The sequence below is a fragment of the Daphnia pulicaria genome, chromosome 2 (genome assembly GCF_021234035.1).
Source record: "Daphnia pulicaria isolate SC F1-1A chromosome 2, SC_F0-13Bv2, whole genome shotgun sequence".
Taxonomy (NCBI): domain Eukaryota; kingdom Metazoa; phylum Arthropoda; class Branchiopoda; order Diplostraca; family Daphniidae; genus Daphnia; species Daphnia pulicaria.
The window spans coordinates 6,168,640-6,307,196 of NC_060914.1; the positions used below are offsets into that span (position 1 = coordinate 6,168,640).

Genomic DNA, 138,557 nt, shown 5'->3' on the forward strand with positions numbered 1-138,557 from the left:
GAACTTTTATAGAACAGCAATCAGAGTTAGGGGTGAACGAATGAAAGGAAAGCGTCCCGGGATTGTTTTAGCCTTATCAAATCTAGATTCCAAAAATCTTTTATTTTCATCAATGTCGCTTGAAGATACGAAAAAAGATTTTATATTCAGTAGATTTTCAGTACACCATTCAAATAAAGCTTGCGGTGTCTGAATAGTTGTCCCCCCTTGAAGACTTGCCCTTCTAGCCATCCTCTTAACAGTACCTCCAATAATCCCATCACAGGGTCTTTTGTCATGGCTAGTGGCAGAGAAGTGCCATTCCGCTTCAACATAGAAATCTTTTTTGTGGAATAGAAGGTTGCAAAAATTTTTGTAATTCTTATATTGAGCACCTGCCACCCGTCAGTAAAATGTGTGATTTTTTCAAGATTAGGAGCAAAACTAAAAATGTGTTTTATGACATGTTTTAAAAATTCGTGGACGGCAACAGTATTATGGAGCATGCAATCAGAGAAAACACACATGCTGTGGTGTGAAATTGTTCCATTAATATTAACATACGCAAAAAAAGTATGAAGTGTGCATTGCTGAGGGGGGAAAAGAAAGAAGATTGTATGGAATCTTGGCAAATCATGGAGTAGTTTTGAGAGAAATCACCTTGTAAGAGGCATTAATTTAGTGGCAAAGACTGCTTAAGTTCATGACAAAACTTTGATTGGGCTTTTGAAACGTAATGATGTACTGTTAAACAATCAATTTTGTTAACGAGTAGAGTCAGAAATTCAGTAGTTGGCAACTCAGTGTTTACAAGAATGGTTCTATCTGTTGATTCCCATTGTTTGAATTTAATAACAGATAAGTTTCCAATTTGGCTCTTTAAAAAACAATAAACGGTTCAGTTCCTGGAAAAGATTCACATCGCTTCATCATACAAACATAACTTTTTACATCACAAACAATCATGTTCATACAAAGATATTTTTCTGTAGTATCACTTACTGCAGTAAGTGCAGTATTTGGCTGTTCAGCCATCTTTGGTAGGAGGAGCCTAATTAGGGCCCTAAACAATGCAGACGAACAGCTGTTGAGTCAGTTTTAGCTGTTCTTTTAATAATCGATTGATAGAATTATCGATCAACATCTTGACTCCGGATATAGTTCGTGAAAAAATGTCGGCATAACAAACACTCATAAGAAAAAGAAGAGTAAAGAAAAAGTAACGAAATTCAGAGTCCAGAAAAAGATTTATTATTAATAACTTCTTGATTTCCTTTTTCCGTCCTAAGTACGTCTAAGGTCCAACCCATGGGACGCAATAGGGACCGCTATCGGATCTCGGCAAAGATGACATTGGCTAGACATAAAATACGTCCGAGGAATGTAAACTTGGGAATCTGCTATGTTCCAAGTACATCTCAGACGTCTCAAAGTGACGTGTTTGGGACGTCTCTTGGACTTCACTATGCTATCTGGGAAGATTATTTTTGATTTTTTCATCTTCATCACATTACCATTTTTCTTGGTCACCTAATATAATATGGCGTGTCAAAGACTAGAATAACATTACTACAAATGGTGTTTTTTTACTCCTTCTTTTTTTCCTCTCTTCAAATAGAAAAAAATCATAGAAGAACCATTTGGGTGTGGCATCCCTATGAAGATAGTTTATATTTCTTTTGTCACTGTTTGACGACAATTGATTTGAAATCGCAAAAATATGAAACGGTGTTGTTAGCCGATGATTTATTCATCGCAATTTCGGATAATTTGTAATGCGGTGATCAAGGAGCACAACATCATCGACTGTTCAGTGAGGAAGGTTGATGAGATCATCATTAAACAACGTGTGTGACCCAGAAAATACACCGGTTTCTCTCCAGTGGAACCCCTAGCCGAAAAGAACAAGGCACTTAAAAGATAAGCTAACATTCAATCTAATTTTCTGGTCTAATCGTTAACTTTTCCTTTGCAAATAGAAATAATAGTTAATAATAGTTGTTGAAAAAATCAAAGCTATATGTTTTTAACTCACCGCGAAACCTGCAAACAGGACGCCAATTACGAGTGGAGAGACAATGTGCCGAAAATGCGAGCGGACGCTGTATTTTTCTTGTTTTCAACTTGTTTTTTTTTAATTCTTGTTGCTAAAGAATAATAATGTAATGTGTAATGTAAAATGTGTAATGGGTAAGAATGGGTAAGAAAAATAATGTATCAAATATAATAATTTATGTACATGAAGAAAAATTTTAACACCATAAGAAGAAAAAAGAACTAGAAGAAACACCATACTTATTTTTACCCCATTCGATCATTAGGTTGTTTCAGCATCGATCTTCTGTTTGGGTTGCTGACAGTTATTTTGTCTGGTGACGACTATCAAATGCGTAGGAGCGGATTTTTTATTTTTCTCTGTGGTTGATCAACACAACCTAATGTATTCTACGTCAACTGAAATACGCCAATAAAAGGTCGGTGCAGAACTGTCTCTCGTTTTTATCGGTGTGAGCTCACAGAACAATTGAGAACTGATAACGCAGATCAAATAGCACTCATTTCGCAATTTCGTGACCCACGCTTAACACAACCAATTGACGTCAAAATAATTCATGAATTCACCAAAAAACAGCTGACCGTAACAGACATTATCGAGTATGCTTAATAGGCGTGAGCAAACCAATCGTTGTCACGTTCAGCGAAATAAGAACCCTCAAATGTGATATGACTGTATGCTTCACTTAATTTCGTCGTCTTTCTATATCATTGTTTTGCGCATTTCCATATCTGGAGAAAGAGCAACCGATATGAGAAATTTGCTGCTGTGGCGCCAGGATTCCTCACTGAGAACATAAACCCGGCTAAAGGATTGGACATCCGTGACGTACGAGTCCATTTCCTTCGATGAAGACGAAAATGAAGAGAATGTACGAATTTCTATGCTAAAAAAAAGTAACTGCTCAACCAGAAGAAGTAGTAGATTTATGGAAACCTTCCCTACACCATTAACGTTTACGTTCCTTCTGCAAATTCAAACACTTGGTCGGACACTGAAGCAACTTTTCAGGTCAAGTTGCCCTGCAGATACTGTTGAAGACCGGGAAATGCAATTAAAAGTAAGACATTGTTATCTGTATCAATTGGCGGGACAAATTAATATACGACCACGCGCAGTGCCGGATTAGCCAATGGGCAACTGTGGGCAAATGCCCAGGGCCCGCGGAATCAAGGGCCCGCCGCGGCCAAATTTACGAAAAAAATTTGACCGCCAATTTTTATAAATATGTGAAATTGTAATAAATTTATTTTCGGAAATGTAGGAGGTGAAAAAGAAATGAGAAAACATCTTTAACTCGTCATAACTCATACGTAAAGCCGTCAGTGACTCAATGTGCCTACAGGGCTTTTTCAAAATTCTGATTCTAACCCTACCCCTTAGTTCTAACCCTTTACTCACAGAGGCCGATTTGAGACTTCCGTTGACGAGAACATGTTCGAACTTGATTTTTTAGTACGTCGTCATCAAGTGAATCGCTGTAAGCCTGTAATTGCCTCAGTTTAAGCGTAACTTTACACGAAGAAGCATGTCTGGCAAGGGTGAAAAGAAAAAAGGAGTCGAAGAAAGAATGAGAGTGAAAACAGTTGGTGCTCACATAGAAAGTGGGTGTCAAAAACGTGCAAAGAGGGATAAACATGATCAGTTTGTAAAAACTCTGCCAAAACTGACTAAATTTTACTCTCGTCCCACTTCATCTACGCCTACACCTGAACCTATAGCCTCCAGTTCAACGAGCAACGCCCGAGATTCTGAGAAGTCAGCCGATGATATTGATTTATCAATATCACCTATCGTGGATAGTGATAATGGAGCCGATAGTGATGATTCATCTGACGACACGATGTCTCTTTCAAGTGTTTATTCTAATGCTAGTCGCCCGTGTTCCACTCTTGTCAACGTGTCCGACTCGGAATGTGCTTTAGTGAATTTGGATTGTAATCAATCATCTGATCCCGGCTTGTGGCTTCTGCCCTTTTCATCCGAACTAGTTGACTTTTGGATTGAAAAGGGTCCGATTGCTTGTCAAAACAATGACGGTGCTTTCTTGAAATCAAAGCGAGTTTACAACGCCAAAGGCAAAAAGGTAAATCGTAAACTAAATGCCGATTCGTTCAAAAGAAAATTACCAAATGGAGAAATTGTGGCTAGAGATTGGTTAATCTACTCGCCATCGCTAGGATGTGTTTACTGTTTTGTGTGCGTTCTATTTTCTAAAGAAGAAAACCAGTTTTGTAAAGGATTTGCCGACTGGAAACACGCTTCGACTATGCTTGATGGATGTCACGAAAAAAGTTCTCACCACGTCAAGTGTATCCGCACTTACATCGAACGCAACTCACTTTCAAGAGTACGTCGTGTCGATTGTGAATTAGTTAAACAGTATGAAAAAGAACGAAATTATTGGATTCAAGTTCTCGAACGAATTGTTGCAACGATAAAATTTTTGGCTAATCGAGGACTCGGCTTTCGTGGTGACGATGAAATAATAGGTTCCACTCGCAATGGAAATTACCTTGGAACTTTGGAACTGATAGCTCAATTTGATCCCTTCTTAAATGAGCATATCAAGAAATATGGAAATGCAGGCCGTGGGATTCCCTCTTATTTATCGTCGACCATCTGTAATGAGTTTATTGATGTTATGGGACAAAAAGTGTTGAAAATTATCGTAGCAGAAATTCAAGAAAGGAAGTACTTTTCAATAAGTGTTGACTCTACCCCAGACGTAACTCACGTCGATCAGTTAACTTTCACCTTCCGCTACGTGAAACAAGATGGACCAGTTGAGCGATTTGTTAAGTTTATTCCGATTGCTCGTCACACTGGCGAATATCTGGCCGGTTGTATCTTGAAATTTTTAGAGACCTACAAAATTAATGTGATGGACTGTCGAGGACAGTCGTATGACAATGCATCCAATATGTCGGGCCAGTACAACAGGCTGCAGGCTCGCATCAAAGCGGTTAATGAAAAAGCGGAATATGTGCCGTGTGGTGGACATTCTCTCAATTTGATTGGATTAAAAGCGGCAGAGTGTTGCTTCGTCGTCGTGGCGTATTTTTTGTTTGTACAAAACCTATACGTATTTTTTTCAGCTTCTCCGCATCGATGGAATATTTTGTGTAAAGCTCTTGGAGGTAAAGTGGTTCTTAAGAGACTAATTGATGTACGATGGTCAGCTCATGCCGATGCAGTAAGCGCTCTGATAGTGGCTACAATGAAATCCAATCTGCTTTAAACCTAATAGCAAATGACGAAGAAGAGGAACCAAAAACGATCATCGAAGCCAAGTCACTTTCTTCTAGAATGGATAAACTCGAAAATGTTATTTTGACTTCAATTTGGAACCGCATTCTCTCAAGATTCAACATGGTAAGCAAGACTTTAAAATCCGAGGACGTAAATTTATCCGATATAGTGTCGCTTATGAATTCCTTGAAAACTTTTGTTCAATCGGTGAGAGACGACTTCGATGATTGTGTTGAGAAGGCTAAAGAAAAAAGACCCCTGGCTGAATACAGTTTTACCACTCAACGAGCGAAGAAGCGAAGTGTTCGTGTAACACGTAATGAAGGACCCTCTGTTGACGCTAATTTACTGGCGATACAAAATTCCGAGTCGAAGTCTTCTATCCAATCCTTGATTCACTCAACGAGGGTTTATCTACGCGAAGCGTCGCTTACGAGCGAATTAACGACCGTTTCTTTTTTTTTGACACAATTAAACAACATGAGTAACGCTGATATCAAAAGCAAATGTGAACAGCTCGCAGGATTTTATTGTGGTGATGTAGATCCAACGGATCTTTACGGAGAATGTCTGCAATTTGTCTATTACGTTGAAGACGAAGTGAAAGAAAGACAGAAGAAAGAATCATCTCCTAATATTGAAGGCCGCAAGAAAACATTGTTTGAGACTCTGTATTCAAGAATCAAATCAAATCGTCTAGAATCATCTTTCCCGAACATCGAGATTGCTCTTCGCATATTTTTGTCCATAATGGTAACCAACTGTAAAGGAGAGCGGTCCTTTTCAAAACTCAAGCGGATCAAAAATGAAAGCCGGGCAAGCTCGAAGACCGCCTAAATAATTTAACTTTGATGAGCATCGAGTCCGACCTACTTAACGATATTGATTTCAATGATATTATCAGTGATTTTGCTAGTAGAAAATCTCGATCCGTTCCAATTTAATTAGTGATTGCGGTAATGTTCGTAAATTACTTATTTGAAAAGTGTATTGAATCTGAATGTATGTTCTAAAATATAATCTTTTTAGCATAAAAGTGGGAAAAGGGCCCGCGATATCAATTTTGCCCAGGGCCCGCCAAACTCTAATCCGGCGCTGCCACGCGCCGTGGAATTGGCATTTGTGATCACATTCGAAATATGTAAGGGAAAACGCTGGAAAAAAACTATTTTGGATTTGAATTCAGTACCAACAAGATCCATCAAATTATACAAGAATATCGTAAGTGCGTCGAAGCTGCAACGTGAAAATTAAACCAATTCCTCTCAGTCTTACTCAATTTAAAAAAATCAAACCGGAGCCGAAACTAATCTAATGGTAACATGGCTTTGACAAATAAGCAGGAAAATGGAGCCGCCTAACAACCAATAACTTAAATTTGCATCCCTTAACTTTTAGGTTTGGGACGGCAGAGGGGGACTTCGGTAATCCTAATCAATGCAACATAGACAAAGAAAAAATAGAACACCAAAAGGGACCTGCCGCCACACCGGCAGCTCCTGGTAAAAAATTATGTCAAATTCCCCTACACAAAATTGTTTTCCCTTTTGAATAGGACTAACAACGTCGGATTTTTGTTTACATCTCTATCAAACGACCGACACGTTCCCAGCCTTACCCAAATGGGAAAACAATTTTGTATTCGAACCACTTGTATGACGGCTTATGGAGATTTTTTAAGTCCTCTGGTTAAATAATTTTTTTTATGTAGTTCCTCACCTGTGTTTCTAAAATTTCTTCATAATATTTAAAAGCTTAACTATCGATTGATTTAATTAGTTATATTTCAACTCGAAATTCATTTTAAAGTTCAATTTCAAGTTTCAATCAAATCTCTCGAATCTCGTTCAATCAATTTTTGAGGGAAAGGCATTTTGTTTAAATTGTACACATAGACTAGATCTTGTCCAGAGGAAGGAGATGAAAACCGTGCACCGGCTCTTCCCTACCAAGACAGGTTTTCTTATATCGAAAAACAATTAATACAGGGTTGTAGATCTTTTTACGCTGATCATTTTTAATATTGGGTTTAGGGTGTGCAAATGAGCGGAAGTGCCCGTAAAACGCGTTCAAAGTTTTGAGTTTTACGGAGCTGACGCGCAGCCCAAGCCGGCCAGAAAGGGGGGTCGAGCGGGGGGTGGCGCGTACCCATGGGAGAGGGGACAGTGAAGGGGGGGGTATACCTGGGCCATACAGTGGCGGTCCAGTCATCGGGCCACCCGCTCATCGGGCCAACCCGGTTATCGGGCCAGGTAAAGGGCTACACCAGGTCAGCGCCATCAAGGGGGAGCTATGGGAAATTTGATGAATAGCTCTAGTGGCGGAAATTAGGGAATCCGCCAACGTTTAAGAAACCAAGAAAAACTCGTGAGGACTTTAACATTTGAGAATAAGTTATTTATTCTCAAGTGTTAAAGTCTAAAGGCAATTCATGAATTGCTAAATGAAAACAAAAGTGAGAGGTGCGTGTTGCTGAAATAATGGGCGTTTACATTCACGAGTAAACAGAATCAGGAAATCTTGAAAGAAAATTGGACGTTTAAGTTTTCCAATCCACAGCAAAAGATCTCTCAATTCTGATCTCGAAGATTCTGTTTACAGTTGGCTTCCTGAAATGATAAATCCCGTCGGCCGTCGTAAGATGTTGAAATGTCAGAATTCACACCAAACAAAAAAGATGATCTTACTCTTAGTCCCTCCCCGTCATTTTCTCTCCCCGTCTCAGATGATTTCTCTTTTAATTTTTAAGAAGAGACTACCAAAATATATTGCTTAAATACTCCTTATCGGCAATTTACTTCAGTATTTAACGACCATCCATATATAGTATAGGGGACCGTAAATTGTATGTATTTCTCTCTTTCGCCCCGTGGTGGCTCTGTGATCGGGTGCTCGGTTATAGAGCCACCCGCTCATGGGGCCACTGCACCAGGTGGCCCGATGACTGGACCGCCACTGTACTATAACATCCCATGTTTTTCTTGGCTCCTATATCACCGGTGGTCTAATTGTCAGCATCCCGGGCTTATATGTCGAAGGACCGAGCTTCGAATCTCGGCCAAGGCAAAAAAATTCGATAAAATTTAAAATTTTAATAGCATCAGTCACTGAAATATCAGGCGGTCACACGTTGCAAACATAAATTAATGCTTGTGAGGAGCTACCATACAGTTCATGCTTTCCCTTAACTCTTTCATGTCAACGGTAGCCTTATGGTTAGCGACACGCGCTGCCATGCCAAAGGACCGAGGTTCAAAACTCGGTCCTCGGTCGAAGTCGCTTAGGAAAACTAAATCGTTTTTTGATTAAATTTAAAAGATTCCAGAGTTGATGGAAGTGGAAGATCGGTGGTAAACTGGTAACTCACGACCGCGACAAGAGCTGGAGGCGTGGCGTCGTCGAAGAGAAAGAAAAGAAAACGAAACGGATAGAGAAAAAAGCCTAAACACAGCAGGGTTGCCAAACCAAAACAAAAAAAGACGACAGACGCGATGGCGAGCGGCCTCATCCAGAAACGACAGACTCGTTTGGGGAGAGGGTAGGCCAGGCGCCTAGTCATGACAGTGCAGCCGATAGCCTGGGGCCAGAACGATATCATGGATATCGTGGCCAGGCAGCAGCACCTTAAATAAAACAAGACCCGGAATGTTGGCTAAATGACTCTAGACCTGTTTTAAAACTAGCCGTTTGGATTTTGTGATGAAAACGACCAGGACATGCCAGAGGGGAATACATGTGGGAAACGTAGATAGCGTTGGGGGCCAGCGGAGATCGTTTGCAGAGGTTGTGAGAAATACGGATTGACGCAACTGGGAGAAATTTGGGCAGTAAAATAGAAAATGAGAGATGGATTCGAAAGAATGGCCGCACGCACAGGCAGGGGAGGCAGAGAAGCCAAAGCGATGCTGATGGGAGTTGAGAGAGCAGTGACCGGACAGTAGCTGAAACGTCACTGAATTGGAGCGATGGCGCAGGAGCAAGGCAGCGGAGGCGACTTCTGGGAAAAACAGTCGAGTAGTAGCGCCATTGGGAGAGGAGGTCCACTCCTTGTTCCATACTTCAGTCAGGAAGGCAGAAAAAGCCTTAGCAGCGAGGTATTTTGATGGTCAGGCCTCAGCGTCAGCGTTGGGATCACCCCTTGTGGGTCGGTCTGCCCAAAGCCTAGCTAAGACGCAGCCAGGAGAGGACGAGTGGCATGCAAGAAGGAGCTGACAATACTGACCAAGGGCATGTATAGCAGAGAATACAAGTGCCTCAGTCAGAGACAGAGAAGACGCTGACTGAAATAACGTTGGAGTGTCCTTGCCCTCTAAGCAGATTTCAAAATAATTAAAAGCATGCCGCCGATGGGAGATGATTTCCACGGCTTTGGAGAGTGCAGAGCATATTGCGAGTCTATAAGAGGTTAAGATAGGCAACCAGGAGTTGCACACGTCTAAGACATTAAGAGAGTTTGAGGCAACCACACAGAAACTAGCGACAGTCCCCTTGCAAGATATATGGATAGTTAGTCTCAGTACCCTACGATCAGTAGGAAGAAGCGACCCGACAACTCCTGGCATGGAAGATGTAAAGACTTTGATAGCCCATGGAGGCAGCTCCGGCAAGTTTAACGAGTTAGCAGGTGGAATTCTCTGGGCGGAGATAAGTAACGGGACGCGCTCAGACAGAATCTTCAACGAGGAGGGAGAGAAACCACCAGTCAGGTTCATAGATAGGTATCTTAGGCTGGCAAGTTTGAGGAGATGCAGATCAAGCGGGAGCAGATTGGCCAAAACTAAAAGGGAATCAGTGGGAGCTGTTTTGAAGGACCCAGTGATAAGACAGCGGCATAGCGCTGTAAGGACCGTAGGGTTTTCTTTCCAGCCTTAGTTTTGAGTATGGAGAGCCACACTGAGCACCCATAAGAGAGGATCGGCTCAACATTAGAGAGGTAAAGAGACCTGAGGCGCATACAATCAAAGCCAAAGGACTGTCGCAGACAAGAATTAACCATGAGAAGGGCCCTTTTGGCCGACACGCATTTAGCATTTAGATGATCTTTCCATTTAGATTTGTGTCAACAATGAGGCCAAGAAAGTGGACAGACAGAGAAGGGAAAATCACGATGTTGTTAATGCAGATATTTAGGTTGTTCAGTGCGATACGTTTGCGAGAGAATACGACAAAGACAGATTTGAGGGCATTCAGATATAGTTTCCGAGAACGGAGCCAACTGACCACCGTGTCACACGCAATCTGCAGATTACGAGTAGCAATTTCTGGGTCTTTGTGGGGTGCTACAATGGAAATGTCGTCTGCATAGGCAATGACTATTACTAGAAAATCCAACTCTAGTCTGAGCAAGTCGTCGACGAGTATATTCTACAAGAAAAGGATATTGTCTTTGAAAACAAAATGCGTTTTACTTAAAAATTAATAATAAATAAACTACAATGACTATCGAGGGGAAATAAATACTAAAAGATTACCTGATAACTAAGGAATATACGTTTTCCAATTATGAATGGAAACTAAAAACGACTGAAATGGGAAACATTAAACTAAGAATGACACCAGCGAAACTCCGTAAGCCGCCATGCAAGAACTTTTACTGGTTCGTGTCCAATCGCTTTTTTCACAATTTCATCGAACTGGCAACTTCGGACGTTAGCCAACTCTTTTAAAGAAACGAACCATGAAAAATTTCAAAGATAAGTCAGTAATATACATTTTGCTGGGAAACACAGCTAGTGTACTTAAAAAGATAGCGACCTATTAAATTTGCAAAAACAACACGCGATCAATATACGTGATATATTTATGTTAGTTTGGTGTAATATAAATGCTTGATTCAAGAGAAGTAAAAATAAGTAATAATGCCAACGGAATTTACCTTAAAAGATTTATGATAAAAGAGAAAAATGATAAGGTAATTTCTCCCAAAAAAGCTATCGGAAAATGCCCAAATAGAAAAGTTAAAAGAACCGTAATTAAAAAACTTTGTACGTTGCAAATTTCAAAATACATAAAAATTTGTTATGCACTTCAAGAGATTCAATACTTGTTTCTTAGAATTCCATACATACGTTATTAGAAATAGAGACAGGCATATAATAGTATGTCCCAATGAAAAACCGACAAAAAGTTCTTTAACTGGATGCGATTCAGTCTGTCACATTGTTGAAAAAAGCGCATTGCCAGATTAGGCATTAGAAAATAAACATTTTATGGATTAACTTCAACTTATTGTCATCATGTCATGGTCAGTAACGAAATAAATCGACGGCGGAATTTTAGCGACTTAGAGTCTAACCAAACAACGTCGGTTTACATCGCGTGGAACATACTGTCCGGTTCTCTATCACCTAAAATACATATGGATAGTCTGGCATTTTGTAACTGGGAGCACGGTCCGGCAGAGGCAGTATTATATAGTTTAATACACATCGGTGTGATGATTTTTTTAGAAGCCTGTAATGTGTCCGTAAGTCTCTAGAGACGAGAGAAGTACGTAAGCCATCCAAAGCAATAACAGAAAGATGGCCGAAGCGTAGCGGGTTCCGAGTGGACCCCCCAGTTCACCACGCCCACATGCAGCTGAGCATCTGTGCGATCAAATCGTAATTAATTTTTTTAATGAGATCTTGTATATTTGCATGTCAAAGTCTAACTCACCTCCGCGTTACCAACAGCGCTAGCGACAAAACTGCAGTGATTGTGAAAACGGTAATGGAAAATCCCAGACTTCCGGCTTCCACCTTGAATTCATTTCCCTGGAAATTTTCATTGAAAAGTAAGGGCTTCCGCTTTCCTCGTACTCTTAGCAAATGACAAATGATTTTTCAACAAACGTTTGACGCGTGGTATATGCTCGCGATTAGCCAAGGTAAACCGAGGCCAAGGAAAACGTTGACAGAATTACTTCCGGTTACGTTTCCGATGGCATTATCCGCATATTTCTCGTTCATAGCAGCAGCCCGACTTGCAAAGAGATCCGGCAGAGATGTTCCCAGAGCCACGAAAGTGATGGCTGAATTTAATGAACATCCGATACAGAAACAACCACTTGATTATAGAGTTGTATTAATGACAAACAAAACTCACCTGTGACGGCGTCATCAAGTCCTACAAGGCATCCGAAAATACTGGCCAGGTCACCCACAATTGCAGTCAGTGCACCAATGACAACTAACGAAACAAAGAACGATAACCAGCCGCCCCAAATTCCAGCTGGTGGGACGAACGCAAACAAAAGCTGAGGGGAAAAAAAATTACACTTAAATTAGGCAAACTAATCGCAAAAGATTTCAAACCTTCCATCCAAATGTTAAAAAGTGCATAACGTAGTCAGAAGTAGTAGCGTTCTCAATATCACCGCCGTTTACATTCATGGCCTGTGAATCATTAAAGAAAATTGTATCGTGTAATATAGTTCCAGCAATTTGAAAATGGTAGTAATCAATTACATCTTTGATCTGACTGGTCCAAGTACTGTGATGCACTTCCATCGAATCCACATTGGCGGTGGTCATATCCGCTAAGCGGTTGAGTACCGAATTGAACTCTAGATGAAACAAATTGGATTGAATATTTTGTCGTTTGTTCCTAAGCGAATAAAAATTAAAAATTGCAATAACCTTCGTCGTTCGTGATGGTAACAGCCAATTTGGTAATAGATCCAAGAACGGCGCCACCAGTAGGATCGGATAATTCTACTTCGAAACATTCATCTTTTTCCGGCATCATGTCATTTGAAATTGGGATTTCAATCACACGTTTCATCTAATATAAAAACTTTACTTTGTAGGTTGCATAAATGCAAAAATAAAATTTTTTTATCCACATATCACAGTTTAAGAATCGAAATTGTGATTATAAACTATGCGGTGGCCTGTGTATTGTGTAACCTAACTTACCTCGGAGTGCTTGAAAACCAAACAGCCCTCCCCTCCTATGTAGGCCTTACCGCTGACGGCATTTTTGTCTGTATTATAAAGAAGATTTATGTGCTTTTGCTGAGGTGAATTCAAAATCCAAAGAGAAAGATGATAGAAGGGCTTACCAATTGTTCGCCAACGAACGCTAACCTCTCCGTCAGCGCCATTTTTACGTAAAACAGGCACTTGGGCTACGCCCACCGATTCTTTAACGAGAATGCCTCTTTCTTCAAATGTAATAGTGCCAGGATCTGTCAAGCCAAATTGATATATAATATAATAATCTCCTCTAAATAAAAGACTGTTGTGTAGTCTACTGACCATCATCGTTCAAGACGGTGACTTCCATGATTGAAATGCGACCGAGCATGACATCCTTTTGCTTGATCGCTTTGGTCCCTGTTAAGCTCAACTTGATGTAAAACTGCTCATCGGGTTCGTACTGGTTGTCATCTATAATCTCCATCGTTACCTGACATTTAAAAAATACATATTGCTGTCATTTTAGAAAAATCAATAGAATCTCTGGTATTACGACTCACTATTTTCTCAAGTTCACCGGCCTCAAATTGGATTACTTGGTTGAACGTCACAAAATCTTGTCCTCCAACCGCACTGCCATCAATTGTTTCGACCCTAGAACACATAACCATTTGTTATTCTATTCCTTTTTTTTTTTTTTTTAAGTTATAAAAATGTAGTTATTACCTCACAGACACGGAGTTGTCCGTCTTTCCGGTACGCACGATGGTGATGGGAAACCGTCCGACGCTTTCAGGTACTATAGTAAATTGAACAAACCGTTTGTTATTGCAGAAACCATAAAACAAAAAGGACTGTGAAGCTCATTCTTCAGTACTATATGTGGTTTTTTCCTAAAAGAATACAATGATTGATGTTGTATGGTGTAAAAAAAGGGGAAAATACCTGCACAGGCGATCGCGTGGAATTCGATGATTGCTTTGTTCTGCGGGACGGTTTCGATTAACGGGCTCAGGTTTACAGCGTCCGGGTTTTCATTGATGGCGTCGTAAACCTTTTTTGTTTTTTCAAAGAGAACACGCAGAGGATAGTTAGAAAAAAACTGTTGCTTGACGGTTTTTTAAATAATTTGTTAAAAAAGTGCAACATTCAAATAAAGTATAAACAGAATGGACGTTATTATCGAACAGCAAGTGCATAAACCAATACAACTAGGCCTAAATCGTATTATCAGTACAGGTATATACAGGCAGTTGCGTAAATAATGTCACGTGTTTTTCCTTAATCGCATTACACAAAAATAATGAACTGTTAAATGTAACGGGAAGTAGACGATGATAAAACATGCTAAGATATAGTAGTTCATATTTTCCTGGTACTACCTTGGGTGAATTTTGTTCCTTTTGCGAACGCTTTTAAATAGCGTCATGTGTGTAATTAAACGAGAAAACAGTAGATGAAGAGCACATACAGTGACACAGTTATGTGTAAATCTATCTAAGGCTTTGAAGTTGATCGTGACGAAAGCTAATATTTTCAAAAGACATATTTTGCGCTAACAATTTCTAAATGACTTAATTAATAAAGCTGAAATGTCGTCAAAACATTTTGTTTCCTCAACGTATTAGTAGGGCTACATTTAAAAAGTAAAATATTCTTTACCTCTCTGAGTTTGATACTCAGTTGCGGTTGAATTTTCTTGCTGCCGGAGAAAATGCGGGTGGCTCCAATTCGGTACCAAGCACGGGAATGTTCTTTGCTCGTAATTAACCTGTCAAAATCAAATACTATATAGAACCCTGTAAATATACGCCAAATCGATATGAAACAGACTTGTATGCGGCGAGTTTGGCAGCATCTTCTCCGGTGAGTCCCATGCGCGAGGCTTGTCTGACCCATTTGGCCAGCTCGTTGGGGTCCACCTGTCCGTCTTTGGTGAGAGTAAGTCCATCCACCATGGCTTCCACTGTGTTTACACGCAGGACATGAAGCGTCAAGTAAAGGCGATGGATCACGACACGCAAGGCATGCATTTCAAAAATTCCCCCCCGATGCCAGCAGCAGGGGTGGTATAGATGAATGTATCGGAATTATATAATAGCGGAGCGGCGGGTGTTTATCCATATGGGCCATCGATCACGGGGGAAATCACGAAGAATAAACAGCGGCTCGCATGTGTCGGGAACAAGTAGGTCGGATGACCGACGTGAAGGTTTTGTTTTTGGTGTGAGAAAAAACATCATCCAGAAATATTGAACCGAGCACACAGCCACACACGGATATACAGAGTTGAGGTCGGAGCCATCAGACGAGCAGTCATCCAATAAGGAGAAGAAACACCGGGATGAGGCAAATAAGAAATCAAAACAGAAAGAAAAAAAAAAAAAAAACGAAAAGAAAAAACAAAAAGGTGAATATCAAGTCCCAAAGAGTGCTAAATTGAAAGAATTGATGATTTGAAATTAATTCAATCAGTGCTCGTCAAACCATTCCGTCCATATAAAAAATCGTAGAGTATTGTAAACAACAACAGCAAGTGCAAAAATAAAAGCGGCATTCAATAACAGAGAAAGGCGCTTTTAGAATGAAAAACCAAGTTTGGAAGTTTTTTTTGTTTTTTTTAAAGAGGTTTTTCAAGGATAGTTGTTTTACACGTCAGGAATAGATTTTTCGAAAGTTGTCAGCGCACCAAGAGTATGTAATCCCCATTAGGTAAGAACGTCTCGCCTTAAATGCTTGAAAACTTAAGTGTATATGAGTAAAGGGCGTTGTGGAGTTATATATTCATAATCGACTAAATATTATTATTTTTTTTTTTATATTTTTTTTGGTGAAATATACACGCGCTCATCAAACCTGCCGGGCTGCGGAAAAGTTGTACGTGTGTGGTTATGGAAAAAGAAAGCCAGCACGGAACGTTGAATTCTACCCAACGCGTCGTGTCGTGCTGTTCGCTGCCGTTAATGAAGTAGAGCGCCGGTCAAAAAAAAGGTGGTGGGGGCCAGCAGCCAGCAGCAAGTTGGGAATCAAAGAAAGAACTTACACTCACCGGGCTGGATGGAGCCAAGCTCAATTTGCTTGCCGTTTGCGGTCGTGGCGCTGACACGTGACTTGTTCCACGGGAATCCTTTATCGGCCAAATACGCCAGGTAAACCAGAATGGGAAAGAGGAGGAAAGTCACCACCGCCTCCCACACTTCCACCTGATATAACCAACAAAAGAGTCGGAATTGTATCCATTTCGATTTCACTATAACGAGCGGCCGACATTCGTTATGACTTACCACATTCTTGCTGACTCCCATCAGAACGAAAATCAGCCAGAGGTAGGCCAATATGCTGAAAACTGCCGTGATGGCGAACACTTTCAGCCCTGTGAATAATCGAATCAGAAAAAAAGAATTAATTCACCGCAACAACCAGAATTTCTTAAAAAAGGGTCTAATAATAGTGGGATGTGTTAACCTTTGATTTGGCGTGATTCGACGCCGGGAATGGCGGCCACACAGACGGCGCTGATTCCCATCAAATTGAAGGCGGCCGATCCGACAATGGTGCCGGGACCCAAAGACCCCGACTCAAAGTTGTTGCCGACAATCTCTGTTTTTTTAAAATAAATTAAGCACGCACCGCATACCGAATGCATCAGTAATTTCTCATCTTAATATACAACTTATATAATAGCAGAGAAAATTACCTATAATTGAGAGTAAGATTTCAGGTGCCGATGAGCCGAGAGCCATTAGCGTCAAATTGGCTACCGTGTCATTCCAAATCCGCACTTCAATGACTTCGGGTTCTTGCGACTCACCTCTCGACAAATACACCTGAAAGAACGTGTTTGTTTGAACGTTTATTTTTAGGAGATGAATGAAATGTGTGTGCTCATTGTATCAACACTCGTCGGGAACCGGTTAGTTCTAGGGGAATGATGGTAAGGATAAGGACTAAGGAGGCCCTGTGGTTGATGAATACCTTGCGAGTTGTGGACGTGATTTTCTCGATGGCGCCCATAAAGATGTCGGCGATAATGGCCACACCCGTGAAGCAGTAGAGGAGGCCGAACAAATAGAGAAATGCCCGCACCTCGATTGACCAAGTGAATTCGCTGATCAACGGCAACAGCAGTGCGTTTGAGCACGTGTAGTCATCCAGTGTCCCATTATTTCGCGTCATTTTCTCTCGCAAGCGCTGCCTTGATTTTCGACCGTTTCAGAATCAAATGAGAATAAAATGAGAATAAAATGAGAATAAAAGGGAAATTGTTAATTATATCTTGGCAAATGACAGCCAGCGCGCGTTATGGCCCAAGTATACATATATTATTATATGTGTATAATCACAATGCAGTTCTTTGGGTCTGGCTGATTGTTAACCAGGAGAAGTGAGTATAATGAACCGTTGGGAAGTCATTGCTTCCGTCGGATGTCTCATTACAGCTGCGTGATATGTATACGTAGCAGCGATATATATTTTATATTCCGCGCTGTGTGCTGGTGTTTCTCCTGGCCGTGCTGGCCATAGCAGTAGATGACGTGCCGGGCTGGCCAACACGACACAAGACTTTCGATGGAATGCGAAACTCGACATTACAGTGTAACGTCTCAAAAGTTACGGCCCACTCATTCCGTACACCTTCCATACAAGGCCGTGGCGTCATCGGACGGACGGACGAACCGACATCAGGTGCCATTTTCTCTCCCCGCGTGTGAGGTTTATTCTTTTCTTCTCTCCATTTTCACGGCCGGCCAGAAAAGGGCGGCAGCAGTGCTGTAGCAACCAGTAGGCAAGGCAACCATCTGCACTAGCGTCACACCATCTGTACTGCCGTCAGATTTCTAGATGAGCCGATAGAATCGGCCTATCGATCTTTGATATTTAGAGCGGGAATTCAATTGTGCTGTACAATTCTACGCGTTCATCCTGCTGCTAGAAAAAGAATCGTTCTGTGTAATATCTCCATGGCTACGCAAACCTCGTCGTGATGAATAATGAACGTGTGTTTCGATCCTGTGTCGAACCGCTGGCCGCCCGAGGATAGGTGATGTCATGTCGGACATTCTTCACCCACCGCCTAGGCTATTCATTATACTCCGAACCAAGAAGGCTTTTACACCAAACAAAAATACAAAAAAATAAAAAAATAAACAGCCTGGCAAAGTAGAAATGGCGTGAACAACGAAATGGGGAGAGAATAAGAGAGAAAAAAAAAGTGGGTTGCGAGTTATTAACAAACGCTATTGTGTGACAGGAGGACGATTCATCGAGTGGGAAACATTCAACTTTATATGGAACAGCACTTTCAATTCTGCTTGTCGCATACATGTGTGAAAACTTCGAAAGAAAAAAAGGTTGAAACAAATCCAGGTGTGCCAACAGCAGACGTGCATTAATCGAGTCTATTTCTTTTTCTAGACCTCTGGAATTTTTGTTTCAATTATTTTAATTCTCTCGTATCCAATGGGAAACACTTTGACGAAAATTTGGTTTATCATTTTCCTGGTATTTTCCTGGTTTTTTTCACGCTGAAACAAAACGTCGTGTGACTCTCTACCCGAAAAAAAGGAAAACAACGTGGGGCGTTACCAACGTCCAATTGATTTCACAAAACACCGTTACTGTTTGTTTTTATCGGCTTTCAGGTGTATATATAATTCCTGTGGTGGATGTTGACCCAGCAAGCAAAGGAAAACACTCAAGAATTTTTACCTCGTCGGCGGTCAGAAGCTGCAGGTTGAAATATCAGAAAATAACAAACAAAACGAAATAGTCGGACGCGGCAAGAACGGAACAACGGAACGACTCGGCGTTCACGACCAGACTGTTGTTGGTTTCGGCCGCGACTCACGGAGTCTACAGGAATTCCCGTACCGGAGCACCGGCGGCATTTTCCTGCGACCCAACAGTCTAAAAAAGAAAAAGGCAACAATCAGATATTAGATGCCCTACGGTAGTATAGAGACTAGAGAGAGTGCCAACTTTCCCCCTTGCAGCTCACAGAGCTCTCAGTATTAGAGTCTATATCATAAAGAATAAACACGCGGAGAAAAATCAAAGAGAAGCTACCGACTTGTACGGTCACAGTATAGAGGTGCCCAAGTCGTAAAATCTTTTGCGTTCCAACCAGTTCGACACTGCAATCAACCAAGAGTTCCTCAGGCAGTAAAACGTGACGTCTACCTACTTTTCTGATGGCTACGAAAAAACAAAACTTGTGTCGTGTTTAGCCCAGTCATCGACTGTTATCTGTCAATAAGCGAACGGAACGTTCAGGTCTAACTCGATACAGGTTTTTCCCGTTTTTTCGCGATTCGGCTAGACGTGGTGGTCGATATATAGTTGGACAATGTTTTCCTTGATTCGCCCTACAGAGAGTTAAATGTTGGGAACATCAGCAACTCTACAACCAGCTAAAGCTACAGCTAGCGTATGTACATTCGTTTTTAAAAAGATGCTGTCGCGTGTGGGCGTCGTGTGTATAGTTGTGCCCAAGGACATGCTGGCAGTACAAAAGACCCAACGTGAATCATCACCGGGGCCTGTTCTTCTTCCACCTTGCCTGCAGCTAATCCGACTCGGTTTTTCTTTTCTTTTTGGTTCTCTCCCACAGCAGAATAAGAGGCGTCATCCGCATGGAACATTCCATCGCAGCGTATGCAATCCAACCTTTCGTGAGCGGCTGTATAGGAGTGGCCCTTTTTTTATCTATCTACATGGTCCCCCCACAAGAAAACAAGGGGGGAAGTTTTTTTTTTTGCTCTTGGCCGAACAAAATAGACTGTCGGTTATTGTCTAAGTACATCAATCAACGAGGCTTGATCAATTCGAAAGTGCAAATAGCCAACATACTAGTCCACAATGGGCTTTTTTAGATCGGATAAACAAAATGGGAATGGGTCGAGTTAGGTCTTCAATTCATGTTTTGCTTGAACGCGGCGCTGGGCGCTTGGCGCTGGCAGTTGGCGTGGCCTCGCGCGCAACACGGGAAAACGTGAATTGCTTGGCTTCTCATGCCACGCGATTTTCTTTCTCTTTTGGGGTTCCAGCCATCCTATAACCATCAGCCAAGCGTGCCGTGTGAAGCCGTTCATACAGTGTTTATAGAGACTATGGGGCGGCCGCCAGTATGGAGACGAACGCAACGTCCGGCCGTGGCGGCTGAACGAGCAGAGGCTATAAAGAACATATCGGACGCGATACTCTTATTTAGACAAGCTGTTGCGCCACCAGCTTGCACTTGAAACAATACAATAACTGTACGACTATAGACTCGATTGTTTTTTTTGGAGGGTAACTACAGTCGACTAAATAGCTATCTGGACATGTTGAAAAAGAGTCGGTTGTTTAGTTGCTGTTGAATCGACTTATTTGAAGGCAAACAGAAATGTAGACGTATAGACGAGTAGCGCTTGAACAAAAGTAAATATACACTCACCGTGTCCTTTTTTTTCTCTCTTTTGGGGCTTTTTCACCGTTTCCTTTTTGTTGCGAGGATTCTTCTCTACTGTCATAAAAAGTAATTTCCTCGGCTTGGCCTTGATGCCTCCCGGTCGACGCCCACACGTAATATGCCTAGCGTACGGTTAGTCTGCCCGCGGCGGCGCCTTTTTCACCTTGGAACGGATGAACACATTTACATTAGACTCGTCGTTCCCATTTTTTCTCTTCTTCAAAGATTAAACTACCTTAGACTTCCAAATATGCCTTGAATCGAACAGAAAATGAAAGAATCAAAAACTATGATTAGACATTATGGCAGTCGTTGTCAGGTGTCCGTGATCTTGCACTATTATTTGCTTTGTCACTTACAAAGGCACTTTTTGTGTGGGGGGTAGATCATCGTTAAAATAAATCTGAATTTAATAGTGTGGGTGGTAACTCACAGAAGATTGAGCTCATCTTTATTTTCGTCAGATACAACATGTTTGAAGCGTAATGCAACTCGACTAAAATTATTATTATGAAAACCTTAGCACTCGCTCCACCTCTTTGGGTGTATTAGCGTGTGTCTCAACCGTGAGTACGTCATCGTCAAAAATAACTTTGGTTTGTCATTTTTTCTTTTTTTCAAATTATTGTAGAGTTGGATGCAGTCATAGGCCACCAACGTCCTTTCACAATAAACTTCCGTTTTATGTACCCACGCATGATCTCGTCTGACCTTCGTTAAATCAAGTAACATGTGGTGCATAACGTCCTTGTTAGGATCTATTCGAGACAAATCAAAAGTATTATATCCTTGAATAAAAAGTCGACTGACGGCAGCTCCATTTAGACATCCATGAACCATGACTGAGAGAGATTTAGATTTGCACCTGCTCGCACCTTACATTTTACCAAATGAATTTCATCTGATTTCGTGCAAGGATTAAAATATTTGCTTTCCCAATCCTAAAATTCATCGTTATTCCTCAATACATACGTGGTTTGGGTTTTTTTCGTTTTTTTTTTCATGTTTCTTGACTTTCTTCGGATTTATATTATCTTTACTTGTGTTATTAAAACATGGCAACAGTGAAAAAGCATGTTGCTATTGTGAGTTTCAGTTTTCGTCTACTTTGTTTTTCAAAACAACCGGCCTTCCTAAAATGTGGAAACGGGCCCCTAAACAACTATTTCCCTTATCATACAGATCTTGTGCTACAATAAATTTACCAAAAAGTAAAGAATAAATTATTCGTTTGAAGGAATCAACCATAACTTACCTTGTTTTTCATTTTGTACAGATGTCAATAGTGATATGCCGAAAGCTTATTCGCCTGCCTTAGTAGAAGGAAAGTGGTATGAATGGTGGGAGTCTAACTCATTTTTTAAGCAGCATAGGCCTTTATCATCCAGTGAAAAGTTTTCCATGGTTCTTCCTCCACCAAACATTACTGGTACTCTCCATATTGGACATGCCTTAACATGTGCCATTCAGGATTCTCTAGTTTGCTGGTACATCGTCTTTGTAAGTCTATATTGTTAATGATTTCATGAAAATAATTATTCATCTTGTCAGGAATAGAATGAATGGGAAAGATACATACTGGTTTCCAGGATGTGACCATGCTGGAATAGCTACACAAGCTATAGTTGAGAAAAATTTGAAATCTCAAAACCTGACACGTGAGCAGCTGGGTCGTGACAAATTTGTTGAAGAAATTTGGAAGTGGAAACATGAAAAACAAGACATCATTTATCAGCAGTTAAAAGGATTAGGTTCAACCTTGAATTGGGACAAAGCAGTCTTTACAATGGATCCAGTAAGTTTATATTTCAGTCTAAGCTATAGCAGTTACAAACAATATAATTGAAAATCATTAGTAACTTGCAACATTTATTCAATAAAGTAATGGAAATATCTGTTTTTCTCTAGAAACTTTGTTATGCAGTTAATGAAGCGTTTATTCGACTTCACCAAAAAGGAAAAATTTATCGGAAGGAAAGCCTAGTGAATTGGTCTTGTCAGTTGCGATCTGCCATTTCAGACATCGAAGTTGATCACCAGTCGATTGATGGGCCACAGGGAATATCCGTCCCAGGATATGATAAACCAGTCACGTTCGGCTATATTTATAAGTTTGACTACAAATTGTCTGACTCCGATGAACGTATCGCGGTGTCCACGACTAGACCAGGTAAATATTTTTTGGGAAAAAAAGACAGATGTAAATGTAAATTGTTATTTTCGTTTTAGAAACTATTTTGGGTGATATGGCAATCGCAGTCAATCCTGAAGACGTACGCTACAGCAAATACATCGGTAGATCAGTTGTTCATCCAATTCGCCACGATAAATTACCTATTATTGCTGATTCTATGGTTGATCAGGAATTTGGAACAGGTAAGCTCACTTTCGCTATAATAAAACTTGTTGGCGTAAAACGTGCATTCAATTATAAGGTACACAAACACTTGGCTCAATTGATTTTAAATGTAGGTGCTGTAAAGGTTACTCCGGCACATGATCAAAAAGATTATGAAATAGCAGTGCGTCATGGTATTGAAATGCTTAGCATTTTCGACAATCAGGGAATAGCAAATAAAAACTGCAGCGAATTCAGCGTATGCAAAATCTTATACAACACTGTAAATAATTTTAATACATCTAATGATTATTTTTCAGGGACTACCTCGGTTTGAACTGAGGGAAAAGATGATACAATTTTTACGCGATAATAACCTGTTGAACAGTATTTTACCTCACCAAATGAGTGTACCACGGTGTAGTCGATCTGGCGATGTAATTGAACCCCTTTTAAGACCGCAGGTTAGTTTTGTAAACTTAATAAATTTCAATTTACAAATGTGTGGTCATATTTGAGTCACAGTTCTGATCCTTTTTGGTACCAGTTTTTTGTCGAAAATATGATTTGTAAAATTTTTAATTGCAAATTAATTTTTTTAGTGGTTCGTTGACACACAAGAGATGGCGCAAAGAGCCATGGAAGCGGTCAAAAGTGGCAATTTAAAAATTCATCCTCCTCATTTTGAAAACGTCTGGTTTGAATGGCTCGGCAATATTAGAGATTGGTGCATCTCGCGTCAACTTTGGTGGGGTCATCGTGTACCTGCTTATCGTTTTGCTGGAGAAAATGATGCAACTTGGATCGCAGCGCATAATTTCCAGCAAGCTGTCGAACTCGCCAAACATCAAAATCTTCCCTTTTCAACAGTCAGTCAAGATGAAGACGTACTCGATACGTGGTTTTCTTCGTCGCTCTTTCCTTTTTCAGTCTGTGGATGGCCTGAACAAGTAACGTTACTTGCAATTTTTTATTTTATCGATGCCTTAACAAGTAATTTGTTTGACAGACGATTGATCTCAAAAATTTATTCCCACTTAATTTGATGGAAACAGGACACGACATTCTATTTTTCTGGGTTGCTCGTATGGTAATGATGAGTCTGGAACTAACCGGAGAGTTACCATTCAAGGTTGTCTAGAAATAAGTTTAAAGATTTAACAAATATTAGTAAATGTTTCTGTTTTGTAGGAAGTTCTTTTGCACGGCATCATTTGCGATAGTCAAGGGCGCAAAATGTCAAAATCTTTGGGGAATGTGATCGATCCGTTGGATATAGTTTATGGTTCATCCCTAAAAGTACTCCTATTTTTTTAATTTATACTTCATTAGTTCATTCTTAAATATATGTCAGTGCTTGGAAGATCAACTGGAATCCAGCCTCAAAAAAGGGCATCTTTCTTCAAAAGAATTTGAAAAGGCTATGACAGAAAAGAGGGTTACATTTCCTGACGGAATACCACAAACGGGATCTGACGCTTTGAGATTTACCCTTTGCTCCTACAATGTTAAAAGTAATTTTCATTGTTAAGTTGTGTTAATTCATCAACCGTATTGTACGATTTGTCTGAATAGGTCATTTTATTAACCTGGACATGGCGACTTTAAAGAAAAACCGCCTTTTTTGCAACAAAATATGGCAGGCTACTCGGTTTTTGTTTCAGCTTTTGGATGAAACATTTCCGCAAAAAAGCTCAAACGAAATTTATTTGCGAAAGGATCCGATCCATTCGTCCCTCATAAATCAATGGATTATGAATGGCCTGGATAAAATGGTCAGCCAAGTCAACAGTGCAATGTCGAGATACGATTTCCATCACGCCACGGATGCACTCTACACTTTTTTGTATGGGAGTCTTTGCGATGTTTACCTAGAAGCTATCAAACCTTTAACTGGGGTGGATAAACAAGAATCTGCCCATGTTCTTGCAATTTGCTTAGATGTGGCACTTCGCTGTTTGGCCCCTTTTATGCCTTTCATTAGTAAGTTTTAAATATTTAGTATTTTAGCGTAGCCCACGTTAATAGTGTTTTACCTACCGCACTATCTTTAAAGGCGAAGAGCTTTATCAGCGCCTGCATAAGAAACTTGCCGATCATGGAATCCAATCGCCACGATCCATGAGCATTCTTATTGCTAAATATCCCGTGAAAGATGAGGTTATTATTTTGGTTTACATCAAAGCATACACATTTATATTTTATTATCAAATATTTCTTACAGTTTGCTATATGGAAAAATGCCGAGCTTGAACAAAATGTCGATTTAATCTTACGGGTCGTCACAGAATTACGAAATGTGAAAGTGGAGTACGGATTAGCCAAGTCAAAGCCAGAAGGTATCAAATAAAATTAATTTCTAAAATGTTTTATCGGTAGTAAATTTTTTTTTTTCTTAGCCATCCTCATCTGCTCATCCGAGAATATTTTAAGTAAAAGCGATCAGTATTCCAAGCTTATGGCAACTATTGGTGGTCTGGAATCTGTGACTATTTGTGAGGAGCGGCGTCTACAAAATTCGAAAGAAAAAGTCTGGGTATCTCGTACAGTTGATAGTTGCTCTGTTCATGTCAATATTGCAGGGATGGTTGATTTGCGAGCGGAGCTTAAGAAAAATCAAGATAAGATGAGGAAACTTGTCGATAAACTTTCTCGGATGGAAGCTAATATGAACTCATCTTCATACCAACTGAGTGCTCCATCTCATGTGCAAGACATTCACCGACAAAAAGCTGATTCGTTGCGAAACGAAATTAACAGTTTAAAATTATATGCCCAAAAGTTAGACGAACTGTAAATTAGGAATAGTAAATACAAAGTATTGTTGACCCAGTTCCAATTTTTTTTTCACTCTTTACATTATAGAAAACTAACTCCCGCGATCAAACGTATGTGTTGCAAAATTCTGTCTACAAGTCACGAAATTATAAATTTGGCCTGTTAACAAGAACCATAAAGGTCAAATTCTTCGCAAGTTATCCTTACAAAATGATGGAATAAGTTAACACGGCTTTAATCGTGCATAATAACGAGTATTTTAGTATTTTGTTACATTCCATAAATTTACTTTTAAGCCCCATTCTTCCGTTAATTAACTTGAAGGTTTGTAAGGGTTTATTTCAAGGTTCTTTATCTATGTTTCCATAAGAAAACTGAATTAACTTTACTTTATCGAACCGTTTCTTTAGACAACTTTGGTCCAGAGTTGAAATTTTTTAGTTTGAACAGAGCCATTCAGTGCTTCCACTTTTTGAGAAGGGGGTTCCCTAGAACGTTGCCAGTCTAGGGACACAAATCCTTAAAAAAAAATAAAAGTCCCCAGAAAAATCCCTAAATACATTTTTTTCAATATACCTAAATATTACCCTAGAATTTTCAGTAAATGTTCATTTATTTTTTATCCGTATTCATTTTGACGATTAGCCACTTGGTGGCTCTCATAACATGTCTTAAAAACAAAAAAAAAATAGCGGGAATAGCAATTTGGCACCAGTGGTGCCATATCTATCACTCACTAACCATAAAACCCTTAACGACTAATCAAATAAGGCGAAAAATTTTTTAAATCCCTAGTATTTTTTAAATCACCCTAGACAAACCCTAGACCCTAGATTTCAAAATTTTCCCCCTAGATTGAAAAAAAAGGTCCAAAATCCCCCTAAAAAGGGAAATATCCCTAGAAGTGGAAGCACTGGAGCCATTAAGGGCTCTGGTTTGAAAATAATCTCAAACATCCAGCTTACGTTGCCAAAATTAAAATATTTCATTCTTATCTTGTATTTTTATTAATATTTCATTAATAACATTAATATCATAAAATAAAAACTAAATACTTGCAAAAATTTCTTGAAATAAATAAATTCAAACAAAATAATAATATATTCTCAAAAATGCTTTAATAGTCACAACGTTGCGCTTCCCATGTCGGCCATTTTTTATCCGCTTCAGACCTCCAGCGTCTGCTCTCATTCACTCCACTTTGCGAGCTTGGTTCAGCGCCTGGTCGCGAATTATCCGTGATCATCTCGGCCAAGCCGTGAATTGTAAACTTCAAACATGGTAATTATTGTTTCTTATTCATTTGATTTCATTTCTGTTCGTATTATGTCTACCCATCGTATCATGGATTCTAAATATTTAATGTTTTGTAACAGGCCTACAAGGACACTGGTAAACCGGTGGCTGAAGAGGCTGTAATTCACAAGATCCGAATTACATTGACATCCCGCAATGTTCCATCTCTCGAGAAAGGTATGTTGTTAATTCTCGATAAATATGTTCTAGTTACTAATATTGAGTGTGTTTTAATTAGTGTGCTCCGAGTTGGTTGGTGCTGCTAAGGACAAGAACCTCCGCGTGAAGGGACCCGTCCGCATGCCTACCAAGACTCTGCGCATCACTACTCGTAAGACTCCTTGTGGTGAGGGATCAAAGACTTGGGACAGGTATGTAATATTGTATTAGTCAATTAGAACTGCTAAAATAATTAATTACCTTTGCTGTGCAGATTCCAAATGCGTATTCACAAACGCATCATTGATCTCCAGAGCCCAGCCGAGATCGTTAAGCAGATCACATCTTTCTCGATTGAGCCTGGCGTCGAGGTTGAAGTTACCATTGCTGACGCTTAAACGTGTCCATTTGTGCCTACTTGTTCTATTCTTGAAATGTGATCAAGTCAATAAAAAGGCATAATCAAACTACTCTTGGATTTGCGACTTGGTTTAAAGTTTCCTTGAAATGTGTTGGCAGTGTTATCTAATGGAAGAGCAGCCTGAACGTTAGACTACACTGAGAAGAGTTGACGAATGGCAATCCGGTTTTAGCTAGCATTCTAAAGGTTCAACGGAGGAAAAAATTGGTTGGAATTTAACTTTTAATCGTTTCATTCATTATCTTTCATCCCGCATCCATTCTCTTACAGTGGGAACAACAAGATCATTGAGTGATTGTGGTGTCTGCCTGCAGTCGGTTAAGTATCACTGGTCGAAAGCGTTCCCAAACATTGTGCAGGCAATATTTTTATCCAGCAAGGGTTTAGTAGTATAATTATATAGTTTGCAGAGGCAAATATTGTAGATGAAGTTACGACATTCTGAAGAAATTGGAAAAACCCTTTAATTATTGGTAGTCTATTCGGCGAATAACGGATGACGTGGAGTCAAAAGTTGTTGACGTTCAGATCTAGCGGATCTAGTAAATGTTTTGTTTAGTTGCTGAATAGTTTGGGTTTCCACAATTTCGTTATCCTTCAATAGGGACGTGCGAATTATTTCACAACATAAATATTTTTAATGTAAACGGGTGATGAAGCATATGTGTTGATGTTGAGTTGCGACTCAGAAATGCGTTTTCTCATGTTTCTTGCGTTAGTGGAACTTGACCTGTGAACCCCAAAAATGTTCCACATCTGCAGTCAATCCCTCTCTTCTTGCGCTGCTTCAGCTTTCTTTATTTTTTCTTTTTCTTTTAAAAGATCCCCCTCCTAGAGCTGTTGGCTTTGTAGCATATACTCTGGCGTCTCAGTTTAAGAAATCAGTCGTGCCGCAAAACAGAAGCTCGTCACATCCTTAACAAATCACCAACCACAATACGTTTTCCTTTTGGCGTAGGCGCTGGAAAAGTGAACGCAATCATACGTTTCTATTCAATGAAGGTAGGGTCATCTTTTATTCATAGAATACGATTAAAAGACATTTGAATACTAACCACACAGTGTTAAGTGTTGTCAATTTCTTTCTACGCCATCCTTGGTTTCCATAAAGTGTGTAAGAAATCAAAACAGGAAGTACCTTGAAACTCGTGCCTATATTTTTCATTCAGAATGTCTCGGAAATATTTGTCATTCAACACTTGCACTCGATTCCTTTTTTAGTTATTCCACTATCATTTTTAATTGTTTCTTAAACTGAATTTGAAAAATATTTCGTTATTTTAGATTCAGTGATGACGAACATCACCAAATTATTAGTGTTCTTGCTGTGGAGGGCTGCCTTAACGATGGCGATGCAGGGATATCTACTCACTGGACCGAAAAGTCTCCTGTCTAACAGCGTCGAAACATTTTGTGTCTCTATTGAAGGCAGCCACACCACAGCTAATTGCACTCTGGATCTAATGGCCAGAGAAGGTGACGAAGTTTACGCTTCACACAATCATCGTATGAAAGGTATAGATTTCTAAAAATAATTGTTGTTCTTCTTAATTGAAATAATGACTTTATTCAATTCATTTCCTACTACATGCCTACTATCTTGCATTCATTTCAATATTTGTGTTATCGGATTCTTCAGGTCCGAAAGATTGCATCAAATTGTCGGTGCCTGTGACTGGCGAAACGAGTGGCCGCTTGCGTTGGCGAATGCGTTTCGAAAATTTGCCCGATTACACAGTGGACAGCATCAAGGAAGTGGCTATAAGGCAACTCGAGACCATCCACTTGATTCAAACTGATAAAGCTTGGTACACTCCAGGCCAGCTGGTCCGCTTCAGAATACTTAGTCTGAATCACATCCTGTATCCTCTACTAGACCTGGTTTGTCTCTTCATTTTTTCCCTTTTTTTTTCTTCTTTTAAATATTCCGCACGCCCCAATTTCCTTCATCGGCAACAATCACAAGGTCATCACCGTCATTTTATTCAGATTAAGCGCGTCTGGGTGGAGGATCCGACTGGGGCGACTATAGTCCAATGGACAAATTTGACCACCGTTCACGGTCTTCATCAGTTGGAACTCCAACTTTCTGTGGAGCCCGTTCAAGTAAATTGATTGGTTTGGAATTTGCAAATTTAACGAAGCGTTACCTCGTCATCTACCACACCCTTTTTTTTTCTCTTGCAGGGGGTGTGGAAGATTCAAATGGAACGAGAGTCACATGAAAGAGGCGTACGATATTTCGAAGTGCGCGAATACGTTCTGCCCAAATTTGAAGTTAACATCAATGCTCCACCGTTTATCTCCTACAACCAGGATGGGGATCGATCTGTTCAGAAAATTATCATCTCCGTCTGTGCAAAGTATAAGAATCTATTTCCGCACACAAAACAGCTACTTATACTGTCACATATAATAAATACGTTATTGTTCAATTAAACAGATATAGTTATGGCCAACCAGTCAGAGGCAACGTGAAAGCTAACTTTAAAGTTAAATCAGATTCTCGGTATGGTTTCCGCCGGAATTTCATGTCAACAGTTCCCGTCGTTGATTTTGACAGGAGTGGTGTTTTGAATGGGGACACTGGTTGCTTCAACTTTAAAGTGTCGGGTGATGAAATTGGCATCTCTTCTTACACCGGATCTATTCAAAAGACTTTCCAAGTAAGCTACCAGTTACATCATATTGATCATTATTATTTACCCAATTGTTTTCCCATTTTTCTGTCAGGTCCTGGCGATTGTGACTGAACAGGGTACAGGGATCGAAATGAACAGCACGTGGAGTACCGAAATCCAGCGTCAAACAATGTCGATTGACATTGCCACATGGAGCAGCAGCACTTTTAAAAGCGGTCTACCTTACTACGGGAAAATCAAAGTGACTACGGCTGATAATCAACCGGCAGTCGGCACCTCCGTTGAAATTTGCGCCAATCCCACGATCGCCAACAGTGACGTCAAAGAAGAGAATATCCATCGCAGGCCCAGCGTGAAGCGTCCAAGCGTCAGCAACACGCCAAAGTATTGCTCTCTTCGTGAGACAGATGCCAACGGATTTGTCAGTTTCGAATTGCTTCCTACTGAGCCGGAAATAACAGAGTACAATATCAAAGTAAAAGTTTAGATTTCTTTTTGTTGAATTCAGAGTGTCGGTGATGTGTAACTTTTTTGTGGTCGCAGGCAACGATACCAAACAGGAGGAAGCGCCGAGCTGTGGGTCCTCAGCTGGATGTCATCGCTGAAACTCAGTTCAATATCCGCAGTCTCTATTCACCCAGTAATAGCTCCATGGTCTTCGTTCCGCCTCCTAATTATCCGAAAGATGTCCCCTGTCTTTCGGTACTTCCGGTCAAGCTCTACTTCACCGCAGATAAGGATATCAACTTTAACGTTCACTACATTGTCAGTTTGAATAGTGAAACTAGATTTAGAAGCTTGTGGGTTGATTCTAGAAATGTCTGGTACTGCAGGTGATGGCCAGGGGTGACGTCATGCAAACGGGCGTGAAACAAGTCAAATTCCGCGAGGAAGACAACATCGATTTGAGTTTGGGTGAAACGCTGCTCAACAAGCGAAGTGATAATGGTGGGTCAGAATCCGAGTCTGACGTCGAATCTTCATTGAAACCCGTCGGCGACTTGGAATTTGAAATCGAAATCGTTCCCGAATTGGCCCCTAAAATGTCCTTGCTGGCCTATTATGTCCGGGATGACAGAGAAGTGGTCACTGCTCACATCGACATACCGATTGAAAACTGCTTCCCAAATCCAGTACGGAGCATTTCTTGGCCCAAAATATATTCACGAAGATAACTGATTTTAATTTTTTTTTTTTTTTATTTTTTTTAAAGGTGAAATTTTCTTGGTCGTCCAAGAAAAAGCAACCCGGTCAAAATGTGACGATTAATTTGAAAGCTAGCGCTGGTTCCATTTGCGGTTATTCTGTCGTCGATCGAAGTGTCACTTACGCAAGACCGGATCTACAGTTATCCGAATCAAACATTTACAGTTGGTTGCCCGGCCTGCACATTCCTGCTGGGAATTATCCCCAGCAAGTCACACCAGACTGGAAATACTGTGAAAAAAGTAAGACAAAATATTAAACTTATTCCTTAAAAAAAAAAAAAAAAATCCTTCATAATTTTATTGTTTTGTAAAACAGAAAATGAGCAGTCGGGTCGTACTTTTGATGATGATCTTCGTCGCCGGAAGCGATCATTTTTTATTGGACACTTTACCGCCCAATTCAAAGACGCCATGGAAGCTTTTGATGTAACTGAGACCAATACCAAATTTTTCAATTTCTTTTGTCTAAAAACCAATTGTTTTCACAGCATGCTGGAGTGCTGGTTATGTCTGATTTAAACATTGAAACTCGACCGTGCTCAGAGGAGTCGAGGATTTTCCCAATGTACCTCATGCGTCGTGGAGGATTACTAAAGAAAATGCAGGCTGAAGTACCTTCCGGTAAATTATCTTTATAACTCCAATAAGCGTCGAATCAGGCTACGTTTCCATGTGTTATGCTTGTATTAAATCAACTAACTTAACTGTGTTTCGAATAGAGAGAAACATCCAAGCAATCTATGCCGAATCCAGGACGTTTGTTCAAGCGACCGAAGATGGTTTGGTTGAAAGTTTCGTCTTCCTAAGTCATTCAATTAATTCACAACTTTTCAATTTTAGTTAATTCATACGACAACGTGGTCGATTTGAAATCAACCGTCAGTGCTCGTTCTTACTTTCCTGAAACCTGGCTCTGGGATTTGGTTCATCTCAAGTATGCTGAATAAATATATAACACCCATTAAAATCACTATTAATTGACGACGTTCAATTTGCCAGTTCTCAAGGAGAATACGGCAAAGCAGTCACCCTTCCTCATACGATTACCACATGGGTCGGTCGAGCCCTTTGCGTCTCCGAGTCTCAGGGTTTCGGCATGAGCTCATCCGCAAACATCGAAGCCTTCCAGCCTTTCTTCGTCGAACTGCATTTGCCTTACTCGGTGAAACGAACTGAGAAGCTGCAGCTCAAGATTTCCGTGTTCAATTACGCGCCTCATCCGTTGCCTATTCGATTGACGCTGGCCTACTCGGAGCAGTTCGAATTGATGAACGTCTCCGACTCTGTGCTGCTCTGCGTCCCGGCCAGAGACAGTGTTGTTCATCATTTCCTTATCCACGCCATCGAGATGGGCACGCACAACGTTTCCGCCTTCGCCACCATTGACGACAACTATCCAGGAGACTGTGGCCCGGAAATTCTGCCAAGTGCGAGGTACTCGTTGATATGTGTTCAAGATTTAAGAGATATCTTTGAACTGTTGGGTAGATTCCGTCAGTTATATTATTGCCATCTTCCTCGTTAATGAACGTAATGATTATTCCGCTTTCAGCGATAATGTGATTAAGGAACTGCTCGTTGTACCAGAAGGTTTCCCCGTTGAACGCGTTCATTCTCACATGGCTTGTCCTAAAGGTATCTAACTTTTCAAGCGGAGAATCAGCGTCGCATTGTTAACATGTAACTTTTTTTTAAAAACAGATTTTGACGAAGATAAAACAATTGTCTGGGATTTAGCTTTACCCGATGATCTAGTGGAAGGATCGGCAAGAGCCTGGGTGACTGCCGTTGGTGACCTCATGGGACCTGCATTACAGGTAAGCAAATATAATAATCTACAAAGGAGTACTAAATTTTAAAAATTTACTCAAATGACGATGGCTGCCATCTGATAGGGTTTGTCGGGTCTCGTTCGTCTTCCGATGGGTTGTGGCGAGCAAAACATGATCCTTTTCACTCCTAATATCTACGTCACTAAATATTTGGAGGCTACTAATCAACTGGAACCTTCATTTAAGACTAAAGCCGTTAACTTCATGAAAAGCGGTTTGAGACATCATGAAAAAAAAACAAAAAAAAAACATTTGACTGTTATATAAAGCAATTCAATCTTGTTTTGTTTTTTTATGTGACATGTATTAGGGTATCAACGTGAGCTCACGTACCGGCACGACGACGGTTCCTATTCGGCGTTCGGTAAATCGGACGAGAATGGTTCTCTGTGGCTGACGGCTTTTGTTGTCAAATCATTCGCCGCCTCACGCCGTTACATTCACATCGACGACAATGAACTTCAAACGTCCGTCCACTGGCTTCAATCTAAACAGCTGGAAAATGGATGTTTCCCCGTCATTGGCACTGTACTCCATCGAGATTTGAAGGTGCCTTTACTTTTTTCCCCTTATTCTAAAGTAGAAACGGACTTTTAAAAAATGTTGAAATTTCACCAGGGTGGATTGGCGGAAAACGAAGAGAATTTAGCGCCGCTGACAGCGTTCACATTAATTTCACTTTTGGAAATGTACACCGAAGATTCGGGCAAAAGTGCGGAACGGAAAAAAACGGCGTCACTTGTGAACAAGTTATTGAAAAATACGTTACCCTGTCTGGAACCCGACGAGACTGAAATGGACGATGTGTACACCAGAGCTTTGACTGCCTACGCTCTAGCATTGGCCGGCCAGTCTGACGCTTCACGACAGCACATTGATTGGCTAATGGCTCGCGCCCAAAGCAATCATTCATTACTTTGGTGGCAGAAACCCGGTGCGTTCAAACTTTGTTTTCATTGTGTCCGCTGATTGGTGGAATTACAGTATATACGTACGTAGTTACTGCCATAACTGTGAGCTAATGAAACTATATTTTTTGACCACCGGACCAGAAAGTGGACCGGCTCTGAATGTTGAGATGACGTCGTACGTGTTATTAAGCTTGGTCAAACTTGGCAGTAACCAAGATTTACTGAAGGCCCGTTCCATTGTTCGCTGGCTCTCCAAGCAGCGCAATAGCGAAGGAGGATTTGTTTCGACTCAGGACACTGTCGTCGCCCTTCAGGTTGGCTGCTGACACATTTGTGTGACGACAAATCAACTTGCAAGCTGAAACTTGAATGATTCGACATTTCAGGCTATTGCAGCATACGCTTCGCTTATCGGCACCCAGACAGTCGATATGGAAATACTCGTCACAGCGGGAGAGTTTGAGAATTATGCTCGAATTCGTGAACACGACCGTCTAGTGCAGCGCCGGATCGATCTCCCGTCTCCTTTGGCCACCGAGGTCCATATTGCCACTGTTGGCGACGGAACTGGCTGTGCTGTCCTCCAGGTTTTTCGTCATCACATTATTATTTAGTTTGAGACTTTTGGCAACTTCAATATTTGACTTGACCGTAGGCTACTCTTCGCTACAACGTCCGCACACCACCTCCATCGTATGTTTTACAACTGCCGGGATTGTTTCATTTATTTGATTGAATTTGTTTCTGTTTTCTTTCTTTTTTTCAGAGCCGCATTTCATTTAAATGTCAGTAACGTGCCTGTGCAAAGCGATGCTGGCCAAAAAAACAAATGTCAACAGCAGGTAGTGGTTTGCAGCCGATATCTCGGATCCAAACATGAAGAATCCAACATGGCGCTAATCGAAATCGGATTCGTTTCCGGCTTTGAAGTTGACAAGGCATCACTGAATGTACGAAATTTCAGAAGACTAGGAATATTTGGTTCTGTTAAAAAATATTTATTGAAAATCCAAATTTTGTTCACAAATTTATTAGAAAAAAACACTTCCTGGAGTGAAACGTCACGAAATCAAGGGCGACACGGTGGTCCTTTATTTCGACCAGATTTCTGCTCATAGTGATGTATGCGTTTCTGTAGTCGCTCAACATGTATTTAAGGTGAACGACGCCAAGGACGCCAACGTCAAAATCTATGACTATTATCAACCTGAGCACAGCAAAACTGTCGCTTATAATCTACCCAGCAGTAAGAGCAATTCATTCAAAATTTAATAAAAATAAAATACATTCATGGAATACGACTGATCTCTTTGCCGGGAAAAAAAATTCAATAAATAATTATTTATTTTTGTCGCCAGGCTGTTTTTCGTCCAACGAAAACCCGCAGCAGCCAACTTCATTGGCGGATGCTAGTTCCATGACACTTCTCTCTCCTATGCTCCAACCAGCCCCGACATCATCAGCGTTGTTATCTGATGTCGTCATAGTCGAACCCATACAAGAAGTTGCCAGTAAGAAATCACCGGGTTCACCGCAAGAACTTATTCAAGTAACGCGCTCTGCTCAAACAAACGCAGTGGCGAATGGCAGAAACCGCACAGTTCGAAGGAATAACTTTGAGAGTGATAATTTTGATTTAAGCTTTGCTGATAGAGAGGAAGGCCCTATTCCAGCCTTCGTGCTCCCGGGTAATTGGAACATTTTTTCCGAACGATATTTTGCCATTAGCAATTTTGAATTTAAAATTTTTGAATTTTGCCCGAATTTTTTTATTACATGTTTTAATTTTCCTCAAGGTCACATTCGAGGTTGCCCGCGCTGCGTAACAGATACACCGAAGGATCTTAAAATGTTATATTGCCAATCGAAATCAGTTTACCTGGCTGAAACTCGGCCAGCGCGCGGTCATCGACTACGACTAGTAAACAATGTTTCGTTGCAACACGCTCGATTTGTTAAAATGAATTCATCGGTCGATATGCTTCTCGAGCCCAACTGCCAATGCAGCTTTTTCCAGCAAGGTATTTGATTCAAATGAATTGTGTGTTGAATAAAATAATCGAGTGAAACTATTTCAATATTTATTTAGGCACCAGCAATCGAACTGTATTGGTCCTTGGTCTCCCCTCGTCATCGCTTCCTTCTCCTCCTGCTAAATTGGTTGTTGGACCAGAACTTTTGATTATCGACTCGAACCCCAAGCAAATCAATATTAAATCAATGCGCAACAAATGCGACCAAACGTTACCTTGATAGCTGGACAAAAAGATTGACTAATTTCGCACTGATTTTTATTTTTTTGCATTATAATACATTTCGTAACCGTTTTAACTATTAGTTAGCTTACCTCGTTCACGTCCTTCAAAACTGTTTGTAGTTTTATTCACCTATAATTCAGCCGTTGATTTTATGTACTGTATGTGTATTCAACTTCTTCGCCCCAGTCCAGCATACATGACGGTAATCCTCCAGCTGTACGATTGTTGTCTTCAATAAATTAGAAGTTTAGAACGTAGAATTATTTTTATTTTGAAATTTTATTCGAATGAGAAGTTTATTATTAGTTAAAATTTAATTTACAATTATCTTGTATATCGTCAAGATTAAACATAACACAAAACCATTTTTCTATGGCAGTTTTCTTTAAGTCTCTTTAGTCGTTCAAAAGTGATTTATTACTCTTAATAAACAGAGCTTAAAAAAGAAAAGAAATACTGTGCGGGGGTCTCAAACGGTAAACGTAAATAATTTCTAGTAAACGTCGTTAGTTTTAGTAATTTATTTCATAGAAATTGCTTAGCGCCAAAAGATAGTGACATCAATGAGACCAGCATTTGAAAAAAAAAACATGTTCTTCTCTTCTTTCACAAGATAAATCAGGTGTATACTTTCATACTATCGACTACATAACGACGGCACAGTGGGCAGCTCGAATCTGTTTCTCGTATGATTGACACGCAGGTCTGGCATAAGCAAAAATGACGACACGGGAGTAGAATGACACACTTCAAATGATCATGACAAACAATACACAATTTGTCTTCTCGTTCCTGTTCCAATTGGCGGAGTAGGTGAATATTGGAGGAGTTGTCCTGTTCTACTTTTCCACTTCGTTGCAACATATTTGGTCTTCTAAACTTCGGCATATGCAACCAAGATTTTTCCGATATTAAAGTTGTCATCTTTCGCCAATAAAACACAATGGACTTCAAAAAGTAAAAGAAAACCAAAGAAATGAGCAAGGCAAGCAACACTCCAAACATAGATGAGGGTGGAATATCAATCAGCTCATAGTGTACACTTTTAAAACAGGTAAGAATGCCATTTGCTATCTGACACGTATAGTGCCACACTAGTTGAAAAGTCCAAGTGATGGCTGAAGAAATTCCACAAAAGACAGAGAACAAAAGAACAGGTCCTAGCTGTACTAAAAACAGTGTGCCATCGCCAATAAGTATCAATAAGGCTTTAGCATTGAGGAGGGCATTGATCAGGAAGTTAAACACACTATCAAACACAGCATAAATCAAGAGGTGGATCTGAGTCATACATCTCTGAAAGGAATTCAAGCAACTTAAAAATACATGGATAACGAAATCTCCAGTATCGCTTACAAACTTGAGCAAGGCTTCATACACATCATTTACATCCCAAAGAAATAAGACAAAGTCATTTTTCGCTGCTGTAAGGCCATCAGCAAAATTGAGCATACAATAGAGAAGGTTGTCGATGATGAAAGTTATGGATTGCAGCAACAATTTTCCAACCCACGCAATGAATTGGAAAATATTTCGCGTTACTGTTCCCGTGCATTCTATGTAGCTTGCAATCTCGTGTGTGATACTAGTTAAAAAATTTGACATTCTGCAGCAATCTCAAAATGGAATTCTTCCAATTGTCTCAAAATGAAATCCTAACAAATTGATATTTTCATAGTTAGACTATTATTAAACGTAATAGTGAAATGTATTTGATTTTACGTGGTTGTGATGATCAAGCTTGGGCATTTTCCATTTTCAAACGCTGGATTACCGTTTTCATGCGGTTTGTTTACAACGTTTCAGCGCCTCTAGCGGCGAGTGAAGTAACATTCAAAGAATATTATAATCGATTTTTGGAATTATTTGGGTTTTAACAAATTTGAAATGGTAAACAAGATTTAGCTTTTTTTTAAGCTTTTTGGATTACAGAGATCCGATAGGCTGCATAGGCAATATGGCGTAACGCACAGGCCTAGCGCAAGTAATATATGTCGGCTAAACAACCTACACTTTACAAACTTTAGTTTTATGGTTATGCGCTGCTGTCGTCATCGCGTGCGTCAAGTCGAAGCTGACAAGCGAAAAAAAGTTTTCTTTAATTTAAAATTGCATAGAATCAACTTTAAATGCATTCTTTCTTTCAGAGAATGCTGTGTAGGATTTGTTATAGCTCTTTGCTTATTGGTTGGTAACCGTGCCGTACTCAACTACTCAATCCTTTTAAGCTTCGCATAATTATATCCCTCGCCTCACGCGAAAGGAGGAGGCAAAATGCCGGTAATGACTTTATGAATATCAAGTTTTCATCGAAATAGAGCTGCTGAATCATTTTTCTTTTAATTTCCGGAACCGTTTTTATTTTTGGAGGGAAATAAGGTGTAAGGATTTTTTGCACCAGAATAATTAATAGGCTAGTACATGAATAATTTTGTTCATCACTCATTGTAGAGTTTTAACCCCGGAGGTAATTTAACATTTGATAGCATTGGCGCGGAACACGAATAGAACTAGAATTCCGAGTGTATATATCAATCGAGGTTTAATGTGATCGGCTTTCTTATAATAATGCAATATACTGGGTAGTATATATATCCCGATATATCCGCTTGAGGAACTATGTCTTACGGTGTAGCCGGCCAGGAAAAATCGGTCAATCGCGACGAGTGAAGGCGTGAAATGACTTGACGCTATATGACAGAATTGGGCAACATATATAGTATATAGTATACATATATATACTTAATATACGGTAGTATAGCGAAAGGGAAAACTTCCAAGCAATAGAGCTTTGCTGCTCTATAGTAATCCTACTGTAAAAAGCAATTCATTTTCCATTAGATGGGCATTAGTTAAATCAAGGCGCCAACCGTTTTTACCCTGAAAGAATAAAGGAGTTGTTGGTAATAAAATCACCTCATTTCAAAAAGGCTAGAGCGTAAAAATATCGCCGTTAATTATGAAGAATGTGCTGGGTGTTTAGGGGCGCGTGCGCGGGAAAAAAGGCCGTGTACTGATTGGGTAGATGCGGGAAAGAGATGTATTGATTTTAGTGCATTGCCAACTGTTTTGCTCTGTCGCTTCCACATCCGCACGCGGCCAAGGTTTGAAACACATCCACACACATACATCCACACAGAGAGAGAGAGGAGCAATAGAAGGCGTGAGAGATTCAGCCAATGTGCCCATGGGCCTCCCGGTGGATCGGTTTTCACGGCTTGACTATTAGGTGTTGGCACTCGGGATCGAACATCGGGGGTACGAATTCGCTTAGAAAGAGCAGATCAACACACCGTTTTGAATTATTCATTAGCTGGCTGCTGCTGGGCTCTCGCTTTCATCCTTCTTATCGTCGGAGGGCTGGATCAATGTTGAGAACGTGGGAAATAAAGGAATAGCGCCGAATATAAGAAAAAGAAATGAATAACGTTCGGAGAAAGAGATGGAGAGGAAAAAGAAGAAGAAGAAGGGAGCAAGCGAGTGGTCCATGACACTCTTGCCATTCCGTCCGGCAAGGAGTCACGGTCCAGGATGTCGTATATATATACCGTATATATAGGCGGCCTGGTCAAAACAAAACCATCATCCATCCGGAATATACTTGTCTCGGCTTCTCCCGCATTTTGACGTGCCATATGAAATGGCCGGCCAAAGATGACGTGTAATGTGTCATCTATGCATGTCGGTTTTATCTTTTCTTTTCTTTTTGGCTTGTCGCCGCATAATAATAAAACTCCCAAATAAACTTCAATTCCAATGGCCACCAGCTCTCAAAGACACTAGGGTAAATTGGTAATAACGCAGCAGAGGTATTCACCTCGGTAGCTCGGTAGGCATTTGCCAATTGAATTTCAGTACACACAGCAGGAAACAGCTGAGCGAATTCACGTAGCGACGAATTCGATTGACTTGGTGGACGGAGGTTTCGTTTGATCTACTGCGGCAAAGTCATTGGAGGTCCACCGAAGGGAATAGGTAGGTAGGTGGTATTACACATAACGCCTACATTATGTATCTAGGCGACGTTGAGAAATATCTTTCTCTCTCTATTTTCTTATTCCAAGTGACGACAGGCAAGGCGAATGCAGGATGAAGCGAGTAAATCAAGAGTAATAGCGCTGGCAAAATGTAGTAGATTATTTTGATAAAAATCTTGACAACACAAGACGGGCGATGGGGAGGGGGGGGGGGGGAGAAAGGCAGGCGGGAAGATCAATACTTTTGCTTGTTACCTCATTTGAGCTGATATATCGTGAAAGCACCAAAGCTCCTCTGTGCTGCTGCTCGGTGCTGCTGGTGAAGGAAACAACAAAAGCTGAAAAATAGACACACACAGACAGACAGTCGCATGGGTGCTAAACCACGCAAGATGATGAGCGTTTTGTTATCATCTGTAAAGTGTCCTCGTGGAGACGAAAGAAGTGGGATATCATCCGAGAGAGATGATATAACTACTTCAAATAGCACAATGGATCCCATTAACGCCGTCGCCGCCCGGTGGAAAAGAAAATCAGAAGAAGATGTTTTCCACGTACCACATGCAAATGGATGCCTTTTGCGAGAGTGCGGCGAAGAAGAAGATGGGCACGGGTATAGGTCGTCAGCGGGTGGAGACTGACGACAAATTTTACTCGCGTCTTGCTTGGTAGAATTGAGATTTTCTGTCATATAAATCAGCGCGAGACGGCCCGAGTGTCGATGAACATGTCCGTCTGTCAAGTAAATGTAGTCCACCCCCCACCCGTACCGTAATAGACCGGAGAGAACCCCTTCTTCTTCTTCCCCCCCCATTCAAAAGGTTTCTTCGCTACAACAGTGCAAAGTAGCTCTGTGCTTTGTATTGAGCTGCGTTCCCAAAAACCTTAGAAATCCACAAGGCATTTTTTTCTCTTTTTCCTTTTTTTAAAAAATTGTCGTAAAATGGAATTTCCGTGCCATTGGCGTAAAGTGCACGAGACCGATAGGAGAAAGGGCTGACAAAATCTGGAAAAAGAATCTACACACGCCCCTTTTTTTTTTAAATGTTGTTTTGTCTTTTGGCATTTGAAAAAGGAAAGGTGTGTCCTTCAAAAGAAACGGGAAAATCGGGTTTATCTGGAGAATGGATACAGCGCCTACCTGCTTATACGTCCAAGGCGCAATTGATGTAAAAATTAAAAAATTAAAATCTACACACGAAATTATTTAGCTGCTACGCATATAACCAAAACTCCTTGGATAGATCGAACTATTGGAATAGTGGGTCATTTCGACTGTCTAGTCAAGCCCAATCAACGGCGGCCGTTATTCTTTGATGTTGGCGAGCTCGCCGGCGGCTGAAACAGTCGGTCCCTCCCGCTTGCGGTGGTGAATCGATAACGGTCGACTTGGTCTTGGTGTGTGTTTATAGTAGACGTCGGCGTGGGTCAAAAAGAAGCCGCTTTTATCTAGGCTACGCTGCAGCCATCCCGTTGGTCAACGCCCCTTTTTTCTCGTCGTCTGTGCTGCACGGAAATATTGAAATGACGTTCTTTCTTCTCAAACGTTGGGTAGTGACTCGGCTCAGACCTGCGCCAACAGACGTCTGCGTTCGTCCAAACGGGCGCCCCAGTCAAGTTTTTTAACTGTAGTTAGTCAGTTCGGCCAGACGCTCTTTCTCAGTACTTTATTTAGCAGCCGCTGAAATCTTCCGCACCGGTCAATAGAGAAAACGTTGGAACCTGTGACAACTTTCAATCTTCTACATCAAGTTGCCAGTTTTTGGTGTCACACAAACGGGACAAACAAATCGCTCAGGTATTCAAAAACAAAACACTCCCCATCTTTCCTTTTGATTTTTCCACCTGCGCAGAAGCGGCCTGTTTGTGGATTAATGAAAAATAGCTGCAGGGCATTTGGACGAGTCCAAAGACGAATGTTTATTTCTTTTTCACATTGACGGGTCACACTAATAGACACCTCGATCTAGATTGCGCAGCCAAGAAGAGGGGGGTTTGTTATTTTCTTTCCGAAGGGCAGATGATGATCATTGAACCGGGACTTTGAAGGATAGTCATCTCCGCCATCTTGTCAGTATTTCTAACGATTGGCTCGCAAGAAAAGAAAGGGCTGGAAAAAATCTCCCAAAAGCAGTGGCTGAGGGCGATCTTATCCGCCTTCTCTCAAGTCACTCGCGCTTCAATTCCGGCTTAAAGGTGAAGTGTTTTCGACGGCAGTCGCCCTCATTTCCTTGGCAATAACGAACCGATCCTGGAAGTGTCTTGTTATTACACAGTGCAATCCAGCAGTCTACTTTTCCATAACATAGCAGTTATATAAGTTCAGTCAAAGTGGTCCGCCGTGCATAGACTATGTACACACACAACCAGAGCAAACGGCCGGCAGAGCTCGATCCGCCACGTTTTTTTAGGACACAGCACGAGAGTCCAATGGCCCAGCAAACGATCGACTAGAGCCTATTTTGCACATTGCAGTCCATATGTTTATTTAAATTTCGATTTTGACACTTGAAAGTTTCTCGTGTGCTCAGTGCATGATTGCACTCGCCGTGTATCAATTCAAGAGAAGGGGAGATGATGATATTTTTAACTTTTCCAAAGTTTGTTGGTCTCGGCCAACAAATAACAACTAGTTGGATAACTGCCAGGTGTGCATTTTACGTAACAGCACGCGCCACTTTCCCATTCAGAACCTTGACAGAGTCCCTTTGGTTTTTTTCATTTGCTTTGTTTTACCAAGGTCTTTCCCCATTTTCTCGAAAGATCTCGCGACTTTCTTTTTCAAGAATCTTTTATGTATCGTCCAACTAATCCATTTCGTATTTATACCGTTGTCTTATTCTTAATTACTTTGCAAACGGGAGACATCTTAGATGATGGATTCGAGTTTTTCTTTCCGGTCCTCCCTGACAACTAAAAGCCGTGACGTGCTCCTGCCAAAAGCAGTCGAGCATTAATTCGTAATGCATCTTTGGGATATTTTTTATTTATTGCTTTTTTTTTGTTCCGTCTTTCTTCCGCGTTCTGCAGGACTCGAGAGAGAGGGAGAGTGGCGTCGACAAAACAAAAAGGGAAAATGAAATTGAAGAAGACAGGAGAGGCGGGAAATGAAACGATATATAGCGATCTCTTTATTCATTTTCTCTTTTGATTAGATGCCCCGTAAATTTTTATCAGGAATAAAGGGAAAAAAACACTCGAAATTGCATTTTCTTCGTGTTGGGGAAATTTTGTCAAAATGTGTTATTTTCGGGAGATGAGCGTTTGGAATGCGGTTGTTTGTGGGTGGGCTAAAGACTAAAGACGATGAGTCATGAATGAATTGGAATCCGAGTACGTGTCGACTTGTTCTAGCACGTACGGCAATGATCAACTTTCACGCTTGAAAACGTGACCACTGCCTCGTTTCCTTGGTTTTGACCATTAGGAAGCGTCTTAGTTTATAAGAGTTTTGGCTGAATCAAATGGACGGTAGGCAAGCAGGCCTGTACTACATGTTTCGACTTTTTCCAACATTGCCAAAGTTCGGGAGTTAGTTAGAAACTGTTATTGCTTTTCGTTTGGATATTTTTATCGCACAAGTTTGCTTCCTTTTCATTCATTCATTGTCGATATTTGAGCTGATGTTTTTTTCGTGGAATAGAAAAGGGCAATGAAGATTTGCTTTATGGGAGAAAGTTAACTGCGAAAATAGACGAATAAGGCTGTAGAAAAATTGCGCACTTCCAGGGTTTTCTTTATGAGATTTTGCTCATTTTGGTACTCTGCCGAAGACTCTACCACGAATCAAGATGCATACAACCTGTGTATGCATGAATTATTTTCCCTCGAATATTATTGCGATAGGTTTTTTAAATAGAGAATGAGTGTCAAGTATAACTAAGGTAGAGCAAATTGGTAGCTTCAATTTCTAGCAATGTTGTAAAAAAGAAAAGCCTTAAATAAAATCAGATTTTCTTTTTTTCCCCCTCCCGACGAGTCCACGATCCTATGGGAAATTATGTGTCTATTTCCCATGATTGTGTTTCTAGCGTTCGGCCTTGGTGACCATGGCCACCGACTCTGGTTTTTTTCCCCCTCCTTCTTCTCTTGTCGGCCCGTTGCTTCATTGCTGTCAGTGGTGTGTTAATACTCTTGACGGTAAAAACTCGCCATATAATCCACGGTTTCGGAGAACATTATTGTAGGCAAACGCAGTTACCGTAATGTATCGCTGTCATGACATTGCCAATCATCAAACAAATCTCTCCTGAGCTCTTTGGCACTAAGCGATCCTTGGAATGATTGATCTTCTCATGTGATTACTCTACTTCTTGTGTGGCACTGTCTATAGCTATAGCTATGGTCTATAGCGTAGACACTAGGATGGTGGAGACAAAAATGAGAAAGATGATCACGAGAGTGGATCCACTTTACGACGCTGGGATGAGCGAAAAACGGTTGATATGCCAACCAACAGAGTCAATTCGTGTGTGTGTGCACAGTCTGTATAGGCTGCTCTGGGATTTAGCAAAGGCACACATGAAACGTGAGAGGTTATCGACCGGACTCTCTCATTCGAAAACAATATTTCCGTCATGCCATGTCATTTGGGGCTCTCATTACTGTCTGTCTGGCGCTCTATTGGAGATTGCTCTAATAAATGAGAGGCATTTTATTTAGCAGATGAGAAGAGGGTGGACGACTCGTATTTCCCGGTGGGATAAACTCTGCGGATATTGTCATGCGATCGCATTCCCCATGTATTCAGAAGGAAGTGGCGGAATATCCATTTCAAGTCAGGATCTTCCAAGCACTTTTCTACTCTTAGTCATTTATTTTCCCTTTTATTCATGCCGATCTGATTATTCAAATATATTTAGAAAAGATGGAATAATGAAATTTCTTGGAATTGGGCTGACGTGTAGACTGCAAAGATGTGCATTGTTTACAAGACTGCATCCTAATGTAGTAGTTCCAAAGTATCGATTTCAAACATTGACAAATTCTAAATGCTTTACCAGCAAGCAACTATGACTTTTAAGTGGGATTCATTCACTTCTCGTGATAATTTGTTCTTATAGCGTCGTTGGATGTCTGTGCTGATCTATAGCCTATTAGTTATCCTATCGACCTTTAGAGCCCAAATTACCCCGTTCAATAGAACGGCATTCCGGGTAAATTTCGTTTGAAATTTAAATTCTTGTGTCGATGGTAGTGCAGAATTTGACGAGATGTTTCGGCCAGTTCTATTTGCCAACCAAATTGGATATAACGCTTGACACGAAAAGAATGCCCTATTTTAAGGCTACGTTCGTGCTTTTCGCCTAAAATGTATTTCTGCTTTGGTAGCTTTCAAAATTCGCCGTAAGTGGAAGGCTAATGCTAAAGTCTTCCGTCATTTCGCTGCCAAGTAATTCATCTGACAATCAGAAACTTTGTGTGCGGGCGCAGAAACCAACTTCTCGGTTATTCAACTGCAAACGAGCCCATCTGCCCCGAGATTCACGCCATAACATTGCAACTGTACACAACTAGCACCGAGGAAATCCTTGGTGCTAGTTGAACCTGAATCGATTCAGATCCATCCGTCTAAATAAATAGAACACTGTGAGACCTAAGACCACTATCGCAGAGTTCCAGCCGTTTCCAACAATAGGATTGTGCCATCACTCTGTCAAAATAATAGTGGCCATATCTGTCCAGTAGGTACATACACAATGAATTTTGGCGACAGATGTTGTCCGATCATCAAAATAATAATTTAAAGAAATGCGGGTGGAGCGATAATCATCGCACTTGATGTCATTTCATTTTATCGTGACAGTGTCGCTACTTCACGGTTATTGTACGAGTCGGCATGTGAGGGAGACAACGTGATCTGTTGAGGAATGTCAAAGCAAGAAGGTGTTAAACGTAGAAACATAATGGGGTGAATCTTTCGCATGAATAACTGCGGCTTTTAAACGTGTGCACGATTTTCTTCGTTATATGTTAGACTCGATTCATCGTCATTTTGTTTAAAAAGAATTCGTACATTTTTCGAGAGCCATAAGAGGAGGAAAGAGCATCTTTTATTTCAGTACTCGGCGAGTGAATTACGCCAAGCTTTTCTTCACAACTCGATTCGTTTTCGAAAGGTTAAACGAGGATAGATTCAGTCTACAACCCAATAAACAGTTTGTCGACATCTGGCTTACGCAACGAGAAGGATAAACTGTACAGTGTATACTCCAATTTTGTTTGGGTATCGTATCAACATAAACTTTCCATCGGATCTCATTACAAAATTAAAAACAGGAAAAACAAGAGGAAATTCTTCGAAATGGTTCACCGAGGGTACCAAGTTCGACGAGGGGTATCAGAGTAAGATCAAGCTGAAGGTTATCTGTTCGACTGAGAAAAAGTTGCTCAAGCTTTTACATTAGTTTTAGAAATTGAACAAAAAAGAAAATACGTTTCCTTCTTCCTTCCTATTTGATTGATTGTTTGGGGCGTTTCTCGGTATTGACAATTTTCCAAATAAGAGACGCGCAAAATGATTTTAATAACAGTTCTGTTTGATTTTCAGGTGCTGATTAAAAAGTTGACTTGTCATTTGCATCGCCAACTTTGCGGAACATGGGAGACGAAGGGATGCTCAAGAAATCGGTAAGTGATTCATTTCAATCTACTTATTCCCGACTGTTCCGATAAACAACTGGCAGAAAGGCGCACGTTGCTGTGGTTGTTATATGTTTGGCGACGCGTAGAAAAAAAAACAAAAAAACAAAACAGAAGCGACAAAGTTGTCGTGCATTGCCTTTTATTATTGACAGGCAGAATGATGTTATGATCGTCCCGCATCACCCTGCATGTGCGAACACTCCGAACAGCATTTGTTCCTACGTATCACATTGAATCTTTTTACGAATTGCTTTTTTTTTTAATTTTGTCTTATCTGCATGAAACGAGTCTGAATAATTTTATCGACTTGTGTAGTTTTTTGCTTGTTGATCGTCGCTGATTTTTTGAAATATTTTTTTTTTTTTTTCGAAACTGAATTCGTCATTTGTTCAAGTTGCGCAGCCCGTCAAGTTCATTTTTCATTGTCGTCAGCGCTGTTTATGAAGTAACCCGATATAGACCCCATAGAGTCTAAATGACTTTAATCTAAAAACGAATCAATTCACGTCCCACCAGGGCTTGACTGCTGTTACATATTTGCCTATGGCGCGTTCATATATATTGGAAAACGTAATGAGTGGGATGGAAAGTAATTTTTCTTAATTACGAGCGCTGGACGAAAGGAGAAGAAAGAAAAGGAACGTATACTACATGGGCAACAGGGCCAGCGGCACGATCTACATTTTGTCGTGAGTCGCTGGCACGTCGTATAATACGTCCAGCCTCCTTCAGGAGGACATGTAATAAATGGGCCTGGCTTAGGAGTCGGCCCGCAGCACCTCACGGTCCCGCAATTTGCCGCATCAGACACGCCCCTGCGACTCTTGATTAATTTCTCTGTTAAGGCGGCCAGACCGCCCCCAAAAAGGAAGAGCTGAGCGGAGGGGAAAAAAATCGATCGGACGTCCTCCGCTCCATCGTCTTTTTCATCCCGTCATTTCTGGTTTTGTTCTCGCGCACATCTCAGACTCTCTCTCGTCAAAGTTTGCGCATAATGAAAAAATAAATAAGTAGCGCAACCGACCGATAGAGCTCAAGCGTCTTTGATGCATCCCGGCCAAACTGCGGAGCCTCAACCCACGGCAATTAACGGGCGTCGGAATGTCTTGGAAGAGAATACGCCACGGATAACAGTTGGTTCTCATTTCTTGGCCTTGTAGATAAGACCCGCCTCGCTTCTTCCACGAAGAGAAGAAGAAGAACTTGGGAAAGAAATAAGTTGCCGGCTTTTTATTGAGCATTTTCGGAGAGAAGCGCAAGTTTTCGACACAATAGTTTCACGTCATCACTCCGCCATCTCCACTTTTTCGGCTAAGAAAAAAAAAAATCCTTTGTAAGGGCACTCTATACAAACGCTACTACTATAGTACTACTCTTCAAAAGCCAAGTTGTATATTACGCAGGTCTCATTCTGAGGACTTTTGAACTTATTTGGTGAAAAGTCCAAAAGATTTGACAGCAAAACAGGCCGGTAGGAATTTTATTTTTCGAAGCGGAGATCACGCCAAGCCCGTTCTTCTTTTGTGTGTGTAAAGAGCTATAGTCGATAGCTATTTTGAAGAAGATTTCTTGTGTGTGTGTTGGAAGTTTGTGGTGGTAGCGCGTTGAGACCGTTTACTCTTTATCCGCATTGGCGGATCAAGTGGCGCATCCCAGTTGTGGGACTTTTTTATTCCTTGTTTTTTGAACTACTTTTTCTTTATCCTATGCTCTTGTCATATTCTTTTATGGCAATGGCGCCCCTCACCCACCCACCATCTCTTCCTTGTCTATGTCGAAGGTATCCACTAAGTTTCCGATCCGGATAGATTTGGATCAAGTGGACATAAAAACAGAACACGATTTGCTGTTACCTTGTTTCCTCCTCCCATTCTTCTTCTTCTTGTCTTTCTCTTTCTCTTTTTTTGTCTTTTCAATTCCAGTAATGGCTATCGATCGATGGATCTCTTCCAAAAGTCTGCCACTGTTGCTCTTGCGCCCGTCCTTTTTTCACGCTTGTCTCGTTCGCCCGGCTAATGACCTTCACTCGCTGCATAACTCCCAACACACACACACACACACACTCTCGTTTCATATCTCTAAGTCTCTCTCTTGTCATTCGCTGCACATCCTGAGGAGCCGAGAGAGAGAGAGAGAGGCCCCCAAGTAGTAGCATCTCTGATATATGAAGAATTGGCCTGAGCGACATATTTCTAACGTGAAAGCGTGGACGAACGGCGATGGTTCGTCGTCCCTCCCTCCCTTCCTTCCTTCCTTCCTTCCTTGCCATGGAACAGATCAATAAGAAGACCGAGGTCCTTTCCGGCCCGTCGTTGAGGCTGTAGCAGTGCTGCTCGCGCGCATCAACCATATACTTTATCTATCGTATTCAAACCGGCCAGGCGATTGTACTACTAGTAGATACACACACGGGTGTTTAGTTTAGAATCTACCCGGGTCGTTTGCCCCACCATCAAGATTGAATTTCCCTTCACGTGCCCGTCGTTTGCTGCGCTCGACGGACATATAGTCCAGCCAAACTTTCCAATCATCTCCCAGTGCCTTTGTGTGCTCACAACAGTGGGCCGCGCTTTCTTCTTAGCCGATGGACCAGTTTGTTTTTCGGGCTGCATAACCACAACATAACAAATATTGGAAAGCCACAGTAGTCGGGAGCGGTTGCCATCGATCCTGTTTTCATGCAAAGCAGGACAGACTCCAAAGTTGGCCATCTTTCTGGCTGGCCGAACTTGGCTGTGGCTGGGCAGAAAAGGGGGGGGGGAGACTCACATATCCACTAAATAGTACTGCTGCTGCTGCTGCTGCTGCTGCTGTCTACATTGAAATGCCAGCTGGAATTGAACAAGCCATTCCTTTTCGACATGCCAAGAAGTTGCATGTTTCTCTTTGTACCGGTCGTCCAGTGTGCGACACAATCTAGAAGAAGACGGGGGTGGAAAAAGTAGAGGATCGTGCAAGTCGCTCGATTTTTCGCTCAGTGACTCCTGTATTTTTATTTATGACAAGCCCAGCAGCTATATAGCGTCATATATACGCACACACCCAGTGTGTGCGTATATGAAGCGTGGAAGTAGGAAGGAGAGCGTGCCGGGCAATTTAATTAACCTAATTCTATTTAGTAGCCAAGCAGCCAACCACGTAGAGAGAGAGAGAGATATCGTCTGACGAGAGCTACGTACTTATAGTTCTATGGGATGGGGGGGTTCTACTCTTCTGTTCTATATAGACTTGGTGTACGAGAAAACGAGACGAGGTTGGCGCTCGAATCGAGTGTCAGGTGACCTCGCCTCTGAAACCCCGTAACGAATTCACTGTGGGTCTAGCGTGGAATTTCATTCCATCTGTCGATTAGAACAGAAATTGGGGTTCTACACTTTCCGTCGGGTTTTGGCTATTTGAGAGCGATGATGAAACGCCGTTTTGATTTAATGCAATGCACCCCATTTGTTTTGTATACCCAAAACCGTCGGTTTGAAATTACATTGCCTACATCGCGTGAATAATGGCTATGTTGATAGGTCAGTGGTCGTATCCATGCTACAGCACCCTTCCATCAACGAACTGATTTCGCCGAAAAAGGAAAAAGAAACAAATTTGAATCGAGAAAACCTCGTAGGAATATAGACTGTGAATGATTGGGAGGACGATATGATAATACAGCTAGCTTACTTATCATTCCACATGGTTAGACCGAGTGTCAATATTACACTAGTGGGTTAATCCACAACGAAAAATACAAAATCAAAAAGGTTAAGCCGTCTTTCGTTTCGCTGAAAAAAAGACGGTAATTGATAGAGTAGTTCACTCAACCATGGGAGGATTAAATGGTTGATGGATATGCATTCATTATTTAGTACCAAGAAATCGACGGCAACCTTTCCGGTAGTTTTTTTTGCTCATACTCACGGCCCTAAATAGTTACGGTTGGTAACAACAGGCACCCTACATAAAGCACTGCACTCTTCCGAATCTGTATCATTCGGCCATTGGGTCATTTGAGCGCGTCGTGTGAGCAAGGTAACCGCCTCGCCTGACAGCCATCGCCAGCCGCTAGTGGAATGAATGTCTCCCTCCAGTACCGCAACCCAATGTAAAAGTCAGGTCACTGGTCTTTTTATTTTATCGTTTTTTTTTTTTCTTTTTCTTTTTACCTCGCGGCCTGTTCCTGTTTTTTTCCTTCCGTGTGTCTTTGGAGCCCCCAGGAGTCTGCGTGAAATCGGTCGGGACACAACTGAAATGAGTGCGCCTTTCTTTCTTTCTTTGTGATTTGATGCTATCTTTAGTCGGCAAAGTGGTGACCGAGGAACGCCGCAATGGACCATCTGAACGAAAAAAGAAAAGAAAAAAGACGTTCTACGCTGTTCTTATAGACCTCTTCGCTCTCTGTAGTTTAGATTTGCCATTTGCTTTACGAGTCTCTATCGTCCTATTTTTTTGTCCACGGTATAATATCCTATACCTCTCGCAGTCTCGCTCTATATCTTATTGGCCATGCGCTCTGTGTTTTCTTTTCAGTTTTCCGCCGAGTCGAGATTTTTGCACGAACGCAAATTTGTCACAATTCGCCATCATTTTTTTTTCCCTATCGGCTTGATGATCGGATGGTTCGAAATTTGTGCTTTTGTCAATTTCTTTTGCGCCTTTACTTGATGATATGCATAATGACGAAATTTGCATGAAAAATTGAAATCATTTGTTTTTCTTTTCTTTTTTCATTGCTCGCGTTCTATAACGAATTGCTTCGTGATCGTTCTGAATGATCTACTTATCTTTTTTCCTTTCTGATTGATTGCCGGAACGAAAATCAAGCGTTTGACATGGATTTATACGTTTTTGAATCTCTATAAACTCTCCACATCATGTGTATATTTCATTCTCTGCATTACACACGCCGAAAAAGGAGAAACGAAATGTTTGGCTATTGGATGCGTTTGTCATGGTTGTTTGTCCCATCCCCACAGAGAGTTGACGATTGCCCGCAACTTTAACAATCCGACGGATGTCGGATAAGGCTGCTGTTTCTGATGCGGGAGTCGGGATGCGGCAACCCCTCTTGTTCTGACACAGTCCCGAAGGACAGTCGCCCGAAAGCGAAGGGGATCAGAAAGAAACGGTGATAAAAGAAGAAGAAGAAGAAGAAGAAGACTGAAATCATTTCCAACGAGTCGCTCTTAAAAAAAAAAAAAAAAACCTGTGTCCTGTGCTTGTCAGATTGTTCTTCAAAGAAATCACCAGCAGCAGCTCAGCATTTGATCGACTAGTGTGCGACTATTTTCGGTCGATGCCAAAATCTTTGGAAAATCTTTGGCCGATGAAAGAAGCGAAATCGGAGGACGAGCGAGTTGTTTCAAAAATTTGCGAATCTTTTGTTGGGTGGGCCGGCCAATAAGTTTTGGCGGTGGCGGTGGTGGGTGACGAATAAGAAGTGAGTGGAGGCCACAAGTCGCGTGCTGGTGTGGTGGGGGCGCGCACACGCAGGCCTCACGCACACGGCCATCACGCAGCGTCATCAAGGTGCACGGCGCCGCCGCGTCTGTCCGTAGCGCCACGTCTCAAGTCACTGTGGACTTGCAGGGGCGACGTCAACATCGTCGCGGCAGACGACGGCAGCGTTACTCTAGCGGCGCCGCCGGCGGCGGCGGCAGTGCTGCCAACGGCAGAGGACCCATCGTGACGGGCGCCCACCAGCGTCTCAAAAGACTCGGAGTCGTGGCCGAACGCTCAAAGTCGCTGGATCGCAGTCAACCGCATCGACGGCCAATTGTCCACAAACATCCGCAATTGGAAGCCAATCGGGTTGAGCCACCGACGACGACGACGACGACGGATCTCTGCTGCCACCAGCGGCTCTCATCGCATCCGGCGGATTTGCAGTCGAGTGAAAACAGTCGAGCTCACCCACCCATCGGAGGAGCATCCGCATTTGGCGGAGGATTACGAATCAACAGCTCCTATTGGGTGGTGTTCAATACGTGTTGCGCCCAATTAGTGGCCTCCGGATTCAGTTTGAACGTTCAAACGAGTAGTGCTGCTGCTGGTGGTGGTGGTGGTGGTGCAACAGCAAGCGCAAGTTCTTCCTTCGGCGCCAGCAGTCGAGATCCGGACGACAACATTCCAGAATATTATCCGCGCCCTTTTGAGCCGCAATACCGCGACGGCCCAGGAGTGGCCGGGACGGGCCAAGACTCTGACGCCGACGCCGAGGACGAGCCAGAGTCTGAAGAAATTGAAACGGAGAGCGAAACGGAAGACGTGGAGGAATTGATTTCGTCGAGTCAGCACAGTCTGAGCAGTTCGCCGCCTTGCCCGAGCATCACGCCGCCGCCTTTGCCGCCGCTCTTCGTCTCCTTTCCATCGTCCACGACGTCGTTCGATCCACCTCCTCACATGCGGAGGTGTCGCGATTCCGATTCCGACTCGCCACCCAGCGCTTCTTCCCATCACATCGCCAGCCCCAACGCTGCCAGCGCGGCTGCTGCGGCGGCCACCGTCGCAGCCACAGCCGCCGCTGCCGCCGCCCGGTCCGGCAACCTCGCTCCAGTCCTGACTGCCAGCCGGACCGGGACCGCAGGAGCTGGCGCCGCCTGGTACGCCACCGACACGGGTACATACACAACACTCTTGTTTTTTTTTTCTTCAGCCCTTGTGTCTGTTAGATCTATATTACATCCAGATGTCTGTTCTAGTTCAACTCAAAAATGGGCCTATCCATCCGACAATGGGTTTACGCAACTTTTGATTGGCCGAATCGTCGTACCTATAAAAGTCGATTCAATTTTCTATTGATTCAAAAGAAAAAGGAACGTAATACCATGGGATGGATTTGGACATTTCCTTGGATAGGTTATGAAGGGCTTTATATATTAAATAGCTGAGAGTGAGTCGGACGTGAAACACCTTTTTTTGGGGGAGGAAATGAAACTGGGGTGTCGGGTTGGTTTTGGCTTTTGCGCGAAATCAGACGAGTAGCATGTCAGCCCGGCTGATGTATACAAGGCAAAGAGAACGTCGTTGTAAATAATAGCCTTGTCTGTTTGCTTTGTTTTCTCATACAAACCGTGATGGACGTCAAAAAGACTACCAAGTCAACAATCACAGTTTCTTGGTTCTTGTTGGGTTACATTTTGTTTTTCTTTGGGGACGAGGGAGGGAAGGGGGAGACCAAGTTGACTTTGATGTAGATTCGTCTTAGCTATTGATCCCATCCAACTTTGCCTCAAACGGGCTATTGCTGGCAAAGTTTTGGCTGACGTCTTTTGCCGAGTGTCGCACCATGATACCGACAGACGTTATTGTGTGCAAGAAAATGCCGCTCTCCTGCTACTACTACTACTACTACACAAGGAAATCAAATCTAAAAGTTAACTTTGAACAAACGAACGTTTCATTCTCTGCATGGACGTCTCCTCCAAATTAAAAACCGAAAAAAAAAACGACGAAATCTGCCGATGGGGGCCAGTTGTATTGAGAGAAAGACGAAATGAAATGAATTTCCGTGGTTTTAGTAAATTAGTCATGCCAATTGTTTTACAGTTCAGCTAACGACGTTCCGGCCGTTGGCATCGGCAGTGAATAAGCCCGTCACATGTGCCGGCGCCAACACGATCTCGGGTGGCGGCACTCCCAAACCCAAGAGCCGGACCCTCGATTCGTCCGACACGTCCGACTATGAGAATCTGAGCTCGTGCACGTCGGGCCGCTATGCGACCCTGCCGCCTCAGCCGCAGTTTGGCGAAGGTGCCAAAGGCAATAACGGACAATATCGTGATCACTACTCGACGGCCACGACGGCGTCGGCGGGTGTCCTCTTTCGGCCGGCAGGTGGAGCGGTCGGATCGTTTGCTGACAATGCCAACGAACAATTTCCATCCGGAGATCCGCCTCACACCTTGTCTCTCCATCGACCCATCAAACGCTCGCACTGGTTGAATCACAACGGCCGCCAGTCGGATGTTCTGGCCCGCGTCTTCCAAGCCAATCAGGACTGGCTGGAATCGAATGACGGACAGGACACTGTTGCCACCACCACGTCATCGGCGGGCAACATCACCATCAAAGATGCCCGTTCGTCTCATCGGACCAGGTCAGCTCAGCTCTCCGTCCGTTCATTCGTTTCCTTTTGGTTGGATTCTCCTTTTTTGTGTTCTCCAAGATTTGTCATCAATATGATTGCTTCCACTTTTTTATGTGCATACCTTTCAAAAGATGAATCGTGGAATTGTAAGGTTGGATGTAAGCACGAAAGGCTTCAGTTTTTCCCCTTCGAGTTTAAAGAGGGGGGTAACCAGTCCAGGAGGTACTCGTGCGCTCTGATGGAGGAGTTATTGATGGCGTGACTTGGGTTTGTTGGTTCCTGTTAGATTTGGGTTGGGTACATGAGAAACGACGAATCAGTCCAGGGTGGAATGATAAATCATGAGCCGGACCGCTCATGTTGGATAGAAATGCTCTAACCAAGTGGGCCGAGGCTTTTTTCGACGGCAGCAGCAGTTTTTCAACTAAGCCAGTGCATTTATGGATAGATTTTTTTCGTTCTCCTCTCATATCATTTTCTTTCTTCACCAAGTCGGTATTCGGTAGTGTTGACCTCAGATATTAACTGCACACTATGGTACATCTGATGTAGCTGTGTTGGAACCCACCAAATATCTGAAAGATTGTTTCATTTCCATGGAAAGACCACCATGTTTGTTTTCCTTTTTCTTGGTGGTCGACTATAGTAAAAAAAAATGCTCCAGCTAAAATTGAATATTGATCCTGCTTGCACCCTATATACACTCTAGAACGGAACGATTCCGTATAAAAAAGCATAAAAGTGAAAGTGACACGATGAGCCACCTCGACGTTTCAGACAGTTCGGTCTATATATAAAGCTACGTGAAATCTACATTTCATCCATTCGGAGAACGTTTGCTGTTAGACAAGTACCGATTTCATACGCCCCCCACCAAAAAAGGAAGAGGGAGAGAGAAACTGTCGTTATTCTTTCGTGTGACGCTTAATGCTGTGTATACACAACTTTTTTTCTATTTTTTTTTCTATTCTTTACTTTTTTTTTTCTTTTTTTATTCGGCTGCTCTATTTTCAACATGCTATCTACACGGCGGGTTCGCCCTGCATATAGCCAACACGCAGGAGATGGTGGGTAAGTGATCAATACTTTGGCGCTTCTCTCTGTGCCGTCATGGCATGGCCTATAGCTTTATATAGACGTGATTTTCTTTTTTACCGTATACAGTCAGCCGTACGATAGGACTAGACTAATTCTTTTATGCACACGTGCGGTACTTTTTTTTTTTCTTTTTTTGATAATGGGTCCGGCTCTTTTATTTTTGTCTCCCGACTTCTGGTGACGCTCGCTGTCTTGTGTTGAAATGAAAAAAAAAACAAACAAACCAAAAACAGAAGAAGTTTGCCTCCGCCTGGTGGAGTTTTCCAATTGCCACCCGTGATGGGAACGCTGCAACGTTTCGATCAAGGATCCGGCGAAATGCGGCAGTTAACGGGGTCCGTCTTGGCCCCCAATTCATCCGGCAGTTCCCTTCTGATGAACGCCCCTCTAGGCGGAGTTTCGACCTCGTTACTGCTGCCGCAACAGCAGCAGCAGCAACAGCAACAACTGCTGCCTCTCATGTCTTTCGGGCCGCCATTCCTGATGCAGCCGACGGCTCCTTCGGCCATGCCGCTGCCGGCCAGCGTCAGCAATAGCCTAGCCCACCTCCAGCAGCAACATCATCATCATCAGCAGCACCAGCAACAGCAGCAGCAAGTTCAATTACAGCAGCGCGACGGCAATCACACTAATCACGGCGGCCATACGCACGCCATTCAACTCCAAACTTCCTTGGAAATGGCACCCGTCGTTTGCCCCGCCCTCTGCGAGATCCGCACGCAGTTGCAGGAGTTGACTCGATCCGTCGAGTCTTGTCAAAATGAGGTCAGCTGAGAAACAAAACAAAAATCCCATATTCTTGCCAAGTCATTTTTCTTAGCCCAATCGATTTAAATATGCCAATCCTCTTTGACGATGAATGGGCATTGTTCCCGTTGATGATGACAGGTGAGCGACATGAAACGTGACATGTCGACCATGCGACACGACGTGGAATCGGTCCACCACGTCAAGGAGGACATTGACGATCTGCGCGATTGCATCGACAAATTACAAGAGCAGAATCGGCGTAGGAAACTCAGACTGCTCGAACAGGTAGCCCTAGCCCGCCATTTCTCAATGTCGATGCCAATTCTTATTCGATTTGAATTATTTTTATTTTTGCGGATTGACTGCCAATATCAGTCAACGTTGAACGCTTTTGAATTTTTTTTCGCATGGTTGCCTTCGACATATTACTTAAGTTGCATTAAGATTTTTTCAGGGATGATTGGCTTAACCTTAATAGACCTAAGAGTCTATAGAGAGGAAAAGAGAGTAGTATTGGAACCTCGATGAATGTTGTTAGGCCATTTTTTATTTGATTTACTTTTGACGTTCATTTGCTTTGTACGTCGTCATCATCGACGTGCCTTTTCATTTTCTTACGGCCGCCTTTTTTGGGTTGGAATGCATCCGTTGCCCATCAACAATGCCCGTCTCCATCAATTTCAGTTCGTTTGTGTGTGTGTGTGTGTGTGTGTGGGTGTGTGCGCCTTTTCTTCTCCTGTGTTCCGCTCGCCCTCCCCCATTGACTTTGATCAAACATACCAAGTGAGCTGGAAAAATACTGCATTGGCCCGTCCACTGCACGCACGGCAAGCACGGGGAGAACAACGGGAAAAAGAAGAAGAAGAAGAAGGGTTGGGGGTAACTACCCACCGCTCTTTTGGGGGGTTTTGAATCGGTTGGTGACAGTCAGCTGCTGTGCATGCGAGCCAGCTGCTAGTCCCACCAACTTCTCTGCCCATGTTGACTTTTCTTTTTAGCCCCTATTTTTAATAACAAGAGTTTCTACAATTACAATGGAGTCGAACAAGGTGTGTGTGTGCGCGCGCGCTGTTCTTTTTTTTCCCCCGTCTTCAGTTTGTGTGCTTGATTATACCGACTGCGTTTTGTCTGATTTGTTTTGTTGACACGAGATCGCTATTCTTTGATATTTAATGCTACACACAATAGTGTAGAGCCTTTGTTCAAAGAATGTTGTCAGTTGGTGCAATTTTGTCTACCAACTTTCTTGACTTGTTATTCCATTAAATGGTAACCCTCTGTTTGGAAATCGTGATGTGAATCTTTTGATTCAAAGTCGTATCATGTGAAGGAACTGCAGCAGGAGAAGAGCAGAGAGGCTGAAGAATCGAATGACAATCTAAACTCTAGCCACAAACAATTCAATTATTAGCCATCAATCGGTAACTAACCCGCGTTTGTGTCCTCGTTCTTGCAATCAATTCTAGGGCCTGACGGGGTTCCTCATCTATGCCATATTTGCGGCCGTGCTGGGAATGCTTCAGTTCGGCTACAATACGGGAGTCATCAACGCACCACAAGGGGCAAGTATTTTGTCATCTGGAACTACAACCCGTGAGCTCTAAATTTGATTTTAAAAATATTTTTGTTTTCGAATTTAGGTGATTGAAAGCTTCATCAAGTCAGCCTACTACAGCCGATATGGAGTGGAAATAGCCGATGGTTGGGAGAAAATCATCTTTTCTATCGCTGTTTCCATTTTCGCTATCGGTGGGATGATTGGTGGCTTTGGTGGTGGCTTCGTCGCCAATAAGTTTGGCAGGTAAGTTGAACCAGTTGGCTCAGCTTTTGTTCTTTTTCCTGTTGTTTGATGGTGATCGCTATTGTTGTTACACATCATGTTTTGTACCGGTATTATTTATAGGAAACGTGGTCTGCTGCTAAATAATGCAACTGGTATTCTCGGAGCTATTCTGATGGCCTTCTCCAAAGCTGCCCAGTCATATGAAATGCTCATTATCGGAAGAATGATCATCGGATTCAATTGTGGTACCATTTCGTAATCAGAAAATAAAGGTGCATCGAAAGTTAAATGAATGTTGCGGGATTTTTCAGGATTGAATACGTCATTGGTGCCCATGTACATTTCTGAAATCGCTCCATTGAACTTACGTGGCGGTTTGGGGACGGTCAACCAATTGGGAGTCACCGTTGGCATTCTTTTCTCTCAGATTTTAGGCATCCAAGAAATTCTTGGCACGGAGAGCGGATGGCCTCTTCTCCTAGGTAAAACTAAGACTTTTATTTTGCCAAGGGATTGTAACATTCTAACATTTGTCTATGCAGGTTTAGCCATTTGCCCAGCAATTCTGCAGTTGATTCTGTTTTCCTTCTGTCCTGAATCTCCGCGCTACCTACTCATAACAGCCAATCGCGAAGAAGAAGCCAGAACTGGTAAGATATGCGGTCTAATTATCTTTGAAGTCGGTGCTTATACAACCAACTATATGGTTGATTCATTTTGATTATTCTGTGCTATAGCGATGAAACGATTGCGAGCGTCTAGCCAAATTGAGGAAGACATGGAAGAAATGAGAGTCGAGGGTAAGTTGTTATTGTATAAGTTTCAGCTATTTATACAATATTCGTAGCGATGTGAAAAATTAATTTCTATTCGGGCCTTCTTAAAGTTTGAACTATTCGTGCCACAACCTAAGATTTTCCAATAATGTTGTCTGAATTTCTCTTACGCCCTAAACCAGCCCAACAATCTGAGGCCCACATGGGGATGTTGGAGCTGCTCAAATCACGCGCCTTGCTCATGCCGCTCGGCATTGCCATTGTCATGCAACTTTCGCAGCAGTTGTCGGGTAAGTGGCTGGCTATTTGTGTTGGTCAAATATCTCTTTGTTTCGTGATGAGCAGCCATTACATCGCAACTTTATAACACGCAGGAATCAACGCCGTGTTGTACTATTCCACTGAACTTTTTATCGGAGCAGGCCTTGCTAGTGAATCTGCTAAATATGCCACTATTGGTAAGGCGTGAATGGAAAGCATCTTTTCGTGGCACACGTCATTTGATTTAATGTTGTTTGTAGGTGTGGGTGCCATCATGGTGGGCATGACTCTTGTGTCCATTCCTCTGATGGATCGCGCTGGCCGACGCACCCTTCACTTATGGGGACTTGGAGGCATGTTTATTTTCAGCATATTCATCACCATTTCCTTGCTCGTAATGGTAAGTCGTAATTGCGAAAAATATTCTTTCTTTAACTGTGTTTTTCCACCACTGGGATGGTTAGGAGACTTAGATTACATTAAAATTTGATTCGCTTTAATATAGGAACTTATCGAATGGGTTCGCTACGTAGCCGTTGTTGCCACACTCACATTTGTATTGTTTTTCGCCGTTGGACCCGGCTCCATTCCATGGATGATTACAGCCGAGCTATTCAGTCAAGGACCAAGACCAGCCGCAATGTCCATCGCCGTACTTGTCAACTGGTTGGCAAATTTTCTTGTCGGTCTCTTCTTCTTACCTCTCAAAGTAAATGCGTTTAATGACATTTTTGGAACTGTACAAACTTAACTTTTTCGATTTCTGCTGTACGTGCATTAACAGGCGATGCTGCACAACTACATTTTCTTGCCATTCAGCGTATTGTTAGCATTTTTCTGGATTTTCACTTACAAAATCGTTCCAGAGACGAAAAACAAAACTTTTGACGAAATCTCGGCATTATTTCGCCGCAATGATAGGTAAATATTTTTTTCCCCTTAATTTTTAATTTACCTTTCCAACAAATTTTTCGGTCTTCGTGATTTTATGCTCTTATTGGTTGTTGTGATGGGATTTTTTTTCCGTATGTCTCTTGTCAGTGCTCGGTTTGATGGTGTTGGTTATGCGCTTTTCATTGCATACGATATCAACAAGAAATAACCCCAATTAAACTTAAAATACTCAATAGCAATTATTTTTTATTCACCATGAATTACAAATATTATCATTTTATTTTCCGTTATTTTTTCTGCATTTTTTACTTGTTTTCCGTACGTTATATTATTATTATTATTTTCTTTGTTTTTTTGCTTGGGTTTTTAATTGGTGGTAGTGTTTATATTTTGTTCGTATTGTTTTTGTTTCTTTGGTTTTTACCCGTTATGTCGTCTTATTTTGCCCATGCAGAGTTCATCCCAACGTCGATTGTGCTCCATCTGCTTCTGACGACAAACAGCAGAGTTCATTGTGAACAAGATTATTTCTTTAGCCATTTGATCTAATGATCAAATCAAGGTTTATCTTATTTAAAAAGAATCCTCTAAAATATTACAAAAATAGTACTTGGGCATCTTGGTAGACTTGCTGATTATTGATCGTGCGAAGTGAAAGTGGTTTGTTTGTTCTTTTTTCTGTTTTGCTTCGTAAATTTGGAATGTCGTTGTTAAATCGCCAATATATTTTGTTTTAGCGCATTAGGTCATTAAAGTTTGGCTTCATTTATTTGCAATTCATAATTTTTTCGTCATGTATGTTTTCTTGAAAGCACGAGAATTTTATTCTTATTAGCCGTCATATGGAATAGCAGAATGCAAGAATTATAATGTATGAATAATCCTAGATTTATATAGATAACTAACAATAAAATCTTGTAATTGATGTTGATTGCTCACAAGTGTTATGAACATCAACAGATAATTTAAACGCGTTTGAAATTGCGTTTAAAATCAACGAGTTCCACAACATTTTACGATACGAAAATATTGACAATTCTAACAATTTGTGTAACTATTTTAGAGAGGAATTCGCTACACAGAATTGTATTCTGACATCCAGTGGTGCCGGGTCTAGCACTCTTGCCGTACCCGCGCCATCCAGTACTCCGGCACACACAGAGAGCACGGCTCTCCTGGCTGACATACGAACCATCAAAATCAACGCTTCGTAGTCGAATCGAAATCCGTTTTGCCATCTTTCTTTTCCATCATTATCTCTATTTCTCTCTTGCATCTCCTTGCCCTCTTCTTCCCCTTTTCCTCATCTCTCCTGTTCTCGTTCAATTATCGTGTCAAGGGCGTGGCTTCCAACATCAGCATAGTAGCCTTTATGTTCGACACACGAAAGAAAAATCGGCTCAATAACTTGGAAGCACGACTCCTCTCTGATGATTACACTATTACATTCAAAATTTGAAACAAACGAAAGCGAAATGATGAACAAGAAAAACTAAAGAAACAAAAATAATAAAAAACAAGTTTATTTCAGATTACATATGAAAATGTTGTGAGCCAAGTTTTTGGGTAAAATCGGTGAAAAGAAAATGGAGGGAAAAAGACATTTTTCATTTTGTATAATATGCGTGCCAGCATGCATGGATTTTCTAAAAAAAAAGTGTTGTGGAATATGACCATATTGTGTTGTTACAGTGGTGGTTTCGTTCATTTCTTTCTGTTGTTAAATCGTTAAATATTCAGCCAGTGTGGAAGCAATGTCTACTGTGCGGTATTCGACATGTGACAGTTCCTGATTGCATCCTTATTTTGCGGGACAACATTGTTTCGTTTCTTCGTGCATACATTACGCGTATGCATACAGTACATACGCTTCAACATTCCTTTTGATGCTTGTAAAGACTCTTTAATGTATAAGCAACAGAACATAAAAATAGTGACAGCTCATTCAATGCTGAAGGAATCTTGGGAAAACATTGATAATGAAAGGGACACGAACACGCAGTTTTACACTCATTATGTTAGCCCCTAAACGGCTAAGACGATTAAAGTAAAAACTAATACAAACATATTGAAAGACCTTGAGTTACGAGCCTGAATTGTTATTATTTTCTCTCTTTTCTTTAAAATTCACCTTCGTCCGAAGCCATTTGGTATGTGGTGGGACAGAACTCTTGGGCCAGCATTCCATACAATGATTTTTTAGGGACAGAACGGCCATTTCCGGAGTCATAGATGTGAGAAAGGTAACTGTGGCGCAAGTCTTCATAATCAGATGGGTCAGCCTCGGGATGATAAAAAGCATTTTGGCGTCGATTGTTGATGGCATAAAAAGCTCGTGGAGGTTGAAGAATCATGGAACTGTTTCTGCACATAAACCATTCTTCTGCCGGAAGTTCAGTACGATCGCAAAAATACTTGATGGAGTCTGTTAATGTAGCCGGGCCAAGGCTTATGTATTCCTCCGGCTTGAAAGCAAACACCATATATTTCATCAGGAATTGAAGGAATGGGTGGCCAGCCTCGAATGCCATGACACCATTTTCAACCCCTAATTTAATGGAGAGAAAATATTTTAATTAAAAAAAAAAAAAAATTATCAGTCAATTATTTAAAGTCAACATTACAGTCGGCTAAAAAGTCGACAAGTCCCACAGTATTTTGAAGGCAGTAAAGCGGCCGTAAGACAAGGCAGTCCAAGTCAAGGTAGATACCCCCGTATTTCCAAAGCATAGCAACTCTCATGGCATCACTTCGATGAGTTAGTGGATGAATTGATTGAGTTAATAGCGATTTCTCCTGTAGGCGCCACAACGTTGTATTTCTTAAATGTTGTATCAAATCCTCCTGGACAAGCTTGACGTTACTCCATTCCTTGAAGAGTCTGTGGGTTATAGCGCAATTTCTTGTTTGACCAGCTAGTTTGGCTTTGATTTCTTTTTGATTTTGAAGTCCGCTGTTTTCCATATGGACAGAAATGATGGCGTTGGGGTTAGAACGCGCGGCCGATTCAACACTACATGCTTGCCGAGCGGTTAAGCAAGATTCACCCGAAGTTTCCAAGAAGAAAATATTTTGAGTTTTGCGAGGTTTTCGTACACGCGCCGCAGAATGAGGTTTAGTGGGACATAAATCCTCTGTTCCAGGAACTAGAATGCTTATGCCTATAAATGAAGAATATGATTGTATGATAATTGTTTTAGCCTAAAATTAAAAATTTTTGATTTTGATGTGAATTAATTTCTGTTCTAAAACTAAGATAAAGACTAATTAAATTAAATTCATTTGCGGACGAACTAAATATGCTTAGGGGGTACACGTAACGATGTTGGAAAGTAGAAAAATTACCTGTGTTAGAAGGCCGGTTGACAGAGTTGACAAAATAAACGAAACAATACACGAGAAACGCGAAACCAAATACTTTTCGAATTCTTTTACGTGTTGAACGCGGAAACATTTTACATGTTTCTTGCTTCGTATATATATTACATGCACCTATATATATAATAGCACCTGTCTAAATTGCATCCACAAGACAACACAAAGTCTTCTTTTATGTCTAATTTCGCAAATCTCAATAAGTATTCACTTTAGCCATCACTTTAGCCATCAACAAAATACGGTTTGAATCAGTTAACAGATTTATTTCATTGCTTACAATTATATATCATTTACTGAAAGCCAAAACTAACTAACTATCTAATGATATGTACTAACTAATGTCCTGATGTTCATGAGTGTTATGATTGAATAACGGGATTTTTCGTGGCAATAGCCTTAAATTTGCAGTGGCACTACCGCATTATATTTTGAACACTGCATAATATTAAACTTTTTTTAACATTTGAATCACCATGTTTGAATCATAGATAAAGAAGAAGAGGTCTTTATCTGTGATTCGAAGTTTTGAACGGCTCAAATAGAAAAAAAAGGCGACCATTGTTAATTAACGCTTGAGTTAATTTACATTTTTTTTCAGAAAAAAAAGGACAATTTACGTTAATGTCGTCTGCTGGATTTTCTCCTGCCAAATTTGTTTTGTTTTGGTTTCCGACGACTCTAAGCATTGAAGTGTTCGCTCCGACCTTTCGCCTTTCGTGGCTGAAGAGAAAAACAAACAAACAACAGATTATGGGTTACAAGTTAATAACGTTTGATTTCACGGGGACGCTGATGCGGTTTCGAAAACCACCGACCGTCCAGTATGAAAATATAGCCCGTCTGTATGGAATTGAAATAAAGAATAAAAAAGCTTTTCATGACAATTTTAAAAAAGCATTCAAAACTGTCAATGAAGTTCATCCAAATTTTGGAGCCAGCACCAATCTACATTGGTAGGCCTATGCTTGTATGTGTCACAGTATCATTTTTGTCAAAAGAAATCTTTCTGTTTGTATCTTACGGCTTAAAAAGGACTGAGTGGTGGTTAAATGTTGTGAAGCGTACATTTATCAGTGCTGGGATTCATGATAGCCCAAATTTAGATGCTACATCATGGCATCTCATTAAATTATATGGTACTACTGCAGGGTGGGAAGTTGTGCCAGGTATTATATTGGTACAAGCATTTCTTTATTAATATGTTTTCTGACGTGAAGAATTAATTCATACCAAAGGTGTAGAAAGAGTGCTACAATCTTTAAAACAGAAGGATAAAAAGATTGGCATAATTTCCAACATGGACCCAAGATTAGAAAATATCCTAAAGGAAGCCGGATTGCGACACTATTTTGAATTTGTTTTACCATCCTATGAAGTCAAATGTGTTAAACCTCAGTCTGATATTTTCAGACTTGCATTGGAAAGGTATAGCTTGCTTTGTAAAGAAAACACCAAACCAGAAGAGTGTTGTCACATTGGTGACAGCTATAATGAGGACTATTTGGGTAAGTTTTGGTAACTAAAAAAAAAAAAAGAAAATTCTAAATAAAATTTCAACATTTTTTACACTATAGGAGCAGTACAATCTGGGTGGAATGCTATCCTAGTAAACAAGTTTTCCAACTCTCTCAATTCAAGTAACTGGTGTGCTAATTTTGAAGAATTTCACGACCGATTACTTGATAGTCTTATCAATAAAAAATAGTTCAGAATGGTAATTGTGGATATATCTAATTAGCAGTTTGACTGAAGTAGACTTACATATTCACACCTTTTTCAAAAGTTGGATTTTCCAAACAAATAACATTTTTGCACATTCTAAATCACTGTAACTTTAAGTAATTACAAAGAGTGATAGTTATTTAATCATTTCTTCAGTTTATTAAAAGAAAAAATTATAATTATAATGAAGGAATCATGAAAAGAATTCGCTTATGCAAGCCTTCGGTAAATTGATTGATTGACAACTACAATAAGAACTGCAATTAACATATCATTCAAAGAATGCGAGGGAATAATATTGCGCCCTTAGTTGAATTTCAATCCTCCCATCGCCGATTCTAAATTCTGCAAATGATGGTGAAATTTAATGTAAAAATATGAAACAAGTGACGATATTTATAAACTAACATTAAAATCCCAGATGGCCAGCAGTCCATCTACACCTGCAGTAGAAAACTTGGTGGCACCAGCCTTGTTTCCGGTATGAAGACATACACTTGTTATGGCGTTCTGATGGAGTGTGCCCAACGATGTATCGTTGGTCTCTGTGCGAGCTTGGCGATCCAAGCTTTGAAATTTTTTCATCGCACTCACACCAGAAGTTTCTTTTTTCAGAGAAGCATCTAATTTTCCAGCAAATTGTACCTGTCCCGTTTCTTCAACCTCAAAAAGCATAGGACAGCAACCATGTCCCTATTTAAAAAATAAATCATATTAGTATTTTCAAGAAACTGTCTGTTCTAGAGCAAACAATACCGCAGCTATTAGACGATTTTCCGACACCCACAGACACGATAAAAATGGTAAGAAATCTGTTCGAATCATAGAAACAGCCATTCCCTTTGATGCGTCAGCTACAGAAATGGAGGAATCATGACCAACCCATGCGACCCGATCACCGGTAGAGCTGAAATTTACACTGTGTACCCAGCCCCCTAAAAATGTTAGGCATTAAGTATGTATTCCATGTAGTATTGAATAAAAAGAAGGAAAAAAAAAACAAGGTTCGAAAGTATGGACATACCAGCCCCATTAGTTGAATTGGAAAATTCTGCCATCATCAGTCCCAGTGGCATTTTAGAGCCCCAAGATGTTGATGATGGTCTTTCTTCAATCTCTTTAATGTAAGCAGAGAAAACCCTAACTTTAAAATCTGTAGATCCAGCAGCTAGAAGAACATCATTAGGATGCCAATCAAGACAAGTCTGTAAACAAAGAAAGACTTTAATAAAAAAAAAGAACTACTTAGAATTCTGGGATATTGATTATACCACAGTAGATCTGATTGGTTTTTTAATATGTTTTGAAACCCACCAATCATTTTCTTTCTCAAAATAACAAACTGAGATCAACCTAGCACCAGATCCCACAGCAAACTTGTTTTCTATGGAAAATTTCATCAATGAAACTATATAAGGTCATAACTCTTTCTTAAATTACCAAGAGGTGACCAACGGACACATGTTGCAGCACGGTTGATCCTAAGTAAAACCAGAGTAGGCCTCCATTTTTTCTCTTCAGATTGAGTCCAAACATATGCATTGCGATCAGCAGAGCATGTTACAATGCTGTGGTAAAGGTACCCATCAGTTGGATGTTAATAACACAAGAGTGTGAATTTAATCTACCGGTTGGTGTTTGGTGCCCAATCTATACCAGTAACTTTTAAATCATGCTCTTTCAAAATTTCTTCAAGTTTCCACTCTCCTCTTTGGAAATGATAGATATGAACTTCAGGGCTGTTGGGAGATATGGCCAATTCTACCAAAGTAAAAATGTATCAACAATACTATTTATACTTGAGAATATAAAATGAAATACTAACTTGTACGGTCCTTATTCCAAGCATGAGCAGTTATGGGTTCAATTCCGAAACTTAGCGATTCGGGCATTTTAATTATCCGCGGACTCTGGTCAGTCAACACGGATCAAACTGACATAAGAGTATACAAATGTAAGCCGTATCCTGTACAGTCCTGTATGTTACTTCCCACACTTGGCCCACACCCAGTTTCTAATCAAAGTGGCAGCGTTGCCACTTTTGAAATATCAAAAACGTACAGCTTAGTAAAAACCCGCGAAAACCACTGTTCTTTGAAAAAAAAAGAACTTGCACAATCAGAGCTATAGACCTTATTCTGATCCAAAGGTATGGGTCAAGCTGACCCCTTTGCGTTGCGTTGCAGTGTGAAGGGGTGCCGTGAACAGGAGTTTTTATTTTGGCTCGCCCCATGTGGCATGGGACGAATGTGGGACGAATGTGCCCGAGGGAAGAAAAGGGAGGAAAGGAAAGCTGGTCCCCTCTTTTCTTCATTCTTTCCTTTCCTCCCTTTTCTTCCCTCGGGCACAATTAACCCGAAAAGACTAGTCAAAAATCATCGTATCATTAGAAAAATTTGAAACTTTGTCCAAATGTACACGACTATGTCGTCTACCGTTGGTCTGATAACGACTTTATCGTGGACCCCATGTCTGCTCGTGTCGTAGCTTACACTGCTATCAACTATACTATGTAATGATACTGATATTGCTAAAATCTACCGAAAATTGTAACTTATTTTTATGTTAAAAGAATTTAGCCCCGAAGGTTTCGCCAAAAGGCATCTTTATGGTATGGGTTGATAACAACACTGACACAGAAGCTTAGCTTTTTGAAAGAGAAGTTTCAACTCTTTAAAAAGCAGTTCCCCATGTTTTTTATGGTTATGTTCCTAAATTAATTTTACATTCCCTCCTCGTTTTAAAAGAAGTTGAAAACATTTATCAAATATTTATTGTAACATTAGAAATAGACATCAGAAGATTCGTACTACGGTGTTCGAGCCTAAGAGAACTGTAGGGGAGACTGGAATATGCCGGGACACCGGGTCAAGAGGGACAGTGAGGGGAAAAATAGAAAATATTAATTAATTAAATTTTTTTAGTGTAGCATGTAAAACATGTTATGTAATCGGGGTTGAAGTTTGGTGTGTTTTGTCAATAACTGTAGGAGTTATTGACAAAATAAAAAAAACGGCTTTTCGATGTAAACATTTTTCGCCTCCATAAAAGGTATTACGGGAAAAATACAAAAAAATGCATACTGTATTTAAATGGAAAGAAACTTTGTTCATTTCTTTATCGTTAAAAAATAAATTAGAATTTTAGACCCATTATTTTAGGAAATATGGACATTAAAAAAAAGAGATGATCGGGAATTTGGGAAAGCAAATTTTACTGCAGTTGAGATGGGCAGGGATCTCCGCCCTCAATTCGGGTGTAGCTAAGCAATTTTTTTCATAAAATGTAAATCTCAATTTACACGATAATTCATAATTTTTTTTACAGACATATATAATTGATATAGGGAAACACGATTTTAATTCTTTTTTTAAATTTTTAACAAATTTTAAGGCTTATAAAGCAAATGTCCCACCCCACCCCCCCTAGTGTCCTCACTTACCCCTCAAAATAGGCACCTCCCACAAATTTGTGAAAATTTTAACCGTCTCCTACGGGTAAACGGTTTACTCTAAAATAAAATAAAATATGGGGGGTACCTTTACATGTTAAATACATAAAAATGAAAAAATAAATAAAATAGGGTGATTAAATTGGGAGATATGGGGGGAAAACGAAAACCGTCCCGGCTTACTCCAGTCTCCCCTACTGGTTATTCAAAATGCAAGAATAGGTCAAGCGGCACCGTCTGGTGGCTGTTTCATGATTTCATCAGCGCAATTTATTAACTCAACAGACGAAGACGGTGACGAATTAGGGTGGCCGTCAACCCGTTGAGAAAAAGGAAATTTTCTAATTAATACAAATATCAGTTTGAATTACCTAGGTCAATAATAAAATAATAATTATATTTTTATAAAGTGAAATACAACAGATGTTTATATATCGGCTACCGTTTCAAACAACATGAGGGGCACGCTGGTCGAGTGGGTTAGGACGTTTACTCGACCAGATTTGACGATTATTTAGGATTTGATCAAATATTACAAAATATAAAAAATTTCAAATCAAATTCAAATCCAAATTCGAATAGGCCTAATCCAGAAAATTTCAAATTTAATCATTAAAAAAATCGATCAAATCAAATTCCTTAAAAAAACCAAATTGAACCAGTGTTTGGAGCGTCAATTGAATTTCGTGACGTTTGACGTTAAGGCAAACGTCACCGTCCATCGAAAAGCAGTACGTCAAACGTAAAAAAAAACGTCAAATTTTTCCAACGTCAAATATGACGTTTAACGTCATTTGAATTGTAATTTTTTTTTACAATTTAAGAAATTTGTTTATTCCAAGTTATGAAGTTTCTGAGTGTCAAACGAGAACTGTTGATATGAAACGTTTTTAAATGCAAAAAAATTGTTAAGTAATGCTTTAACAAGCGATCCACCACTCAAAGAGACCACTTTGGGGGTTTTTGTTTTTGCGGAAATGATCGCTAGTGGTTGTTAAAATAAACAAATAGATAGGTTTTGTTCTGATCAAAACCGCAATCGCCTAGCTTTTGTAGTTTGGGAGATATTATAAAAAACTGAAGGGGTAGTAGTAGACGGAGTAGTAGGGTAGGGCCAAAATTTAGATTTTTTTTTGTTTTTAGGTGCAGCAGTTGACGAGAAAACTGCTGCACCTAAAAATAATCGAAATATTTTTAAATGATGGGATAGCCCACCTCTTCAAACTATTTTCATATTTTTTTCAATACTCACCTAAGAAGGCGAGATATTAACGATTGAAATCTTGAAAAAAATTCTCTACATTTTTTTTTACGTTTTCTTCATCTTATAAGCGACCTAGCGCTGGAAATAATAGCATTTCATCCTCTTTTCCTGTAGGGATTGTTTGGCCGGTCCACCCCCTTTCGATAGGAGTAGGCTGGCGTTATGAGGGAGACCACCCCAACAGACCCTAAATGCAGAAAGGGGGAATGTTGTTTTTGCAAGCACTAGGTGGTTTCTTTTAGCTGACTTTATATCAACAGCTGTGCTAAAAGCCCGCTTGATATTAGCTGACGAAGCTGGTACTTCTGTCTAGTGGTCCCTTTCCATGGATGCAAGTGTTGGAAGTTTATTTTCTTTTTTTGTACGTTCATGTACTGGGCTGAATGACAAATCAAACTCCCCTGTTTCATTTGTTACGAGCGGTTCCTTGAGATAAACATCAAGTTCATCTAAAACTATGCTAAAAGCACTTGTAGATTGTGGTCTCGGTTGTAAAAGCGTTGACAAAATCGGTTGAGAATGTTTTCACCGCCGATCAAATATTAAGATATTTTGGATTTGATTTGATCTTGTTAAATCCAATACGCTGCTATTAGAGTAAAAATTTATTCGGATTTTTGATGGGAAAAATAAATCCGTAAAAAAGCCACTTTCAAGAACCGATTTTCGAATTTTTGGTCGGTTTTCTGGTATTCTTTATGACGTCTTAAATTTTTAATGATTTTTTATTATTTAATGAATTGTGTAGTACACAGAGTAGAGACAAGACCTCTGTGACACTGTCATCTGCTGAATGCTCAGTTTAAACTTCTGATCTATGGTGTTCGGAATTTCATTTTCATTGTTGCTCTTGTGTAAATAATTTCCATGTGCTGTCGAGAGCTGATTCTGCTGGTTCGAACTTTAAATATTTAACTTTGAATAAGATAACGACAACCAGTACCGAGTAAAGATAAAAATGAAAGAGTTGATCTAGACAGAGTTTATAACAAATTCAATGTTAATAATGAAACCATAAAATTGTGATTCTTTTGTTTAGTAGTCTAAGCCTTAATAAAAAAGTACAACTTCAAAACAATAGCGTTTCACCTAGTTGTTTTCCTCGTAAACTTGCAAGAGTGTTTAAGGAGCAAAAGATATTCTATATAATTTCTCTTTTAAAATTTTATTTTGTTTCACAGGTTGTTCAAGATGATTCTTAAGGTAGGAGCCGTGAACAAATTTTATGAGAGCCCAAAACCGCCTCTTTTCCATATAAAATGTTTTCAAAATATCAATATATAATTACAAATTCAATATAAAACGCGAAAACATCAATATAAAACTGACAGGAAGTGCAATATAAAACCCGCAAAACACCCCCCCCCTCCCCAAGGATTGAGGAAGTTGTCATTATCGAATGCAGCTGGTAATTTGTGTGAATTGGTATCCAGATAATCCACAGCCTTACACACAACTTCTTCACTCATCCGGCAAGGGCTGCTAACGGTGATCACCGAGTTTTTGTAATGTTTCCCCTGGGTGGCACTGGCCAGCTCGGCACGCTCATGGTGTTGAAGGTAGGCCATCTTCAATTTATTTAGCAGTGATGGCATGCGACCATAAAGGAAAGCCGTCAACGACCGCTGATCAGCCGGAACAGATCAACTGTCGAAGTCGAGTCAGAAATCAACTTTTCAACAAGGCTCGCACCATTGTTGAACAGCAGTTGATTGAGGGATGGTGGCAATTGACAAGGATCCATCCCACTGATGGGCAGTAGTGTCTATTGGTTGCAGCTGGGACGACGAATCGTTCGTCAACGAGTCATCCTGCCGAATAACTATTGTTGTTAAAATAAGAATTAGAAGTTTTACATTTAAAGCCGAAGGGCAGAAGTCATAGTAGCAAACTGTACCGTTGGAAATATTCGATTGTTGAACAGCAGTTGATTGAGGGATGGTGGCAATTGACAAGGATCCATCCCACTGATTGGCAATAGTGTCTATTGATTGCAGCTGGGACGACGAATCGTTCGTCAACGAGTCATCCTGCCGAATAACTATTGCTATTAAAAAAAAATTAAAAGTTTTACATTGAAAGCCGAAGGGCGGAGTCATAGTAGCAAATTGTACCGTTGGCATCGTCAGGTTGGGCCCCTGAAGGCTGCAATTGTCTACTTCTGCATTGCCCAGCTGTAGCTCGGCCACGTCGAGCATTCCCCCGTCGTGCTGGCCTTGCCGACGTATAAAACGTTGGACGTGGAAGGTCTCTATCTGGCTCCAAAAAGTTACACGCCAGATCTAAGAACTGTGAAATGTTGATGACTCCTTCGTCAAATTTAGTCCAAAGATCATTAATTTTTCGGTCAACGATTCTGGCTTTGACCGGCTTGCTCTTCCCTTAGCTGAAGGCGTGTTTCACAGCTTGTAAATCCAGTTCAGTATCCGCGTTTGATTTCACAAGGGCTTCTAAATTTTACAGATCAAACAATTATGACTAAATGCGCGAACGAAAAAAATATTTATAAAAAAAAATTTTGCAATTACTAACTCATAAAATTGAAGAAATTAGGATGAGCCACCATCACCTTTCTGTTAAAATACCGATTCCAACATTCAATTAAATTGTTGGTACGCTTTTCGTTGCGGTATACAGAAAAGGTTTCTGGTTTGATTTTGCTTATTCAGTAACCCCAGTAGTATGCATACAAAGACGAAATTCCATCTTGAGTGCGTTGCGACTCATTAGCAAGAGCAGCTTCATACTTTGCCTGGATGATCTAAAGACAAAGAACAATTTCTTAGCATAACTACAATTAGGATAATTGAGAATAAGATAATATACCTGGAAACCTTCTAATATGTCCTTTGCCGGGAGAAGAGCAAGAGCTATGAGCTCCTTAACAATCTTATAAACTACTCCCTTTTGTTTGTGTGTAACTGATAATCCAAGCTCACTTGTTTTTCTATAAATGGCTTGGCCGTAGTGAAACCAACAACCTTTTGCAACAGCGTTTGGGAATGCTACCTTCATTGCCCCAAGAATCGCAGGCTCAAAGTCGGACATACAATATTTAATATTGCTCAAATTAAAATACGGATACTCCAATGTCACTGTTTCTAGGATGTGGTTCATCACTTCCTCATAAAGGAGTTGATTTCTGTGTGTCATTAACACATAAGCGAAAGGAAATGTATGGCCTTGGTAGTCAACATGAATCGTATACGCCTGATGAAAAAACTCAGGAGCAGACCGAAAAGTCCCATTGGGGTCCAACGGGACTTAGTGGTAGCTTCGCCCAGAAGAGCCAAAATGGAGAGAGAGAAATATAACACCGTACATTGTGACACCACCCCCAACTACTTCAACCACCTTACTGAAAAACTTTTTCCCTTCGTGGGTTTTTCTGCATTAAGTAAAATAAATTTTGAGTGGTTAATTAATCGGAAATAATTACATTTCTATATAACTTTCTTACCCATATTCGTCAAATTTCTTGCAAATTTCTTCAATATCAGGAATAGATTTAGGCAAAACGGGCCCATTCTTTTTCCTTGCATTTTGCATCCTTTTTTGAAGAGCGGCATCAAAAGAAGCCGGCATGTCCATGTAGCTAGAATTAAAAGCATATAATTGTATAAATATAAGTACAATAAAAAAAACCACTAGATTTACCTCGTTCGGTGAATTTCTCGAAATATCTCACAAAAATTGCCTGGCTGAGCAGCAGCCTTAGCAACACATTCGTTTACAAGGGCAATTCTTCTCAATTCTTGCGTTTCCGGTCCATGATTATGTGGTGATCCATTCAACGTGTAAACGCCATTTCTCATCGTCATTCAATTTGGACAGTCTTGTGACTCTTTTAAACGACAATGATAATAGCAAACATGGCCCCTAAAATACAGTTTGGTTATGCCACTATAGAATAATTAAACGAACAATTAATTAAATGTGTTACCTATTTCTATCCATGAGGTAAATCATGTCTTCTGGTGTAACGTAATGTGTCGCTCCATCTCGGTCTCCTGGAAGTTTCCTGACGTTCGTAAAAGTATGAGCGTCGACCATTTCACAAGAACAACCATATAGTTATGAAAGAAAAAAAATATAGACGAGCCTAAATGATAGCACAACGAAAGAGTGACAATGACGTTGGCGGGGGATTCATCTAACGAGCTTGAGGGATGAAACTAGTGCTGCCGCCTCTTTACTTTTTATTACCGCGGGAACAGTTATTGAAACACCCCCGCATATGTATACCCCCTATATAAACATTTAAACAGCCTTAGCAACACATCGTAAAGGTATTTTAACTTTGTCTTTACTTGAAAAATATAACAGTTTGCTGCATCGCTGTCGATTCGGGGGAAAATTTTGTTTTGTCGGAGTAAAATCTAAGCGTGGCGAAGTTAATTCGCGACGTGTCGGAGTAAAATCGACCCCTGTCGGAGTTGTTTCGAGGTCTTGTCGGAGTTGAGTTTTGTCGGGCGAAACTCCGCTTCCCGTTTCGAACCCCAGCTGAACCCGTCATAAAACCGTAAGCAGTAGCTCCCTTGAGGCAGCACGCATGAAACAAGATTCTTGATTGGTTTCAAGGATATGAGGTTAAATGTACTGTGTTGTGTTTAATCACATCCTCTAAAAATTGGAAACTTAAAAGCGTCATTAGATCTTTCAGCATGGATAGTGTGCTACATAAATGTTACAATACAATGCAATACAATTATTTGTCATAAATCCAAGATCATTGTGGGGACAAGTGGAGCTTATTCGATAACGAGTCTCCAACGTTTTCTTCGATGAAATCAATGAAGACAATTTTTTTCGAAGTTCAGTTTTGTTTGTTCACATAAAGGGTGAATACTTGACGTCTTACTAAGTAATACACCTCTATTTATATCACCAGTTATTTCCCATTTTGTCAATCTTGCCATTCTTAAACATAAGTGTAATTGCTAAACATAAGTTGTTTCCATCCGACGATCATCCAACAATTGTTGGTTCGTTCGACTTTCGAACGTTCATTCCATCCAAACGAATTCTGGACACCTTCGGCCAATTTTAAATGAATTTCATAAAATAAATTTGACGGAATTTAGATTCAAATCTGAGCATCAATTATCTACAACTCCCTGGAAAGCTACTTTACTAATTCAGTTGCAGTGAGCTTTAATTCAACGTTATTCAAGTGAGAGTTTTTCGTTCATAAACTGGATTGTTGTAAGGGTAAAAGTTTTTATTCTCTCATGAAAATGAGAGATTTTTCAATTAAGGTAATAGACACTAAGCACACTGAAAGAGGGACGTTGGTAATAATCATCAGCCAAGTGATACTTAGTAAGATAAATTTTATAATTTCTCTAGAGAAGAAGACAAAGAAAAATGGCGTGATCCAATTGGAAATGGCACGATCCAATCGACAAACAAAAGGTGGCAAACCGCTTCACGAAATTACATGAAGGCGAAATTAGACATGATAATCGAAAAAATTCCCATCGTCATGATTGGAAGTGGTGGGAGTGGTCATGGTGGCCATTGTTTTTGGTCCTTGGTTCAAACCCCAGGAAATAATTTATGAAAATTTTTCGAAAATCATCTCAGGGCTCTCCGAATTTATAACACTGTATGGATACCCTTAAAATTAATTCTGCGGCCACTACCCTTAGATTTCATCGTCAATTGAAGAGTTCATAACAAATTTATGAATTTTGATGGCACAGTGGGTTCCCTACTAAAACACCGCATACTAATAACGTTATATGATGGTCAAAACGAATGTGTACAACCACATTGATTTTTCGAACGTTTTATTTATGTTATTTTTGTTCGAAGAAATTCATCTTAAATTTTTAAATTCACTTAACGTTCATAGCATGTACAAATACAACAATCAATATCAGCACCTAAAATGAACATAAATTTAGAAAATCTAATTTTTTTTGCGACGAAAAAATCCGAACTCGGTGGATTGACTCGTATTCTAACATGGTTGTGTGGTAAGGTGTCTTCTTGGTATTTTTTAGATTTTGGGTGTCAAGGTTCAAATTCCAATCTCATTTGGAAATCACCTAAGACTGACCTAAAGATTATCTTCTCATTATTCGATTCATATTATTAGTTTCACTGAATTCCGCCATTATCATGTGCAAAAATATTTTTTATATAATTTTATATTTTTATAGCTTGATGGCGAATTTGCAGAGGCTAGAGAATTAGAAGATGGAGAAATGAAAGGAAATTTGAATGGAAATTGAATGAGAATGATAGTGATAAATGGAGATACGATAGAGTGTTGGCGTAAATAATTTAAAAGCAACAAATTCAAAAAAAGTTCTGTTGGTTGCAGAAACCTATGCAGACGACTTTTGTTGTTTTCGGCCACCAGTCGGAAAAAAGGATCTCGTGTCTTGAAAAGAAAAGTTTCTCTCTCTCTTGTGTTTTAACCAGCCTTCAAGACTGGTCCCTTTTTGGCAGTGTCTCTCTTCATCTAATTTTTCTCTCAAAGGTATTAAATCAAGTTCTAAATTTAATAAACCTTTTTGCAATTAAACACTTTAGTAATTTGTCAAGTTGATTACTTGTTTCCTTTCTTGTGTGTGTGTGGTCCATGCCTTTATGCTTTGAACCGACAATAATCTTAATTCACCAACATAGAGACAAAAAGAATAAGTATCATGAACCATCCTTTAAAGATTGCTGATGACGAGAATTAAACTTCTGTTTGAGTAGTTTATCTTTATCTAACAAAAAAAATCATCTTATAATTCTTGGTCAGCAGCGATTGCCTTCTATCATCTCCAGACCTCTAGAGTCGTATGGCTCTAAAGGGGTGTGGCCCCGAGTCGTCTTTGCCACTCCAACGCAACACACTACGGTGGGAACGTAAGTCTAGGCAGGGCGAATGAGAGAACGCTATTTACTGCGATCTCTCCCTTCCCATTGTAATATTATATCTGGACTTGGGCTTGTCACTCCAGGATGTGTATGGCTCTGTGACTGAGCTCTGGGCATAACAAATCGCTTGCTGGTTCCTATCACTTACTCAGCAGAAGTATGATGGGACGGGTCTCTTTCTTTATGGCCTAATAGAGCTATGCTCGTCAGCAAAACACTCCTCACTTTATACCATAATCTGATTTAACCTAATTTTATTTATCACATTACGTGTTGTTAGGAAATATAGACAAAAGTAGTTCAAATAAATTAACTGTTGAGTAATACACTAGGCAGTGGTCATTGAAATTACCTTCGCCATTAAATGCCTTAAAAAATATTATGTAAAAAAAATAATCAACAATCTACCATGGTCACTGCACGCTAACCATATTCTCTACCAAGAACTAAATAGGTATAAGGAGAAAATAGTCTGGTTTCTCGCTGAGAAAAGGAAAGATGACATGGAACTTGAAATGATGTCGTTGAAATCAAATAGGCTACAAATTTAGACCCCCGTTCCTTTTTACGGGCAATATCGCTATTCTTATAAGAAAGTACTTAAAAGAAAAGCGTAATTCTAAATCATAATTCTAGCTCTTTCTCCCTCTTGTGATCTACACCTCCTTCAAATCGACATGCAGCTGCCACAACCGTTAAAAATCACCCAGACATTGAGTATTAAATGACAAATGACGGGCCCTGAGAAACATTTATCCTGACAATAAACCAATCACAACAAGACCCAACGAAAGAGAGAGACATATGGCATCGCTACAGTCATTCGATAAAATGCTTACAAAATGTTTCATGACTGAGTGAAATTCCAATAAACACCCCATCAGACAAGAGCCTTCGCCTATCAATATAGTAGATACCTCCCACAAAAAAAATCTCTAAAGCTTTTTTGGCAAAGATCTACAATCTACAACAAAATACAGGACCCACAAATGAGTAAAAAAATGAGTGCTAAGGCTTGCTTCACCTCGAAATCATGGACTCTTGGTGCTTCTCTTTTTTACCTGTATCTAAGTTTTTTAATTCTATTATATGACCCCATTAATTTGTACAAGAGAAATTAATATCACTGACAACAAAGGAAACTACTCTCAAGAATATTTTAAAGACTCATTTATTCTCAAACTAAAAGATAAAAATTATCTAAAAATGTTTTAATTTTGCGCAGGAAAGGATGGGACAGGAACGGTAAAAATTTTGAGATAATTACGGCCACCGAAAATAGAAAAATATGTGCCGGAAGAGTTGTGGTCGGACTGACTGATATTCCCAAAGTCCACTACTTGACCTGCATTCTATAACTAAATTAATTACAGGTGACTAAAGTAGAGAGAGTACTGACAATCCAGTAAGCTATTGAGTCGTTACACAAAGATGTAACGTACATAAATCTCAATCCACAGTGGTTTTTTATGGATGCTTCTTCTTCGGTCCACGTACTACGGTACTAGTAACTGAAAGAACCATAGAATACTGGCGTCTTGAAGCAGAAGAAAGTGTTATTGCGATATACGAAGAGGTAGCTCTAAGTGGAAGCTCTACTGCTTTTATGCAACAGGTAAATTAATTCGACTGATGGTGCAACATAATTATGTCTGAACACTTTCATTATCAATAAACAAGTCAGTGCCCCCAATACCATGGATCAGTCTCATGGACATATATATGGTTTCTGAGGTGCTGGCTACATTTCACGGTGAAAGGCGAGATAGTCCCCGTGGCATCCAAATAGGCCCAATAGACAATAGGGGTTCCTGATACGGATACCAGTACAGACCTGAATTATAAATATGAAACATATTAATCTTCATCGGTACATTTAAATATACCCTGTATATTCAAACAATTTCGTGAATATGAAAATTTATATGTCGTCATTATGATTTGTATTTAAGCTAAACCAAATTCCCTAAAAAAAACTAACATAGCTATGTTAGAGAAGCCTTGGTATAGGTTTCAAATCCAATTGCTTGTGATTATCCATATTTAAATCCATGAATTTTTGTTGATAAATATTTGAAAATCACCTAGGGGTGTGTAATATTCATAACACGGTAGGGATGACATAGAAATACATTTTTTTTCTTCCAAATGCCCTTTCTTAATAGTAATTTCATCAAATGTATTTTAAATTAATGATGCACGAACGGCATCAATAAAAAACAGAAACACTTTCTGTTTTTTGAAGCGGGAATACGAAAAGAAAAAAATTTATTTGCACCTCAAGTAGCGTAACACCTTGTAGCTACTAGAGCTGTTCAAATTGAGAAAAATGGGACGTGGAATTAGTTAATGCATCATAACAATTTTCTGAGAGCATCCAGCTATTGATATTTACACCTGACTCCTGGTCTTGAGAGAGAGTTGAATCCGAATTTGAAGTTTCAGAACATGTTGTTGGAGCTGCCAGAAATCTAAAGGAAGAAAAAAGTACTGCCTGTAATCTCTGTTTATGATCTATACAACAGCTGAGAGTGGTTTTGAAACCAACGAGGGTTGTACAACCTATATTTCGGAGAAAGCGATAACGACGAGAGTCGTCGGTTTTTAATTGTAAGGAAAACGATGGGGGCACAGATGACTTGATGTGTAGTATTGGGTGTAGTGTGTGTCACATCAAGAACTAGAGACGTAAGTTAGGTTGTTTTTTAATCAAGAGTTGAATTGTGAATTTTATTACACATCTGACTAGAATCAGAAAGGTATCTCATGTTTTATAAACAAGCACCAAGATGAGCATTATGAAATCTAAAATTATGTATGTAATTAATGTAATGTAATTAAATAATAATCTCATCAAAAGCAGCTGGAAATTATCTTCTTCGAACTAAATCAGCGTTGTCTCACGTTTCTACTTAGACGCGATATTACCCTGCTAGCAGAGAATATTTCCCAAATATTGCAAATTGAGATGGTGGTAAAACACTTTTTTCAAATATTGTTCCAATATATTTTTGCACCCAAATTTGTTGGTTTACAATATTTTTTTCAACTTATTTTACTTCTATTGGTAAATAAAAAATTTTGTTATTTTTAAAATATTGGCGAACATTATTTGTCTTATATTTAGATGAAATCTGGTTGATGTGTTTATGGTTATATAGTCCAGCGTGGAATCATTATACATTTCCAATTTGTAATTAGAAATGATTATGACTATCTTTCTTTTGGCCGAGATTGTATTTGAATCACCATTCATTGAGTTACCAATCCAATGCTATAACCACTACACCAACAGCGGTGTTGTCAGTTGAGTCCCCTAATGGTCAAATATTGTTTCCCGTGAATATTCTTCGGTCGATAAGCTCGTTCAATATTTGATAGGAAGCCCGTATAAAAAACAACAGCTTAAATTTTTTCTAATTCTTGTAACGGTATCAAGGGATTCTATTAGAATATTTGTTTGCAACTCCATTTTGCACCCAAACTAGGTAGAAAGTGGACATAGTATGCGTAATGTTTGGGTTTTATACTACCGCTTACTAAAACTAATTAAGCTATTTTCAGTTAAGTATTTATTAGTAATACTATTTGCCTGATAAAAGACTGGTGTCCATTAAAGTGTAGGCCTTGTGCCCTTAGTCTTCCAGATCGACTCGCTAACCATTACTCTAATCAGATCTTATCACTGTTAAAAAAATTTACCAATACATATCTTCATAGCAGTATTGTCGGACTCTTTATTTATGGACTCTTGAATATTTTTTATATTTCAAATGTTCAGTTGGTTATTTTAATCTACAAAGCAATCTTAATAAATAGTTCTCACACAAATTTTAACACATATTTAGCAAGCCTGTTAAAAATAATGGTCCGGTATTGCTAGGTTTATTATTCTCTATTTACTTATTAAGACATAGCACTCTGATGCAAGCCGACGGCAATTACATTTGTATCTTCTAAATTTGCAAGAATGAGCTAAATTTAGCTATATTTACCACATACTACTAATTACTAATAACTAAAGTTAATAGCGGAAAGCATGCACAATTTAAAAAAAAACTAATTCCAGCTAGAACTAGTTGCAGATTTTTTACCTCGCTAGACTTTGACTGAACTGTTCTCATTTAAGCACACAAATTTTCACCATTATACCCATTTTAGCTAGGATTAGCTTAAATTGGTATTCTTCGGTATTTTCGAGTACCGGCAAGCTGTTTTTTTTTACGGGAGATCTAATGCGAAAAATGTGATTGCCAATGAATTGGAATTGCACATGTCTCTCTATATTCTTTACCAGAAATAAATTTTCTGTTCACCGCTCAAATGTCACCAACTAAAATAAAAATATCTTTAGAACGAAAAATCAAACCTCTACGGTTTCTTGATATGTTTTATGTTTTAGACGCAAGTAGTAATAGATTATGAGCTCTATTGAAAAAATTTAGTGAGAGTTGCGATTTTAAAAATACTCTTTTTCGGGGGAAAATGAACCCTAGTAAACAATCATACAAATAATATAATTTTAAGATCTCAAACATTAAAATTCTGTCGCTAGGCCAGTTAGCGAGCCGGGGGGGGGGGGGGGGTTTGTGTTCTAGATGAGCGTTATATAATAAATTTTAAAAGTAGTCATAGAATTTAGGTTAAGATGGATGCCGACTGTGTTAAAATTTCAAGATAAAGTCATACGATTATCCATTTAATAATTCAAAATATCATGGGATTCGAACCCGGACGGTTTTTAACTTTGATTTGGTAGTTCAACGCCATCTATTAGACCAAAGATGTTTTGATTCTTGTTTTAATTTTTGTCAAAAAATGATTGAAAGTGATAGTAACTTCACATTCAAAGGTAGATGGCGGATGATTTGGGGTCTTCGTCCCGTACTTTTTATTGGTGTCCCGACTTAGGAAGGTGTTCGGCCTATACCATAACATGCAAAACGGCAATAGCCAAAAAAGGGTCTCGAATTAGGAACTACCTCTAGTCCTCTTTAATGACTATATGATAAATACTATATGATGAAATTGCAATTCATCTGTATTCAAGAAAATAACCAATAAAGCTTCAAGAAATTTAAGTTAAGGTTCGTAAATTTTTACTTAAATATCTTTGTTACAACTGGATTTTTTTTTTCATTGTTTGGAAAAAGATAAGCGGATGCCTGGCTCAATATAAATGGCTTGAGGCCAACCTTTTTCAAGTTAAAACAAATCCTTAAATTCCAATCAATCAATAAAGCAGTTTCCAACCTCCCAAAATTTGGTGGAAATTAACTGGTAGGAAAAAGGCTTGGCTCAAGCTAAATAAAAAAGCGAAAACTACTTTTAAAAAAACTTGCTTGGCATTAGTTTAGTTCCAGTATTACAAAAAAAAATTAAAAGGATGTAAGATTTTTTTACGTTCAATGTGAAAATAATTCCTGGGAATGTACACTTCAAATGTACTTTGAATTCCACTTTGAACGTACTGTTCGAAATGTTTGAAATGACTTCAAATTAAAGCCATCCTGTTTAATAATACACATATCAATTATATATATATATATACATATATATTGTAAACACAATATCCATAAATGATTCAATGTGATTCACATCTCCTATTTGTCATTTTCTGTTTTGAGTAGTAACCATTTTTGAGTTATTTAGAGGCGCCTCATTTAGGGCGTTAGATTGTTTCGCGTCGACAGTGGTGTCCCTAGAATAAAAAAAGTCTATTCAATCAATCTTGAAACATTTGAATTGGATCGAGGTGTGCATCGTCTATTCTCCCCCTAACATAAAAAAACGTTAGTTATATAGTTAGTTTTCTCGTCGATTGAAGACCTCTGATTTGATAATTGCTTCCGAGTCTTTACTTGTTTGGACATTTTAATCCTTTATCACCTGTCAGGACATAATCTTTTCGACGGCTTTTCCGAAGAATCAGGCGTGAGCTGTCGTGTTTGTGTTTAAGGGATATTTCTGGCCCAACAGGCGGCTACGATCTAAGTTGACAGAGAAACTTGGGACCGAAAACTTTGTTAAAATATTTGTCACGCTCCAGATCTGTTCCTCCAGGCAGATACAGAAAAAGCCATGGATTCTAACATGACAGAAATATCTCGGTCAGAGATTTCACGTCAGGTGGGAGGACGGACAGACGGTGAAAGAAACAAAATGTAAGCAGAGGTTGAAGAAAATGAGAAAGAGAGATGAGGAAAAATTCAGAATTGTCAAAGTTTTGGAATAGTCGAAAAAATATGAAGTTTTCGGTTCTTAGAACTTTATTTCTGTTCAATGCGGTTGAATAACCCGGAAACCCCATTTAATTTTTACAATCTGTCGGGGCTCTGATCGGACGATCATCATTCTTGCTACGATTAACAGTGTCTCGTCTTCTTTTTTCTGCTTAGGGGCTTAAGTTGAAACCATAAAACCTCCTCTCTCTGTGACTTCTTTCCCTTACCTCACTCCTCTTTTGTCTGCTACTAGAGAATTTGCCAATTCCTGTACTTCCGCCGCTCCTCAAATACACATAATTTTTCTTTCGTCCATGTTTGAGGCAGCTCCTACATCAACGGCCTATTTCGTTCCTAGGATGATTGAAGAATCTGCTGCTTCAAGGACTGTTGATTGTACGATCCGCTTTCTCCTTTGGGTCTTGGAAGTCCTACTATTGACGGTCTTGCCCCGGATGACTGGTCCTTCTGTTTTTCTAGTGTGGACTGACTGATCTACTGAGTTGTTGTGTCGCTGGGCCTGTCAGTTTTTTTTCCCGCTTAATTTCGGGAACTAATCAAGTGTTCCGGTTTTTTGCAATAGGAACACCCTTTCTCCTTTGGAAAATCGTAGTCAATGTGTCATTGCTTGTAGCACCGATAACATTCAACTGCTCGTTGCTGATGCTGGTCGTTCCATCTCATGTTCAGTCTAATACAAGCTGATGGTAACCTTTGGTGTGATAGTTGTTACGGGTATCAAATCTTGGATGCTGCTCATGTGGTCCAGATTGAGGGTATTGTCGAAGTATTTGCTGATGATTTTCTGGTTGAAAGTGAGGCAGATTATTTGGCTGGTGATAGTGACTTGTTGGAAGCGAAACGTGTTGTTGCAGTCTTATTATTATTAATTCTTCCTTCTTAATATTTTAATTTTTTTTTTACTTCTTCCATCTCCGCCTTTATGCGCATCACCTCCATTGTAGTGGATCGACGATCGGTGATGCGGTGCTGGCTGCCTACCTATTCGTCTATATTCTATCACGAATGAGAATATTGATGGTGACAGGTTACCGTTGTGGAGATGCAAGTATAGTTAAAGTGTGTCTGATTCCACTGACCAAATTCCCGACGAACGCTCATTGTCTCTGTCATTGTCTCGGGCAAAGGTGATGGATTTTTGCTTTATCGTGAGCGTAGTGTGTCACTGACTGTCCCGATTGCTGGCCTCGTGTTTTTACTGCTGCCTTCCAGTCTTCAATCGAATTTACTGTGAGGAAACGTGATGTACAGTCATCCCAATTCTCTTCTGGTGTGAAAACAGGTACCTTTGGTTCTGCTGGTGCTGCTAGGATTGGGATGCATATCCAACATGTGGCTGAGTTGCATCACAAAATTATCTCCCTGTTTGCAATTAATTGGAGTCACAAGCAGCAAAAAGATTGAATCACCATTTCTTTCTCCGATCATGATGGATGATGGTGACACAGCCTTTGCCAAAAAATGACTTTGTGCCTTTAAAGAGGACTTCTAAACCAGACTCGATGGTTTTTTCCACGGAGAAAAGATTGGCGACTTTCGGGTTGGGTAAAGACGAAATCCTACTGCTTTACCGTCACATCAATAGATAGTTAATAATTTCAAGTCAGTCTAGGGACATATTCTTATAAGTCTTTGAAAACAGCCTTCAATCGCAATAAAGGCACATTTTCATGAGAATCCTAATAATTCTTTTTTAATTTAATGTAAAAGCTAGAAAGACATGGTTTTTTATTTAAGCTTAATGGACACTTTTATTTTCAAAGATGGGTTTTATAAGATAGATAAAGTTAGTTTTTAAATTAAAACTTAAGACGTACTAAAATACTATTAAAATTAAATTTTATATAATTAAAATACTAGAGGGGGCATTTGGAGGACGAGAAGGCCAAAAGGGATACGAAGAGGGTGTGGTATAATCCATTTTACTCGTACGGGTCTTCGTAGTGGCGGATACTACTGTCTTTTTTTATGAACATACTAACGGAGCTCGAAGAGGGTTTGCACGTGCACATACTACATTGTACGGGTCGAAAATTATAGTATGGTCTCTTCGTAGAGTGCATACTAACAAAATATATTTTCACTACTACGAAAGGAATACTAAGACTCATAGTACTCACATAGTACGTACCCGTACTACGTAGTACGGGTCTCAAAATTTAGAGTGTATGATGGTGGATCCATTTCCGTCAGAGTGGCGATTTCCATAGTCGTGTTTGTATCTTTGATAGCTTCTTTTACGTTCACAATAGCCTCTTCCTCCTCCTCCTCCTCTGTAAGCGTTGTACCCAGCTCTGGCAGACATGGCAGTCTCATTTGTTGAGCTGGGTGAAACGGGTGTGTCATGAGATTTGCCAGCGAAGAACACAATGTTAGCCGGATCCGTTTCACCAAATTTGATTGCTTCTTCGGCAACAATTCTCGACGAGAGATTCAGTAGAGTTTGCTCAACAACTGGGTCACTTAGTCAAGACGATTGGAACGGATGATAGCTGGATGTCAGTGAATGTAGCGTCCTCTTGATAGGCTGTTGCTCTGTGAACGACGAGATGAGATTGCGAAGCTTCTCGGCTAGACTTGAACGTCTAGTGATGTGACTCAGTATGCTGTGTTATACTATATGAGAGGTCCATAGTTACTACACATTTTGTTCGAAGACGCTATAGAATTCAGTCAATAACTTTGTCATATTGTAGTAAAATAACTTTGCTAGAAGCAAGCTGCTGAAGGTTTGCGTCGAAAGCGGCTGCATGAGTGATTTTTACAATGACCGGTTCCACATCGCAGGGCATGGCGATTACTTGCAGATCGGGGCTCGTCAAGTGGAGAATCCGAATTCGGATTCGTTTGAATTCAGAAAAGGGATTCAGGGTGCGTTCCAAAAAAAAAAAAAACGTTCTACGCTGACAGGAGGTGGATACCTATCTTGCGATATCTTGCGGCGAGATAAATTACTTGCCGTAAGATATTAATTTTTCCTTTGAAAGTTGACAGTGACATTTTATAATTGTGGACATCGTAGTAAAAATGGACGAGTTGCCAGTTATGCTTGCGGCAGTTCTTGAAATAATATATGACGACGACATCGAAATCGATTTAATAGACGAATACATATATTCAGGTAGAATTGCTGGTCTCATAGTTAACCAGCAATTACGATTCGGCCCTTCGCCTTTTGTTGGTATCAGAAACTATATCCAAGACACAGTTTGGATGTATCCAGACGATTTATTCAAACAACATTTCAGGATGTCTAGAAATGCTTATAATGTATTGTAATCCTATTGAGTTTAAACATAATTATTCCTGTATTCAATCTCATATTATTTCATACAGGTATTGCTGCAGAGATTTACGGTGTACTTGACACAGCCAATTAACACAACAATCCATAATACAGCCCTTTCGCCCTATGTGAAACTTCTCTTATTTTTATGGACTATAAGCAACCAAGACAGTTTCAGAGCAATTGGAGATCGCTTCGGAATGTTAAAAGGTGATAAATGTTAGGCGATAGGTTCTCCACAATTTTTTTTTGGAAGGGAATATGCTTGATTTTTGGTGGTGAACCAGTTACTGTTAGATATCATTGCTTTCTTCTACTTTTTATGTAATAACATGATTAACATCATTCCAGGTGATGCCCATTTCATTTTCATTTCAACGTGCCAAATAATACTGGCTCACGGTATTGATTTCATTGGTTGGCCCGAAGAGAATGAATATCGTAGTATCAGCGAAGATTTTCGTCTTCCATACACCATAGGTAGTGTTTTCCAAGAAACCACATGATCTTGGTAAACAAGAGTTATTAACATGTTGTTTTTCATGCGTTCATTCTAGGCGCACTGGACGGCACTCTAATACGAATACTACAACCGTCTGAAAACTTTGCTGCATATACTTGTCGAAATTTTTTTTGCAGTAACCCTGCAAGCGACCGGTAGAAAAAATCTGTCATTTACATCGGTAAGCACTGGCTGGCCAGGATCTATGCATGACGCCCGTGTTTATGCGAATAGCGAGCTAGGGCAAACGCTTCATGACAAACTTGCCGGAACCGATTAGCATTTAATCGCAGATCTTGCCTATCCTCTTTCCAGCTATTTGCTGAAATCATACCCGCGAGAAGGTGCAACTGCGGTAAACATTGTGTTGCAGAGTATGCTGCAAAATCATCCCTTAATACGTTAATGTTTTCCAGGAACAACTGTTGTTCAACCGCACGCTAAATGGTGACAGATCAACAATAGAAGATTTGCCCACCTAAAAATGAAATTTTGTCGTTTAAAATTTCTCTACATGTTAAGACTAGATTTGATACCAAGTGTCATTATTGCTTGCTGCTGCCTGCAAAATTTCATAATAGAAGTTGACGGCCTTGACGAAGATGACAACGATTATGCTGACGGAAGCGACGAAGACGAAAACGAGGACGATAACTTTCCCATGGATCGCGAGGCTCATATCGGACATATCAAGAGAAACCGCATTGCATCTATGTTGTAACCATCATCACTTTGAAAAATCGAAATTTTCACTCTAAATTTTCTGTCGGTAATAATTGGTCTGAAGATAATAATAACCAAAGGAGGCAATTCAAATTTTGTATTTTTGATGAATACTAAGTGATGTTTCGTTAAGGATGAATTTAGAGATGATTGCACAATCGACGTCATAAATAACGAGACGGTTCACAGAAATAATTATAGAATACAAAACGTCGTCCATCAATAAAATACCAGAATAAAATACAAGGTTAAAGAAAAAAAACCGTAAACAATCACAACATTATTAAACAATATTTTTAATGGGATGTGAATAGGCGATAGCAAGTGAGGGAAACCACGCAAGAAAGCCAATACAATGGTTGATGAAAGCTTCGAGCAGCTGTTGAAACAGAACGATAGGGGGAAATTTAAAATGTATGCATCACGAGTGGGGAAAGTTTGAATATTTATTTACTGGGACCTTTGGCACTAACGTTACTAGGATCCGGCTGCGCAAGGTAATAGTTGACGGCTCTATTAATGTCACAGTCAGCCGCCAGGGCTAACCTCAAAAGCTCAGGCCTAGAAACTTCACCTCCGAGGATATCTTCAAGCCGGAACTAAGTTGTTCAACCTCATACAGGTCAGCCATGATTAACAACTCTATTAGTTGCTCATTACTGAGAGTAGTTTAATCAATATGGTCACCATAAAGGAAACGAAGAAACACTGATAGCAGCTGGGCAGAACAGTCGGGAAATGTGATTTTCCTTGTCAGAAAAGAGCAGTTTAAACACGACAGCGATGTCGAAAGCATATTTTGTTGTTGTATACCTGTCAATTGCTTCTCGCATTCAAGACAAAAGAACTCGATGAAACCAACGACATCTTGCAGCTAATATTACATGGTGTGCTTTGACCAAATGGCTAATTTGGCTCGCAGCAGCATCAGTTGGAAGTACAAATTCTAGGTCTGAATTATTTTGGTTTTCCAAAAGTAAAAACACTTGGCGAGCAAGGGGACTTTTGCTTGCTATAGGCTCGCGACACAGCGAGCCAACCATACTTAAGTCGCCATTCCTGTCGAATCATCAATGAGTAAGGTAAAAATGTTAAAAGTTACTTTTCATAAATTAGGTACGTCGGCAAAGAGTCAGCTCCAGTAGATTCAGTGTTGGGTGAACATGTGGAATGTGAAGTAGACGGTCCAGTATTTCCTAGTAGTTCCAATACAATTAATGACGCGTTCAATTCTTCTCGCTGCACCAGATCGCAGACTTGCTGTTAGGTTCGGATTTGATTTCTATCAGATGACTAGTTGTCTGGTTCTGGTTAATATAGTCCATTAAGAAACTGTAGAAAATTGTAAGGACCTTTGCATGTGTACTATTTCCCACGAAACGTTGTAAAACGTGAATTGAAATTCAGCCATGTTTAGAGCTACGTCCAGAGAAGCGATAATTTCTTCTAGACGGAAGATAACCAACGGAATCTCTTCCACAAAAAGTTTTTTATTTCGCATGACGGAGCGTACTTGTGAGGATACACTCATTTCTGTATACTGTTCCCTGTGAGTTTAAGCAATTTAATAAGATAAACTTTTTAGCCAAAAAAACGAAAACAAAGAAACGACTAACTTTTTATGTGATAGAAATTTGACGGCTAGCAAATGCTTTTCGTGCAAGTTCTTCAGCTTATGGGCTTCTTTAACAAGCAAAGTATCAGCAATACAGTGGCCAGTCAAAGTTTGGGCACGAAAAGAAAATGCAATCTGTTCGATGATATTTGTACATTCTATGGCTAAGGCCCAAATGACAGCCAACGCTACCTAAAATTATGGTATAAAAACATTGCTGTCAAAGAACAACAGAAGAGACCTGCTTACAAAATTTATACAGACCTCCGGAGCTATGTAGCTGGCCAGGACAAAATTCTGACTTGCTGCTGGCCTGAAAGCACACCAATAAGATTGCGGAAGCATTTTAGAAGGCGATAAACTTGAGAAACAAATCCGTTAAATCCGTCTGCCCAGTAAAAGGTAAACTTTCGGCAATTTACGTAAACCGAATCGCCTCAAATAAAGAAGACACAGTCGCAATCTCTATCACTTCCAAAGAAGGACCGGCCACTCAGGTACTCACGCTGCCCGATACCGGATCAACCTTGGACGCAATTCCGCCATCAATTTTCCGTAGCCATTTCGGAGATGTATGACTCAATGCCGGCACTCACGCCGAAACCACCACCGGCAATCACATTCAATCTTTAGGATCATTCAAGGCTTCGATCAACTGGACGGCCAACGACGGGTCATCACGCTGCATAGAGTCGACAGTTCACGTCTTAGAAGATCTCAGGCAACCAGTCCTATCGAGATCGTCGCAGCAACAACTAGGGATGATTCCTGTCGATTATCCACACTTCCGAGTCCATCAAATCACCGACACAGACCGCCCATCCAAGGAACAGAGAGACTTCGACCTAGCCAAACTAATGGCCGCACACCCAAAAGTCTTCGACGGAGTCTGCAGAGAGATGGACTGTGAACCGGTGCATCCAACACTACGAGAAGGAGCCATTCCAGTACAGATACGCGGTCATCGAAACATTGCTGAACCGCTCATGCAGATGTTCCACGACGAACTCATGAGCCAAGTGGAACAGGGACTCATCCGAGCAGTACAACCAGGAACCATAACACCTTTCATCAGTGGAGTCGTCACACTACGAAAAGAATCCGTGTCGGGAGGCGTCCGCATTACAGTCGATTTCCAGGAGCTCAACAAATGGTTCCTAGGCACCATCTTTTCGAACAAGACGCCCTTTGAAGCCGTGTGATCGATTCCAACCGGAATGAACTACTTTACCATGTTTGATGGCCTCAAGGGCTACCACATGGTACGCCTCGAGGAAGAATCAATGACGCTAACCACCTTCTCTACCCCTTTCGGCCTATTCCAGTATACCCGCCTCCCAATGGGGATCAGCCATTCAGGCGATAGCTTCGGGAGCCATTACCACCAGATTTTCGGCGACCTTTCTATCGCCATATGCGTGGAAGATATGTGCGTGTACACTGCCACATATCCCGAAATGTTGGCCCTGACAGAGGGGATCGTCGAAAGAGCAGACAAGTACAACGTTTCCTTCAACACCAAGAAGACAATTAGAGCATTCGCATCACAAGAAGGCGAATTCGCCGGATACCGACTGGAAAGAAATGGATATGGACCAAGCCCAGGACTCACCAGAGCAATAGCCGAATTCCCTCGTCCAAACGACAAGACTGACCTTCGGTCATTCAACGGCCTCTGCCAACAAGTCGGCCTTTTCAGCAACGAAATTGCAACAGCATTGGCTCCATTTCCCCCCCCCCCCCTTCTGAAAAAATAAGTCGCATTTGTATGGCTCGACGACCACGACAAAGCATTCGTAGCAGCACGCTGTCTTCTTTTAAATGTCCCAGCGCTGGCCTTACTACGACCCGTCCTGACCTACAGAGCTATTCTCCGACGCATCGCGCCGCCGCGGACTCGGATTTATCCTGAAGCAGCAGCAATCAGACGGACAATGGCGGATGGTGCAAGCCGGATCAAGATTCATCGCCCCAGCCGAATCCAGATACGCCATGATCGGGCTGGAATGCCTCGGAGCGGCCTGGGCCATGAGTAAGTGCAAGCAGTTCCTCAAGGGCCTACCTACATTCGAACTGGTACTGGACCACCGGCCGCTGATTCCCATCCTCAACGACTACACGCTGGACCAGCTAGACAACCAGCGACTGCTCCGACTGATATTGAAAATGTCTCGGTTCTGCTTCCATGCCCGCTGGGTGCCCGGCACCCAAAAAATTTAAGCTGACGCTTCATCACACTCCCCAACGGACAAACCAACCGAGGAGGACTTGCTTGGAGAAGGACCAATGGTTTACACAGCCTGAAAAGCAGTCGTCGGTATGATAGCCGAGTGGACAGGATCAAAAGAAAAAGCAACAGACATATGCCTGGAAGGCATCAAAATAGCCGCGGCTGCAGATCGAGACCTACAGGACCTAAGAGAAGTAATCTTAAGCGGGTTTCCAAACGGAAAGACCAACTTACCAGCCAACCTACGTCCATTATGAGATAAAATAGAAAGCCTGGCGATCGACGACCACGACAACATGATTGTGTGTGGCCCAAGAGTAGTGACTTCCCGCGCTAAGGTCCCGGAGATGCTGAAAATCCTAGTTGGAATGCACCAGGGCTCAACCAAGATGCGACAACGGGCCCGTCTGTCAGTATACTGGCCACACATGGACGCTGACATCAACAACGCTGCTAAGTCGTGTGAAAGTTGCGTCAGCCACCTCCCGTCACAACCAGCAGAGCCGCTCCGCCCCCACCACCCAGCAGCGAGACCATTTCAATTCGTCCATGCAGACATAGGCGGAGAAGACGGGCGCCACTTTCTGGTCATCGTCGACCAGTTTTCCGTATAGCCAGACGTAACTATGTACAACTGTTAAATAACAGAGTGAATCAACATGATAAATACGAAATAACCTCACGTATGAGTATGTGTATTGACTGGTATCTCGATGCACTGGGATAGAGTGAGACAACTTACACAAATATATTCCAGTTGAGAGGGGAACACACAGTTAATTTCTAGATCACTTGTAGGGATGACGCTTTATTCTTGCCAGACCCGTAACGACGCTTCTCTTCTATATCGGGTGAGTCTAAACAGTCACCCTACTTCTCCGCACCACAAGACTTCACCAGTCAACGCTAGATGGCAGAATGGGTTTTGCTCAACAACAACGACAAGAACACCACAGCTCACCGACTCATCAACAGCAGCCGAGCTTTCTTCACAACATTCTCTCAGAGAACGTTGTAAAGAAAATTGAGACATGTGAGGTCATCTGTTTTCTTTGATTCGAGGTAACGGGTTAATTCAATTTTCCAAATATTGTCGGAAGATTGGTCACATTTTTTTCCTTTTAAAAGAGTTGTGAAAAAATCGTGTTTTTCTTCTTCGGGCGATATAGATTTGCAAGGGCTTGATTCTTTGCAAGGGGGATTCTTTGATCTTCTTCCTGCATTGCTTGTAATTTTTTTCAATTCTTGATATAATTTTCTTCTGGAGCTTCTTTTCATTTTCTTCTCTGTCGTCTAACCAGCAAAGCTTAAACTTGGGATGGATGACAGCAGCCAATTGAAAATATTCCAGGTTAAACAACCTATCAAAACGTTTGGATATGCCGTCTAGTAATACTTGTACGAGCGGCTTGCAGATAAGAAGGGGTGGTTCTTTCTCAGCGAGTTGGCCAAGACGTCTTCTAATCACAACAATGGTTTGCAGTAAATAACCAGACGTAACTTGGGTATGCTGCTACCCTTGCAAGATATCCAAAGCAAAAGCTACTGGTGTCATCACTGATACATATTCTGAAATAAACAGATAGTCTTATGAAGTGAGAGCAGGAACTTTCAAAAATTCGCAGACATCTTTCAAATTTGTCTTCATTGTCTTAACAGTATTCACGTCTGAGACCAAAGTCTTTACGTGATTAATTGCGTAAAACCAAGCGTTCCAACGCGTATCATTTGGAATAACAAACCACGTTCCTAACAAAAGTAGAAATATAAAAAAAAGTAATTAAAGGAAACTGTGATATGCAAATTACAGAGTTTAAATCTTACCAAGGAATTCTTTTATTTTGTCTTTACTTAAAGATGAACGTTGCTGTTTATTAAATAGGGCCTGTAATTTACCAATAGCCGATCTTGATTTTTTCTTGAATTGTGTGTCCGATAAAGCCAGTTCTGCGTCTGCTTTCGCTAACAGACTTAGTAGGTGTGCAGCACAAGGAGAATGCATAGGAAGTCTATAAATATCATCTTCAGTAGTATCTAAAGTAAGTATAGCAAAATCCAAATCCGTATATACAATATCTTCTTTTTCTTCTTCATTTGAACCATCAGGTGTCTCATCATTAGATGCCATTGCTTCTGCTCCAAATAACCTGAAGTCTTTCAACATATTTGATCCAGAATCAGTAACTGTTATTGCAGTCTTATTTTCAACTCCAAATTCTAAATTGATTGAGTCAAGACTAGATGCTATCACGTTGTAAGTGTGCTTCCAGTTACACGTCGAATTGCAAGACATATACTGTTTCTTTCGTAAGATGTTGGATGCAGCCAATGACAAGTCATTCCAAGGTATGACTTTCCATGTGCAGTCCAAAGGTCTGCTGTCGTGCAGACGTGATTCAGTTTCAATAAATGATCTACAATGTTCTCTTTTGCTGCAACATATTTAGCCTGCAGACGCTTTGCTTAAGTTTTTCTGCACATTACTGAATGATCTATATTATTATTAATAAAGCATAATTATTATAAAATAGTTGAGAATGAAAAATAATGGAATCATACTTGGCGAAACTTGTTTCATTAATTCACGAAAGGGCTCTGTTTCTACATGTCTCAAAGACAAAACACTATCTACAATGTAGTTTAACACAACATCATCAAATTCTTCCTGCGATAGAGCGACAGGCCTTAGTGGCTTTCTTAGTGGCAATGTAAGTGAATCTTGAATTGTAGCTTGTCTTTTGTTTACTTGAAGATCAGCAGTGTCTGAATCTTCCTCTCGATTTCTTTTTGACGGCGTTTGCTCGCCACGTATACAAGCAGCTTTGAATGAAGAAAGCAGACCAGGATGTTTGGACGATAAATGTGAGTAAAGGTTTTGTCGAGATATGTCACTCACCGAAATAGTCTTTAGTTTACCGTTGTTTTTAATCTTATTCGGACAGTTAATGCAGATATAATGCAAATTCCCAGCCTTTTCTGCTGGGCCATGATAGGTAAAAAATTGAGGATGAACATAAATTTTTGTGTGACTCATTCTGAGTTGAAATACGTATACTAACTAATTTTATGTCTTCTACTCGTAAATTGAAAAAAAAACTATCGGTATCGGCTATTTCATCGATCGATAGTTTTCCGATTATCGATCGATGACAATTTTAAAATGTATCGGCCGATAATCGGGAAATTAAAAAAAAAAACTATTTACGATGACGTTTTCATCGAGTATCGGAACGATAGTCCCAACCCTGGTTCTCTGCGCCAGAAGGATTCTTGTCGGACAATCAGCCTTTCAAAGCGGCCGAGTTCCAGGATTTCCTGCGCACTTACAATGTCTCTTGGCATTCATCATCACCCCACTACCCACAGTCCAACGGTCGAGCAGAAGCTGAAATCAAACAAATAAAAAAACTCATCTGCGGTTCCAAAGTCGGCGGGAAGTGGGATGCAGAAAAAATGAGCCAAGCACTGATGCTCTTCCGAAACGCTCCACGCTGCGGTGGCGGTCCGTCACCCGAGCGTCACCACAAGTGTTTTTGGACGACTGATTCACGACGGCCTTCCAGCGCACAAACGCTAATTTGCTAAAGAGTGGCAGCGACAAACGGAAGAGCTTGAACGGCGAGTAGACGCAGCACGCGAGAAGAGCAAGGAGTTTTACAATACCGGCGTACTAGGAAATCTGGCCGTCGGAGATCACATTCTCATTCAAGATCCAAATTCTTCTGGTTGGTCTACCCCCGGAAAAGTCATCGGCATCGGCCCTAACAACGATTACCTGGTGTGCACAGCAAACGGGAAAGAATTCCGTCGTATCGCCGCCATCTTTTAAAACGCACCCCAGTGATGCCAGGAGGACCCAATCCAGCCTTGACGTACGCGGAAGCAGCCGGTGGCCAGCGTAAAACGTCTTCAGCGTCCGTCTGCCCGGCAACCACAGCAAAAGAACCACCAGTTCCAGCCGACCAAAACGAGCCAGCCACACCACCTCCGGCCTCGACAACACAAAGCGAACCAACTACAATACCGCCAGTCCGCCGCCGTAATCGCCACCGCGGATCGCAAAACGCCCAGCCTACCCGTAAACAGCCCGAACGAAATCGCCGCCCAGTCTACGATGTCAACAACCCCAACTCAGAATGGAGGAAATGAACTCAAGAAGAAGACCGAAGCTGAATTCAATCAAATTGTATTATATGTATCTACCATTGTCGCTGAATTCAATCAAATTGTACTATATGTATCTATCGTTAAAAAGACCAAAAAACAGGGGAAAAGGGGCATGTTATATCTCCGCAAGAGGTCTCCCCCTCATCTGTATCGTCCTCAGCCCCACCCCAATAATGGAGAGTCAGTCTGGACTCAACTCACAACCTAAGAGCACCTCTCAGTGCTAAGTGTCAATACACAGTATCACCGAAGCCTTGCAGTGTCACCTCAAGTTATTACACTGGCAGCCTGGAGCGAAAATACGTCATGACCTCTCGACGTTCTTCAGATGCCAAATCTGTTTTATGCTTTGTAAAAGTCACGCATAATTGGACAAACCGAATGACCACAAGGACACCATCTCTGTGTACAGAAAAGAAAGAGTGATTTGTTTTTAAATTTTAATAATACACGTTTAAAGTAAATTTCTACATACCCTAAACTTTGTTTGACCGATTGCCACAACCGAGCAGCATTGACGAGCATACCAGCTTCGTTATTACTATCAAACAATGAGATCATACGTTCTAGTGAAAAATGAATGCTGTTAACTAGGCTGTGCAAATTCAAGGACGCATAAAAAAGGAGAGTCCAGGATAATACCGTCGTTTTTTTCTTTTCCGGCGAATCCAGCTATACACTAACCCAAGTCCACCGTTCCGCAATTTCTGCAATGACAATTACAAACTTTAACTTTTGTATCAAGTCAAATTGCAACTTAAGTATTACCTTAGTGTACTTGCTTTGGCTATGTCCACCAATATTGGATCAGAAAGGTTAAGCCACATAGCTTGTACTTTTATCCACCCGGAATTCATTCTGGAATCATTTGACATAAAAAATAAAAGAATTAACATCATCCTTTATGTGAATGCTACATGGCTGGGTTCCCCAAGCCAGCAAATGGAAAATGAAAGAAAATCGGAGGTCGAGTTACCAATTTGGTCAAGGGCAACTGTTTGGTTTGATAATAGGAGAGTAAGGGCAATGAACGCTTAAAGGTAAAATGCCACAATCGCAAACGTTCAATTCACAGTCAATTCACAGTAGCCTTTCAAAGCGAAAGCACGGCCATGTCTTATCCAACCGAATTCAGAGTCAAGCCTGGAAACCTCGTCCTGAAATTTGAATTTCCGTGTGGAGGAAGTTTGTGTAAACAGGTGACACCTGAATATGAGGTAAAATTTCAAAAAGTTAGTACTTGTGAATATTATAATCACAAAATGTTGTCTCGTCCTAATGTGCCCAGATCCTGATTTTAAGGCAGCTGTTATCGCGAAAGCAACAGCCTATTTTGAACAATCCAAAGCAGCAGGATCACTTGTAGCCACTCATTCCACCGCAGGGGAACAAGCATCGAGTAGAGATGAAGACAGAAATCGTGAAGCCAGAGATCGTGAAGCCAGAGATCGTGAAGCCAGAGATCGTGAAGCCAGAGATCGTGAAGCCAGAGATCGTGAAGAGAGAGAGCGTGAAGAGAGAGATGGTGAAGAGAGAGAGCATGAAGAGAGAGATCGTGAAGAGAGAGATCGTGAGAAGAGAGATCGTGAAGAGAGAGAAAAGGAAAAAAATATCGTACGGAGAGAGAGAGAAAATGGGCCGAGAAGGAGAAGGAATGGCCCGACAAGGCGAAGGAATGGGCCGAGCAGGAAAAAGAATGGGCCAAGAATGAGCGGCATTCGGCAGACGGGGATGAGAATGACGACGAGGTAGTGTTGGTGGACAGCAACGAAGACACTCAAGCATCACATAAGAAGAGGCCAACTGCAACAGATGCTTCTGACGAGGATGCAAAAGCGGCCATACTAGAAAATTTGTCCAAGAAAAAAAATTGTTAAGAAAGCTAATCACACCGAGTTAGGAGAAGCACGTAATTTGACTGAAGCGGAGACAGAGTGTTTCATTTCCATCATGGAAATATTCAATGATGATTTTGAAAAATCAACCGCACCGAAAAAACAGCTTTGGAAAAAGGTAATGTCACAGATCTTCTAACTTTTCATGATAAGCAATAACAGTTAGCTATCCAACAGGTTGAAAGGAGCTGAAGAAAGCAGGATTCAGCAGTCGGTCCGACGTCGATTGCTCGGTGAAATAGAAAAACCTCAAACGACACTTTTTCAAATTACGTAGGGAAAATACGGATTCCGACAAGGAGGAAAATGACTGGCCATACATGGAGAGTATGACGCGAGTTCTTAAAGATAATCCTAAGGTGACCCTAGAAAATGTCACTGAGGTGTTGGACTACTCAGTAAAGAAGAAGGTAACTCAGTTTCTGACTTTAAAAATCCCCACAGTAATAACCTTTCTTATACTAGGGTAAATGTAATGTCGCAAAACAATCTAATGGAAAAAAGGAGGATTTTAAAGGCAGGATGCTTGACATCGAAGAGAAACGAGTGCAGTCCCTTGCAATCATTGCAGAATCTCAGCGTGGGAAAAACGAGGCAATTAACAAGATAGCAATGGCTATCGCATCTTTGGCTGACCGAAAATAAAGTTAATGTTCTACAACACTTGGAACAAATAAAACAATCGAAGTTATCTCACCTCTACCTTATGATTGGGCGTACTTGTTGTGGAGCCTCCAAATTTTAGTGGCTCACTGTAGTGTCTGTTTGAAAAAACATGAAATGAAAGTCAGGTTATGTATAACAATTTAGAAACTAAAGGCTTACTTTTTTTATGGTAGTAGTATTGACAATCCAAAAGGTTTAAAAAACATATTTCACAAATTTTTCATTTTTCCTGCACAAAATATTTTGCACAGGTTAGTAACAAGTAAAAAAAAAGAAGATATAATTTGAAGGCCTACCAAACATTTCTTGTTTGAGCTTTTCTGTTTGCTCCTCAATACGTTTAGGAAAATTCATCAAGGCACAATTAACTCCCCATTGGTGGGCTGTAGTTCATGTAATTCTTTATAGTCAGCTAAAGCCTTGTCAAGTTGATCTAATTCTTCATAAAGTTTGGCTCGTCGCATAAGTGCTTTGAAATATGTTGGATTCAATTCTAAAGCTTTTGTGCAATCTTTCAAAGCAATTTGATTTTTACCCTATGTGAGAATATTCGATTATTTTATTGTTATTTATTGTTATTTATTATATTGTATTAACTTTTATAGAACATTTTTTCCATTTATTGTGAAATGTTCCCTTATTTACTTGCCCTATTTTTTATTTATTTTCCGTTTGAAAATAAAGGAGTTTTAACGGTTTTAACTGGTTAGTATCACCATCTACTGCTTTAGTTAGCTCATCCGCTAATTGAAGTTTAGTCCCCACATACACCACACAAAAGGTTTTGTTCTCAACTAATTCTCTAGTAAATTAGCGAACTGGGACAGCGTTTTTTCTAATAGACTTTCTTATTGCATTTACGTGTATCGACGAAATGCGAATCGTGGGACAATAATTCTAATTCGGACAGACTTATTTTTTAAAACTAATTATTTCATTCGAAGCAGATTTTTTTCTGAATCGAATTACTTAAACCACTACGAATGGTGCAATAGAAAATATAAAGATATTCTGATTTAAAAAATCAAAATATTGTGCTGTCAAAAAGTATTTTTTGTCTGCTTAACTTTTCGACAATTGATCAAAACTGTTCAACAACAACAAAATGAATTTTGAAAATCTTTTTAACTCATTTGCTAATAAATAAACCTACGGTTTACAAAATAAAAAAAAATATGTTTATTTATAAAGAAATTTGATTGGGAATTTGGATGTCCGTGTTGCGAATGTCCCAAACTTGAGCAAACCCAGCTTTACCTTACTGAGTATAAAATTATGATGGCGTGGCGGAATAATCACGGCAGATGAAGAAGATATTTATGAATTCGATACTCATAAATGACCAAACGTTTAATTATGTTTTCAGTATTAATATTAATTTTTATTCTCTTTGATAATTGCGATAAGTTGAAATGAAATCGATCAAATGAAAATGGAAATGAAATCGGGTAAGTTGGCTTAGGTTTTGCTTATGAAATCTTGAAATGTTCTTAATTGGAATTGTTGGAATAGTGGATAAGCTTGTATATTGCTAAAACAAGTTTCGAAGGTTCAAGTATTGTAAATGTGCACGATCTTACGAGTGATCTGAAGCGGGATGTCAACCCGAAAAACTGTTTTAAAAATACATTTGACAAAGGACGATGAATAGATATATTTTAAAGATATTAATTCAATTGGGAATTTAATAACGAATTAACTGCTTAGATTTGGGATTCGAACCCAGCAAAAAGATAACACGCATTCTAATCTAGCATTTAACCTCGGAGCTACTGAATACTTATTCCGTATGAAGTCTGTGATAGAGCATAGACAAAGTTTCCCATTCGACGGTCCCAATTAGCATCATAGCACCTTATGGCAGAAAAATGCAAATATTTTTTTCGAAAATGTTACCGGTTTTTCGTTTTATTTTTATTTTTACAGTGAATTCCAAATATTTTATGAACGTGAACGGGATGAATGAAAAACGTTAAGACTTAAATAATATTTTCTGTAAAATAATTTGGGGCTATAGTTTGGGACGTAAGGTACGGCACTATGAGAAAGAGGAGTCATTATCTAATTAAAATATTGACATCTAATATTAAGATATTGATATCTCGTTTAATTCTGAATATTATAAGACATCCTTTTTTAAATTTACCCCCTATATTTTAAATTTAATTTATTAGATTTTGCAATAAACCTCTTATTTTATGTATTTTACTTTAAGAATAAATCGTCGATTTGTGTCCCAATTCGCGATTTCGCGGGCCGTTTCCCAGTTCGCTGTTTTACATACGTGCTTAGCACCTAGCAGGAGGAGAAGAGCAAAAACCAATAGCAGTATAGAACACTGGTTTGGACTTTTAGCAAAATTGATTCCAGATGAACAGCACTAAGATTTTCTATTAATCTTCGAATTGAAACGCTTTGCTTAAGTTTTTCTGCACATTACTGAATGATCTATATTATTATTAATAAAGCATAATTATTATAAAATAGTTGAGAATGAAAAATAATGGAATCATACTTGGCGAAACTTGTTTCATTAATTCACGAAAGGGCTCTGTTTCTACATGTCTCAAAGACAAAACACTATCTACAATGTAGTTTAACACAACATCATCAAATTCTTCCTGCGATAGAGCGACAGGCCTTAGTGGCTTTCTTAGTGGCAATGTAAGTGAATCTTGAATTGTAGCTTGTCTTTTGTTTACTTGAAGATCAGCAGTGTCTGAATCTTCCTCTCGATTTCTTTTTGACGGCGTTTGCTCGCCACGTATACAAGCAGCTTTGAATGAAGAAAGCAGACCAGGATGTTTGGACGATAAATGTGAGTAAAGGTTTTGTCGAGATATGTCACCTTTTGACAATCCAAAAGGTTTAAAAAACATATTTCACAAATTTTTCATTTTTCCTGCACAAAATATTTTGCACAGGTTAGTAACAAGTAAAAAAAAAGAAGATATAATTTGAAGGCCTACCAAACATTTCTTGTTTGAGCTTTTCTGTTTGCTCCTCAATACGTTTAGGAAAATTCATCAAGGCACAATTAACTCCCCATTGGTGGGCTGTAGTTCATGTAATTCTTTATAGTCAGCTAAAGCCTTGTCAAGTTGATCTAATTCTTCATAAAGTTTGGCTCGTCGCATAAGTGCTTTGAAATATGTTGGATTCAATTCTAAAGCTTTTGTGCAATCTTTCAAAGCAATTTGATTTTTACCCTATGTGAGAATATTCGATTATTTTATTGTTATTTATTGTTATTTATTATATTGTATTAACTTTTATAGAACATTTTTTCCATTTATTGTGAAATGTTCCCTTATTTACTTGCCCTATTTTTTATTTATTTTCCGTTTGAAAATAAAGGAGTTTTAACGGTTTTAACTGGTTAGTATCACCATCTACTGCTTTAGTTAGCTCATCCGCTAATTGAAGTTTAGTCCCCACATACACCACACAAAAGGTTTTGTTCTCAACTAATTCTCTAGTAAATTAGCGAACTGGGACAGCGTTTTTTCTAATAGACTTTCTTATTGCATTTACGTGTATCGACGAAATGCGAATCGTGGGACAATAATTCTAATTCGGACAGACTTATTTTTTAAAACTAATTATTTCATTCGAAGCAGATTTTTTTCTGAATCGAATTACTTAAACCACTACGAATGGTGCAATAGAAAATATAAAGATATTCTGATTTAAAAAATCAAAATATTGTGCTGTCAAAAAGTATTTTTTGTCTGCTTAACTTTTCGACAATTGATCAAAACTGTTCAACAACAACAAAATGAATTTTGAAAATCTTTTTAACTCATTTGCTAATAAATAAACCTACGGTTTACAAAATAAAAAAAAATATGTTTATTTATAAAGAAATTTGATTGGGAATTTGGATGTCCGTGTTGCGAATGTCCCAAACTTGAGCAAACCCAGCTTTACCTTACTGAGTATAAAATTATGATGGCGTGGCGGAATAATCACGGCAGATGAAGAAGATATTTATGAATTCGATACTCATAAATGACCAAACGTTTAATTATGTTTTCAGTATTAATATTAATTTTTATTCTCTTTGATAATTGCGATAAGTTGAAATGAAATCGATCAAATGAAAATGGAAATGAAATCGGGTAAGTTGGCTTAGGTTTTGCTTATGAAATCTTGAAATGTTCTTAATTGGAATTGTTGGAATAGTGGATAAGCTTGTATATTGCTAAAACAAGTTTCGAAGGTTCAAGTATTGTAAATGTGCACGATCTTACGAGTGATCTGAAGCGGGATGTCAACCCGAAAAACTGTTTTAAAAATACATTTGACAAAGGACGATGAATAGATATATTTTAAAGATATTAATTCAATTGGGAATTTAATAACGAATTAACTGCTTAGATTTGGGATTCGAACCCAGCAAAAAGATAACACGCATTCTAATCTAGCATTTAACCTCGGAGCTACTGAATACTTATTCCGTATGAAGTCTGTGATAGAGCATAGACAAAGTTTCCCATTCGACGGTCCCAATTAGCATCATAGCACCTTATGGCAGAAAAATGCAAATATTTTTTTCGAAAATGTTACCGGTTTTTCGTTTTATTTTTATTTTTACAGTGAATTCCAAATATTTTATGAACGTGAACGGGATGAATGAAAAACGTTAAGACTTAAATAATATTTTCTGTAAAATAATTTGGGGCTATAGTTTGGGACGTAAGGTACGGCACTATGAGAAAGAGGAGTCATTATCTAATTAAAATATTGACATCTAATATTAAGATATTGATATCTCGTTTAATTCTGAATATTATAAGACATCCTTTTTTAAATTTACCCCCTATATTTTAAATTTAATTTATTAGATTTTGCAATAAACCTCTTATTTTATGTATTTTACTTTAAGAATAAATCGTCGATTTGTGTCCCAATTCGCGATTTCGCGGGCCGTTTCCCAGTTCGCTGTTTTACATACGTGCTTAGCACCTAGCAGGAGGAGAAGAGCAAAAACCAATAGCAGTATAGAACACTGGTTTGGACTTTTAGCAAAATTGATTCCAGATGAACAGCACTAAGATTTTCTATTAATCTTCGAATTGAAACTACTTTTCTTGAACAATCACTAGCAGTGTTATATTTCACCAGCGTAATTAGCGTCCAAACACCCAACGACGAAGTGGTTGTCGTGGCCCTTACACCGAACTAGAGATCATGCCGGTGTGTTGAATCGAGGTATTAAATGACACATTATCAGCTTTCAATTCGGTCGGATTATGAAAGTACAGTGCAAGTTAACTTGCCATGACGGTGACGTCTAGTCGAACTGTGAGAGCCGTGTACATTTGACTCCCCTCGAGTGGCAGTAAGAAATATGTCACTTATAAGCCATGTCAGTAGGAGACGCCGGGGTTGATGAAGCAGAAAGACGCGAGGTCCCTTTTCAAAACCGGCATGGTCACCGCGCAAGACGTCGAATGTTAAAGGTGACCAATAATTTATCGATGAATTGAAAAATGGATAAATAAATCATTTTGTTTGGACGATCACGCGTGATAATCATGCCAACAAACAGATCAGAGGCAGCAGTCTTAATTTAAAATCAAGTTTTGAGAAAACAAAGAAGTTGATCGACGACAGCCATAGTATTACTAGCGACAATCATCACTGACCAAGGTAACAATCACAGGAAAGAAGTCTTGAGTGATGGTAGACGCAGGGATCTGCAGTGCTATTTTAAAGGTCAAAACGAAGAGGAAAGGTGTGGAGCAACTGGTTTCAGATACGGAATACTTGACATATGCAGTAAATACCCTTGTTGGTGCGGCAAACATCAGTTTCACGGCCGAAAACCAAATACCCTTCAGATTGAGCAATATAATTTTCGTCTTCAACAACACTTATGAAAAAGTCGTCGTAGAATCAAGGAGAACGATCTCGAGGTCCCGCACAACAGCAATAGCCAAGATGAGGTGGAGCGAGTTGTAGCCGACTACAAGTGAAAAAAACTCAAGGTTGTAAACCCTTTTTTCTGGCGATATCTTTTGGCAAATAATCGAGCCTTGCGGCAAAGGAGGTGACCGAATTGATCCGTTTTAACTTTGGAAATAACCATCCACTGGGAATACACCCGTGATGAGGCAGTAAAGGGACGATGGTGTTGTTTTTGGCGTGAGAGAAAATTTTATTGCTTTCCAGGGAATCATGGTCGCCAATAGCGTCTAAGAGGAACGTGGTTTGAAATAAAGAGACACATATATAAATGCCAAATCCATACAATAACTCTCACTAACTAATGAACTGGGAGAGAGTCATCCATCTCGAAAGTAAAAAGATTCTTTGGAATAAGACCCCTTTTGTATGTACGATTGGGTAGAGTATCAGGCGGGATTTTCTGTTTGGACGCCCCCGCTGGTGGAAGAACAACGGGTTTAGTAACGGATGTGGCAGGCGGAGGAAAAGGAGCCGGAGGAAGAAATGAAGGGAATAAAGGCAACTGGTAGATTCCAATATGTTCATAAATCTTGACGTGGCAAGATATGTGAGTACAACCCGTAGATTTGAAGCATACACGATTTATGCTCTTCAGATTCTGCAACAAGATTCCTTCGGTAATGTCCTTCGGTAATTTTTTAAACGTTAAAGAGACAGAAAATCAGGGTTATAGTAGATTAATACATACTATAACGTTTGGAAAATTCTGTTTCCCTTTATTCTCTTTCATAATTGATTCTTTATAACTAATTGACTAATAATCTGTCAATATTATGAGTGGTGCGACTTAGGTGAGGCGGAGGCTTCGCCCCGCCACCCCACGTCGCACTTCATGTTTAGATTAAGTTATAGCAAAATTTATTACTATAGTAACATGGAATTAGAAAAATTATTAGTTGCTTGTAAACTATAAAGAAATGGATGTGCTCTTATAGCAGTTAGATTAAACCACCGCTGAAAAAAATCTTTAATAAGGCATATAACCTAAGTGTTTTACGACCGGTTCTGAAATCGATACCGATAGTAGCGTCGCTAGCGATATTACCATAGCTTTACTTCGACTTTCGTTACATTGTTTGGTGAACACACCAACCAAACCACGCTTACCCTTGTAATTGTATGTCAATGGTGGGATAATGGTTAGCAACGCGGGCTGCCACTTGTATGGTTTGGGGTTCGAATCTCGATCAATTCGGAAAGGATAATTAAGATTGTCATTTTTGAAAAATTAATCTTAAAAAGCTTTCGGAGGTAAACGGAAGTGGAAGCTCGGTGGTAACTCTTCACGACCGCAAGAAGATCTTGATGACCGAGGAGAGGACAGGGGAAGAAGGGAGAGATGACTCCGAGCTTCAAAATGAGTAAAATATAACATTTTTAAAATGTTCCTCAACTTCTTGGTTGATGACTAACTGTTAAAAAAGGAGGCATAGAAATTTTACTTGGACAACAAATTTTATTAAAATCAAGATAAAAAACAGTAAACAAAAAGAGGTTATAATAAAACAAAAGAGTTAAAAAAGTAATAGTGGAAGCTACGCTTTCCTGGCCTTCACTTTAGAACGGGAGACATACTGTAGGCCCTTTCATATAGTCTAGTGGCCAGCAATATGAAGCCCGAGGTGCAGAGAACTCGAATGCTTCGGCTGTCATCCACCAGGAACGCAAGGGAGAGTAATAAAAAATGGCGACTAGGCTGGGTGGGAAACTGGTCAAAATTACACTTTACTAGATTGGAAATAACTCGGCCAATCTAATCCGGAATGTAAATACCTTTTGGATTGGTATTGAGGGATGGCCAAGCAAACTTTTGGGAGAATTTTTTTTTTTTTTAAGGTTAGCATTTTCCCAAAAAGCGATACCAAATAAGACCCCCCCCCCCCCCCAAATTGTTAAAATTTGAAAAAACCCAAATTTTAACATTAAATATCTCCCGAATGGCAAGAAATATTTAAATTCTGCAAAAACAGGTGAATCCCGAATAGAAATCTGGATATATCTGAATTATTTCAGATTTTTAGGTCTTATAGCGGAATGGGAAAAAAGTGTGGTCCATGGATTTGGTGCGCTTGAGTGGTTGATTGCTTGTTAAAACATGTCGCCACTAGATGGCAGCACGAGAAGGATTGGTACCATCAGGAAACGAAGGGATTTGTTGTTCACCGGCACAAGTCCGTGTTCCATCAAAATTTGTTAAAACAATCAACGTTAAGGCTAACTCGAAGCACTGAAGTAAACCCATGGTTTTCGCTTGCAAGACAACGAATAGTAGGGATTTCTAAATGTCAATAAAAAAGAGAAAATGTTTTCTTGAATTTGAACTGCGTAGGATCACTGCTTTATTATTAATTATTTTATGATGCTGGATCACAATGAAATTATCCCAATTAAGGATCAAGTGTAATAGTAAAATGTTGCTTTTCTAGATTTGAAAGCAAACGAAACAGAGATACAAGTGACACGTATTTAGACATCTAGAACAAAATAGTTGGTTTGCGAAAAAAAATCATTAGACTGATCTGACTGATGCTCTCGAGGGTATCCAAAACGTTCTTTGTGCATAGTTCCACAAATCTGATACAGCAGCAAAATCATTTATAACGAGAAATATGCATTGAGACATGGGTGGGGCATGTTTTAACTGGAAATGGGGGGGGAGTAAGGGACAAACACGGGCAATAAAATTAATTCTGTTTTCAATTCACAAAAACTCCTTCTAAATTGAGATTCCAACCCCAAAATGTCCAAAAAACGCGTTGTTTAACCATCCCATTTAACGCAACGCATAACAAGACGGGAAAATTCTCCTCGGGGTAGCTCTTTCATCCCTCTTTCATAAGTCATAAGTTTTATTTTTATTATTTCAGATGCTAGAGATATCATGATTTTTATGGACCCCTTTCTGAAGCATTTCATTCGCCTTTTAGGGGGGGGCGCTACGCGTCGGTCAATTACTCTACATGATGCTCAAATTCAGAAGATTTTGCTAAGACATTTGCCTGAATCATACATTTGTTCACTCAAATCTCTGTATCTGCCTTAATTCTTCTAGATTCTTGTTAGGATGTAGGCTACTTGGTTTCAAACTAGATGCTCGAAAGTCGAAACGCAACTTTCGCGTTTTAACCTCCGCGTATACAACTGCATTTGAGTAAAAATTGGGTTTGGAAAAGAAGAACTGGAGCGCTTCAGCACCGCAGTGTTAGGGTGGCGTACTGACGACGTCCTTGACCAGTTTACTCACGAGAGATTGCTCGATTACTAATATACGACGCGATTTCTGATAAGCGTCGTATGATTTTCGTACGATTGGGCTCCACAAATATATTATTCGTCAGGCAATCTCTTATACGTCAGAGACGCCATAGCACCCTGCACTACGGTACGGAAGGGCATGGGGACACCTGCTACCTTCGACACTGGCTAACCGGGGGGTCGACACTGGCTACCCCGACACTAGCTACCCCACACTGGCTACACATACGGCCGACACTGGCTACCCCCGATTTACTACACCTGGAAAACGGTACTTAAACAGAATACTCCCCTGGCCTTTTGTGTTGTGGCCGGCTGATTATTGATTGTAACAATAAACAGTCTAAGGCTTTTGGCATATGTCTGCCTATTGTGATATGATTCTTTCATACAATATGCTTTGAATCAACCAAGTAGCCTAAGTTAGAATTAAATTTTTCGGGAGTATTCTGTTTAACTACCGTTTTCCAGGGGTAGCAAATTGGGGGTAGCTAGTGTCGGGGTAGCCAGTGTCGGCCGTATGGGTAGCTAGTGTCGGGGTAGCCAGTGTCGAAGGTAGCAGGTGTCGTTTTTGCCCGTCATTCATGGAATTAATCAAGCTCGTGGATCGACATCAGGGTCAACTATAGGTTGTTTATACAAATTTTAATACGTAATCGGACAGATTCCATTATATATGCTGACCGTACGTCATTGATGCGTTAGTTCAAAACGGAGAAATACAAATCAATAAAATGTTCTGTGATTTCTTCTAAAACAGATAGATACCTACTGAATTTCCATGTGTATTGCTTTTGACCCAAAAAATGACTTGTTGTTAATCACCATTTCCGCTCTCCGTTGCACGTACACAATAACAAGATATCGAGTTAGAATCGAAAGAAGAAGGGGCTTTACAAATTGATCTAGAATATGAAGGATATCGAAAAATCACATGTCTACTTTCCAGTTCTAAAATACGACCATCGATGTCTGGAGGAATATTATCTGAAAACAGGCTACCCCTATTTCCAATAAATGAAGTAAAAATTCTTGTCACACATACTAGTTAACTAGACAGTTTACCAAAATAAATGAAAAATGCCAACACAAAAAAAAATGATTATTCAATGAAATTTAAAGTAATCAAATTAGTAGTGCGCGATAAGTAAGATGGTGTTATTGCTTACAACTTTCCCATTAGAAATTTCTTATAGTTAGTGGGCATCTACACAAGGAAGGATTCAACTACTTTAAATAAAACTCATTAGCAATTTAGTTCATTATAAAAAGTCCTGTTATAACTGTCATGGTTTGATATTTAATTTTTCTTACTCCTGTCTGCGTGTGTGTGTGATTTCAGAATCTGAAATCATCATTTGTTGATCCAAAATACCGAAGAAATTGAACAAGTTAGTTTAGTTTGTGCGATACAAGGGTTTTGCAAAACACCATTATCAAGTAAATGAGAAATCGAACAAGAATTAATTGCTAAAAGCTAGATGAAATTTTTAAAAGATCATCTTTTAGATTTCACTTCGGTTAAAATGAATGAAAAACGAACAATTTTAGAACTAAATTTTTTTTAAGTATTACTACAAAAAAAATATTAGCGTACAACAGTTCAATAACGATACTGTAGTAAATGTAACTGTAAAAGTAATATTGTTTCATTCATGGTAACAGATTTTTAACAAGCAGTCCGCAAATCAAGTGGTAAATCAAGTCGTTTTTGAAAAATAATCAAAGGGGAATGGACTTCAACAATGTGGAACGGGTTTACCTTGTACAAAATCACAAGGCGATTCTAATGCTTAAAGACATAGGATTTAAATTTGTTACAGCTTAGAAGATATTCGGAAAATAAAATCGATAAAAATTAAGGAATCAGAAAGCCTCGTTCCCTCCGAATTGTGCGATATTTGGGATTTAAAAAATTATTTATACAAAATCCTTCTTTTTGGCCGCCGATAAACGCTTAGCGGTTATGGGATCCGTCTCGGATATTTTTGAAGTCTCTTTCCGAATTCCTTTTCAGAAGATGGTTTCTTCAAAAAAGATTTATTTTACCACTTAAGCTGGCGGATTGCTTATTAACAGTCGTTTCGCGTGATAGAAAAAGAGTTAAATTTCCCAGTTTTTGCGCATTGCTATACTTACAAAATTTGTGTCTTTTTCTTATTAGGCCTACTTTCAAATTGTAGAGAATATTTCAATGCCTTTGAACAAAAAAGAGTAGCTTGATTCAATTTGTTTGGATCTCGGATCGCGCCATAGGCTCCTGTAACATCAGATGCACATTCCTTTTTTTTTTAGAAAACGGTTACTTCAGAGTTCAGACTATATAGTACGTCAATATTAATTATTCCACGAAAGTTACTTATGGGGTGCGGATTGAACACTTTTTCCAAAAAAACTTTTCAAAAATCGATTACCATATTTGATCTGAAAACAAATTGATAATCGATTCGAATATTGAAACCAAGTTGAAAATAAATTCAAAAATTGAAAATGTTTTGAAATTGATTTCATAAATTGAAAATGATTTTGAAAAATGAAAATGATTTCGAAAAACTAAAATGAATTTGAAAAACTAAAATGATTTCGAAAAATGAAAACGAATTTGAAAAATGAAAATGAACTTGAAAAATGAAAATGAACTTGAATATCCATACAATTTCGGGAGTGCGATATGACACCACCCTACTCTATCCCCAGCTCTCTCCGGATGCTATAGCCACCCCGAGACAACCGACTAGCCATTGATGGCTATGTCGCTGATTCCAGCCAGCAAGGCCGTCAGCGATACTGTCAGCCCTTGCCGGGCGGTGCTGGCCACCGCTGCCGCCACAACGGCCGCCGCTAAAGTCTCTCTCGACCGCAGGCCGAGTATTCTACACAAAAATAGATTACGATAGATAATTAGATTAGAAAAATTAGATTAAAATAGATGACGAGAACTTCGCGAGAACGTCATACCGAGGCGTGACTGGAACTTTTCTCAGGTGAAAGCCACCCATTCGGCCGTTCCGTCTTCATCGTTGCTGGTTAGGCTGTGTGTCATTTACTGCAGGAACATGAAACTTTTCACGTTGGATCGTGTAATCTATTTTTGTGTAGGGTAATACTCGGCCTGCGGTCGAGAGAGACTTTAGCGCCGGCCGTTGTGGCGGCAGCGGTGGCCAGCACCGCCCGGCAAGGGCTGACAGTATCGCTGACGGCCTTGCTGGCTGGAATCAGCGACATAGCCATCAATGGCTAGTCGGTTGTCTCGGGGTGGCTATAGCATCCGGAGAGAGCTGGGGATAGAGTAGGGTGGTGTCATATCGCACTCCCGAAATTGTATGGATATTCAAGTTCATTTTCATTTTTCAAGTTCATTTTCATTTTTCAAATTCGTTTTCATTTTTCGAAATCATTTTAGTTTTTCCAATTCATTTTAGTTTTTCGAAATCATTTTCATTTTTCAAAATCATTTTCAATTTATGAAATCAATTTCAAAACATTTTCAATTTTTGAATTTATTTTCAACTTGGTTTCAATATTCGAATCGATTATCAATTTGTTTTCAGATCAAATATGGTAATCGATTTTTGAAAAGTTTTTTTGGAAAAAGTGTTCAATCCGCACCCCATAGTTACTGTCCCAGGAAATTGAGACCATGTGAAACTGAAATTTCAAAAGGCGGTATTGGAAATTAAATAAGATAGAGGCAGATGGGCCAAATAGGAAGAGCGTGGCGAAAATAACCTACTGCTTATCTTTGTTACTCTATAGTTTTTACAAACAAGAAGAATAGAAGGGAAAATCGAATAAATTCGCAAAGAAATATGTAACAACCATTTAGTACCAACAAAAAGTTACTTCTCATAAATATTTAACAAAAAAAACTTATATGCTTATTTAATGCAAACTTATAGACCAAGAAAATTATCTGTTTGAATTCGATGAAAACACTTCGGTTAGAAATTATTAGAAGATCATCGGCAGAATAACCTAAACCGGACAACTTATCGTACCATACTCAAATCCAAGCGAAACGGCGACAAAAACAAAGTAGAATAGGAACATGGTAACTCCTAGGGCCTTGTTCATTTTCCATCGGAAGCACGCAATGCTCAGCACAACAAAGCACAGCATACCAAAAAGCACGAGAACAGAGCAGGCCATTCCCGAACTGCTCACTTGCACTGGGCTGCCGATTATGATGCAATATAGTAACCATGGAAGCGGTAGACTGTTTTGTTTCCCGTACATTATCCAGTTTTGGTCCAGAACATGTAAAAATAAAAAATAAATAAAAAGAAAGAAAATTCGTGTTATCACTTGGTCGGATATCTATAATAATCATCAAGAATTAGGAAAAACAGGCAAATTTAGTTTAAATTGGTTCCAACAATTTGAGTCCAAACTTTTAAGCATAAGTAAAAAATTTCTTTTAATCTCCTTTTTTTACCACTGAAGTCTCAAGATACAAAAATTCATTAAAAATAAAACTCAATTCCTTCTTTTCTCTCATTTATCTGAATCTGATTTATCTTTTAAAAAATCCTACTTTGAATTCTTTTTCTTATTTACAAATATCTTTCGACCTCTTTAACGACATTCACTGAAAACGACTTGTTTGATTTTTAAACTTATATAAGATAACTAATATAAGAAACATTTTTTTTTTTTAATTATTTACCCGACGCAAATATCAAAAATATTTGATCCAACTGAAGAAGAGACAGCCATGTCTCCCAAACCCTTTCTTGCCACGATCACCGACGTTATTAAATCAGGGATCGAAGTGCCAGCAGCCAAAAATGTTAGACCCATAACCTACAAGGAAAACACAAAAAATAAGGTACATGAATATTTTCCAATAATTCCAAATCCAACAGTCTATGGTAAAAGTCTCTATTGGTCCATACTAGTTTACTAATTTGAAAACAACATTAGTATTATTAACGTAAGTTTGGGAATATACATTCCTCATTAAACAATGTTACTTTTTAAAAATATTAGTCCTTCAAAGAAATTTGTCATTTTGCCAGATATTGTTTTTTTTTTCTAAAATTACGGAACAACACCAGATTTTTGTTGCGTAGACTTTCTTTAGACATTGCAAAGCAGTCAAATTATTGTGTACGGTTTCTATGTGATGGAAATTTACGGCATTTACCATAGCAGAAAGTCATAATCCATGGTGATCTCATGTTCAGCTTTGCTTATCACATGCATTCATTGAAATCGAACTTTTCCCATGGTTCCAATCGGTTCCAATCTTCAACTTTAACAATATTTTGGTAATTGGTATATCGGTACTGAACCGAACTTATTAATGATTAGTTTTGCTGTTGCCATAAGCGCATAGCAACGCATAGCAATAAAATTGCAACTCATAAAAAATGAAAGCTTTATTCTTATTGTTTTGGACATATCCTAGAAGGATGAAAAAGGTACCAGTACCGTGGAATATTTGTAAGCTATATAATCATTATCTAAAGATTTAAGTAAATTCTAATTGGATTTAAAAATTTGGGTTTAATCCGATAGTGAGGCAACGTGCGACTTAACGCCGCTCCGTGAATAACTACTGAAGAGCGATAGAATAAAATTTAAAAACTAAAAATAATTAAATACAAAAAAAAATTAGCCTGGTATTTAACTTTTTGCAATAACAATTTGTTGTCAATTAAAAACCAATTTTAAACGATCCATATATTTTTCCTTTGTATATTATTTGAAGAATAAAAGAAAGCATTCTTGTTCTTACTAGAAAAAAGTAAAAGTGTTTCTAGATTAAATGTCTTTGACTTACCTCTGGAGGTATGTAAACCGTTTCACCGGTCAAATTAGCCCACCAAACCATCAAATACGAATAGGCAGCAATCCAAAGAATACTGCCAATGAAGGTTACGACAAAGAACCGCTTCCCTAGTACAAAAGAATCGGTCATCATCATCTGTTCAATTATAGCTGTAGCCTATCGATTTAACAACTTATGCGCTACAGGCCTACAGCCGCTACATGCGTCTACAAAAAACGAACAAAAACAACTATGTGCTTTGTGTAAGTTAGTTATTCCACTTTGAATATGTGACACTTTATTTTTAGCTTAAAATTCTGCATGACAAACAGATTAGGCCTATAAATGCATTTTTGCAATTGAAAATGCCGTCAGTTTTATTTGAAAATTGGTTTACGCATTTATCCTTGTTTTGCTGGATTGGCGCTGGATTGGCGTAACGAAACCACGATTTTTTTTTAAATAGAGCAATAATATACTAAAATTAAATTTGAATTGTATACTTAGGTGAATTTCTATTCTTAATAGTTAATACTAGGTCTCGCAACTTGAAAATTTTACCAACACATTGTCAAAAAAGAAATAAGAAAAAGGAAGAAAAATGTTGACTTACCCTGTGGAGTTCGTGTGTCGGGTAAGGTCAGCCACAGTGGCCATAATATGGGCGCCAGGAATAAGTATGTTAATTGTTTACGAGTTCCTTCCGGCCAAGACAGGTCAAGAGGTTTGATGACCTCATCGTCGCCATTACCACCTCCCTCACCAGCCCCATCGGTACCCCCAATGGCACCATTAACATCTTGTCGGTTCGACATTGAAGTACAATCCACTACTGCCGAAACACCGGCTTCCGTTTTTGTAAGTACGGCTGTAGCCGCAGAAACTGAGGCGGACGCTGCCGTTGCTTCGCTGACGATGAACGATTCGACGGGAGTCATCTCAGAGCGCCCAGTGTTGGAAAACTGCTCAAGAAATCCAAACAAAAAATGATCGTTACAACTTGAAATATGAATGCAGTATGAAAAACCATGTTATTTAACGTATAACGCTGGTTACACAGGTTAGTAAGAGAAACATTTCATTCACCTCTTCGTTTGGATCACGGCCATTGGCTACTGTCTGCTCCTTGGTAGCGTCCAACAACACTCGCAATGAAGCGATGGCATGTAATTTGTTTGCCTTGTCGTCAACATGACCTGTTTTTTGGTCGATGCAGCAATTCAAATTCGTTCAGCAGAGCAGCAGGATAAATTTTTGAATTTTTTTTTGTCCCAAACAAAGAGTGCGTACATAATACGTAATATTGAAAAAGAAAAAGGACGCCGTTGTTATTGAATTTAAAATTGAATTCAAGTAAAAACGCGTAAAAACTAGATTTTTTCAAATTAAAAACAAGATGAATAAAATAAGAAGGAAAATATTACCTCCGTCATGCATGGGGTCAATGCTGTGAATCATTAACGTGAGAAGTCCATGGCGAAACTTGGAACCTCGTATGCCAGCACTTGCGGCACGACTTCTGTCATTGACGTTCGTACCTGCTAAATTGAAAGACTTTTTTTTAGTAGTAGTTGTGTTAATTTATCTTTACACTATATAGGACTCAATTGGCCGTGTTTTTATTAAAACTTCGTAACGGCGAGAACTTGTATTGATTATTGTGTGTTTTAGTAGCTCCTAGCTTAGTTAATTTGGGCCTAATTTATTGTACGCACCAGCCGTGTTTCCAGTGGTTCCTGAAGATCCACCGCCGCCACTGCTTACCGACACTTGACTTGGAGGACCTCGGTTGCTTGCCTAAAAGTTTAAATAATCCAAGAAACCTAGATCAATTCGGTTGTTAATTGATTAAACAATGGCCATCGACTAACTTATTAAATGGGTCATCTTTTCCATTATTGCCTACATTCTCATGCATACCGTTCAGTTAACATCACCTCTTTAGCAACATTTAGAACGCAAAGGCGATTGACTTAATTATAGCTATTTTTTAACGGCCGACTCAAAGAAACTTTCTTTGGTAACGCCATTTTCATCATTGTCTGTCATTTTTCACTCGAACTTAACAAGAAATGTATTGTAATGGAAAATTTATTGAGCACACAAAAAAGGCATTATTATTCTCTTAGAGCCACACACATTATTACGGTACAAATGCTGCATGAAGCAATAAGCAACTGACAAATCAGCTTCAGCAGTAGCAATGCTAAGCGATGTTAAGACTATGGGACAAAGGCAAAACAATTACGATTGGAATAGTTCCCATTACGGTATAAACCCTCCTGCGAAATATACAACAGTCATTGTCGAAAGTTTTATCCCATGGAGAGAAAACTTTTCACTAGTTGGCTTACATTTCATTTTATTTATTTTTTTATTTTTTTATAATAACAGCTAACTGGTGTATAATTATATGAAAAATTTGAAAACATCGCTCTTAAAATCACCAAAATTACGGAAAAATACAAGAAGCTAAGAAACTTAACGCATGCGCGTTCATTTCAACAATTTGCCTTGTGGTCGAAGCTCGTTCTCAGTACTGTCTTAGTGACGGTAGTTCTGCAGTCATTGATTTTGATGAAGACAGCTTCACGCAAAATTTCGATCGGCCACTTATTTCAATTTCTCTAGGGACAAGGGATTCCTTGTTAGCCTACATTGTTTCCGTATTTCCTTCGGCTTTCTATAGACAATGACATCAGCGCTAAGACAGTTCGAAAGTCCATCACGCTGAAAATGATGACATTTTTAACGCTGACAGCAAAAAAAAGATATGAATATAGTCATCAAGAATGTTCATTTAACTGGTTTCATAGAAATAATCTTGCAAGCGCTTTTACAATTTTGACTGAAACGCGCACGTACTTTTGACTAATCGAGAGTCTCACAAGTTATTTCCATTGACAACTATGTTCCCACCGCGTCAGCTAAATTATTATCAGCTCAAAGATCCTGGATATCGTAACTGCGGCATAAATCGATTGAAATTGAGGGCGAATGGACGGGTTTTCGACAGGGAATCGATGACTTAGTGAAGCGCAATCAAACAAATGTGTTATCGGTAACACATTCTCCTAATACAGTGTGTGTGCAGGAGATGGGCCTGCTGCAAACCGAGCCGGAAGGTGGAACAAAAAAGAGGGAAAAAAAAGAAAAAAACAAAAACTGATAGAATGACGAAAGAATGAGGCGTAGAATTCGTAGATCGATGAGTGTCTGAGAAAAGACGAAACGTCGTGTGCGCGGATACAAGGAGAGGGGAGTGGAAGCGAGCCGACTCGTGCTAGGTACGATGAAATAATGGCGTGTGCACTCGGCTGCGACCGCTATCCCCAGCGACTGCCTGGAGTAGCTGCTAGCACGAACTGATGACCCTTTAGCATGCTTCTCGCCTCGCCAAGTGTGGTCACGTCATACGGTCAGATTACGATGCCGTGCAAGTCTTTCTAAAACACATCGGATCTCGGGTATAGGACCTCGTCCCCCTTCCCCAACCCCCTCTCCTTTCGACAGCATAAGGGGAAAAAAAAAGAATGAACTATATGAAAAGCCAGTCGCCCTAATCCAAACTCTTTTCTCCACGCGTCGGAACCGAATCAATAGATCAACAAATTCCACGAGTTTCTCTCTTCGGTCTTCGCGGTTGACCAATATCTTTGCCTTCCATTTTTTCCTTTTTTTTTTCTTTACCAGTCCCAAAATTTTAGTTATTGACCTTGGCTATACCTGTCAACTCCATGGTTGTCATATTTTATGGTGATGATTTGGTCTAAAAATTATGCAATGATTGTTGAAAAAATAAAAATAAAAATGACTGCCGCAGATGCAAAAGATACGTCTAGATGGTTCGAAATGAATTTCGAGAAATTATACTTTAGAAGTGAATTAGTAAGCATACTTTAAGCTCGCATTGGAGTGTCAAGATTCGCTTTTGATGGCATGAATAATTCAATTCTATTAGTGTGTCAATTTCTGTTCGTGAAATAAATAAATCCTATAATTCTTTTATCTTTTTTTTAAAGTTAAACAATGGAATCGGTAGAAGATGTTGCCCTGGTAGCATTAAAACGCGACAGCAAGAAATCGATAACTCCGACATAATTTATCTGGGGAAAAAAGTCGATGGGAGAAAAAAAAAATTAATAAAATATTGGCTAAGCGCTCTTGAGTTTGCATGAGTTCAGAACTGAGGATGAATTGATAAACCTTATAAACCCACAGCTATTTCGTAGCTTTTTATTATGTTTTATGATACGCTGGAAGGCAGTAATGTACTAGATAAGGCGAGCTAGGGCTACTACTTCAAGAAATCCACGTTGCTAACGTTCAGTTTAATCGATAAATTCTATCAATTTTAAATCACATTTATTAGTTAATTATCCGACATAGCCGTCTAAAACACAGCGGAGCTGCTGCTAGACCTTCCGACAAAGAAGTTCTTGGTTCATTCATTGAATAAAACAAAATAAAATAATTATGGCATGTTGGGAGTGTGATTATATTACGCTCATAAGAAAATGCTGTTTACTCTATATCATGTTATACACCTTTTTGTCGAAAGGGGAAATCAAGTTAGCGGCAAGATGTAAAAGTAACGGTGTTGACCTAATTTGCTTTAATATTGATGGCGTTCCCTGTAACCATATTTGAACATGAATTCGTATTGGACAAAGGCACACAGTAAATAATAACTGTCACAAATGCGCACGGGACTCGGAACTCGGATGGTCTGAATTCTGTCGCTCAGTTCGTGACCCACCTCCCATACGAATGTTAATACATTCATCCGTTGAGTGCCCATGGCTCCCTCGTGTATAATACTACTCAAACCCTTTCTTCATAACTCGAGTCACAAAGGGCTATTGATTTTTGGCTTTCTGAACCGCTCGGCGCGCGCCGATGGCAGCAAAATGATCTGGCCCTTATATACAAGCACATGCACGTATTGTTTACCACAAATTCACAGCATATAAACTACAAACTGTACTGTGAAAAGCCTATAAAATATGACGTAATACACCAGACAGTATAACCCCATACAGTTCAAAAACACAAAACATTGTAGCATTTTTTTCTTCAATTTTCTCAAATCTTATACGTACGTAAATAGTATCGATATTTAGTTATACATTACCGATTTTACTTCGTTATTATGCTGTCTTTAGCCAGTTTTCTCTGCACGTCTTTTCAAGGATTCAAGTCAAAATGAGTTCATGATAGAAGTGGCCATAGACCAAGAAGAATCTATTTGTGAAAATATCAATATCTTTTTTTTTTCTACTGCAGAACTCTCGTCCGCAATATTTAGCGCTTGTATTGAACTGAATTCTATTTAATTCTCTAGAACTTTTTCTGTCTTAAATCTACCCTAAGCACTTGATTGACGATTATGTGGCTCTAGAGTATAAACGATCGATGCTGGAATGGTCGGGAATGGTGGTAATTTACGAAAGAAGGACAACTGGAAAGAAGCCAATCTAACGTTTCACAGTTAAATTGAACGGAGAAAAAAAAGAAGCTCACAAGTCGTAACCTCGTTAAAGACTTAACGACTTGAAATATGGATAACATCCAAAAGAGCCTAAAAGGAATAATGGTGGGTTGAGTGCGGAATGGTTGCTTGTTATGTAGCTTACATTGTTAGCAGCAACGAGATGATCAGTCGAAGAAATGCGAGGCATGGTGTTACGGTAGAGGAAGCGCTTGACCACTCTCTCGACATCCTCGTTCCAGCGCATGAATGAGACGTAGGCGGCGTAGAGGAGGAGGAGAAGTGCCGCCTCCCACCAGACGATCAAGTTGTCCATGAAGAAGAGAACCAGGGCGATGAGGCTGATGCTGTAGAAGGTGCAATCACGAAAGAGCGGCCACCACGTCAGCGTCAGGAGCGTCTTGCTGAACAGGGCGCACATGCCGATGACGAAGAGGATGTTGAAGACGGCTGAGCCGACGATGGTGCCGATGCCGACGTCGTCGAACGAGACGAAGACGCCGATGACGCTGGTGAAGAGCTCCGGGGCGCTGCCACCTGCTGCCATGAAGGTGGCGCCGGCCACGTCGTCCGGGATGTTCAGCTTCTCGATGATGACGTCGAGCGACGGCACAAAGAATTCGTCACAGACCACGGCCAGGGCGACGAACATGTAGACGACGCCGGCTACGTGGAAGACGACGGCGCCACGCTGGCGCTCCTCTTGCGTGAACAGATCCGTGGGGAACAGAGGCTGCGGCTTGTTCTCGACGACGCTCTCGTTGCTTCCCGCTTTCTTCACTTCGGCAGTCGCATGGCCGACGACGTTGGAACTGTTGATTGAGCGGCTTATCCGCCGCCACACCGACTCCTCGCCACCCTGAACTTCTTCTTCTTTCGATAAGAGTTTGTCGCTCATCAACTGCTTTTCGGCCAGCAACCGGCGCTGCTCCGTCTTCCGCGGCGGACCTCGCTTGGTCACTGCCGTTTGGGCTGGTCCGGACTGCTCCAGCAACATTTGAATGTGCTCTCTTTTCTCTCGCTCCACCCTTAAATACTCGCCAATGTCTTCAATACCCAATTCTGAAATTAGGAAAACAGAAACAATAAAAAAACGTGGGTTTTACGTCAAGTTTCAAGTTTTTTTTTTTTCAATTATTATTCAATCGACAAAGTCTTGAAATATTTCTTGATTGCATCTCGATAAATTGTTTTGATTTTTACCGAGATTTTTTTTATTATTCTTTTGATTGATTTGCTAACCAACAATTCAGATATTTTTTGAATCTTGAAAAAAAGCCTAAATCAAATAATCAAATTCCTGGTAAAAAATCATCGCCCTTTTGGGTGTCGGCTCATCAAAGAAATCAACGACGGGAAAGGGAATAGGGAAGAGATTACGCGTACTTGGTATACATCACAAGGTGAATCGGAGTGAAAAGGCGAAGCGAAACATTACGACGATAGCCTTATCATGCTATAAGTTCCCTTTTGCCTCAATTATTGTATGATGATTGTATGATCAACAGAGCTACATTAATTATAACGGAGTATATGCCCTTGACTAGAAAGATGAAAGGTATATATCTTTTGCAAAGCGATCAGATTGCATGTTGACAAGACAAAATCCAAGTCCACAGCAGCTCTGACGTACGGAGTTAATATGTTGCAGTGCATGAATGGGCAAATTATAGCAAGAAAAAGCTGATTCAGTAGCGCAGCGAGATGGAAATCAGTCAAGTCTTAACTTGAAGACTTCATATCAGAGTACGATCAATTCAAAATAGGAATAAGAAGTAGCCGAGCTATAAGCGCGGCGTTAATTTTTTTTTTTATACGAGGTAAAATTATAGGTTGAGTTGGCAGATTCGAATTTAGTTTTAGGATTTTCTCCTTCATGACCCTGGGAAAGGATTAAGGAAAAACGAGCGAACAGAACTGAAATAAAGAAAGGCGCCACAATATCGGCAATGGATTTATGTTAATCTCGGTAAAGAAAAAAAAACACGATATTATTTCAAGTCTTAACGTTGATAACCGAGTTATTTATTCTTGGAATCTTGGTTAACAACCCGACATTTTTTCTTAGAGAGGAAGTAAACAGATCAATAACAAATAAATAATACATTTTCTTATTCTCGTTTACGCTAATTTTGTACATAATTATTTTAGAAATTCATTTGTTTTTAACTTCCGTAAAATCGAATATCTTTTATTGTGGTGTATAATAAAATGAGCGACATTGATTTCCATGTTGTGAAATCGAAAATAAAAGATAAATATCTATTGATGATTAACCAGGATTAACTAGGAGCGACTTTCTTGTAGATCTGTGAGCAAGTCTGTGAGTTCCCTTCTTGATCTTTATGGAACAGTCTAAATCGTCTATCCAAATAATTGTATGTAAAACTAACGACTTTCGTGCTTCATATGTTGATGTGCAATCGTCCCATCTTTCGATTCAGGTCTGTATATACACTACAAATGTATGGCGACGTCCAAATATTAAGAGCCAGAGGACATTCTGTTGGACACTCGGACTAATACAAGGACATTACTAGTGAAGAAGGCGCTTGAAATGGTCAGCAAGATCACGATGTGAGAAACCTCTTACATCTATCGATTTGCTGGTCCTTTCGTCCGTCTCCGAGACCCGCTGAGACCCAAGCCGGTTCATCGATCCACTTTGAGCCCTTTTGCCCGTTTTTCCCCGACGCACGGATAGTACAGCACAATGCACACACATACACACACACACACACACACACACACACACAGAGGAGAGGCATTGCACGGGCCGCGCAAGCATTGCCGGGGAAAACACACGTCCGACGGGCATGCGTATACACTCGAGAATGTCATGCCTAACAGTTTGGTACACACTGCTAAGTTTGAAACCATATCTTGTGTGTCGATCAGCTCATTCAACACATATTAGAGCCAGTTGTCCATATCAATAGCAATCAAACGACCCCCGAAACGAGGATGAGCGATGTCTCGTCCCTTAGTCTACGTGACTTGGCCTATCGGCAGGCCACGTCTAACGGTCTAATCCGCACGATACGTTGTTTCTTCCTCGCATGCGGGCAATCCACTTCACTTCGCATACATTGAGTGGGCATTTGAATAAGGAGATGCCGGAGCAAAAGACGGTATTGAAGTTCACATGTTTGGCGAGAGGAGAACGCATGCAACTTGAACATTTCTTGAGGATCGAGATTTGATTTTTTTTTTTAACTCAAAAGAGGGTATTTTGTAAAAATCCGGATTTGAACACAAATAAAAAAAAAAAAAAAAAAGGGAAAAAAGAAAATACAAAATAAAAAGTACCCAAATGCGCCTGGATGAGAACTCAAAATCGATTGGACGACGAGCTTGAATTTCGGCTACTCTCACGTAGCACACAAGAAAGAATCTTTTCAGAATGAGTTGACAAGAAGATTGACATCAGTGGCCCGGATAAAAAAGAAATCAAACTTGACAGAAAAACTTGTGTATGCATATGATCACGAATGCCGGAATATATGGAGTACGTCATATAGCGTCATAAGTTGTGCATCGATTCTTTTGTCGGTTTAACAGGGGAGCATGAAAAAATAAGAATTTATTGCGTCTGACTCGTCCGACGTCGCAACCGCATCAATACTCGAAATTGCATGAATTGTATGGAGGTAAATAAGTTGAGTCTCAAGAAAAAAAAAAGTAGGCGTGTAATATACTATACTGCACTCTCCGGGGGTGGGACGGGTGGTGGGCTGGGTGGATGGTTGGGGGGGGGGGGGGTGAACTGATGCCAAGGAGTCGTTCTTCAAACACGCAAAGCGTTGATACAGCGAATGTTGTTTGTATTCGCTCGGTATCGACGTCTACTACGTGACCATAGAGCTAAGTCTGATGCTTGTCTCCAAACGGATGAAAAATATCAACGCAATTATCTTTTGGGGTTTTTTCAAAAATAATTCCGAAATTACCTTTGACCCGCATCTCCCAGTCGACTGGATGTCCGACGTTGCGCTGGAATTCGTGGATTTTCCCGTCGTCAAACTGGGCCTGGCTCTTGAGATAGGGGGCGGCGAAGAGCTGCGAGTTCTTTTCGGCGGCGTTGGGATCCAAGTGGCCACGGGCCCCGGTTGCCGAAGGAGAAGGTGCGGCTACCAAGTTTTTGGCACCAATGTAACCGTTCAAGTGAAGGAACGTGTACAAACAAATGGCGTAGAGCAGGAGCGAGGTGCAGCTGACGACCAGAAAGTACGAGTCGCGTCGCATGTTGATGCCAGCTTTTAACCGCGATCGAACCAGTCGACCCATGTCTCTCAAATTTTTTTTTCTTTTGGGTAGACAATAAGGTGGGGAGGGGGAAAGAAGAAGACGACGATGATTGTGCTGGCCAATATTCACTGGGGTGGGGGGGACCTAGGCCAAAGCCAGGCCCGAAATCAAAATCTTCCTAGTGCACATGGTCGACTGGGAGCCCTTTGGGTCGACCACAAGACGCTGCTCCTCACGCGTCCGTCGCGATCAAGTAACCGGGCTCGACTATGCACCGGAGAAGGGGCCAACACAAGTCCGTCAGCCATATTTCTGCTCACGGTCTATACTAGCTGCTAGCTACACGGTGCATGCCCAGTGTGTCATAGCGTGCACAGCGCTCGAAGAACGCACAAGAACATTGACTTTGCCTATACCAATCCGACGACGTTTTATTCGTTATACTTAACTTTTTTTTGTTCTTTTCTTTTTTTCTTTTTTCCCTTCTCTCTTTTTCTTTGGTGCCATCTTTGATGCGTTGCTGTATATACGCTCGAAACCTCCGCGCACGGTCCTGTAATCTCCCTTTTCTTTCTACGCCCACCGACTCCACCCTTGTCAGATGAATCGCTCGTCGGCCACGTCGACGCACTCGCATCGCCTCGTCCGCTTTCAACCCCCCCCCCCCCTCAACGAAATTTTGTTTTCTCTTTTTTTTCCCTTCTTTCCGTCGATATAGTTTTCGCCTCCTCCTTGTTGTCCCTTTACCCTCAACTAGACGATTACCGTGTTCTGAAATGCACGTCAACTTTCACTTGAAGTTGCTGGCTGAAGATACAGACAAATTGAGTCTCCTAAAAGCTTTTTTATTCAAAGATTCAAACGGGAAATTCTGAAACTAGGGTCCGTAAAACTATTGTTCGTTCAGAATTATATGTATAGGCTTACGTATATACAGTACTCAACACTGGATCAACTTATATAAACAATTAATTTTGATCCTTTCGAATCCTCTCTCCTTGCTAAAAGCAGGAGTGAACTTCCTTTTCAAGATACCTTTTCATAGGCCACACGGACGTTCTATTTTTCACATGATTCATTTTTCATTTTCAGAGAAACGCGTGAAAACTTGATTCCTTAATAAGATATGGAATGTCCAAGGAGTTTCCAGATAATTGTGACGTAAGAATAAAGACCAAGCAAATGGACGACCTAGTCTTAGTTTCCACCCATAAATTTTAATGCTATAGCTAACTATCATATGTAAAAAATATGTGTGTCGTCGGAGAAATAATCGAAAAACCTACAAGATGGCTGATGTTGGCACTGTATAAAGCGAACCATAGTTGGAGATAACCCGGCAGCCCACGAGCGTGAGCTAGTAAAAAAATCAATAGAGTATAAAGGAAGAAAATATATAGCCAGCAAGAAGATGCTTTGCAGGCCACGACGTACACTATATACACATCGCCCAGTGCAAAGTAAGGCTTGTTTGGCCGGGCATACCATAGCCTCCTGGGTGGTCCCTAGAGCTAACTCGGTGAGCGGACCGCGACCAATAGTAAGTTTGAGCGACACATGCCTAGCTATAGACCAAGCCTTGAGGACGTGCATAATGAGAGTGACGGGTGTGGTTCACAATGTAGCTTAGCTCGGTGCAATAAGGAATAGCTAACCACATAGACAAACCGTTAACGTCGTAGAAACGGACAGCAGAAGGCAATTAAACTAAAATCTTTAATAAGACAATCAACGGATTGCGCAGACATGCATAATTCATCCTTCCAAAACTTAACATCTCTCAAGTGGAATTCCCCGTTGGGATGATTCCAAGTTGAGACGAGACGAGTTTATTGCTAAGCAGGTTATTGAGAATAAGACGCGAGTTATGAAGCCAGCTTAACCCAACATTATCCTTTTTTATTATTTATTTTTTTTTTTACTGCGCACGGTACTCCGCAATTACCGACCAGTTACCGACATTTCACCACTCGATTTCCTCAATAGATGGATTTGTAGCATTTATGAGTAAATATTACGTAAAAAAAAAGCTGAGGACATGTGCCATCATCGAAGGGAAGTGAAACGAGGTCCGCGTGATCAGTCACGAAGATTATAAATAAATTCCTACATACATGCATCATATGAGAAGATGATGTGTAGATAAGATCTTCTCTTCCAATCCCATATCGTGTGCGGCTTACGGCGAACCAGCGAATTAGAGAAGATTTAGTAGAATTATTACAAAATGAAAAACAAAAATAAATGGCTCCATACAAGTAGACTGTGTTGAGGATACTTTTTAAAAGATATGATTAAATGATTTCATTTTAAACTTTATTCTTAGAAATTGAGAAAGAATTAGAATTATGAAATTAATTTTGTATGTGCTGTTTAATTGTTCCACCTCAAATAGCAAATGAGACTAAGACCAGAACAAAATATTGACAGCCATTAAGACACATGCTGCAGCAATGTACTGACTTTTCCTCTCACCAATTCGAGCACTTTTCCAGAACAACCCCAAAAAACTGTAACGAAAAAAAACAAACAAAACCTGTTAATGTGAAAATTCTGAATTGACATGAAAATTGACAAAGCAGTCAACATCTTGATCATTTACAAGAACCTACATAAACATAAGTCCTTTAGGTACAAAATTTTACTTCTCACCCTGTTTTGTTACGATCTAGTAGACTTGGAGTCAGTGATCGAATATACGCACATGTGCATATAAGAAGTAATGTGATCGTAAGAAGAGACTGGAAGTTGAACAAGGCTGACTACAAATAACAAGAAATATGAGGTAAGCAAGTAAGTTTTATATCACTAAAATAGAATACCATATTGTAGTATTTTAGCAATAGGTCTACACGCTTATTTCCTAGCCCTTTTATGTGAGATAGGCAAAATCAAGTTCAACTAATATTTATGAGATGAGATTAACAGACTCAAAAGTTTTGTTTTTTTGTTTTGTTGATCTTGTCAAAACTGGCCTGCTTTCTAGCGGCTGCTGTCGTTATTTATTGAAAATACATATACGGAAAAATCCAATATTAATTTATATTTTGTACCTACCTACTATAGCTATGCATATTTTACATTATATTTTGACTTGCATATTTTTTTCCCCATTTTAAAAATGAAGTTAGCCATACAAAAAAAGCAATATATTTTATTTATTTTATTTTATTAGTGTACTGTCAACAGCGTTGTATATATATATAGTCCGTCAAGTCTGTTTAATTCTCAATAGGTGTCACTACCCGTTAGTAAATAGAAAAAAAGTACTCGTCTGAGTCGTCTCCTCTCTCGTTTGTTCCAGTCTGGTTTGCTTTCTCGAACTTGAAAAGAAATCTACTATTTGAAAATACCTGATTTTCGAGGATTTAGATGTTTGTGCAAATCTGGTAGGAGTGCTGCTTAATTTAGAATTGAAAGTCGTCCACATATATTATTAGCCAATTGTTGAAACTTCAGTCGTAGCACGTTTTAATGTTCGTAGACGTTTGCACAACGTCTACATTATCAAATGGAGGAAAAACAAGACATTCTTGAAGAATTAACACTTCCAGGCAATGTTACTGCAAAAGATGTGGAATTTAAGGTAGTTTTTAACAAAAAGAAATATGATGTTATCTTCAATCTGGATTCCACAATTGCTCAGTTAAAGGAACATTTGCACACCATCATTGGTGAGAACTCAGTTATTTTTGAAATTACTCTTGTAGAAAAAATATTAAATAATGAAATGTAAATTTTTAAGGTGTACCAAAAGAAATGCAAAAACTCATGGTCAAAGGCCTTGCTCATGATGACAAATCCTTAAGAGATTCTGGAATTATTTCAGGATCGAAAGTTATGGTCATTGGGTCAACATTTGATGATGTTTTAGCTCTCTCTCATCAAACAGCAACAGTATTAATTTTCAATCTTATCAGATAACTTATTTATGAAAATTGTCTGAAATTAATTCTCTTTTGTCAGTGGATCCCTGAAGATAAATTGAAACCAGCAAGTGCTATTAAAGAACCATTGTGTCATCAGAAAATACATAAAAAAGTTTTGGACAAAGGACTACCTGAGGATGTTATGCCTGGTGTTAAGAATGCCAAAGTTTGTTGCATATCTACACACTTATTTGAAAAGTACTTCTTAAAGTTGTTTTGATTTTTCAGGAAGGATTACCACCTCATCCATTGAATGGGATGTGCAGCCGAGGCAAAGTAAGATTGACATTCAAGATGGAAAATGACCAAATCTGGATAGGTATATACAGACGTTTTTTGTTAATGGAATTTTTAAGAATTCTACAACTTATTATACGCACAATTGTAGGAACAAAAGAAAGGACAGAGAAAATCAGCATGTCATCAATAAAAACCATTGTGAATGAGCCAATAGAAGGACATGAAGAATACCACATTATTGTAAGATTCTTGGCACATTTGCTCTCTTAATGATTCTTTGTTCTCTGTTTTTTTACCTCTTTTACATCTCTTTCATCAGGGAATTCAGCTTGGTCCTACTGAAGCTTCAAGATATTGGATCTATTGGATACCATGTCAATATGTGGATGCAATAAAAGAAACTATTTTAGGGAAGTGGCATTATTTTTGATTAAAAGATATGTTCAATTTCTGGAAATTGTCACTTGATTCAATACTATTTATAACTTTTTCTGCTAATATAAATTGATGAGTTGAGTATTTCTTAAATAACATTTCTAAATATGTATATTTGTACTCTATTTTATATTTGATTTTACTTTTAATCATATAAAATACCTCCAGGAAGAGTGAAAAAGACTGGGTCTACTTTTTGTTTAACGATGAAGATAAATGACTGATCGAGGACAAAGTATATCCGATAAATCAGTAAATTGGTTTAATTTACAATATTGTGTCTTTCGTGTTGTATGCAATATGCCTGCCTTTGTCGACATGCAAGACATATTGTAAAAGCAACCCATAATGAAAAAAACAAAAAAGGTTCAACGGAGTCTTTAAGTTAGATTTACAGATTATTACCTACCAAATTTTGAATTTCTTAGTACAGACGGTGTTCTGCCACTGAGAATGGTTCAGCTATTCAATTTAACATTGGGACAAAGGGATATCGGCAAAAATCTACGTAAAATGACTATTTGGCAATCGAAAGGCTCAGCATTCAGTTTTAAAAATGCATACCGGTACCAAGAGATTGGTTGTTTGGCAAGTTAGCAAGCTCAGAGTGGCAAAATAGATTGAAAGAAATAAGAATCACTAAAAATTTTAAATTGATTTAACTGTAAATTTGAGAGCAGAAGAATGCATCCATATGCAGAACAACTGCATATGGATTTTGGCGAATTTTGTTTCTGTTGAAAATCTTCGATGAATTGGCAGAGAGCGGAGCTAAACCGTCCCTTCATAATCTGAGGCCTGAATGACGGAATTCCCTTCATGGACACCACCCCTATAATCTGTTGTTTTGCCAGTTTTCATTAGTAACTCTTGCTAGATGCAGTTTCAAAATCGTGCCGCGTTTTTTTTTCTTCCAATAATATGACATAAAACCAAACACTCGTGATGGTTCAAAATTTTATGACGATGACATAAATTTTTTAAAATTATACTTTATTTCCTATAATATTTACCACAAAAATAAACCATTTAATTTTTCATCTTGGGTTTCCTGTTCTGTAACGCAAATCATTAGAAATAAATGTTAAGATTGTAGACTTGAAAACCATTTAATCATATTCGGAGCCAACAGCAATTGAGAGCCCGCCCTCAACTAGTACAAAAGTATTGTGATACCACCAGTTTGTGTCGAGAAATACTGGCAAATAATAAATCAAAATAAACGTAATTAATTTTGAGAACTCGCAACAGAATGTCGTATTAATTCACATTATACCTATATCGCCCTGGAATGAGAAAACCAAGTAGGTTTTTGTTCATTTAGTATTGAATTTATTTAGTTATTATTTTAAAAATGAAATACCTTTTCTGCTGTGAAGTTAAATGTGTGGCAAAATTCATTAAATTCACATTCAGGAGGAGGAACCAACTGCCACAATTTGTTTCCACTGATTTGAGCTTGCCATGACGGCCGAAGGACGTAATCAATCTTTAGCAGCAAACGTTTTAGAATTCAACTGTTTTAAAAGTTGGGAAAAAAAAGGAAAAATCTCATGCGCATACATGCAATGTGGTGCCAGGTCCAGGGGAACCCATGAAAATCCAATCTAAAGATGAAGATTCTGAATCTGGCGGGATAAAGTCTGGTTTCGTATAGTATGTCCGCAACATCTTTCGAATATATGGGTTGCAATTGCTCCTGTATTTCGAACACAATTAATGCGTTAGTCATCAACAATACATTCGCTTTTCAGTTGATTTCTGTAAGCCTACCAACCAATGTACCACTGTCCTTCAGGTTGCACACTAATGTTCATATGGAGAGCTTCATGGAGTGATTGAAAGTTGGATTTAAATGGCAAAAACTGGCATTCCTCCTCCACACTTTGGTATGCTTCTAACCCGCTTTCATCGTACAGCCGAACTAAAAACTCGAAGCTAAAATTTTCTATGGCTGGCCAGTGCTCTAATATTTTAACAAATTTATATATTAATAAATCTTAATGTTTCAATCGCTTATTGTATTATAACAGGTTATCATAAAATATTCTAAAAAGTCCTATGGCTGCACGTAAATGTTGGGTAGCCTACATGAAAATGATTTAAAAAAAACTTACTTGCACCTCCTTTGATTATTAGTGGTTTTGAAGCGTAAGCAATCTCGGTGAACTCTGAAATAGTTGGATTATATAATATTTCTGGTCCAGTAACGTGTTCGCAGATAGCGCACTCGCCTTTGAACAATAAATGAATAAATGATTTTTCGTCGTCAGTTATACATTTAAATTTGCCAAATACTTACTGATTGGTCGTGAAACTTCCATCAGTATATAATTGTTTTTCAACAGGCATGATGTTTCGGTTAAATAAATCCATAATTGCTGCTGAATTTCAAAATTCAAAATAATTGCTACTGCAGCAACAACAAATGAATAAATAAATGTTTGCAGAATGATCCGCCAAGAGAAAGAAGCTGAAGCCGACATCATTTTTTCGTCAAAGACTTCTCTTAAATTTCGAGATACGAATTGTCCTGAATAAAATAGTTTGTAACTTATGGTCTTCATAATTTAATTATTATTATATATTTAATTAAGCCCAATTGTTACAAAAATAAAATAGGTAACAAATTTGACCGGAATAAGCGTCTTTCATTCCTCCATAAAAGTAAACCTTACGCAAACGTGAATAGAAAAAGGGTGTGTTTACAATTAATAGGGAAGATGCTTGGGAAAATGTATACGACGAATGTCAAAGATCCACCTTTCCTATTTCTTGATCGGAAACTTTTTGTGGAGTTCAACCACTACCAGCTCGTAGGGAATCTTAAAACAGTGATGTAAACAATCCACGGCAAAAGGCAAATTTACACTCGTTGTCACAGTACACACTAAACTATCACCAATTAATTAGCAACTACATCAAGCACTACACTACGCATTCACGTTAAATATGTACAGATAACAATGCAGATGGAACAAGCATATCTAACTCATCTAACTCCTTAACAAAAATTCTCAAAACTATTACGTATTTACGTACATTCAACAGCATTCAACAGCAACCTGCATAAGTAGACGAACATGCTGAAACTTTTCTTTTTTTGTGAATTTTTTGGCGTTGTCAATTTTGTTCAGCATATACATGTAACGACGGGAAGGGAGATATTACGAGAAAAGCGAGAAAGTATTCAAATGAAACGTTAGAATTTTTCTTCCATGGCCTCTTTTGCCAAAACAAAGGAAATCGACTTTTACGCTGTCGATGACTTTGCCGACGGGAAGCGGCAGCGGCGCGGATGAGTCAAGTATGTTCATTTGGGCAAATTTAGGCCTCCTTATTACTTAATGGTAAGGGCCTGTGCGGTTGTGCCGTGCTTTTAGATCCAATAAGCACATATGACGGCGTGGGGTTTGGCCTTAAATTCATCCTTTCCTGGCGAGAGCTAATCGAAGGAATGAAAGAAAAACGATACGACTGCGTCATCTCGTGGAACCAATCATCACTTAGAAAGAAAAGATGGTTTTCTAACTGTATCCGTTTCCCCCTTATAAACTCTAGACTTTCTTAATGCCCTTCAGTTTTCGGTCGTTCTTCCATCTAGGCTACTAAGCAAAATAAAAATAAAATCTGAAATAATCTGAAAATGTGAAATCTGAAAAAAAAAAAAAAAAAATTAAAAGCACGTAATTTTTGCGATTGTTTTCCAGTCTTAATGCTTTATGGTGGAAAAATCGTTCGCCAGATGGTAGTGTATCCTCCGTTTGGCACAGCGACAGCTACCTGGGGTTCGTTAAGTGTGCACACAGACAATCTCCCAATAGACGTTGCCAAAAGTCATTTTACCCAATAAGATGATGCCTTGAGTACTCTCGACTTGCCTACTCTTGACATGGCACGAAAAGTGTGTTTTACAAAGCCAAGGGTATGGAGAGACCCACATACGGCTGATCTCAGCTGGCGCGCCAGCACGTTACAAGTGTTTCGCCAAATTTAGACGTCACGTTCCGCTTTTTGAGCCATGACGCCATGCTTATCGACTAGAGAATAATCATTGCCTATTTATTATGATGCATTTTTATTAGACCCAATGGTGTAGTGGTTATAGAGCCAGACTATGGCATGAGCGGTTGATGGTTCGATAGTGGAGTCAAGATATGAAAAAAGGAGGGTTACCGGGAACAAATTGCAACACGAAATGTTTTCATGAGCTTTGCTATTACTTTAATTTTATGTTTGTTTTAGAAACCCTCTTCAGAAATAATAATTTTTACTATAAAAAAAATAGAAAACAAAATGTAAAAATTAGAAGATGTATTTTTATTTTAACATATCAATTTTCCTAAATTTAAAAGTCGTATTGAAAAATATTTAATAGCTCTTTAGTTATTTATTGAGAAAGTTCGCAGAAAAAAATTATTTGCCGCTATGGTTCACAAAAAAGCCGCCGCATACAGGTGGCGTTTCGTTTCGTTTCACGTTTCGTAAAAACGCCATCTGTATGCGGCGGCTTTTTTATGAACCAGAGCGGAAAAAAATTGTTTTCTGCGAACTTTAACAATGAATAACTTAAGAGCTATTAAATATTTTTAAAAATGAAATGTAGGAAAACTGATGTCTTAACTAATTTTTTACAAAAGATCAAAATTCTAGGACAACTACATGACTAGATATAACGAGTTTACGGAGGGACTATCCGCCATAAGGTCCCTTGTAAACACCTTTTGGTGATTTCATAAAATTTGAGGCATAGTCCCTCACAGCATATTTAATTACTAAAACATCGTTAAAGTTAGAACATTTAAAATTGGACCTCTGATCAATAAAACGACGAGGAACAATAATTAGCTGTAAAAAAAATTAGTTTTATTTCTTATCACAATTCTAATACATTTTATAATTTTTATATTTTGTTTTCTATTATTTTCATAGTAAAAATTTTTATTTCTGAGGAGGGTTTTTAAAACAAATATAAAATTAGAGTAATAACAAAGCTTATGAAAAAAAATTCGTGTTGCAATTTGTTTCCGGTCAAAAATTATCTTGACTCCATTACGAAGCTTGAATGCAATTGAACTTTTATTATATTATCGATATATGATTGAAACAAAACAAAACGAAAGCAAACGACACTTTAACTATAGGTGGGGGAGGGGGTCCCCCCGGTAGAAAAATCAACTCCTCCAACGCCTATTTTCCATCCAAAAATCAACCCCTTCCCAAGCCGCCAAAAAGAAACCGACCCCATAGGGGAGACCGGACCCATGTTGGACACTGTTCCAAGTTAAACAGTGTCTTAAAATATAGTAAAAATTGCTTTAAAATTCTAGATTTCACACGAATTGTTCTAGATGTGATGATGCTGGATCCTGTGTAGTTTAATTAATTTCCCGACAGTAGAACGGGAGTTATAGGAGGAAGAAAAAAACACGATAAATTATTGCAAAATTTTTCACCCGAATTATTGATCTTGCTCCAAGTTTGTTTGAGTAAAAAATTTTTAAACACATCAGTGTGTAAAACAGTTTATCCTTTACCATTGTGTGTAAGAAAATTATTTTTAGGTGCTTTGGTGTACCTACAATTAATGAATTTGCGGGGGGCATGATTTTGAGGCCATTTTGAACAGTTCCATGGGGTAATATTGGACAATGGGTAATATATGGACTTCAGCGCCACCTACATTTTCCCCCCATCTCGCCCCATTTAAAAGTTGTAATTCTTTCCCTTTAAGAAAACTTTTTTAGTTTTAAAGATATAATTTCCAAAATTTGTTTGGGGTTAAACTACATTACCATCTACATTTCCTGATTTTTTCATAATTTTTAATTCATACTATCCCTCTTTTAATACCCTGTCCAACTTGGTACAGGCCCCTGTCTAATGTCACCCCGGATCGGTAAAAAAACACCGAAAAATGAAAATCAATGTAAGTTCTTAAATTTTAAAGTTACACATTTAAAAAAAATCAAGGGGGTGGGGGCAAGACTAAAGAATGACCTTAGCAAAAAAAAACTCTTTTGCCTAAGGGGATCGGGAGATATGCGGGAAAAACCGCGACTGTCCAAGATGGGTCCGGTCTCCCCTAGTCCCACCCACCCCCTCAACAAATCGACCCCTTCCCTCAATCCAAACCACTAAGACGATAAAAGTGGTTTGATCGACAGCGCTCACGATCCGCTGAACGGATCGGGATATTTTTTATGTCATAATGTTCGTCTCAACACGTGTAATCACACCCACTCACCATGGACAGGATCCAAGGGAAAGAATGCATCGCGGCCGCGAGCGAAAGGAGTGCTGGAGATCCTATAGCGGCTAAAGAGCGGAGGAGCCCGCACTGCTTAGAAACGTTGCCAAGCGAGAATGTTTTTTTCCTGGTTTGCTATGGTTACTATAGCTAGGCGATAAGCATAACCTCGTCGCTCAAAAAGCGGAACGTGACGTCTGAATTTGGCGAAGCACTTGTTGTGACGTTTGGCGCGCTCGCTGAGACAAGGACACTAGGACGAATACAGCAAGAACTTTTCAAATGCGACACTAGAACGCGATACTAGAACGGCAACATTTTCAGACGCGTTACTAAAGCGCGACGTAAAATAACATAGAGATATAAATCTAATGTGTTAAAAATCACCGAATAATTTATGAACATTCCTTTTATGTTGCCTGGAACAACTACATTACATTTAGGCAACGGGGATAAAAGCGGAGCCAGTGCACTAGAAAATTTACAGTTCAGATAAAATAGCATGCGTGCATAATTAAAGGCTGAGGAAATGCCAGAGGGAAATAATAAAGTGTTAATTGTGCAGTGGGTGCCCGGGTTAGCAACACCTTTGCATACATATTTTCTATTATATACTATTTTCTACGTATCTGTTATATCGCAATGGAAGTCAAAAGGCGCCAATCAACGCCTTATCCAACTCCCTAATCGATCATCAAAATTTTCCATCCCGTCGTGATAATATTTATATCAATTGAATAGGTAAAAAACCAAGTTTTTAACTTTCAGCAATAGACGATAAAGAAGCTTCGATGGCTTTACTTGGGCGGGGTCGTAACGGAGGAATAAGGAAAGCCTAATCGGCTTAAAAAACCCAGTCCATTACGCTTCCTAAAACATAGAAGGCTGTAGTACAGACGGTACCAAACCCCTCTCCCTAGGGTGGGGGAGGGGTTGAGAAAATACATAGATTACACGATTAAAATTTAATACGTACATGATTATAAATTGATCGAAAATGCGAAGCACTATCGACGATAAATTTTAATCGTGGACGAATAAGAGAGAAAAACTCTTACGGAAGGTTCATAGCGCAGATCTTATCTGTAGAATTTTGCGAATGTTGATTCCAACCGAAACTGGACTGATTTTAAAATGGATTGGACGGGTTTGGACGGGAATGCCTGTCACTAGTGCTTTCAGGAATCCGCCCCTTTTGTTGAGTGGACAGAGAATTCACTTATATCAATGCCACTTTCCTGTAGTTGTCTTTTTAACCAACTTGCTACGGTCGGCTACGGTCAACCCAACTACTGGTTTGTTAGGCTTAATCAGTCTCAATAAAAAATGGAGTTATTGTAGGGGAGAGCGGGGATATCTTGGACAAATTTCGCATTTGATCGATTATTTCGAAATTTATTACGATTTGACAAAAAAATTTATGAAAGTATAGTTTATTGTTACCCTCATATTCCCTATTTTTCTCAAGTTTCTCTGTTGAGAAGTCTATGAGTTTTAGAGTTTAGAAAAATCGTAACAAGTTACGAAAAATAATAAAAAACGGGGGTAAAACAGGACGGCTTGGGTGATCAATTGCACAAGCCACAAAAAACTTATCCTCCAGTTTAATTGTTTTTATTTATTTATTATTATTTTTTTTAATATTAAAGAAGAGAAATGTCTGTTTTCTTGTTTTGTAAAAAAATCCTCTGTTTCAGGTGGGAGAAAGTCATACCTGATTCACTTATTTTTAAATCCTTCTTTCCGATGGAATCTATTTCAGAGACTCGTAGAACCCCTGGAAATTCATGGAGCTACACAGAGGGTGGAGATCTCCCCGACTAGACGATAATAGATCTAGACGATAACGGAAGACTATCAGGATGTCGCAAGCCATCTCCAAGATGGAACTAGGCTCTTCCAATAGGGACAAACTAGAATAAGCGTCGCTTTTTCTTGTCTTATCTTTGATAATCAGTCCTTAATTAGAGAGAAGGGATCAACGTGGCGGCCTACCCTGCTGAACGAGATAGCGTCTGTTTCCATCGTGGGGTTCCATCAAGGGCTTCATGGCTTTCTTTTTTTTTCTAGAAATTGCGATAAAGTCCACCACAAAAAACCGTCTCTACGGCCTCTTGCGTCAGCGAAATCTTGCTTTGCAGTTCTCCATCGTTCGACTTCAGTTTATCTATGTAGATATTCTGAAATATTATGGGAGTGGATCTGAGAAAATGGAATAGCCATAACAGCTCAAAAAAATTTCCCAAGATTATGGTGATTTTCCTTATCGTTATATAATCTTTCTTTATGGCTTCTTTGCACAATTTAATGAGTGTTTCCTGAGCAGTGGCTTAGAGTAGCACGGAATTTTTCTAAAAGTAGAACTTTTTAAAACCAATCTTATTGCACTTAACGGCAATCGATAAAGCTCATCAAGCCGATTTGAATGCATAAGGGAAAATCGAACGCATCCCTTAGTAAATTGACTTTGAAGTTATTGGTTTACCGGGCTTGCGTAGCGTCTTTGGCTGCCCTTGAGACCACCCACAGATCACCTTTCGTCCCTTGAGGGATCACCCTTTTTTTAGATTGCAGATTCCGTGCTACTCTAGGCTACTGCATTCTGATTTATAAAGAATACCAGTACTTTGGAGACTACAACTAGCTGTTCTCCCGAAATTCCCTAGACTGGCTTATAATTAGTATGTCGTCTAAATAAATTATTAGTGTAATTAATTGCTGCCTTATAAACGCTGCGACTTGTTTTAAGAGTTTAGTAAAGGCCCAGGGTGCTGAGGAGAGACCAAAGTGGAGACAGATGAATTAAAGAAAGGGTTTCCCCTTTTTATTTGTAAAAATTTATGGCCCTCTTTGTGGATGGGTATTGTAAAATAAGTATCTATAAGGTCCAATTTTGCCATTCAGTCGTTATGGCAGATTACATGTTTAATAGGGTTTTACACCATCCATTTTGAAGTGTCTATAGACAAAATACAAAACTCTTTAACTTAAACTCTTTAAATCGGGTTGGAACCACCCTATTTCGGAACCACCTGATTTTTTGGGAATGATGAAGATGTTACTAACAAAGCACTTTTTTTCGGAGACCATACCTTCTTTCTAAGCTAATGTCCTCTACCTCCTCATTACAAATTGCCAATTGAGTCGGCCCTAACACAGAGTTATTTGGAATAATTTCTGGTGTAGGCATAGAATAAAATTCTAGTCTCAGCCCTATAAAGATTACGTCAACGATCCAAGGGTTAAGATTTATTTTGACTCTCTTTGACCCTGCTACTCTACCTCTTACCACCACCCCGATATGGTCTCCACGGTGGAACGTACGCGACCCTTCGATGGCATCCCGTGCCAGATATTCCTCCTATCCACTAGCATGGAAACGCCGAACCATTGGTGCCCCGACTCTATTGTGCCACCCAGCAGCAAAGGGAGTGAAACACGTTTGACACCATTTTTACTGTATTTTTGAAAATTTGATTTGACAGCATAATTTTTAGTCAACAATTTAAATCTCAAACAAAGCTTGAATTTTTATTTATAGTAGTGAAAAAAATATAAATTTCTACTCTTAATCCTGTTTAATTTATATTCCTACTACTATTTTTTTTTATTAGGAAACCGATAAAGTGAATTTCTTCAGTACACCCAGAAGGAAGAGATTGTTTTGATATCAAAACAACAACCTGCCTGCAGTAAACTAAAGCCTGACTACCAAAGGCAGCTTATCGCAAGATTCATTGAAGAGGTTGGAAACAGAAATATTGTATTAGAGACTTCGGTACCAAATCCATATGGAATCAGAAATCGCCTTTACAATCTGCTCGAATTAGATTTTAAGCAGAAAACCTTATCCGGTCTGTCATCTGTGTTTGTAAGTTATTAATGATCAAATATAGATGTTATTCCAATGAAAGAGTAGCAGACATGCCAAAAAGTCGTGCGCAGTATACGCCGATGCGTACCACAGCTTCCGATAGCAGAACTAAGATTGTTTTTACGCTTGACACTCAATGTAGGCCCAATCCTTTGTTCGAGAACCGTCTGCTCGTCGAGTCAATCACGATTTACATATTACAGTGTAGAGCAGCATTATGTTGTAAGATATGATTTAAATCACCACTGGCAATACAACTATACGGTGAACGTTGTGTCCTAGCGACAACGATATTAACGTCGTTCCCGATTAAATAATATGGTCAAA

General features: G+C 39.6%; 14 protein-coding genes and 3 long non-coding RNA genes across 27 annotated transcripts; 9 read left to right on the forward strand and 8 right to left on the reverse strand.

The window, feature by feature from the left end:
• Positions 1-3,563: 3,563 nt before the first annotated feature.
• Positions 3,564-5,164, forward strand: LOC124327665 (zinc finger MYM-type protein 1-like). The gene is made up of 2 exons (XM_046786659.1): positions 3,564-5,092; positions 5,134-5,164. Exons 1-2 carry the CDS (start codon positions 3,564-3,566, stop codon positions 5,162-5,164), a joined length of 1,560 nt encoding a protein of 519 aa, XP_046642615.1.
• A 5,830-nt stretch (positions 5,165-10,994) lies between these two features.
• LOC124327863 (sodium/calcium exchanger 2-like) lies at positions 10,995-19,029 on the reverse strand. Of its 2 annotated transcripts, none has more exons than XM_046786885.1 (21): positions 18,898-19,029; positions 17,164-17,383; positions 16,886-17,015; positions 16,654-16,788; positions 16,473-16,561; positions 16,238-16,391; positions 15,022-15,154; positions 14,851-14,959; positions 14,134-14,242; positions 13,915-13,987; positions 13,749-13,842; positions 13,528-13,678; positions 13,332-13,457; positions 13,186-13,253; positions 12,907-13,051; positions 12,736-12,833; positions 12,583-12,663; positions 12,374-12,524; positions 12,121-12,299; positions 11,945-12,042; positions 10,995-11,874 (listed from the first exon to the last, which is right to left on the reverse strand). In XM_046786885.1, exons 2-21 carry the CDS (start codon positions 17,362-17,364, stop codon positions 11,733-11,735), a joined length of 2,466 nt encoding a protein of 821 aa, XP_046642841.1. In that variant the 5' UTR covers positions 17,365-17,383; positions 18,898-19,029; the 3' UTR covers positions 10,995-11,732. The 2 variants fall into 2 exon arrangements, with proteins under 2 accessions (XP_046642841.1, XP_046642839.1); XM_046786883.1 differs by having other exon boundaries at positions 16,232-16,391.
• A 2,672-nt stretch (positions 19,030-21,701) lies between these two features.
• On the forward strand, positions 21,702-25,808 carry LOC124325946 (valine--tRNA ligase-like). 3 transcript variants are annotated; one of them, XM_046784525.1, is made up of 15 exons: positions 21,702-21,849; positions 21,915-22,125; positions 22,190-22,433; positions 22,547-22,808; positions 22,868-23,014; positions 23,111-23,235; positions 23,297-23,440; positions 23,579-23,926; positions 23,986-24,108; positions 24,168-24,275; positions 24,331-24,490; positions 24,552-24,959; positions 25,033-25,136; positions 25,201-25,315; positions 25,376-25,808. In XM_046784525.1, the coding sequence occupies exons 1-15, from the start codon at positions 21,777-21,779 to the stop codon at positions 25,771-25,773; spliced, it is 2,970 nt and encodes a 989-aa protein (XP_046640481.1). In that variant the 5' UTR covers positions 21,702-21,776; the 3' UTR covers positions 25,774-25,808. The 3 variants fall into 3 exon arrangements, with proteins under 3 accessions (XP_046640481.1, XP_046640483.1, XP_046640482.1); XM_046784527.1 differs by lacking the exon at positions 21,702-21,849 and having other exon boundaries at positions 22,011-22,125; positions 22,196-22,433; XM_046784526.1 differs by lacking the exon at positions 21,702-21,849 and having other exon boundaries at positions 22,079-22,138.
• A 1,069-nt stretch (positions 25,809-26,877) lies between these two features.
• On the forward strand, positions 26,878-27,679 carry LOC124327562 (40S ribosomal protein S20-like). Its single transcript, XM_046786522.1, has 4 exons — positions 26,878-27,035; positions 27,131-27,227; positions 27,289-27,421; positions 27,484-27,679. Exons 1-4 carry the CDS (start codon positions 27,033-27,035, stop codon positions 27,605-27,607), a joined length of 357 nt encoding a protein of 118 aa, XP_046642478.1. The 5' UTR covers positions 26,878-27,032; the 3' UTR covers positions 27,608-27,679.
• An 815-nt stretch (positions 27,680-28,494) lies between these two features.
• On the forward strand, positions 28,495-36,741 carry LOC124327561 (alpha-2-macroglobulin-like). The gene is made up of 28 exons (XM_046786521.1): positions 28,495-28,632; positions 28,915-29,145; positions 29,270-29,511; positions 29,620-29,736; positions 29,818-29,993; positions 30,074-30,296; positions 30,364-30,747; positions 30,816-31,037; positions 31,106-31,405; positions 31,486-31,720; positions 31,797-31,906; positions 31,969-32,101; positions 32,200-32,259; positions 32,321-32,414; positions 32,480-32,914; positions 33,033-33,115; positions 33,182-33,297; positions 33,376-33,526; positions 33,623-33,861; positions 33,931-34,246; positions 34,365-34,537; positions 34,610-34,810; positions 34,879-34,916; positions 34,990-35,173; positions 35,259-35,469; positions 35,582-35,911; positions 36,020-36,244; positions 36,313-36,741. Exons 2-28 carry the CDS (start codon positions 28,923-28,925, stop codon positions 36,474-36,476), a joined length of 5,385 nt encoding a protein of 1,794 aa, XP_046642477.1. The 5' UTR covers positions 28,495-28,632; positions 28,915-28,922; the 3' UTR covers positions 36,477-36,741.
• A 246-nt stretch (positions 36,742-36,987) lies between these two features.
• LOC124325955 lies at positions 36,988-38,357 on the reverse strand. Its single transcript, XM_046784535.1, has 2 exons — positions 38,204-38,357; positions 36,988-38,136 (listed from the first exon to the last, which is right to left on the reverse strand). The coding sequence occupies exon 2, from the start codon at positions 38,084-38,086 to the stop codon at positions 37,100-37,102; it is 987 nt and encodes a 328-aa protein (XP_046640491.1). The 5' UTR covers positions 38,087-38,136; positions 38,204-38,357; the 3' UTR covers positions 36,988-37,099.
• Positions 38,358-41,985: 3,628 nt separating this feature from the next.
• Positions 41,986-52,058, forward strand: LOC124326958. The gene is made up of 3 exons (XR_006915943.1): positions 41,986-42,256; positions 47,009-47,088; positions 51,306-52,058. It is a non-coding gene; the product is annotated as an uncharacterized LOC124326958 (long non-coding RNA).
• A 470-nt stretch (positions 52,059-52,528) lies between these two features.
• Positions 52,529-62,259, forward strand: LOC124326953 (myo-inositol transporter 1-like). Of its 3 annotated transcripts, none has more exons than XM_046785666.1 (17): positions 52,529-53,707; positions 54,637-55,186; positions 56,228-56,248; positions 56,509-57,040; positions 57,164-57,310; positions 58,492-58,587; positions 58,666-58,826; positions 58,929-59,053; positions 59,120-59,290; positions 59,351-59,458; positions 59,546-59,608; positions 59,767-59,874; positions 59,959-60,042; positions 60,106-60,245; positions 60,351-60,554; positions 60,630-60,766; positions 61,803-62,259. In XM_046785666.1, the coding sequence occupies exons 1-17, from the start codon at positions 53,491-53,493 to the stop codon at positions 61,951-61,953; spliced, it is 3,015 nt and encodes a 1,004-aa protein (XP_046641622.1). In that variant the 5' UTR covers positions 52,529-53,490; the 3' UTR covers positions 61,954-62,259. The 3 variants fall into 3 exon arrangements, with proteins under 3 accessions (XP_046641622.1, XP_046641623.1, XP_046641624.1); XM_046785667.1 differs by having other exon boundaries at positions 56,512-57,040; XM_046785668.1 differs by lacking the exon at positions 61,803-62,259 and adding an exon at positions 61,194-61,483.
• LOC124326955 (lactosylceramide 4-alpha-galactosyltransferase-like) lies at positions 62,247-64,494 on the reverse strand. Its single transcript, XM_046785670.1, has 3 exons — positions 64,085-64,494; positions 63,364-63,900; positions 62,247-63,287 (listed from the first exon to the last, which is right to left on the reverse strand). Exons 1-3 carry the CDS (start codon positions 64,191-64,193, stop codon positions 62,860-62,862), a joined length of 1,074 nt encoding a protein of 357 aa, XP_046641626.1. The 5' UTR covers positions 64,194-64,494; the 3' UTR covers positions 62,247-62,859.
• Positions 64,495-64,703: 209 nt separating this feature from the next.
• Positions 64,704-65,983, forward strand: LOC124326956 (rhythmically expressed gene 2 protein-like). The gene is made up of 4 exons (XM_046785671.1): positions 64,704-65,070; positions 65,150-65,283; positions 65,353-65,622; positions 65,692-65,983. Exons 1-4 carry the CDS (start codon positions 64,739-64,741, stop codon positions 65,820-65,822), a joined length of 867 nt encoding a protein of 288 aa, XP_046641627.1. The 5' UTR covers positions 64,704-64,738; the 3' UTR covers positions 65,823-65,983.
• Positions 65,976-67,848, reverse strand: LOC124326954 (actin-related protein 2/3 complex subunit 1A-B-like). Its single transcript, XM_046785669.1, has 8 exons — positions 67,665-67,848; positions 67,468-67,600; positions 67,280-67,407; positions 67,111-67,223; positions 66,864-67,044; positions 66,596-66,774; positions 66,248-66,532; positions 65,976-66,184 (listed from the first exon to the last, which is right to left on the reverse strand). Exons 1-8 carry the CDS (start codon positions 67,729-67,731, stop codon positions 66,146-66,148), a joined length of 1,125 nt encoding a protein of 374 aa, XP_046641625.1. The 5' UTR covers positions 67,732-67,848; the 3' UTR covers positions 65,976-66,145.
• Positions 67,849-76,982: 9,134 nt separating this feature from the next.
• On the forward strand, positions 76,983-79,539 carry LOC124325962. 2 transcript variants are annotated; one of them, XR_006915468.1, is made up of 4 exons: positions 76,983-77,044; positions 78,659-78,806; positions 78,894-79,048; positions 79,114-79,539. It is a non-coding gene; the product is annotated as an uncharacterized LOC124325962 (long non-coding RNA). The 2 variants fall into 2 exon arrangements; XR_006915467.1 differs by having other exon boundaries at positions 78,659-79,048.
• A 9,332-nt stretch (positions 79,540-88,871) lies between these two features.
• LOC124327449 lies at positions 88,872-89,355 on the reverse strand. Its single transcript, XR_006916157.1, has 3 exons — positions 89,310-89,355; positions 89,003-89,248; positions 88,872-88,938 (listed from the first exon to the last, which is right to left on the reverse strand). It is a non-coding gene; the product is annotated as an uncharacterized LOC124327449 (long non-coding RNA).
• A 9,760-nt stretch (positions 89,356-99,115) lies between these two features.
• LOC124327666 (tetratricopeptide repeat protein 1-like) lies at positions 99,116-101,789 on the reverse strand. The gene is made up of 3 exons (XM_046786661.1): positions 101,732-101,789; positions 101,465-101,610; positions 99,116-99,298 (listed from the first exon to the last, which is right to left on the reverse strand). The coding sequence occupies exons 1-3, from the start codon at positions 101,787-101,789 to the stop codon at positions 99,116-99,118; spliced, it is 387 nt and encodes a 128-aa protein (XP_046642617.1).
• A 9,821-nt stretch (positions 101,790-111,610) lies between these two features.
• On the reverse strand, positions 111,611-124,162 carry LOC124325892 (sodium/potassium/calcium exchanger Nckx30C-like). Of its 2 annotated transcripts, none has more exons than XM_046784458.1 (9): positions 123,205-124,162; positions 119,400-120,316; positions 115,479-115,560; positions 115,188-115,304; positions 114,850-114,959; positions 114,377-114,725; positions 113,776-113,891; positions 112,657-112,793; positions 111,611-112,206 (listed from the first exon to the last, which is right to left on the reverse strand). In XM_046784458.1, the coding sequence occupies exons 1-9, from the start codon at positions 123,539-123,541 to the stop codon at positions 111,966-111,968; spliced, it is 2,406 nt and encodes an 801-aa protein (XP_046640414.1). In that variant the 5' UTR covers positions 123,542-124,162; the 3' UTR covers positions 111,611-111,965. The 2 variants fall into 2 exon arrangements, with proteins under 2 accessions (XP_046640414.1, XP_046640415.1); XM_046784459.1 differs by having other exon boundaries at positions 115,188-115,301; positions 123,205-124,161.
• A 2,571-nt stretch (positions 124,163-126,733) lies between these two features.
• Positions 126,734-128,218, forward strand: LOC124325916 (ubiquitin domain-containing protein UBFD1-like). 2 transcript variants are annotated; one of them, XM_046784488.1, is made up of 7 exons: positions 126,734-126,891; positions 126,962-127,176; positions 127,248-127,399; positions 127,469-127,597; positions 127,660-127,750; positions 127,820-127,911; positions 127,991-128,218. In XM_046784488.1, exons 2-7 carry the CDS (start codon positions 127,014-127,016, stop codon positions 128,099-128,101), a joined length of 738 nt encoding a protein of 245 aa, XP_046640444.1. In that variant the 5' UTR covers positions 126,734-126,891; positions 126,962-127,013; the 3' UTR covers positions 128,102-128,218. The 2 variants fall into 2 exon arrangements, with proteins under 2 accessions (XP_046640444.1, XP_046640445.1); XM_046784489.1 differs by having other exon boundaries at positions 126,987-127,176.
• An 831-nt stretch (positions 128,219-129,049) lies between these two features.
• Positions 129,050-131,425, reverse strand: LOC124325915. 3 transcript variants are annotated; one of them, XM_046784485.1, is made up of 8 exons: positions 131,149-131,425; positions 130,409-130,639; positions 130,224-130,340; positions 129,880-130,072; positions 129,670-129,805; positions 129,470-129,595; positions 129,383-129,392; positions 129,050-129,304 (listed from the first exon to the last, which is right to left on the reverse strand). In XM_046784485.1, exons 2-8 carry the CDS (start codon positions 130,593-130,595, stop codon positions 129,216-129,218), a joined length of 858 nt encoding a protein of 285 aa, XP_046640441.1. In that variant the 5' UTR covers positions 130,596-130,639; positions 131,149-131,425; the 3' UTR covers positions 129,050-129,215. The 3 variants fall into 3 exon arrangements, with proteins under 3 accessions (XP_046640441.1, XP_046640443.1, XP_046640442.1); XM_046784487.1 differs by lacking the exon at positions 131,149-131,425 and adding an exon at positions 130,870-131,127; XM_046784486.1 differs by lacking the exon at positions 131,149-131,425 and adding an exon at positions 130,816-131,127.
• Positions 131,426-138,557: the final 7,132 nt, after the last annotated feature.

Excerpts from the sequence above, each read along its gene's own strand:
- LOC124326956 (XM_046785671.1), top strand. The coding sequence starts at position 64,739 with ATGTCGTCTGCTGGATTTTCTCCTGCCAAATTTGTTTTGTTTTGGTTT. Across the intron at positions 65,071-65,149 it reads GCCAGCACCAATCTACATTG|GACTGAGTGGTGGTTAAATG; the intron begins GTAGGCCTATGC and ends CGGCTTAAAAAG. Across the intron at positions 65,284-65,352 it reads AGGGTGGGAAGTTGTGCCAG|GTGTAGAAAGAGTGCTACAA; the intron begins GTATTATATTGG and ends TTCATACCAAAG.
- LOC124325916 (XM_046784488.1), top strand. The coding sequence starts at position 127,014 with ATGGAGGAAAAACAAGACATTCTTGAAGAATTAACACTTCCAGGCAAT. Across the intron at positions 127,177-127,247 it reads ACATTTGCACACCATCATTG|GTGTACCAAAAGAAATGCAA; the intron begins GTGAGAACTCAG and ends TAAATTTTTAAG. Across the intron at positions 127,751-127,819 it reads AAATGACCAAATCTGGATAG|GAACAAAAGAAAGGACAGAG; the intron begins GTATATACAGAC and ends GCACAATTGTAG.
- LOC124325915 (XM_046784485.1), bottom strand. The coding sequence starts at position 130,595 with ATGATGTCGGCTTCAGCTTCTTTCTCTTGGCGGATCATTCTGCAAACA. Across the intron at positions 130,341-130,408 it reads GGAAGTTTCACGACCAATCA|GCGAGTGCGCTATCTGCGAA; the intron begins GTAAGTATTTGG and ends TATTGTTCAAAG. Across the intron at positions 129,806-129,879 it reads GGACAGTGGTACATTGGTTG|GAGCAATTGCAACCCATATA; the intron begins GTAGGCTTACAG and ends TTCGAAATACAG.
- LOC124327665 (XM_046786659.1), top strand. The coding sequence starts at position 3,564 with ATGTCTGGCAAGGGTGAAAAGAAAAAAGGAGTCGAAGAAAGAATGAGA. Across the intron at positions 5,093-5,133 it reads TGTTGCTTCGTCGTCGTGGC|CTTCTCCGCATCGATGGAAT; the intron begins GTATTTTTTGTT and ends TATTTTTTTCAG.
- LOC124325946 (XM_046784525.1), top strand. The coding sequence starts at position 21,777 with ATGTGGAAACGGGCCCCTAAACAACTATTTCCCTTATCATACAGATCT. Across the intron at positions 22,126-22,189 it reads CAGGATTCTCTAGTTTGCTG|GAATAGAATGAATGGGAAAG; the intron begins GTACATCGTCTT and ends TCATCTTGTCAG. Across the intron at positions 22,809-22,867 it reads GGTGTCCACGACTAGACCAG|AAACTATTTTGGGTGATATG; the intron begins GTAAATATTTTT and ends TTTTCGTTTTAG.
- LOC124325892 (XM_046784458.1), bottom strand. The coding sequence starts at position 123,541 with ATGGGTCGACTGGTTCGATCGCGGTTAAAAGCTGGCATCAACATGCGA. Across the intron at positions 120,317-123,204 it reads CTGGGAGATGCGGGTCAAAG|AATTGGGTATTGAAGACATT; the intron begins GTAATTTCGGAA and ends TCCTAATTTCAG. Across the intron at positions 115,561-119,399 it reads ATCTCGTTGCTGCTAACAAT|GCAAGCAACCGAGGTCCTCC; the intron begins GTAAGCTACATA and ends TTAAACTTTTAG.
- LOC124326953 (XM_046785666.1), top strand. The coding sequence starts at position 53,491 with ATGCGGAGGTGTCGCGATTCCGATTCCGACTCGCCACCCAGCGCTTCT. Across the intron at positions 53,708-54,636 it reads CTGGTACGCCACCGACACGG|TTCAGCTAACGACGTTCCGG; the intron begins GTACATACACAA and ends ATTGTTTTACAG. Across the intron at positions 59,875-59,958 it reads ACTTTCGCAGCAGTTGTCGG|GAATCAACGCCGTGTTGTAC; the intron begins GTAAGTGGCTGG and ends TATAACACGCAG.
- LOC124327562 (XM_046786522.1), top strand. Across the intron at positions 27,228-27,288 it reads TGTTCCATCTCTCGAGAAAG|TGTGCTCCGAGTTGGTTGGT; the intron begins GTATGTTGTTAA and ends TGTTTTAATTAG. Across the intron at positions 27,422-27,483 it reads GGATCAAAGACTTGGGACAG|ATTCCAAATGCGTATTCACA; the intron begins GTATGTAATATT and ends TTTGCTGTGCAG.
- LOC124327863 (XM_046786883.1), bottom strand. The coding sequence starts at position 17,364 with ATGACGCGAAATAATGGGACACTGGATGACTACACGTGCTCAAACGCA. Across the intron at positions 13,843-13,914 it reads GACAACTCCGTGTCTGTGAG|GGTCGAAACAATTGATGGCA; the intron begins GTAATAACTACA and ends TATGTGTTCTAG. Across the intron at positions 13,679-13,748 it reads CCGGTGAACTTGAGAAAATA|GTAACGATGGAGATTATAGA; the intron begins GTGAGTCGTAAT and ends TTTAAATGTCAG.
- LOC124325955 (XM_046784535.1), bottom strand. The coding sequence starts at position 38,086 with ATGTCAAATTTTTTAACTAGTATCACACACGAGATTGCAAGCTACATA.
- LOC124326954 (XM_046785669.1), bottom strand. The coding sequence starts at position 67,731 with ATGCCCGAATCGCTAAGTTTCGGAATTGAACCCATAACTGCTCATGCT. Across the intron at positions 67,408-67,467 it reads TGGGCACCAAACACCAACCG|CATTGTAACATGCTCTGCTG; the intron begins GTAGATTAAATT and ends CCTTTACCACAG. Across the intron at positions 67,045-67,110 it reads AACCAATCAGATCTACTGTG|ACTTGTCTTGATTGGCATCC; the intron begins GTATAATCAATA and ends CTTTGTTTACAG.
- LOC124327666 (XM_046786661.1), bottom strand. The coding sequence starts at position 101,789 with ATGAATTTTCCTAAACGTATTGAGGAGCAAACAGAAAAGCTCAAACAA. Across the intron at positions 101,611-101,731 it reads GCTCAAACAAGAAATGTTTG|GTGACATATCTCGACAAAAC; the intron begins GTAGGCCTTCAA and ends GATTGTCAAAAG. Across the intron at positions 99,299-101,464 it reads CAGACACTGCTGATCTTCAA|GGTAAAAATCAAATTGCTTT; the intron begins GTAAACAAAAGA and ends ATTCTCACATAG.
- LOC124326955 (XM_046785670.1), bottom strand. The coding sequence starts at position 64,193 with ATGTTTCCGCGTTCAACACGTAAAAGAATTCGAAAAGTATTTGGTTTC. Across the intron at positions 63,901-64,084 it reads CAACCGGCCTTCTAACACAG|GCATAAGCATTCTAGTTCCT; the intron begins GTAATTTTTCTA and ends CTTCATTTATAG. Across the intron at positions 63,288-63,363 it reads TGTCGACTTTTTAGCCGACT|GGGTTGAAAATGGTGTCATG; the intron begins GTAATGTTGACT and ends CCATTAAATTAG.
- LOC124327561 (XM_046786521.1), top strand. The coding sequence starts at position 28,923 with ATGACGAACATCACCAAATTATTAGTGTTCTTGCTGTGGAGGGCTGCC. Across the intron at positions 31,907-31,968 it reads ACGCCATGGAAGCTTTTGAT|CATGCTGGAGTGCTGGTTAT; the intron begins GTAACTGAGACC and ends TTGTTTTCACAG. Across the intron at positions 34,811-34,878 it reads CTGGCTGTGCTGTCCTCCAG|GCTACTCTTCGCTACAACGT; the intron begins GTTTTTCGTCAT and ends ACTTGACCGTAG.